Raw genomic sequence first — 144,179 nt, forward strand, 5'->3', positions numbered from 1 at the left:
ACATTTGCCAGATTTTACAATCTTGATATGCGAGCCGCTCCAGATTCTTCTGTCCTCTTGCCTTAGCTGTGCTCTTCGGATACACACTAGGCAGGGGATTGGTAGTCTGGCAGCATTGGCACATCGTTCCCCAAAGCGCTTGACGCAGCTCGAGTTCCTGAAGAGGAACGTCTCTAGGTTACGAATGTAACCCTTGTTCCTCGAATGATGGAAGACGCTGCGTCGCAGAGCCATACTCCCGGCACCCCTGCCGGTGCTTGCTTCCTCTACTTGAAGCTGAAGTCAGCTGCGTGTCAGGTGCCTTTATAGCTTCCTGGTCGCTACGTCACCCCGCCCGTGACGTCACGCCCTTCCATTGAACAGACTGCACACAATATTCAGAGTTGATCTTGCCAAAGGCGTTTCCCTAAATCGCTTGACGCACCGTCTCATTCCTTCGAGGAACTAGGGTTACATTCGTAACCTAGAGACTTTTTTTGTAAATTGAGATAAAATGTCAAAATTTGAAATAATTGGTAAAAAGTCGAAATACTGAGATAAAATTATCTGTCATAATTTTGACTTACATCACAATTGTAATTGACTTCGATTTTTTTTTCTTACGTGGTAGAAATGGGTTTCCAAATAAATCTCACCTCAACAGGTAGACAGTGTTGGGGAAAGTTACTTTTAAAAGTAATACCTTACAATATTGCGTTACTCCCTAAAAAAGTAACTAAATACGTTACTTAGTTACTTTTTATGGAAAGTAATGTGTTACATTACTTTTGCGTTACTTTCACGTTACTTTTTAAATATGAGCAGGGCTTGATTGTTTTTAATATAAGAAGTTCTATTTATAGCAAATGTAAAAGCCCTTTCACACCAAAAAGTGTAATGAATAAACCTCAGGCTGAAGGAAAAGTAAATTCACGTCTGTACAGTAGAACACAGGAGAAGAAGGTTCAACACTCTTCAGCAATAAAAAAAAAACAATGAAGCACAATTGTTAGTTTATCTAAAGTCATTTTTTAATTATTAGTATGGTTGAACTGGATCATTAAAGGTCAGCAGCAAAGACACTGTTAATAAAATGAGAATAGATACATTTGTGTTATTCAATATATTTAGTTATTGCAGGTTTGCGTCATATTCTGAGTTTGCATTTCACTGTTTTGATTAATTTTGATGAATACTAAATCTGTTTTGTTTTTTGTTTTTTTGTGAGTGGGATGAATTAATGCACATTCACATTTAGTCTAGAACTACAGTAACATGTTCACACAGCGCACACAACGCCTCCATACTTCCGATTTCTCCCAATATGGGAACAGGAGGCTTGTCAGTCAAAAAATGGGAATACAAAGTAACTGGCGTTACTTTTTTGAAAAAGTAACTCAGATATTTTCTTGCATATTAAAAAGTAATGTGTTACTTTACTAGTTACTTGAAAAAAGTAATCTGATTACGTAACTCGCGTTACTTGTAATGCATTACCCCCAACACTGCAGGTAGAGACAACATGGACTGATGTCACTGTGTTGTCAGATATGTTGTGCCGCTTCAACAACTTTTATTTTGTACCTGGATAAAACAAATGCAGGTTATGGAAGTTGGGGACATCAAAGTAAAGCATGCACTGATAAAACAGACAACAAGTCCTTTAAGGTAATATGTGATGTAAGCTTTACTTTCAAATCCTGTTACATTTACAACTGGCAATTTAAACAAAGAAAGCATAACCAATAAAACCAAAATACAAAACAAAATAAAAAGTACAAATGATCTAATTACCAGTTATTGTCACAAACAACCCTGTACAGCCTTAAGAATGAAGTATTAAAAAAGCTTTATACAGCACATAAGTTTACTGGGTGCCAGATAAGAAAGAAAACAAAATGATACTTGAGCCTTATTGAGTTGGAGAGTACAGCAAGAGATAAAGCAAACAGATTGTGCAGAGTAACCCGCATAGCTAAATTCAAAACGAGTTGGTCTTTTTTTCGGACCAAAAAAAATGCTACAAACTAGAGATCAAGAGCAATTTCATGCATCTTTTGAAGTGCTAAAAAGGTAGTCAGTTTTGATGCTGCTCCTTGCGAATAGGCAAACAGAACTCCATGTAGAAAGTATTTATAAATACTGGTATTGGAACAGAGAACAATCCCTGTTGTGCTCCTCTTGCCCACACAACTGAGCATGAAAGAGTAGCGGCCATGTTCTTCTACATGATGAGTACATGGTGTTCCAAGGCAGACGGACACAAGGATGTTGCCCAATGGACATTCAGTTTGAATTCATTCAGTCAAAATGGGTCCTGAGGATCAGTTTCACTTCATCTCAGGCTCTCGGGCCACTCCTAGCCACCAAGTGGCACTAGAGCATAAAAGATAATGGGTTGAGCAGGAGCTTTATTAACAAGCAAAGAAGCTCTACTTAAAATACAAAATACCACAAGACTGCATGCTGGGCATCTACATGAAGCAAAATAAATGGTGATACTATGACAGCAAAAAATACAAGTATAAAAAAAAGGATACTGTGCGGGGCCAAGAAACTGCCTAACATTTTTAATGGCTCTATTTCTAGCCTGCATTTCATTTATAAACTGGCCTTAAATACAGAATGTTTCATCCAGATCCTCTCAATAGGCAAGTTAGAGGAGAACAGACTTAAGAAGAATGATCTCTTTGCAGTTCAAGGTTGACATATCAAAGTAACGTTGCTACTTTTTTTCCTTATAAAATGTCTAAGGTCAGCTGCATTCGAAAACTTTTGTGTACTTGACGCGATTGATCTTAACAGGCCACACTTTTATCTTTGTCCCTTATCTGCTATTCTTGCATGAATGAAGGAGGGAGAGCATTGTAAATCTATGATGGACAGCATTCAAATTATTGATCAGATTCTGCTAGCTGGACAAAAAGAGGAGTGCAGTTTCGCTTAATGCATCTACCGTTAAAGGATAAAATATTTTAGGACCTCAAGTTCAAGCTTTGCACGTGTTTTGCACATGACATGCTAAGCAGAATTGGTTTATTTAGACCAATGTATTGACTAGGCTTACTAATCAGCCAATATTTGGCCATGTTGAGCTTGTGGGCATCAGCTGATTGGTGTTTGGTTACTAAACCAAATACATGCTACTGTAAGTTACTCTTTCAGCACCAATTTAATTTTCCTATATTCTAAATTCTTAAAATAAATCCATCTATCCAGTAACTAAGCAAAGTGCTCATCAAAAGATCAATCCGTTACCGCCGATTTTACAGTTTATCTGTTTTGAACATGAATTAAACTGTATTTGGATCCAAAATTATTTATTTAGAGCTCGGCAACATTGTTTTCCATTTTAGAGCACTGGATAGAATTGCATTCTTGTTTAGAAAAGTGCAATTTTTACAGCACTGTGCAAAACTTCTGTTAAAATTTTAGCCTGGCCCTTCGGTGTCCAGGGTGGACTTTGACCTTGACTGTCCGCATTACACATGCCATATGATCAAAACAGAGCAGTCTGCTGTTTGGCAAATACCTACAGGAAAAAGACTGATGTAGCAGACAAAAAACAAAACAACAATAAAGAAAAAAAATACTTAGCAGTAGCATTGAGGCTGTTTTACGAGGCAAATAATTGGCATCAAGAACGTTTTCTATTGGGTGTAAGTGCTTTTGTTTGAAACATTTCAAAATTTTAAGTGCAATTAAAAGAAAAAAAAATAATCAAAAGGGGAACATAGAATTATGGTACCATGTTTGCCCACATATGGAAAGCCATGCTTTCAAAGCATCTCAAATTAATGGCTGCCTCCACATTGCACTTGAGAGCTATTTTCCAATGGGGTTCTCATAATAGCTTTTTAGTACAGGATATATATTTATATATATATATATATATATATATATATATATATATATATATATATATATATATATATTTGTATTTTACATTTCAAAGGCTCTTTCAAATTAAAAGTAATAATAATTATAATAATAATAATAAAACAACTAGAAGAACAAAACTTTTAAGACACAGAAGGCCACCGAGATACCATTGTTTTCCCATGATCTCACTTACCACAGTCCAGCTACCTCTGTATCACTCATACATTCATTCAAGTCATTTTGGAACAGTTTTTTTTTTTACACACAAAATTACAAAAAAGCTCCAAAAAGCACCATTGAATCGGCCTTTGTGACAGATTAATTGGGTCTTTCCCAAAAACCTGTCAGCTCATACATCTTGTTAAACATACAGGTGGGCATGATATACGTTAGCTATGCACAGGGCGCTTGACAGGTCACTTATATCTCATGCCTACCGGATACAACCAGCCCACCTCGGTCAGCTATGGCACAATCTGTAGTGACCAAAAGTATGGTGAAGATATCGCAGGGCTGCATCATGGGTGGACGACCACTGCGGTAGTGGTAATGACTGCTTTTGCCATTAGCGTGCTCTAAATGGCTTGTATTAAGTAATGCCATCAGCTGCGCCTTGCAGGTGTCGTAAAGGGCCTTATGTTTGTTGCTGAGACAAGATCAAAATTTGCAGATGGTCTCACCATTCAGCAAAACCAGTTACCGCCAACAGGCGTGGGGGGGGGGGGGGGGGGGAGAGAAAAGAAAGACTACAAAACTATGTACAGCTCGATAAATTAACAAGTGCGTGGTCTGAGGCTTTGCTTTGGAAACAAGACTCGAAAGATAGCAATCCGTTTCATTGGTTTTTGTCGTGCCATACACTGTAGATACTGAGCCCCTAAATGACTTCAAAAAACAATTGCAACACATAGCGAACATGCTTTCGGATTCCTGACAAAATGTACAAAAAAAGCGCTTGCGAGCGCTTGCGAGCTATGTTCTTTGTTTCCTTTCGCCCATCAAAACGAATACAAAACTCGTAATAGAGAAAGAACTGTTATTGGATTCCAGGTCATTAACAATTTGTAGAGGAAAACAACTGTTGTAAGACCTCTTAAAAAAGAGCAACTATAGGATTGCGATAGAACAGAAATCGAAATGCCTTGAGCGTGAATAGCTTTTCCTCTGATAAATGGAAGTATTACTATCAGTACTACTTTTTAGGGCAGCGTTTTAGCCTGCCTGTGGAACAGTTAGTGGCTTTGATGGTACAGGGAGGAGAAGAAGATGGGACGAGGATGGTCAAATGGTCTTAGCTCTCTCTGTCAATCCCAGGTATGCTAGGAAGGAGTGTTTGAGTGACGTGGGAGAGGGCGGCGACTGAGAGGACGAGTTGAACCAAAATGCCGAGAAGGGCAGCGAGGAGTTTGAGGGCGAGGGGCTGTGGAATGTGAAGCGGCGGGCCGTAAAGAGCGTGGTGAGGGGGATGAGGTGAGCCAGGTCACAGTTCCTGTACTGTTCCAAGTAGCGAGCCGCCAGTGTGGAGAACGTGCCATTGGCCGAGAGGTAGCTCGTGTTTGGGGTGCCGTCTTGCCACTTGCTGGTGATCGACAGGGCGACGGACTGCAAGGCTTGAGAGGCGGACAGGTTCATGAGCGGACTTGTGGTCCCACTGTCCCCACTCCCACTGCTACTCCTCCCTCCTCGCTCCAAAAGGCCCGGGTGTGGCGTACCTGGCCGAGCCTCACCTTCCTCGGCGCTCCCCTCCCCGCCTTGGTGCTTTTTAACGTGGCGGCTGTAGACGAACGGGTGAGTGGTGGTGAACGGGCACTGGGCACAACCGAAAGTCTGTCTCGGTGCGTGCTTGAGCCGCTTGTGGAGGTTGAGATTGTCCTTGCGTTTGCAGCTGTAGCTGCAGCGGTCGCAGTGGAAAGGCCGCTCACCAGTGTGCACACGCACATGCTCGATGAGCTTATTGGCTGTTTTGGAGAGGTAGCCGCATTGCTCGCACTTGTAGTGGTTGCCCAGGCGGTGAGCACGTGTGTGCCTTTCCAGCTCTGCCTGATTGGCCCACACGGCTTGGCAGATGCGGCAGCGATACTCCATCTTGTAGTGCGTCTTCAGGTGGCCTTCCATGGCGGCTGGCCTGTTGGTGGAGTAGATGCAGAGAGGGCACCTGGTCAGAGAGACAGGAGGAGTAGGGTGTAGGACACAGAGGTGGAAGACATTTAATAATGCACCTCGCCAATGAGAAAACACACTCTGTTCTCTTAAATGGAATGAAGAACACACAAAGAATGGACAAAGGGAAGGGATGAAGGAGGCGTATAGTGTGTCTTACCCTCTGTCGTGTTTATAAGCTACAGTCTGTGTGTACGTATACACTGCTACATGTGAGAGAGGGTGTGTGTGCAATGGCTGTGTGGTTGCGGACAGGTTGGAACGGGAATCAGATGAAGGTAAATGAATAAATGAGTGGCACTTACATTTAAATAGCACCTTTCATCTGCTCAGGGCCCCAAAGCGCTTCACAAACCCTGCAGAATAGAATGACCTCAGAAAGCACACTGTGAAGGGCGCCTCTCTACCTCAACACTGAACTAGAGCGCTGTGAAACTCTCTCTCTCTCGCCCTGACTAAAAAAAAAAAAAAAAACAGCTGGCCAGCTATAATACAGCAAAAGTCCAATCAGCTGACAGTAAGCTCTAAATGTATTTGGTCATTTTTGGGTTTTGTGCTCTTGTGTTCTGAATCTGTATTGTGCAAAGACTCTGAAGTTTGTCTAATATGGCCAAAAATCTGTTCATAATTTGGAAACATTTAGTAAAAACCCATAGCAGGCAGTGTACTCAGTCTTGTTTTTCAGCAAAAAATATCTAAACATACCTTAAGAAAAATATTTTTGCTTGAGAAGCAATATACCACTAAATTCTAAGAATGTTTTTTTATTTTAATTCAAAAGTTTATTTTTGGAATTCCACTGGCATTGTTTTTTCTTGATTTAAGCATAAATCGAAAACACTTTTCTACAAAGTTTCTGAATGTAACTAGTAGAAACCAGGTTAAGAAAAAAAAAAGAATAGTAATTAATTCTCCATTAACAACTTATAATATATATATATATTTTTTTTAGTTAACACTGACCAAATGTGTGCCAGCAGAAAGTATGACATCATATTCCACCGGTACACCTCAATTACAGACCAGCCTGGTAATAGCTGGCTTAAAACATTATGAAGGCTTTACCATCAGATGAATACAGAGAAAAGGGAAGTTAAAGCATAAGTGTTTGTTGCTTGCGATCAAAAGCAAACCATTTCATCCGAGAAACATGAAAGTTTTGCTAAAGACTGTCTTATACAAAAAAATATCTTTGATATCATAGCTCTGTAATCTTTCGGTTTGTCTCAAAACTTTTTGAGACAAGATTGATACAAGGTTGTTACAGTTGCTTCAACAAACCTGCAAATTAATATTCCATCGAGTTATGAAAAAGTAACCTCGGAGGAGTAACATTTTCCTATGGGGTATATTTACTGCTGCTTTTCTTGGTTACATTTTATATGGGATTATGTAAATAGTATAGAATTAGCAGAGAATCCCTAGAGACTATATGTCTAAGATAAGGACACTTAAGTACAGGTATTTATACATAAAAATATACAGTCCAGTTCCAAACTATGACACCTTGTATGGAATATTCATAAGCACACATTAATCCAGCCAACTGGAACCCTGCTGTGGGAGAAAGATCCCGTGAAAAAAAAACATGCAGTGATTTGTAAGCAGTCAGCTGCTATACATATACTGTAACATTAATGCCGACCACACACACTTACACCTCAGAGTCACTGAACCATTACAGATTCAAAATGTAAGAACACACAGGCAAAACAGCAGTTGTTTAAGATACTGGCCGACAAACACTCTATTTGCTCAAATACTATGAATACAAAATAATCTACGGAGGATTTTTTATTCATTGTTTTTCCAGTGTCTTTTATATAACAGCTAACAAATAAAGAGAGAAAGTCCCCATCTGATACATTTTAAAATAAAAGGCAGAAAATAGAAGGCCTTGCTTTATTCACAGTTAACTTAAAATCATAATATTTAAAGGCGTATCATCTTTTAAAATTTTAATGGAAAATTTGGAATTGAAAATTCTCAAATGACACTTGTTGTTCTGCTTTTTAGCACAAATGCTAAATAAGACCCCAAGTAATTACTATCTGTCCCTCCAATTTAGTTAAATATTGCTGCTGATCTAAGTTTGTTTCCCTCCTTTACCTGTGGTAATGGCTAAGCGCTCTAATGAGTGATAACTACAAACTATCAAATGTGTCTAGCATGGGAAAGCATAGCCATAAATGACAAGATGAGGCAATGAAATCTGAAATACATGACCTTAAGACATGAATTATGTATGTCAAACAACTAGACAAATACAACAGAAAATATCAAAGACTGGACTTTGTGTTAAGTTTATACTGTATATAAAAAAAGCCCCAAAACAAGATCTCAACCTGGGGGTCAGTATGTCTTGTAAGTGTTTGGAAATCAAGTATGTATTAGATTCAGCTGAGTATACATTGTGTTTTAATGTGTTGCTGTAACTGTGGTGGCGGTTATGACAGGCTGAGAAAGAACAGTGTGAACTGTAGCCTAATGGTCTTGGCAGTGGAGCTGCTCAACAGATGGACAAGTGCTGACTGCCTTGTTGTGATTTCTTCAGATATATTTTCACATGCGGGCCCAGACCTTTTGCAGTAATGTCTACCACAGGCTTTCCAAAGGAAGGGTTTCATTCCTGAAAGTGCCTGTGATTTGTGTTCACCTGCACAATTAATGTCTCTGACTGTCAATAATATTTGCTAAAATTGGCTTTTGGGGAGACCTACTTCCCTAAACATTGATGAGGAAAGAAGGAAAAGGTTTTTATTATTTATTTTGTAAATCCAAATGTGATTCAATAAATTGAAGCTTTGAAGAAGTTTTTAGCAATGTACTTACCAAGTTGTTCTAAACTTGTATAACATTACTTTCCATGGACTGTACAAATATCTTTGAAATTCTTATCTTTGCAATTACAATGAATAGAACTCTAAATTCTTAAAAAGCTTCAAAAAGTATGAAAATAACAATAAATGGTCCTTATGACTTGTGCTATATTCTTCTAAAGCTAAGTAAAGGACAGACAAAATTTCTTATTTACAGAAAATCTTTCCCTTAAAAAAGCTGTTAACTTGAGAACTGTTACAACCAAATCATGAGTCATTCTGATCAGTTTTGTGAAGCAGATGAACCGATTCCTTGACAATATTTAAACTTTCAAAAGTCACTAGCATTATGGTCTGTTCCTCACAAAAGTAGCATGTCTTCAAAAAACTAGGAATATACGTTGTTGTATGGACTACTTTTAATGCAGTTTTTGCATTCTGTTTTAAGCTTGAAAGTGTCCATAATATGGAAAAAGTGCTATGGAAGTCAATGGCAATAAACTGTTTGGTTACCAACATTCTTCAAATGGGTCTGTATAAACCTCATCAAGCTGAAAAGTTTTTTTTTTTTTTTTTTTTTTTGAGGTAATGTGTGATGTTACTTATTTAACTTTTTTACTGATTTTATAAAATTGGTATTGAAAAAAGTATTGTTCAACTGATACCAGTACTGATGTCAAGGTATTGGTATTGATATTGAAAACCATAGCCACCCCTATTCTTTAAAATATATTCTTTTGTGCTCAACAGTCACACAGGTTTGGAACAACTTCAGTGTAAGTGAATGATGGCATAATTTTCATTTTCTCTCTTTAATCTCTTTAATTTGTAACTTGTTCTTAAAAAACATATTAGCTGTAAAGTGAGGTTATAAGTAGTAAATCTCTGACTCGGTAGAGATGTGTGTTTATATGTGTTTCAGGCACATTCAGGAACTCTGTCTATAACATGCTTCTACTGTATGCAGCTCCACAGAGAGGTTACCCTGAAGCACTGCTCAATGAACTTAGCTCATTTCTGAAACATCGACCAGTGCTCCTGGATAGACTCCAAGGCTACGTTTAAACAACAACGATGTAGTCAAAAAATGAAATATTTTTCCCTTGTGTTTTTAAAAAGTTTCATGTAAACACTTTTCGCGTTTACATATATCCGCGAAAACTGCCAAAAATGTTGTATAACATATGCCAGGCCACCTTGTTAGTAAACAGTTCCTGTAGGGAAGTGACGATTAGCTCTTTGTAGGAAGGAGCATAGATATGTATATATATATATATATCTATGGGCAGGAATTCTGTAACTAAAATCACTAAAATCAGTCGCCTGTTGCTCTTCTCCTGATTCATAGTGATAGCAGCTTGCGCTCAGAAGTAAACAAACAAGCAATATGGCGTAAGCAGTGAGTAATTTTGTCTGGATGGACGATAGGGTTGGATTGTTACTTTGGCTTTAAAATTAATAGCCTACTGCGCATGTCTACATACCTAACACGTAATATGCACGCACATGATGTCATCGTTTTCAAAGATTCCCCTATTGGGTGTTTATACGTAAACGTTAACAGTGGCTTTTTAAAAAACTTGCACTTCGAAACCCGTTTTCAAAATTATGCGTTTTCAGTCCCCAAAATGCTGTTGTTGTGTAAACGAACAGGCGAAACGCATAAAAAGTTTCCCTGTTTTTGGCTGCAATCGTTGTTGTGTAAACAGCACCTAAAACCTGGCCTGTGTCCTGTCTGAGGGGGTAGTAGGGCTGAGGTAGGGTGGGGCGGGTTTTGTGAGGTTGTGGGGAGGCACGTGCTGTACTTGCTTTCCTTACTTGAGCCCTCCAGCGGGGACGGTGTGGCACTTCTTGTGCTCCAGGAGCTGCTCAGGTGTCTTCATGAACTTGTGGCAGACGTTGCACTCGAACATGCGCGTGATCAGGTGGATCTGTAGGTGACGCTCGTACATAGGTCGAGTTTTACACACAAAGTTGCAGAAGACACATTCAAAGCCTAAGGATTGCATCAGGAAGAGAGAAGAATTTAATTATCATCTCTATATATTATGTTGTGTCAGCATGAATTGGTTGTAAGAAACTGGATCATCAAAAATTTGACATTTAATCAGTTGTATAGCTCAGTGATTCTCTTTATGGCCACTGGTTTTCAATCTCTATAGACCAAGGGACCCCCAACTCAGGGACCCTCGCCATCTTTTTTTCATGGTAACACTGTATAATAACTTCTATTAACTTTCTTGAACTACCATTATTGCATTATATAATGGTTGTGAGAATGTAAATATTTAGTTAATAAAAAGTCATAAAAATCCATTTATCTAAACTACCTTTTAAAATATGGGATATATGCTGACCAAGGCTGCATGTAATTTATCATAAATACAGTAAAAATACAGTAATATTATGAAATATTAAAATCAAAAATAATTTTTTATTGTAATACTTTCAAATGTAATTTATTTCTGTAACGCAATGCAGATTTTTTTTAGCAGCCATTACTGCAGTCTTCAGTGTCACATGATCCTTCAGAAATCCTTCTAATATGCTAATTTGCTGCTCAAGAAACATTTCTTATTATTAACAATGTTGAAAACATATGTGCTGCTTAACATTTTGGTGGAAACCGTGATATTTAACCGTGGGTTTCTTTGATAAGTAGAAAGTTAAAAAGAAACAAATTTATTTGAATTTTTATTTTTTATTGTCACCTTTGACTGATTTAATACATCCTTGCTGAAAAAAGGGATAAAAAAAGGAGTAATATATAAAAGCCTCACCTTTCTCTGCTTTTTCCTCTGTTCCTGGGCCTAAGCTTGATTGACTGCCCGCAGAAGAAGGCGGGGCCAAAAGGCATTTTAGTTCTTCATTACCTTGGGCAACATCTCCACCTTCAGAGCTGTTGAGGGAGTCACTAAGGGCTGAGAGAGAGGAGGAAGTGCTCTTGGTCTCACTGAGAGGGCTTCTGGAATTGAGACCTGTGTGGGATAAAAAAAGAAAAAAAAGAGAGAGAGAGAGATTATTATGGGCCACTTCCTGAATATAAGACAAACTCCGTTTTTGAATGACATGATGGTATCAAAGACTCAGCTTAGCTTAAGCCATCAGAGAATTAGGCGGGAGCATCTTTCAGCGCTCAAGGTTTGATAATGAATTCTGTAATGAGTAAAGCAAAAGGCAGAAAAATCCTCCAACTGATCGAAATCCACCCAGTGAGCTGGGCTGGAATATGTATGCCTACAGCAGTGCGGCATTAAGCCTTAAAAGTCGGGAGGCGGGCTCTCTTTCCTAAGAGGCACTCTTGCGGGTTTAGCTTGACTTCTGTATCCAAGCAGCCAGAACACTCAAGCCTGCGCTCTTATTGATCTACAGTACGTTGTGCCTGAGAGCGGCAGGGGAGGGGGGCTGCCTAGGTCAGGGCCGCCACAGCTAAGATGGCGGGAGCATCTCAGGCCACGGCTCTCCCCTAGGGCTCTCAGAGCTCACGAAATGGCCGATACCAGCTCACACACATGCTTCGCTCACATGTTAAGACCGCCATTCCTTTCAATGAACGCATGCGGAATACAGAGTAGGTCATGTTTAATCTTTTGTCAGCTGGAATGACATCTTTGAATACAGAAGCGCTGTGTGACTAGAATGGTTATGAAGAGCAGGACTTCATCTCTGTGCGTGAACTTGATGGTCTCTATAAGGCTACTGTACACGGTAGACGAAATATCAGGATGAATTAACGTCCAGGTTTAGCCGAACACCCGCAGTGTAAAGCAAAGCATGTGTGATGGAGAGAACTCTCAGCCACCTTCCTAAGCAAGAGACAAAGAAGTGCGGGCTGGTAGGCGTTGACCCGAGGTCAGCCAATCTGCAGCAAGGGGTGTCTCGGCAGGGAGCTAAATCGCAGTTGACAAACCAACTTGTTCTTTTGCTGTCACTCTCTGAGCTCACTGTCATGCTGAAAGTGGATTCGAGCTCTGTGGCATGAGGGTGAGTGTGGGAGACATGGTGGTGTTGGGCTACTTGGATGGTTAGTTGTGAGCGACTAGGGCAATCGATTTTTCAGCCTTCTTGGGTCTAATAACATCAGGCCTCGCAGTTAAATATAAACTCACACACCCACTCAAATGTTTACCCTCAGTCAGTTCCATGACCGGCTAAAAATAAACCCCACGCACAACCTGAAGATTGAGGTGTTTGTCTATAATAACCCTGGTGAGTTTCTGTGTCAACAACATCCACCCAGTGATTCAGACCTTAGCGGTGTAATGTCTGCATCACTAGCACCACCAAATGGAACTTAAAAAAAAATAACTACGGTTTTCAAACAAGTCGACATTGTCACTAGATCAATCAACTTTTCAAACCCCTTTTGCAACTACTGAAAATTGCCTAGTGACAAATATAGCAAATCTGAATCTAAATCTGACCTGAATTAAACCTTACCCAGTTTTCGAGACTAAGTGGCATTTAGCAACATTTAGCAAGCAGGCTTAGCTGCTTTCCACAAAATGTAGTTGCAGTAAAACAGGTTTTATAAACACTCCTACAACTAATTTACATTGTGCCATGTTTAGTGTTCGGTCAAACAGGTAGTCCTGCCTCAATTTATTGCAAGTTGACAAACAGATTTTGAGATTATTTACACATCATCTCGTAAAACAGAGGAAATATAATTACAATAAAAATATAATATATAATGCAATATAAAATGCTCCTGACACTTTAGGTCTAAAGACTACAATCTAGATCTTTGACAAGAAATCTAATACCATTGGCGATAGCTGGGAAAATGCTTGCAGTTGTGCATTTTTAGAGGATGCATTAGTTAAACGGATAGTTCATCCAAAAATGTAAATTGTGTCATTAATTACTCACCCTCATGTCCTTCTAAACCCGTAAGATCTTCATTCATCTTCAGAATAAATATTAAAATGATATTTTTGATGAAATCTGAGAGCTTTCTGACACTACATAGACTGCAATGCAACTACCACATTCAAGGACAAGAAGGGTAGTAAGGACTTCATTAAAATAGTCCGTGTGACATCAGTGGTTCAACTGTTATGAAGCTACGAGAATACGTGAGAATTTGTGCGTAAAGAAAGAAATAACGACTATATTCAACAACTTCTCTTCTCTGTCAGTCTTTGATGCATGTTCACGAGAGTGCAACGTGCTGCTGACGCAGAGGAATATAAGCAGAAGAATGTACATGCATGCATCATGGTACTGACATGAATGGTGGTGGAGACTGACACGAAAGAGAACAACTCATTGAATAATTTATTTTTGATTTCTTTGCAGTTAAACCACTAATGCCACATTGACTGTTTTGACAATATCCTTACTACCTTTCTGGGTTTTAAATGTGGTAGTTTCATTGCTGTTTATGTAGGGACAGAAAGCTCTGGGATTTCAGCAAAAATATAAATTTGTGTTATGAAGATGAGTGAATGTCTTATGGGTTTGTAAGGACATGGTGAGTAATTAATGAAAGAATTTTCAGTTTTGGGTGAAGAATCCCTTTAATTCCGTCTTTCTAATTTTGTCTAATGACACAGTCGGTGCACACTAATTACATAAATCTGTACACAACAATGAATAAACAAATGAATAAACCAGTTGTTTTTAATAAGTCATTAAGGTTCACAAAACAGTCTGAAAGCTTTTTAGATTTTAGTTCCAAAATCTTTCATTTAAGGAAATCATGACTGTCTAGCATTTTTGTTAGTCTGGAGTGCTTCACTCTGAGCTTTGGAGTGCTGCACTCTGAGCTTACCTGATTACAGCTTCAGCAGAAGAGCTTTGAGTTTCAAAAGAAAAATGCAAATATTATGATGGACTTGCGCCAATGTTGACCAAGTGTTTAAAACAAGATCAGAAGGTATGTTTGGCACCCTGCTAAAAGTCCAGACTGGTTTGTATTGATGCTAGTCTAGCTGGAGAACCAGCACTACTTTGATATAGCCGCAGAACTTAACCAGCATGGTCTTTCTGGAAAAGCTGGTTGACCAAGACAGTCACACGCCAGCATCCAAAACTCAAGGTTTCAACAGGTAATTTGTAAAATATAAGAATGGTGTGGTCTTACCTGCATGCCCTGCACTGATGTGAGCTTTCATCTCGGCCTCGTCCACACCCACATACTCACAGGTGCTACAGCAGAGCGAGAACATCCACTGCTCTTTGTCTACATGAAGAGACATATGACTGACAAACTGAGCGTTCAACTCTGTCTGAAAGCCGCAGACGTGGCAGCTGTAGTAGTAGGGGCAGTTTTTGAGCTCTGGGCCTTCGTTGGTAACAGCGGTAGCGATCTGCTCGGTGTCTGTGTTCACCAGTTTGACCGAGTGGATGGTGAGGTGCTGGTTGAGGTTGGCTCGGCACTTAGCCGCGTACGGACATAAATGACACTTATACTTCCTTTCTTCTGCAGAGACAAACAAAAGAGCATTTAGAAAGCAAACAAACAGCACAGACTCTTTATAACGTGTCCTGTCTCTTCTTTTGAGGCTCACCATTCCCACAGGACTTTATTTTTATTCATTTATTTGTTTTTGTAGTCCAGACTGAGATGCGTTTGAATGGACTGTGATCAGACGGCTCACTGATGCTCCTCAGGGACCTGCAGGACGCGATTGTTCAAGGATCAGGCGAGGCTGGTCATGGTTGTGCTGTGCTCCAGGGAAGCTTAGTGCTTGGGGAGGCTTCTTTACAGCTTAGTAATTACTTAGGTACTTTTCCCACCAGGACTTATCAGTAGCCTAATCTCTTTAAAGGAAGGGTAATCTAGTCCAGTGAACCTTATTTACTTACTTAGGGAATTATTTGTCGCAATGACAACATACAATGTCGCTGGACATGTATGTATGCATGTGAAAATATAACATGCAACAAATCTTGTTTTTCTAACTGTTTGTTGTGAACCAGCAGATGTCCTTAACCTGGTCAACTACTAAAACCAGGTAATTTAACACTGTAGATGTGTTTATGGATGCATGTTTAAAGGTCGGGACACACCAAGCTGATGGTCAGCCATCGGTGAGCGTCTGTCTGGCTAGTGTTTTTGGTGTGTTCCACATGGTTCTCGTCATGTTGACATGTTGACGGTGTCAGGACTGTCAGCACAAGTGAGAACTGTGATTGGATGCTCAGTTTAGTGAACAAGTTCATGAAAATAAAAGCGAAAGTGATGAAAACGAGACAAAAAATGTGAAGGCAGCACAGACAGAAGGCTGTTCTAATCAGTGTTGGGAAACTATTCTAAAAAAGTAAATAACTACGAGTTACTAATTACATTTTCAACAGTGTAATTAGATTACTGTACAACTGACTCTCTCCAAAAAGTATTTAATTACTTATTACTAATTACTTTCTAAATCCTATATCAACCTCAAGTTAATGATACAAGGGTAGACATGAAAGGGTTCTTTTATTTCTTTCAAATAAATAATAGATAACTACATAAATTATTCCGGTCACACTTTAGATTAGAGTCCAATATTCACTATTAACTAACTATTAACTGTTACTTTTGCCTCAATATACTCCAATTAATGCTTATTAATATTTAGTAAAGTAGTTGTTAAATTTAAATTTTGGGTAAGATTAAAGATAAGAATAAGGTCTTGCAGAATAAGACATTAAAATGTGTGTGTGTGTGTGTTTTTTTTTAAAAGTAATAATAAACAGCCAATGTCCCAGTAATATTCATGCTAATTACCAACTAGTTAAAAGTGAGAATTGGACACTTAAGTGTTACCAATATTCTTATTAACTCACTAAAATATTTAAAGTGAGAAGGGTACATGAAATCAGTCATTTTAAGGTTTAAGGTTTTTAAGTTTTAAAGATTTAAATAGTTAAATCCACTATTGTATTGTATATAAATGTTCTACAGTATATACAATATTAAGTTTGATTACATAAGAAGTAATTGTAATTATAATTATATATAATTATAATTAATTGTAATTATATTATAATTATATTACAGTTACTAATTACTTAGTAACTAATTATACCCAACACTGGTTCTGTTACGTGATCTTACCCAAGATGGTAAGCAAACGCTGCTTTATTTACATTTTGTATATATCTGTATATCTCGTATATCTTTGTTTCTCCTTTTGATTGAAAAATATGTGTAATATATAGCTGCTGATAAAAGGGGCACCACATCGTTCTAGGAACTAGCCAGCATTGTTCATAGCATATTTATTCGCAGCATATTCAAACATCAACAACTGAGATCAGAGCTGTTTTTGTTGTGTGTCGTGGGTTTCGTGATAACGGACATGGAATGTAAACACACAATTAACGTGACTGAAACAACATGAAAATCTGAGTTAATCTCCTATGACAACTTGCAGTGTTACATATTATTTAGGCTGAGAGAAAAGGACACAATTCTGCAGACAACAGGTAGCTAAACGCCGTTAAGTCTGTTTTCCATGTTCGAGGAGTAAATATTTGCCCAATTGGCAAACAGTCGGCTGTTATCTGAGTGGCATGTTCAAGCACAGCTTTTTGGTGCAGATGCCACCGATGTGAGGTGACAACACTGTTGCCGTTCGGCGCCACTAGTTCTTTAAAGTTGGCTTGGTGTGTCCCGGCCTTAAATGTGATACTAAAATGGTCACTTGATGAAAACACCAGCTTACACCAACATAGAAACATAGAAGGTAGATCAGAAACATTTAGCAGGTATAGTTGGTTAACCAGCTGAGCCAAACTGGTTGAATGTTGTTTGAGAGCATTTATTCTCACCTGTGTGTAAAGAGAGATGTCTGGAGAGAGTCTGTTGGCGACCAAACACTTTGCCACAAACAGGACAGGGAAAGAGCTGTTCGTTGAGTCTCCATTGGGCGAGTCCATTTCCTGGGTCACTTCTCACCTTCTCTGGATCTGGATACATTGAAAAATACTAATAATCAGATATTATACAACAGTTAGTTCTGGTTGTCTAAACTAGTCCAACAGCACTGGAATGTTTAATTCTTTGTATCACTCTGCTTGTCTGCGTTCCCAGTGTTTTAGACCTCTTGTGATACTTAAGTGATTCACATTTTGTCTCATTCCTGTCTGAAATTTTAGGTATATTATAGCTAAAAAATATTTTTGTGATTGCTCTAGACATCCTTGAGATCACAATACACGTTATATAAGAACATTTACTTCCTTAGATGAATTTGTCTGAATTCTTGACATATCATGCACTTGTGAGACATGAGGACTACTAATTGCAGGAACAACCGGGAAACCAAGAGACACGGAGGTTTGCAAGAGGTCAGAGTGTGTTCTGTCATTGCGCTGGAGTCTATACATCCAGATCAGGGAGCCAACAAGGTGTTTTTTATCTTGACATTGGACTGTGTGCTTCTTTTTCACCTTTCATTAGAAGAGAGAGAGAGGAGGGGAAAGAGAGTAAGAGAGAGAGAGACAGCATGCCACACAAGTGGAGGAGAGCGTCTAAATTAACCTTCTGATGAAGGTGGTTGGCTCAGCGTCAAATTAAAATGCAGTGCCACGCCTTTTCTCTCTCCGGAAGGAGGCAGAGAGAGATAAATAAATGAATAGATAAATAAATATATAAAGCGAAGAGAAATTCCGTCATCGTGCAACACAGCCCTTTCAAATAGATGTCTGGTGCAATATGAACGCCTGGCTATAATTCTGTACAAAACAAGAGGCAGAGAGGTTGAGAAATGTTAAGCAAGGTATCTTTATGAGCCAAAACGGAACAGAAATATGTATACTTATTTTAAAAAAAAGCCAGCTGTTTACAACTGAGAGGGTCTTTAATCATGTCAAGGCATTCAGAGATGCATGTTTTGTAGGTCATATCAATGACTTGAGCTTTTTTGTTTTCTTATGCATGTACCGCAGCATTCTGATCCGTTCAATAAACATTCAAGGGGCATTTTGGATATGCAGCGGGTGTGTGCCTGTCCCTTTGGACTTGTGGTTTGATCATAAATAGGCACATTTTTTACAAATGCTGTCATAAGCAATGCAGCCTCAGGATTGATGGGGGCATGGCAAGGAAAAGGGGGGCAAGTGGTTAGGGAGAAACAGTATTTTTTGGCATATCAGAGAGGATTTAATGGTGGCAATTAAAAAGCAGATGCACTGGCCTTGGATGCAAGACCTGAAGGACATTTTCATGGGGCCGCTCATATCTTCTGCCAGAGACCTAACCCAAAAGTCCTGATGGGAATAGTGTCTCAAAGTGGCCCAACGGGAGGGGTAGTTTGACTTGTCGGCACGCTCCCTCAAGAAGTCACAGGGAATGATGCTAAAAGTGCTTCTTAACTCCTCACAATGATCTTGGCTGAAAGACACTTCTGAGTTAAATATATACGTCTACAGGGCAATCTAATGTCAGGGTGTCAATTTCATTGTTATCATGCACAGCAATGCCAAGTTTTTTATTGGTCCTAAAGCACCAGTTAAAACTAATGTAAGCCATCTATCCTGTGGTAAGTTCTGAAATCCATCATTATTTTAAAAGACATAAGGATAAGTGATGTCTTGCTTGCCTGCTCGATTTTACTGCTGATGTATTACTTGCTTCAGAAAAACGAGCCACATTACCTGGGTTTTACGCCAATGGGGGTAAAGTAGGGAAATTATGACCCAGAAGAAACTTTTATTGCTCAGACCCTTCTCTTTTATAGATCAATGGTGTTCTTGGTTATGTTCTAAATAAATAACAACTTTTTCTCTCTTTTAAAATTAGAAAAAAGTATTTTTTGTACATTTACGATTCAAAGTTCTCTCTGCCTTCCTACACTGGTGTTTGCGATTCATTTGCCAAAAATGTGAAATATCAATCAATATCAATCACAATAATATTGTCTTTTAACCATGATAATTATGCAGTGAAACTCTGATATTGTCATAGCCCATCTCTACAGTGGCAACAGAGAATCCTGCCCTCATTTGACTTAAAGGGTTTGTGTTCCCTTGACCTGTTGGGTGAGTATTACCTCCGAATTTTAATTTTTGCATAAACTATTGCTTTATCCCCAAGCAAGATCTCCTTACACCACTGACACCTTTAAGCACCTGTTGATATCAAACTTATTATTATTGGATGATGTTTTGACCACATTTCAAATCTTAAAGACTCAACTTGATTAGTAGTGCCACACTACCAGCATGAATTAGCATTGCTAAACTGCATAATTAAACAAGGGTGCCATGTGTGTGCCGTCTCCCAGCCATCCCCCGCGCTGACCTGCCTGCATAAAAGCTTTAATTAAAACTACAGTGGGTGTTTTGCCCTCTGCTTCATTCTATGAGCGAGTTTAGAAAAGGCAACACACAATCAGACACAGGGCCCTGAATCAGCCTCGTCACCCTGGGGCCCACGGTTCTACTGAGTCACAGCGCTCAAACGAACTTGTGCGTCTGACTCACGTCCCACCAAGCGGCAGTGCGGCGTGATGTGGTGCTGACAGCTCTGCTGTGACACAGAGCCTGGGGACTGCAGGGAAAAGATGGCACCTTCCCACAATGCCTCAGTGGGGGACATGAGCGAACGAATGCCAGTGCAATGCTTATGACTCTCACCTCATACCTTCATTTTCCAAGAATCTTCTTTTATATTCCAGGTGAATTAATGCTAATAAAATTTAGATTTTTGGATAAACTATCCAGTTCCCTTGTTCAGTCACCTGGATACAGGTGAACAATGCTAAATTTGGGGTGAAAATATACAGAGTTCATGACTCTGCAATAAAAAAATAAGACATTGATGCTTAATTGAGACACTGAGGATCTACATCAATGCCTTGAAGTGGTTAATGGTTTAATTAGTGTTATTAGAGAGAGAAGAGACAGCCTCCGCAGTGATGCTGAAGATGACTCGGGGCAAGAGGCAAGGATAGAAGAGGAGTGTTACAAACACACACACACACACACACACCAAACACACAAATGATGACACAGACCCAATGAACATAAGTTTACTCATGCAATTAAGTGAAAAATATAAAAAGAAGATGTAAAATCAGACATACAGACACACACGCAAACAAACACTGATTCAGTTTATCTTTTTGGCATATATACAGAACTATTTTAGATCAATTCATTATTTTTCAACCACTGATTATGCTGTTAAAAATAAAAATTAGAGCTCTTTGTCTTAACTAAGGAGTGGGAGTTACTACCCACATCGGGTCAGAGGTGTTAGACACTTAGCAATGAAATGCCAAAAAACATGGAGAAAGAGAAAGAATTTGAAAGAAAAAGAGTGAAAGAGATGAAAAAGGTAGACAAGGGTCATGGCCGCTCTTATGTGATTTGTGTACGTCCACTTTGTGTCTGCGTGTAAGAACGAACGCATGTCTGAGTGTGTAGTGAATTAACTTTCACGCACCCTGGACACGAAAAACCCAATCATTTTTTCATTGACTGGTGTAGGGAATCGGGCCAGGCGAGCGCAAACTAATTACCCTTTGCCAGAGGGGCCAGTAGAGGGAGGCAGGGAGTGCCAGCTGCCCAGTGCAGTGGTCTCGAAGCTGGGTGGGAGCGCGAGGGGCATCTGTAGACTCGCATTAGATGAGAGGGGTGGCTTGTATGCATAGATCTATGTAAATGTGAGCAGGCTCCAAAATGAACACCAAAGCTGCAGAACTGTATGTGGGATATTCCTTTACATTAAAGCACCAAAACACATATTAGGAACAAGTATCATAGGATATGTGCTATTTGTCATTAATACGCATGGCAAAAGAAACACTGAAATAATCCCACTCTCATAGGGAGAGAATTTAATATGCACTTCTGTCAACAGAAAAAAATATATTTATGAGCAGGTGTGTCATAAAGGCAATTTTTGAGCAAGTACAGGGTCCTGGTTGGTGCGGAGGAGGCGGTCTTACCTTGTTGGGTGACCCTGCTTGAAGATCCGGCTTCAGCTGGGGAAGAGCTCTTGGAGCGCGTGCTGAAAGGTGATTGTCTAAAGCGGTCGTCTAAGAAAGGGCTGGAAAATCACAAGCTACCATTAGATTCAATAAATGTGATTCACTACATTCTGGCAGCATAATAGGTGCACAAACAGTAAACCTACCTGTGTATGCCGAATGATGCATTGTCTTTGCTTTCATTAGCTTTACTTACTTTTTCTGAAAAAGAAAAACACAAAGGAGTTAAAAATAGACTTGTTTCTGTGTTGTACTTAGAAAAATCAGTAGGTGCAAATAAGGCAATTATTTGTTAGTAGAACTATTCATTTATAAAGCTGACCATTAATCCATCCCTGATAAAAAGACAATCATAGATAGTCTCCATCATATATTGTGTTTTGCATGCTGATAGATTAGAATGCTGCTTTGCTGGTAATGCAAGAACCAGTTTTTTTCAAAAATGCTACAAAATAGTTTTCCCCCTTTAAAGTTAATTTGTCAAACTAAATAATTTTGGGTAGTTCTGCTAAATGCAAGATCCAGTTTTACCAAAATTGCTATAATTTTGTATTTTTTTTCTTTATTTGACAAACTCCATGATTACTGGTAATCCCGGATAAATGCAACATCCAGTTTTTACCAAAATTGCGATAAAACCATAATTTCTAACACATTTGTAATAAACTAAATGCTTTCAGACTTAGGGCTCTGCAAAAAATTTAATGTTATTTTCATGCGCATCTTGTCAGTAAAGGCGCTCCTGTGATTAGCAGTATATCTCCAGCACGTGCGTTCAGATCAGGGTTGCCAGGCTGGCACAAAAAAAAATCTACTTTCAATAATATTAAAACAATAATGAAATGAATTTTTATAGTATATATAAAATATAGTATAGTTTCAGTTAATTTTATGATTGTGCTTTTCCATCAGTTAGACCAGCATGAAGCAGCCAGAATGAAATTATTCCGACAAGATATTTCGACAAGAAAAACAGGACATAAATACTAAATAAGAAATAATTCTGCCATGCATGCTGATTTAAGACAGTCTTTTCAGCAGGGATAGCAGTGGTAGATTTTTTTTAACCAAGTTTTGCCAAACTGCTTTTAAAATCTCGAAAAACAGAGGGCAAAAGAGAACAGTGTCTCATGTCTGTCTGTCTATCTGCCTGTCTTTCTCTCTTCTGGTGGTCTGGTAATGACCTTGCTCCCTGGGTGGCACTTCCTAAGCCCCCTCTCCCTGACACCCTCTCGGTCACACAGCTCACAGAGGATGGAAGGGCTCTCTGCGTTGCCATGACGATGCTGCACAGGAGCAAGAGGGAGAGAGAGAGAGAGAGAGAGAGAGAGAGAGAGAGAGAGAGAGACACACAAGGGAAGTGTGTGCAACCGAGTGTGCTTGAGCCAGAATGTTTGAGAACAATGTGAGGGAGTCGAGGGTTGAGGGGTTATACATACACACTGTGCAGCTACACACCACTCCCATGGGGTAGGGGGGGAGTGGGAGGGTGCTAATGGCGTGCGTGTGAGGTTCGTGTATATATATATATATATATATATATATATATATATATATATATATATATATGTGTGTGTGAGTGGGGGGAGGCTTTTTGTGATCGGCTTCCGAGGTGCTAGATGGCATTTAAAAAGAGTCGTAGCTGGCAGCGAGGAGCACAGGGGGCAGGTTTGTCTCTGCTAATCCTCAGAATGCTCTTGGAAGAGAAGCTCAATCCTGCCATCATTTAACACCACAAATATACCTCTACTCTCTAGTGTGTCAGTGCAGCATTCAAAGAAGGTGATGAAGAAGAAAACCTGAAGACTGTCGCTGCGGAAAGCTTTTTTTTTTTAATGGACAGTCCGCCCCTTTGTTTCTTCTGTCATAGAGACTTACCAGACAGTTTGAAAAGCAGCTCAGAGGCCATTTTGACTGATATGTCCTGGGAGAAGAGGTCATTTTGGGGGCGGGGCAAAGGATCTCGGAGGTTAACCATTGGTTCCTTCTTCTCACATCCCCCTGAAGTGCTGAAGCCCAGTAGATGAGAGGAGGGAGGGGCCAATTCTAGGTGCGGGTCCACTTCCATAGGCTCCGCCTTCACTATGATGTTCTGGTGGCAAGCTTCTTTGTTATTCTCTGAAAATCAAATTAAAGTGACTTATTCCATTTGCAAACAACAATTTTAACACTGATTCTAATTAGCAGTGCATGCTAAGAATAGAGAATTCAACAAACTTCTAAACCTGAACTCCTAAAAAAAGTGTTAAACTTCCACTTCAGTCAAAGATTTCAAGTAATGAAAGCTTTTTGCAGAAGTGGCCATCGCCATGAGTATATTTGGAAATGGCCTTTATGGTTTGAAATTGTCTGACTCGAGACTAGAGCGGTGTCATTTGCGATGTGATAGTCAGTGGCAATCCTGAGGCGAAATCATGCATAAGGTGCTCAGATGCTTCCAGATGATCCTTGGGAAAAGTTACAGCTGTGAATGAGAGCGAGAGAAACAGAGCGGCAAAATCCCATGAAACTGCCGCAGATCCACCACAGGTGATACTTCATCTCTTTTATTTTAAAAGTAATCCTCAGTATAATTTGATTATGTCTTTGCAAATGTAACTGTAATCTGTTGGAATACAAACATACAATTTTAGTATAGCCTATTGATTATGGTTCTCCAAGTACTCTATTTTTACCAAAACTGGAAATGAATGTACTCATTTGTACTGTATAAAACGTGTGGTACATTGAGCAGTGGTGCTATTATTACACATGCAAACAATATGGTACCATATTAATTATTGGTACCATTTGATTATTCATTTAATGGAAAGTCTTATATTGTTACATTCTTACAAGTTACATTCAATATATTATATTCAATATAATTGAAAACATTAACATTGTGGAATATTATTACTGATATGATTTCTAATATATATATAATTAATTTTTGTGATTCTGAATTTTCAGCAGTCATTACTCCAGTCTTCAGTGTCACATGATCCTTCAAAAATCTGTCTAATATGCTGATTTGCTGCTTTAGAAATGTAGTTTATTGTTAAAAATAGTGCTTAACCTTTTTGAGAAAACAATAGTACATTATGCTTTTCAAGAATCTTAAAGAATAAAAAGTTTAAGAGTACAGCATTTATTTGAAGGAGAACTTTTTTTTTGTTGTTGTAAAAATAAGTCTTTACTGTCACGTGTATTCATTTTAATGCTTTGTTAACAAATAAAAGTATTAATTTCTTTTTAAAATTTTAGTGCTGTCAAATGCTTAATCACGATTAATTGCATCTAAAATAAAAGTGTTTGTTTACATAATATATGTATTGTGTACAAACCTGATTCCAAAAAAGTTGGGACACTTTACAAATTGTGAGTAAAAAAGGAATGGAATAGTTTACAAATCTCATAATTTTATATTTTATTCACAATAGAATATAGATAACATATCAAATGTTGAAAGTGAGACATTTTTAAATGTCATGCCAAATATTGGCTCATTTTGGATTTCATGAGAGCTACACATTCCAAAAAAGTTGGGACAAGTAACAATAAGAGGCCGGAAAAGTTAAATGTACATATAAAGAACAGCTGGAGGACCAATTTGCAACTTATTAGGTCAATTGGCAACTTGATAGGGTATAAAAAGAGCCTCTCAGAGTGGCAGTGTCTCTCAGAAGTCAAGATGGGCAGAGGATCACCAATGTCCCCAATGCTGCGGTGAAAAATAGTGGAGCAATATCAGAAAGGAGTTTCTCAGAGAAAAAATTGCAAAGAGTTTGAAGTTATCATCATCTACAGTGCATAATATCATCCAAAGATTCAGAGAATCTGGAACAATCTCTGTGTGTAAGAGTCAAGGCCGGAAAACCATACTGGATGCCCGTGATCTTCGGGCCCTTAGACAGCACTGCATCACATACAGGAATGCTACTGTAATGGAAATCACAACATGGGCTCAGGAATACTTCCAGAAAACATTGTCGGTGAACACAATCCACCGTGCTGGCTAACCCAAGTTGTTATCAGCGCTCAGTTCAGAAGTCTGCATCTCTGATGGTATGGGGTTGCATGAGTGCGTGTGGCATGGGCAGCTTACACATCTGGAAAGGCACCATCAATGCTGAAAGGTATATCCAAGTTCTAGAACAGGGGTTGGCAACCTACGGCACGCGTGCCAACAGTGGCACGCAAAGGGATAATCGCTGGCACGCAAGCAATAAGGAAAACTGTATAATGACGTACAGTTTGATGTAATAACTTCTCATAGTCACACAGCCTGTTAGGAGCTACAAATACTATTAAAGTGTGAGAATTAACTTGCATGGATGCACGTGCAAACACTGCACATACTAGGTGCTTCAGATCAAAGCCTCGGTCTAACAGCACTCGTCAATGTCAAAATCACTGAGATGGCCAATCAGATCAAAGTAGGCGGGGTTTACTGTTCACAGAAGCAGAGCGCGAAGCCTCAGTTTAACGTTAAAGAGAGTGAGGTAAGATGAAGCTGCAAATCAATTAACATTAGTCAACTTTTAATAATACGTTTTACCATAGAAATGTTAAATGACCTAAAGCTATATCCAGTGATGAAAAATTTTCTGAAATATGGCCATTTTGAGAGAAAGAAAGTGTGTGTGGGGGGGGGGGGGGGTAAATTGTCTCTCTCTGCAGACAATGAAGCGATTTTGCCCCTTTGTTGTTGAGAAATATAATGTATCGATTAATAAAAGTAGCGTGACAACACTCATAGGTTTATGAGCTTCTGAATGCTACTTTTTGCACAGCACGATCTCAGATCTCTGTGCGAGTGGTGTGTGTTGTGTGTGTGTTTGTGAGTGTGTCTGTGTGTGCACGTTCATCAATTAAAGCAGTGCATTAACGTTGATTAAACGTTAAAAAAACTTTTTTTTATCGTATAATAAAAAATTATGTACCGTTTAAATACAGAATTATATCGGGGTGTGGGGGGGGGGGGGGGTTGTGCACACTTGGCACAGTGGTTAACCATAAAAATAAAAAATGGCACGTCATGCCGAAAAGGTTGCTGATCCCTGTTCTAGAACAACATATGTTCCCATCCAGACGTCGTCTCTTTCAGGGAAGACCTTGCATTTTCAAACATGAAACCAGACCACATACTGTTTCAATTACAACATCATGGCTGCGTAGAAGAAGGATCCGGGTACTGAAATGGCCAGCTTGCAGTCCCATAGAAAACAAACAGACGTTTGCAGACTGTTATAAAGAAGAGGGGATGCCACACAGTGGTAAACATGGCCTTGTCCCAATTTTTTTGAGATGTGTTGATGCCATGAAATTTAAAATCAACTTTTTTTTTACCTTAAAATTATACATTTTCTTAATTTAAACATTTGATATGTCATCTATGTTGTATTCTGGATAAAATATTGAAATTTGAATCTTCCGCATTCTGTTTTTATTAAAAATGTGTACAGCGTCCCAACTTTTTTGTAATCGGATTTGTATATTTATTATATATATATATATATATATATATATATAATAAATATATTATATATATATAGGGGCTGGGTCTATACTACGCAAGCTATGATGACTTTCACCTTGATATTTTAGTACGGATGTATGCCTAATCGAATTTCACAGTAGGGGGCGAGAACGAGTCTTCGCACCTGTGTGTATGCCAACTGTGAAATTACCACATCAAACGTGACATGCTAACATGGATGCAGCTAAGATGCTGCCGGGTTTGCTTCAGGGAATTTTTTTTAAGAAGCTTCCCAATGGAAACCTCGACAAGACGCACGCCTGTTTCACACATAATCTGTCTGCAGTGCGTATGCAGCCCGTGTGCGTTACGTATGTGGTGCAGAAGCAGCACGGACTCATACTCATTGTGCTTTCACACAGAACGCATTTACAGTCCGCTATTCGGTACGTAAACGATCGCTGCACTGCTGCAGATGCACCGCAACCATGTGAACACTGGAATCCGTTAACATGGGTGCGTAAAAAAATATGCAACGCATACAGAGTATGTGTGAAACAGGCGTAAGGTTGTTTGCACCTTGTGCAATGTGGTTCTAATGAGCCATTTTAATCTAGATTGACATTAATCTAGATTAAAAAAATGTATCTATGCCCACCATATATATATATATATATATATACATACACATACAGCATATATTTAGAAAATATTTACATGTATATATTTATATTCATATAATTAATATTATATATAAATATATGTAATATATAAAAGTAACATATTTTGCTTAAATATATACATGCCCGTGTGTGTATTCATGTACACATAACAAATATACACAGAACACATACATATATTATGTAAAAAAACTATTTTTACATTTAGATTATCTTTGCCATCTTCTTACTCTCATTACATTTCATTTAAACCATCATAGAATGGCAAATCATAAAATGAACATACTATTGTGATGCTTAAATTCAATTAGCCATTTACTGGTTATTGGCCATAACATAAAAATAATATAAAAAAGTGAAGGACCTGAGTCACACCAGAATATCTCCAAAAGAGGACGCTCTCTTTAATTGGGCGAGTGAACACCCTGGCAATCTCATACTAATGTCCTGGTAACATCAAACACATTTTCTGCATTGTGCAAAACCAAGAACCAAGATTTTGTAACCCATATAACCCCCCTGGCCAAAGAAGCATAGACACCATCTCACTGTCATGTGCAACATTTTTAAATTTGATCCTGGTTGTCCACTTCGTGACTCATTTGAGTTTTAATCTGCTACAGAGACAAGGGCATCATAGAGATAAGGCTGTTACCAAAGGCGGTTGAAGCTGAAGCAGATGTCTATAATTTGGCTTCAAAAAAAAAAAATGGTTTGAAATCTGGTCAAAATGACTCAGAATGTTTTTTCTTACTCACTACTCTAGGCTAAGCCAAAGTCAAAAAGAATGAGTACAAAAAAACCCCCAAAGACCTGCTCCAATACAATCAATTCCTAGTCCACCTCTTAAAAAACTGACCCTAAAGATCTAATTTGTGCCAATTGAACAAATACCAAACTTTAGCACAGATTAAACCAGATACCTTGTGAGTTTATGTTTTGTTTTTGTACATTTGCAGTCATAAAGTTCTGTGGTAGAAAACCAAACACAACAATGAGGGCTGAACTTGACAGTACATTTACAAACTTCTTAAGGTTTCAAGAACTTTCTATGGTTAGCCTAAAAAACATGCAAGTGCCAAGACAAGACAAAAAAGACAGACATTCAGTGAGCTCATAGGAACGCTGGAGTCCTTTTAATGAAAACCAGCTCTTGTAAACTCACTCAGCCTTTCTGATATAAAAAAAAAACTAAACAAAGAGGTCTGCTCCCAACATTTAGACTGGAGAAAAAAATTGGGTAGAAAAAAGTTTAGCCTGTTGGTCTTATCAGATCAGACGTCTGAAAGCATGTACAGCTGGGGGTAGATGGCATATGCTTCTCAAGGGTGACCACGTTCAATCAGACAGCTGGGGAGGGAGGCAGAGGGGCGTAATCATATGAATTTAGTCTGGCCGGAGACGAGGGAGCAGGAGATTGTGGGTAGGCCATCTGACCTCCACCCCTCCCGTTAACAGCAAGCCTTACTGGGTCTGTTGGAGTGATGTTGTGTGGCTCTGACCTAGATTGTGTGTGAGTACAGTGTATGTTTACAGTGTATGAGTGTGGGGGGGGGGGGTCATTAGTGTGCCCAGGTGTCAGGAGCTGGACGAGGCAATGGCACACAGGGACATTGCCATTCACTAGCCTGTTAATCCCTTAATAAAGTGCCTGGAGCCAGATTGAGGGTCGGGGTCATTTAGGGGACACGCAGTCTCACAACACACATGCACATAGCAATGCATTCTCGCCTTTGGTTGAGTGACGTCAGTAGCTGCTTTCAAATGCTTTTGTACACATGTATGTAAAATATTAATTATGTAGAGAGCGGGTCACTATGAGGAAGTGAGCGCCTAAAATAGCCAGTGTGTTAGATATGAAAATTATTATGAGCAAATAAATGTGCAAATACAGAAAGGAAAATACAAACAAACACACACACTGAAAGTGCAGGGAGGTTAAACGGAGGCTGACCAGTGGCAACTATCTGTTTAGCCATCTGGTCTATCAAAGATTCCTGCCTGTTAAACCTCTTGTGAGTTCTAAGAGTTATAAACAAGTGCAGATTTATGGAAAACAAATAGAAAACACAGGCACACCGAAGCTATAGACATGTCATGCTTTGGTGCTCATGTGGGAAATGCAGGTTCGAATTCAACTGGCATTGTGTCCTGATCCCCTTTCCGGTTTCTTACCAGTGAGCACATATGCACACCAATATGCTGATAACTACCAAAATCAGCCCAAGACATCAAATCAACAACCCAGCAATGCCAGAATATTACCTGTGACATCAAAACATGATCTCTGCAATGTTCAAAAAAAAGCATTAAAACCCCCAGAGTGTTCCAAAATATCAGCAGGAAATATGTTTAGAACTTATATTCTCCTGTGAGGTTTGCAGTTTTTATGACTCTGTGACTTCTTCATTTGTATAAGACAAGAACACATTTTTATATTGTTTTTCATTATATTTCCTCCTCCTCTACCGTACAATGCATACTATGGTCGATACACTTAAATCCACAGTAAAGGACACTTTCAGTTTAATGTGTTCATATGACAACACTTGGGACCAGCTTATTAAGAACATGCATGTAAACATGATCAATGATTTCCTGTCTTTGGCAATGAAAGGTGTGAGAAAGACAAATTAATATACGGTTTCAAATTTGTCAGAACACTTGAAGGTCCCACCGTACCATCATTTTTTGGAAAGGCTGATTTAAATGCTTATTTATTAAACAATACATAAAGATGGTGAACACAGATAAAAATAGTGATGCCAGTGTATGAACAACTGTGAATTAAAAAGATTTTGTGACTTTATTGTCGTGTGAAAAGGAGGATCCACTTTTTCAGTCTCATTTTCGTAAAGACTAACAAAATTGCATGTGAATACAATACATGTGCATTCCGAACTTTTCTGACTGAAAATAATTGGCAGATTACTTATTATAGGTTGCAAAAAATAAAAAATATTATATTAGGGTAATTATTTAATATTTTCATATTGTATTCAAGTAAGTATTCTTCTTTTTACTATTTTCTACAGTAATTTAATTGTCCTATTTTTGTGATATATATTGTCATTTATGACGATATATATCATGGTGATGGTATAAAGATGATATAGAGATTTTGCTATATTGTTTATACCGCTTTATGTAAATGTAATTAAGGTATGTAAATATTACACACATTTCCACAAGTAATTGACATGTTAAAGTGAGAAAGAAACATGAATGACAAAATAAAGCATGGGATTTGCTTGATGTTAAAAAGTGATTAAGCCTAATATACTTTTCTGATCTTGTCTGAATAACTTTTTTAGCTTTAATAAGATGCAATGTAGATTTGGGTCATACAGTGAAGACTGGGCAGAGCAGAGCTTTATTTTTAGATTTGATTATTTAAATTAGTAGTATTTCTTATTACTCTAAGACAGTAATGCTACTGTTAAAACCAGTGTACCTGAAAAACTGTACTTTTTCAAGTAACATTTTTGTTTTATTGTATTTTTTTTCTTTTATTGCCCACCCCTAAAACACATTGTATTTTATTTTTTAAATCAGCATCAAGATTTAGTTGAAAATTCACATTATTCCATCTCACCTTTTTGCTTTCATTCTTTATTTTAAATAGTCCTCCATTGTGACAGATGCGTTTTCAAAAGTGTGAATATTGCATGTAGTTTCCCAATTAATTTGGACTCAAACAAACTGCATTTATAATAAAAGTTATCTATAAAATCAGTTAAAAGAAAAAAAAAATCTAAAAATAGCTTCAGACAGCATAAAGCATGTCACACCACACGACATGCCAGCTTGAAAAAAGGATGCCATGTCAACCACCTATAATTATATTATGTGACTGCATTCACCCACCATTATTTCTACGTCAAAAATTTTAGAGACATCATATAAGAAGATGCTGCTGAAGGTTGGTGACAAACATGCGCTGCAAACTTCACCCTCATTTAGACAATAAAGAGATGAATCAACCATCGTTCCCACCACATCTGTTTGGCATACTAAACAATCTGACAGCCTCAGAGCATTAGTCATTCAACACATGCAAACCCCACTTGTCACTTGCACTTTGATGCACTGTACAGTAGTTTGAGAATATGAATTTGGAAACGAGAGTGAGAGAAAGAAAGAGGGAGTAAGGGAACTAATGCACACAGAAGAGATGCAAATAGGAAACAGATTAAAAAAATTGGGATTGGTTAGACAAGAGAACAGTAAATTAGTCAGGTGGACTAGTTTATCTATTTTTGCTTCATCTTTGAAAGGATGCATTTGATTTTATTTGTTTTTAAAGCCCAATTTTCCATATTTATATATTTCTTAAAATATTAATGTATTTTATTGTTAAACATTAAACACGCTGAGTCCTTAGCCATCTTCAAGAATCGGCTAAAAACACATCTCTTCCATCTTTATTTGACCCCCTAACTCGCACTCTATTCTAATTCTATTCTAAACAACATCATCAACAACAAAACCCTCTAGCCCTCTAACACTAGATTGCTCAATTCTTTTTCTATTCTATCTGTTTTCTTTTTATTTAGTATATAATTGGGAAAAAATCTCACCTTGCAATGTTTACAATTTATAAAAAAAAAAAAAGAATTAAGATTTTTACATACAAAAAGAGACATTCATCAGAGGGGCAGACGCAGTGGATGTAAAGCTAGAGGTGAAGAGATATAAAAAATAGGGTGAGATGGAGGCGGATGAGAAGTATAGAGAACAAGGTTGTCATTCTGCACTACTTCTCCTCTGGCCCGACGGAAAGGATGACCCGCTTAGACACGAGGTGAAGAGTTCAGGTGCTTCAAAGAGGTTCAGAGCAACCGCAGCCTGCAAAGAGACAAGGGAGAGCTGATCCTAGACCAGCGGCCGAACAGCCTCTCAATAATTCAGCACATCATGATGCAACGCTCACCTCAGTTGGAGAGAGAAAGTGAGAGAGAATCAGTGCTCCACATGCCCCTGAAGAGGCTACCGGAGGGATGCTGGGTTGTGTGTGATGCAGGAAATGGTCAAATGGGTGTGCAGGCTTCACAGTGGTTTCATTTCACAGGGAGGAGTATCTGCACTCAAGATTGGTGAAAAGGGTGTCTTTTTGCAGTTATAAAATACACATGGGGAAATCTTTTAAGCTGGGGATGGGCGAGGATGGTCTACTATTTGCCCATCAAACCAAGTAGTCGATTGTTTGGGGTTTTTCTTCAACAGGTACAGTGAACTGAGAAATGCAAGCTCTCCAAGAAGGTTAGTATGACAGTGTGCTAGTTAGACATTTAACAATTTCTATATTAAATCCTTCTTTAAAGGGATTGATCACCCCAAGGTAAAATTCTGTAATTAATTACTCACCTTAATGTCATTACAAACCTGTAAGATCTTCGTTCATCTTCGGAACACTGATTACGATATTTTTGTTGAAATCCCAAAGCTTTCGTATCCTCTATAGACAGCAAGGGCACATTCAAGGCCCAGAAAAGATCAAGAACATCAACAAAGCAGTCCATGTGAAATCAGTTGTTCAACCATATTTTATGAAGCTACAAGAATACATTTTGTGCGCAAAAATTACATCTTGGTACCTTTCTGGGCCTTGAAAGTGGTAGAACCCTTGCTGTCTATGGAGGGTAAGAAAGCTTTCGGATTTCATCAAAAATATCTTTATTTGTGGTTTGAAAATTAATGACGGTCTTACGAGTTTGGAACGACATGAGGGTGAGTAATTAATGACAGAAATTTCAGTTTGGGTGAACTATCCCTTTAAAGGGGACATAACACACACAGTTTCTACCAATCTCATGTTAATCTTGCATAACTTTAGGACACTGTGTTGCTAAATTCATCTTTTTTATAGCCTCAAAACCCAACTTTTGTAATGAATCCACAATCAACAAATCCAACTTTCATCAACATAATTACCGTCACACTTACTTAATGTTCATATTATTATGCATAATCCATGGATTAATTTATTGAGAGAACTATAATGGGCTAAATCTAGCTCATTTGTAAAGAATATCTGTCCGTTACTCTGTTGGGGGGTTATTAAACTGCATTCAAACTGTGCAATTTCTTAATAATTACTGAACTATGAACACATGCACACAAATGTCTTTGGCCTCTGCGTAGCTTTTTTTTATTTCTAAAGTTTTGTACCACAACTCAAAACTATACAGGACTTCCTTTGGAACATTAAGTCCTGAAGTTCTGTTTCAGGTGATCACCAATGACCACTCCATCAAAAGATTTCAGCATTGGTCAAATGGATATCTTATTAGGTTGAAGGTGTAGGACTGTGAGCAACACATTCATAATGCCATATTCTGATTAATATCAATATTTCTGACAAATAATGCTGCTGCAAGAGACTCAATCCTTGACTGGCTCTTTGCAGTACAAGAGCCCTTAAAAAACTTGTACATCTTGCACTCCAATTACAAAATGAAAATCCATAAAAATAAATATATTTATTAATGTAAACCAATGCAATCTTAATTCATCCACATGTAATGTAAACAAATAAATGACTTTAATTTCAGATAAAACATTAAAGATGTGGTCAGTGAGGTTCAGCATCCAGAACGTATACATTTATTTTAAAATGAAAAATGCATTTACATATTTATGTGCTTGATAAAAAATACCCTGCAATTGTACTTTGGGATACTAAGCTGGTATACCTATAGTCTGATAAATTTGGAACAACTACTTCTGTGCTAAATGCATTTTCATTGTGTGGAGGAAGTGATGAAGTCCAATTAAAGATGCACTTAAGTATATGTGATTGTGCTAAAGTCGAACTATTTACACTTTAAACTTTAGGTACATTTTAAATATCTTGCATTTAAAGACCGATATTATACAGAGATCATACAATCCTTATTAATAGTGATATTAAAACACATTTTAGGCATAATATTAAGAAAAGTGCATTGCGGAATAACGAAATACTCCAAATGAAGTTAAATTATGATTTTATATCAGTAAGTGATATGTCAATAAATACATTAATGGATTCAAATGTTACTTAGTATGAAATAAATGTATTTTAAATAAATTGTGGCAGTTTTCTTTTTTTATATATGTTCAGTGTTATTTTAAGGACAAGAAGATAAGTAATAAACTGCGTTTCAAAATCAGTAAATCTGGAAAAATTGTCTTAAATAATGGCTGATGATGTAAATTGTAATTTGTGGCCCTTACTATTGTATGTGGTTTAAACACGGCCTGCTTGGCCTCTGAACTTGAATACCCATGATGTAATCTATTCATATCCTGCTCTGCCAATGTAAAAATGTTGTATATCTCCAAAGAGTCTTTAGTTTTATCAGATTTATAAAAGAAAGATACAGCTTTACCGCTTCTCTCTGAAAACAGTTGAGATCCTGAAGGCATGAAGGAGTATATTTGGCACAGAAATACTAACTCCCTCATATGTCCAAACATGTTTAGCATAAAACTCCAACATGTTAGTAGCGTGAATAGGTCAAAATGCATAAAACAGCAATAGACATCCCCTTTAAGTATAAAGACACAAAATATATTTTCAATATATATTTTTAAAAGTGCAAATGTTCAGGGTCATTCTGTGTACCGCCTAAAGCAATTCCGCCATCTGAGAACCACTGGACAAGTCAATAAGACGTTTTTCATAATTGTTTTCACTATACACATTTCCAATCACTGAAAAAAATGTCACTGCTCTTCTATTGATGGCCACTCTCTGTCAAAATACATTTCTTTAGTAATAAGTTCTAAATTTCAAACTAATTCCACCTCATCTGAGGTATTGTTGAGGTCACGGCCACCCAGCAGCCTACTGCAGTATTTCTGGCTGGCAAGGCTCATGTTTTCTTACTGCTGAGCTCTGTGATGATACCTCTAATTGGCTTTGGGTATAATAAAAAAAGAACAGGAACCTGGGAGAGAAGAGGAAGAGATGACCAGGTCAAGAAACAATCCCCCTGAGAAAAAAAACTGCAATTGGTTGTATCTCTATCTATATGAACAAATACATATAGATAGGTTGTGCTTTGGAGGATGAGAGGATGGCAGTCCTCTCATAGGTCCTGTGTGCCCCCTGGTGCAGCGCCGCATCAGGGTCCATCTGTTGAAGCCCAGGAACCATCAGTGCGGAGGGACTAAGACGGCAGTGGTAATTAGCCACAGGATGCAAACAGCTACCATCAAACAGATGTGGGGGAAGTCGACACATTGTTAACTGGTTTGATGGGGGGTGGGTGGGGGAGGTGACCTACTTTAAATCGTGTGATGCAACACCTCAAAACGGGAAAGCTGCTATCCACACCATGAAACAAACTAACAAAAATGTCTTGCTGATGACTTGTCAGTCCTTAAGACCAAATTGCTACAAGCTAACCAGACCCAGTGGTCAATTCCTCACTTTTCAGTAATTTTCACACAATGGGACCATGAACTTTTAATCAAATGGACAACCCCCTGGGAGAAACCAGGAGATAAGTGTCATAAAGGTACATGAGCAAATGCACTTGTACTTCTTTGGTAGATAAAAACTAGTGTAATGAACAATTTGGTCTACTGTTGAGTTGAGTCTACAAAGGACCCCAGTGAGTAGTGATTCTTTAAAGCTTTATCAAAACATAAAAGTATAAAAACCTATAAAAACATAAAAATACAAAGTTCTGTCATGAAACTCTAGATGGCGCAGGCTGATCTGATATAATGACATCATTATCACATGGCACAGGTGATGCTTAGCATTCAAATACTTGGCTAGAGCTTGCTGTAGCAGTTGCACTACGCTTGAGAAACCCTCTACCTTCCCCAGCTCCACCTGTACTGATCTGCTACAGGGTAATTTCATGTATGCGACCACAAAGACCACAAATTCAGTGATAAGGTTCATTTTTTATTTAACTGAGATTTATACATCATCTAAAAGCTGAATAAATAAGTTTTCCTTTAATGTATGGTTTGTTAGGATAAGAAAATTTTTGACCGAGACACCACTATTTTGAAATGTGGAATCTGAGGGTGCAAAATAATCGAAATACTCAGAAAATGGCCTTTAAAGTTGTCAAAATGAAGTGCTTAGCAACACATATTACCAATCAAAAATTACGTTTTGATATATTTACGGTAAGAAATTTACAAAATATCTTCATGGAACATGATCTTTACTTATCCCTTTCGCACGTGAGTTTAAAATATTCTAGCTTAGACCCCGGCATGAGTTTCTTTAGGCAACCGTTATTTTAGAATGTATCGCCTTATTGTTTCCATGGCGACGTGTCATGCTTGTCATGTGACACAACGCAGCCACAATAGATCTGTATGACACATGGATTGCTTTTATTTCGTTTTTCCTGTTTAAAAATGTTCCCAAAACATGCTCACTATATTATAAAATTTATGATATTCCAATTCTGAAATATGTGCAAGTAAATATATTTAGTAATTTAAACAATTTTATATCGACCGTGTTAGTTGATCTATACCAGGTGATGGGCGCCGCTATATTAGTTCACGTTGAATCCGAGCTGTCGGATTTACAACAGGCACATTCATCCTCTTCTCCCGACACACGTTAAAGTCTCCGGTAAATAGGGAGAAGAGCAGAGTAAACTTTATTTACCTACACAATCTGTATATGATATCAATAAAAACATGTCGTCAGATTATATTTGTAAGGATCATTATTGCCATTTCCACAGACATCAGCGTATATTTTACAAACTGTAAATGTATGTTTTTGCTAGTACTCATGTGTATTTAAATGGCTGAAACTTTAAATAAGCATTAAATGGTTGAAAATACTGAATATGTGTGATAATATGACAAGCGCTCAGCATGTCCGATCTGGCTCAGCACCAGCCAAAGTGTGAAAGTGGATTTAAATTCAAAAAGTTCTAATCACACCGATGTGATCGTACTCGTCAAAGGGTTAATATCCTAATGATTTTTGGCATAATAGAAAAATCTATAATTTTGACCTATATACATTGTATTGTTGCCTATTGCTACAAATATACCTGTACAACTTACAACTGGTTTTGTGGTCCAGGGTCACATATGTTACATGTGGCAGCTGCAGTTTTTCCTACAAGCAGCATGTCTGTGGATGTATTGGCAGTAGCAAGTCTTGGTACTTGTTCAGCCACAGCAAAAGCAGCAGCAGCAGTGTAGCAGATATATTCCATCAAGACCAAACACAGTAACATTACCATGTATATTACCAAGCTAAACTCTCAGAGAGTTTTTATGACAGAACTAAGCATTTATGTAGGGTATACAGACTAAGCTAGCAGGCTAATCAGCTGGTGATGATGCTAAGCTAGTATGCTTAGAAGTTGCCTAAGCTAACTTCAAACCCCCTCTACAAAGAACAAGAAATTTCACAATCAAAAACATCAGAGCTGTTAATCATGTAATGCGATTGTATCTCTTTACCAGACTTAAATTAAACTGCTTGATTCATATGGATTTTGCAACATCCTTGTGACCTTGTTGGTTACCCAAATTTTCAATGGAAGAAGAGAAACTTTTTAGATTTCATTAAAAATACCTTAATTTTTGAAGATTAACATTTTAGGGTTTTTGAATTACAGAATTGACATATTTTTTTGGTAAACCATCCCTTTGAATAATTGCCACAAGGGAATGATTTGATACAGTGTGGTCACAATTTAAAACAAGATAACAAATTAATTAGTGGGAACAAGTTTTTGTTTTTGTGGCCACTCTATCTTCCTCCTGTCATGTGCTGGGCTCTGTAATTTGTAGGATTTCAACAAAACTTGAATAATTAAAAATAATTGTAAATGCATGTTTAAAAGTAGCTTTTTAGCTAACATCATCTAGACTTTTGAATATTAGCACTAAAATGCTAAACTTAAGTGTTTGTATAAACCAAACGCACAGTCACCCCCAATTTCCACCAGATGCGTAACGGCTGCGTTACGGCGGCGGAGTCAATAGGTTTCCATTAAAGTCAATGAGTGTATTTCCACTGAATGCGTTACAGCTGCGTTCCGACTCCGGCGATCCACAGCCCTCCGGAGCAGATACGCAGAGCTTCTATTTTTGCTGGATGCAGGAGCGCTCCGCAGCACTACAGGGCAGAGTAGGCAGGACAGGAAGTCGAGTGACAAAACAGAACAGCCAGAAAAAAAATAAAAGATCCGTTTAATTTTCAAAATAAAATACACCGCGCTCATATTTCCCTACACTACACCTTGAAAACGTCATAATGGGCGGAGACAGGCTTGTTGAAGTTTTAACCCCGTTGACACGATCGATGAAGAAATGAAAAGAGAAAAGAAAAGGTTACGATAGTAACCGGAGACGTTCTATCCTATACTCCTTCGGATGGAAAACTGTTCCTGGTTTGGTAGTTCTGTTGATATATCGCTACATATCGCACGATCACACCAGAATTCGCGAGATTACATGGGGCATCGTGACGTCAGCTGTCAGTCATGACCGCAGCCGTTCCGCAACAAATACGGACCTGGTGAGTATTGACGGACGACAGAACACGGAGCTGTCACGCAGCGGAGCCGTAACGCAGCCGTTACGCATGTGGTGGAAATTGGGGGTCAGTGGCTTCACATGGACAACAACTGCTAAAGATGAACTGTTAATATAATTCCTGAGAAATTAAATGTAAAGTTCTACTTCTTCTCGTTGTCCTTTCATCTGATATTCAGCATCACTGCCCGTTTTTTCTGAAAACAACACAATAGCGAGCATGTCAAGCATAAATACTTAGTGAGCGCAGTTTGCGGAGGTTGGCACGACAGTGGCAAATGACACTATAAACAACCAGGGCAGTGTGCTTATGAGCATATGAGCCAGACGGAGATGACCTTCCCCCAAATGACCTCTCAAGACTGCACCACTGCATCACACACACAAGAACACAGACGATGTCATTGTTTCCATGGCATTGATCCCCAGCCTGCAGCTAGCAGAGCGCGGCTCTTTAGATCCACTTGGTTGCATGTCTGCATGCCGCAGTGGCCGCACTGAGACGGATCTGCGAGGCCATGTCGTGTAAAACTGCTTCAGCTTGACAACAAACAGGCTAATTGGTCCCTGTTCCTGGCCTCTGGAGACGGTGAGAGAGAGCGGCTGAGGGAACACATCCTGGAGGTTGGCAGAGCGGGAAAGAGGCTCTTGCTTGTAGTAGCACACTTTCTCCAGCTCTTTTATTACCTTGCAAGCACAATGCACAAGTTGAATGTTCTTTAGACAGGAGAATCCACTAGGTGTCAAACTCATCCATTTGCACTCATCCGTACTTGAATACACTTTAAAAGCTGCGCAGACACAGCTGTGCGTGAGATGGAGTGGAACACAGAAAATTAAGTATAGCCCGGCCTCAAAGTTGTCCAACAATGTTCCACTCTTTCCGTATTAGCAACCTGTCACTTAAACAAAACAATTACCATGATTGCAAATGACAAAGATGCAATCAACTCCAAATGGAAACAAGATCGAGTCCCGTCCTACATTTTTTCTTGTAGTTTCTTGTATGCCCCAATAAGAAAGAAAAAGCAATCAAATTGAATTTTTATGCCGACTTCAAGGTGGAAATTTTTCAGTTTGATTATGGAGTTTGATTATGATTCATGATACATAATTTTTTTTGTTATTGATGATTTTCTCGATACAAAGGCAAAACAGTCACTACACATTTTGTTAAATTAATATGTTTTGTCGGATTTGTTTTTGTTTAGAATTGTCAAGGAAAGAACTGTTAAGCATTGACTAATTGATTTTAACCCATCTCTGATTAATATGAGAGAATTAAATGCATTAAATTTTTTGGTGCTGTGGCTTTGTGGTGCATACAGTATAGTCTAGTATAGATACAGTTCCCATATTAAAGTTCAAGTCCCTACCCTCTATTTCCTACCCTCTCTCTACAGTCTTATCATTAAAGCATTTTTTCCACAAATAAAGTTGCATCTTTGAGGTGGTGAGTCTATTTCAACTGCATTTAACCACAAAAGTGTCCAAAAAGTGAATGTGACACAGAATACTTTTTAGACCTGAACTTTTTCAATCCCTTTGTATTGTAGAGTTCAGATAAAAGATTGGACCAGCGGCCCAAAACAGTAATCAATGGCTTTATTTTGGCAGAGGACTGCCCAGGATAAAAAGCACATTGACTGAACAACATGAAAAGGAATTGACCATTTTCCTTCTGCCCAGAACATGTGAGTGAGTAGAATAGACAGCAGCAGGTCAGAGAGAGAGAGAGAGAGAGAGAGAGAGAGAGAAAGTGCAAAAGAAAGAGGGAGTGAAATGGCAAAGAACGAAAGAAAGACCAAATTTACAGACAAACACGAGCAAATCTAAACAGCTGCTGGATTTTATGATGACCTGACAGTGTTTTACATAATTTTACATAATTTATAGACATATTTCTGATGTAAATATACAAACTCTGGCTTATTCTTTAACCTTAGTAGTACTGTTGCATTAAGGGTCTTCTAAACATGACCTGTTGAGAAAAAAAAGAAACAGAATGCAAAGCACACACATCTCTCTCACACACACCCACTCACTAACTCACTCACTCAATCCTCTGGCCTTTGAGTTTTCTCAAAAGCATTCATGAATTCAAGCCTGAAATGGCACACACATACATGAGTGCATGGACCAAAATGCATCTGCTGACCTGATAGCTTCATAAGCAGTTCAGAGGCCACTTTGACGTTGATATCCTGGCTGAGTAGGCTGCTCTTGCCCAACATTGGGCTCCCCTCCTTTCTTGGCTTGGTGGAACCTGGGGGTCCTTCTTGGCAGAAGGTATAGCTTGGTCCCCTCTGAGAGCTCAGGGGCTCTTCCGCCTGGGGCTCCTCTTTGACACAGAATGTACCCTTTAGGGCCTCCTTCTGGTTCGCTGCTGTGGGGCAAGAAAAAGACAAGCAAGAGTTTTGAGAACTATGTCCTGATGCCGATGTTTTTGTTGATGACAAGGTTTAAAGGGAATGTGTGTCTTCTTAAGCTGCATGATAGAAATGTGTTATTAAAAATGTGTGTTTTGCAGAAGAAATGAAACCATATGGTTTGGAATGATAGATAATTACAGAAATGTCCTTTTTTTGTGTGACCTAACTCTTTAAACTAAGGTATCCAAACATTATGGTTTGTTAGTTCAATGAAGTCTGCATCAGTGCAGAAAATGATTTAGGGGTTTTGTATTTGCTTCTAATAATAATTGCTTGTCTAACTTTGGCTCCATATTAAAAAAAGGAAACCTTTTGAAAAGATAAGGTAAATATATCAGGAAGCAACAGAATAAATTGTCTTTTCGAATTTGGTGGACATGATGAGCCTTCTGGGGCTAGACCGAAAGCCCAGCTGAAACTATTTCACAAGCCAGTTTTATGGAAAATATGGACTGTGCGGTTTCTGAATCATCTAACAGTATGAACATCTAAAAGTGTGTTTATGCTGCTGACTGTCTGTGATTACACAGAAAATGATTGCTGATTTACTGCTGATGAGATGATTTACTTCTGCCGAATTCAGATGAGAGTAAGAAACATTTATTTCCTCAGTCAATATGCTGTAAAAGTGGGCCATTTCAAATCAGGCTTCAATGAATAATTAATATTAAGACACGGAGTCCCTTCTTATTATTGCCAGAAACAGAACACAGACCACTGGTTCGATTTGACGCACACACACACATACACACAAGCTTTTGTTTTCTAAGTTGGTTATGACTTATATCTAATGATATTTTCTTTCCTGTAATATTATTGCTAACCCTTTTGCATCTTTAGAAAAGAAACAATTTTTTTAAGCAGCCTCGTATGCTCACCAATTTGACCTTTATGTAATCAAAATTACAGTTAAAACAACAATATAGTAACATTTAATGATCAATGAAATGCTGAAGTATTAATTTATTTTAAAAATGTTTGAGCGGTGGTGTACAAAAGGCTGGGTTTGGGGGGAAAAACAGAATGAAATCCAAGCATCTATTATACAAAACAAAGGTACAATCGAACAGTCAAAGATTCAGATCAAATGAGTTTAAGTGATGGGTTACAGTACAAAATGAACATATTGATGATCCAGAAAGTGTTAATGGTGCATTGTCAAAAAGTGAAAGTGCACAACATATCAGACTGAAAGCCTTGTGTTCTTTTGAATTTGCAATCTCACTAGGTGCGTGTCTTTCTTTTTGTCACGGTTTTAGATTTTTAATTAAAATATGATTTAATAAGTTCATTAAGCCGTTCTCCTTGTGGATATTGTTGGATGGTACCCACAATGCAGGTGATTTCAGGTTTTAATAACCATTTAGGAACATTTGTTTCCCACAATGTAGGTAAAACCTGAACCAAACCCATAAACACACTTCTCACCGCACCATACATGTGCTGTAAAAGCCAGACCTTCTTATCTTTGTTTACCAATGTGATGTAACCACACAAAGATGAATGACGTGAAACTGACAAATGCTACCCAATACTAGGGTTGGGAATTGTTAGAAATTATCTGGTTCTGGTTTCGCCTAATGGTTCCGGTTCCGATTCCAGTTCCATTAAAATCATTAAACAACTATTAAAAAAATAGTGGTAAGGAAAAATGCACAATACTCAATACTGTTTATTACTTACTGTCAACTTAATGTAAAGGTTAGCAATGTAAAAATTCAACATTTACATTTACATTTATTCATTTAGCAGACGCTTTTATCCCAAGCGACTTACAGATGAGGACAGTGGAAGCAATCAAAAACAACAAAAAGAGCAATGATGTATAAGTGCTATCAACATATATTACAGTATACAAATTTTCCAGTTCCGATTCCGGCTCCATTTAAATGAACTATTATTACGTTGTTTTTTTTTTACTATTTTACCTTCATTGAATGTAGTGTTGCTGGTAGGTAGTAAGTAATGTTGAGTAATGCTAGTCCATCAAGTCCTTTTCAAGCAGGAATAAGATAGTTGGCCAAATAGTCCCTTGAAGGCTAAGACACTTGTTCATTCCCCTAAATTAATGAAATATAAATTAATTGAATAGCCCATATTTTACAAATAATAATGCAGTCAGGAGATGGTGTGATGCAATGAGTGGTTTCCACATTTTTCCACCTGTACACTAAATAATCTAACCCTCATACTTACATAACAATAGCAGTCTATTTATTGGTCCAAGTTGAAGTCAGTATGTATATTAATGAGAATATGGGACATATATAATGTAATTTAGTGGCGGCAGGTACGTGAACAGTCAGACAAAACAACATGGACAGTTATCAAAGGCACGAGTGCACGTACAGTCGTGGGAAACATGTATTCTGTGGAGTGCATGTCATTGGAAACAATGTGCTCTGCAATTAAAGGGGCAGGGCGGCGTTTCTGTTATTCGGTTTGTGACATCCTTTATGGGAAACGCTGAATCGGGCAAGGCTGCTCACAGTGCTTGGTCATGTGTCGCACCAGAACCGTTTTCTGAACCGAAACTTAGAAATTGCTCACAGTTCCAGTTCTTAAATAAAAAAAAAAAACGGAGGTTCTGAATAAGAACCGGTTCTCGGTTCCCAACCCTACCAAATACCTAAAAGTTTTAATTCACCCAAAAATTACAATTCTGTCATTAATTACCTTCATGTTGTTCCAAACCTGCAAGACATTCGTTCAGTGTAACATTCAAAGCCCAGAAAGTGACACCATTGGTTCAACCTTAATTTTATGAAGCTACAAGAATACTTTTTGTTTGCAAAGAAAACAAAAATAATGACTATATTCAACAAATTCTTCTCTTTGACGCATGTTTATGACAGTACCATGACGCACCTTCTGTTGCTGTCTATGCAGGGTCATAAAGCTCTCGGATTTAATAAAAAATATCTTCATTTGTATTCCGAAGCTGAACCAAGGTCTTATGGGTTCGGAACTACGTGAGGATGAGTAATTAATGACAGAATTCTCCTTTTTGGGTGAACAATCCCTTTAAATTATAAATCAAGCTTACAGTTCTGAATCAGGGTAAGGAGGCCATTTTCAACAAAAACATTTTATTTTTTACATACCTTGATCACACATTTTTAACCAAGTGGGCAACCTTTTTAAATCAAAAGGTTATAACGCGATTTACCAATGAAACAACTTATACCGGATTTCTCTGCTCATTTACAGTATTCTGCTTAAAAATCGCCCATTTATTACAACTACAACAAATAAATTATTTTTTTTATTTTGGTAATCCAATCTTTTAAACATAAATAATGAAATAAAAATCTCTTGCTTCTTCTTTTACATTGCGACTTTAAGTAACAGAGCATTTTAACAGAATGTGAAGATGCATTTTCACAGTTAGTGGCATTGTACATCTAGCAAAGCTTTTCATATTGTTCATTTTAAAAATGCATGTACATTTATAACACTATACTTTTATTACCTTGGCATTAATTAACAAGTAAAATGGGAGCACAACAATTATATTTGTTGTAGCTTCCATTCTCCACTGAAGAAGTTTACCCATTCATGGTGACTTCCGCTTCTGAAATCCTTGGAAATGTGAAAGGGTCCATCTTTAAAGTCCCCACAATCTAGCTGATTTCAGGTTTTACTACCATTGTGGGACAATTTCTGTTCTAAACACACCTTTTCCATGTTTTAAAATCTTTCATTAACACACACTGTAGGCCTACATGCTTTGAAACACATTCACAATGTCAAAATTGTTCTACCTGTCTCTGATCTCCATATTACACTTACTCTCCTGTACTGTCAATCTTTTTCATGCAAGTGCCTGCCCATCCTCTTCCGTTCCTCCCTCTCTCACCGTTTTTCCCTTTCATCTCTCTTACAGATCAGCAGTGATCACTCACCCCTCCTGTCTCTACCACACTCCCCTCTGCAGTCATCTGATCTCCCCACCTCCCCAAATCTGAGTACAAACACCATCCACGACGGTGCTTACTCTTCTCATCAATCTCTAAGAGCTGACCACCGCCTCACTCCGATGACTCTGATTAATGGTGACGTGCATCCGCGACAGCATTGAAGGTACAGTCAGGTTAGAGGACAGGACATGACTATGAGCTAAAGATCATTGGGAGCCATTGGGAGAGTTTATGACCTTCACGTGGAGAGTGCAGGCGGTGGACGAGGTGACGGCGGGGGTGGTATATGTGGTGGCACCGGCTGGAAATGTCACCAGTTAGATGTCAGCGGATGGACTTAGTGTGGTCCGGTCAGCACCTGGAAGGGCAACCTCTAATTAAGAGCGTGTCGGGTCGCATGTCCTATCAGATAGGGACAGGGCGTACGAACACGCACAAGCGCCCTCTCTTTCGAAGACATGCAGAAAAGTACAAGCTGGAGACGTGAGCACTGAGATACAAAGTCACACCACTCTGGTGACCTTTTGGTTTGCAGCTAAAAATAGAGCAAAATTTCCATTCGAATTCATGTTACAGAGAGCGGTGAATAATTTATTAGCTTAATCCGCCAGCCAAGTTTGTTTCTTTTTCCTCATAAGGCATGAATGTCTCCAAAATACCAAATTTAAGCTCAACGAAAATGAGCGCTTTCTGTTTACTGACTGTTTTATTAGACTTTCATAAAGGAGTAATCCCAAGAGCCTGTCTTGATCTTTCAAATTCCGTCCTGTCATCAAATCATCTTTGGCATGAACTTTTCTACCATGGAGGTCTTATGTGGAAGCTTGCATCTTTCTAGCTCCATTCACACTGTCAGTGTTCAGGATTGGCGAAAGCATTTTTAAATCAACGGGTGTGACTCTTAAATTGTTCTGTTCATATAACAGCACAAAGAAGCAGATCAAACACTGCATGTATTTACAAATAATTGAAGTCATGCCCCTGTGAATATGCATGTAACCATAGCGACAGTGACTAAATGATGTATCTAACGTGTCAACTTTCATAAACCGCAGTCTTTCGCAGTCTTACAACTGCATCCAGTCGAGGTGTAACTTGATCAGACATGTTGTGTTGTTGCAAACATGTATGACTTTATATCTCCTCCCGAACAAAAAACTAAGATATAACAGTTTTGGTTACCAAACAAAAAAAAAAAAAAAAAGAAAAAAAAAAAAAACCACTGAGATATTTCTCAAAATATCTTCTTTTATGTTCCACAGAAGAAAGAAAGCCATACAGGATTGGAACGACATGAGAGTGAGTAAATAATACACACATTCACATTCATGTCAAAATTGCTCTACCTATGTCTGATTTCCATCCTCTACTTTTCTGTGGAGCAATTAGGGCTGGACAATAAAATCCTGACATTTTTATCCTTTAGATGACATTTAATGTTCTGAAATTGTATAAAAAGGGTATTTTTCAGAGAAGCCATAATTTGGGCCAATTCAAGTTAATGTAGGACAATATAGAGTAAAAATCTAGTTAAAGTAATCAAGGCACGTTTCTCACATTTCTCACTAAATTAGCTCATGTAAGAATCTTTACATATGTATATCTACCAATATATCAATATTCATTAATAAACAGCAATATTAAAGAGATAGGTGACCCAAAAATGAAAGTTATCATTAATTAATTAATCACCTTCCTGTCATTCCAAACCCATAAGACCTTTGTTCATCTTAAGAACACACTGTATGATATTTTTTTATGAAATCCAAGAGCTTTCTGACCCTGCATACTGTACACAGCTATGCAAATGACATGTTTAAGGCCCAGAAAGGTAAGGACATTGTTAAAATAGGTCATGTGACATCAGTGGTTCAACCTTAAATTGTAAAAAGTGATTAATTAATAACACAATATAAATATTTGGGTGAACTATCCATTTTTACTAAATAAAATCCCATTTGGTAAAAAGATGATATAAATAGCTGATGATTCATTTAGATTTACCATACAAAAGACCTTAACAAACAAAATGTAAGACTTTATTAAGGAATTTAGTATTTTTACGCTATTCAATTTTTAAAAGTGATTTCCAAGACATTTTAATACTTTTTAACATTTAAGTGAGCCACTTTGGTTATTGAATACGGTTGTCTCTTTCATTTCACTAAAATGTGGGAACATTAGCACATTTAGCGCTCTGAACAGCACTGACAATTATATTCAGCTTGTGTCTGAATGCAGCCTCTCTCTCTCTGTCTCTGCTCTCTCTCTCTTGCTGTGACTGGAGTGAAGCCCCCGGTCAGTGTTACATCAACACTGGGACTATCTCTGCTCTCGCCGGTGAGGCTGTCATCTGCCGTTGCTGTCACCTGGCCTCTGTTTTATTTTTTTGCCTCGTCCTCTCTGTGGGCTGATTTCTCTGCTGGGCGCTTGTCCAGTACCCTGTCACCTCTCACTCTGTTGCGGCTACCCACTTTTGGACCACTTCATTAGCTTTCCACCTCTGTCATGCAGCTCTGCTCCCAGCTCTGACAATTGGTCAGCGCTCCCGCCGAGGATGACTTAACGTGGCAGGTTAAGGGGGCAACAACAGCCAACAGTCTGCTACGGTAGGAAGGCTTTGCTACATGAGGCAGCAACGGTGCAGCTACACATCACTGGATGCTGGATGCAGCAGGGGTCACTCACGAGTGAAACCGCAGCATGGTGAATGTGGGAAATGGCTGGCAAACCTCCATGCTGTGAGGGCTACAAGGAACAAATGAAAGAAGAGCATACAAAACAATGTGGATGGAGAAAACATTCCAGCTTCTGTTTTGTTCCTTGGATTCGCCAGAGTCAAGCCCAGTGTCCCTTTCTCTGAGAGGAAGAGGCAACGTGTGAACTGTGATTATTGAATTAGGTCCAACAAGCATGTGCAGGAGCCTGCATTTCAAAGCATTTCCCCAGCTTTCATCTTCAAATCAAAATGTGCATCGCAACTGGATGGCTGACAGTCATGTCAGCGTAGAGGAAAATCAAAGCGGATTGGTCTGAAACTCAGAGGAGAACCAGGCAGTCCAAAGAAATGATAGGCCAATTATGTCAGAGGTCGGTGAGAGTTCACCTCATGTGTGTGTGAGCATGTGTGTGTTTTGCCTTGGGAACTCTAAAAGCAGTAATATGCTATTTTACACTCCTATCTCTAGTTCTTTAATTCCCTTCCCATTTGCATTCTTTTGTTTCTCTCTCCATTTCTCTTCCTCTCATGTACCCCAAGTGGGAGTATGACAACAACAGATAACCCTCAAGACACTACTTAAGAAATTTGAAGGATGTGCGCCAATACGTTGCCACATTCGCTTGTGAAAATCAAGTTGCAGCCCTAGTAAAAACAAAAGAAAAAATTACATTTGCGAATCCCTAACTGGTATTGTAGTAGTATGAATCATAAATGTACATTGTATACAATTTCTGAGTAGGGCTGTGACTAATGATTACTTAATTCATCAATTTTTTAGCGTTAAGGTTAGGGTAAAAAAAGTCACATATATACATATACACAAACCCAATACATATTATACCCAATCCAGCTTTAAATATTGTACATACATGAATGTATGATAAAAGTTAATAGTTTAAATTTTATTTTATGTACCAAAAACTGTGTATCTATACTTTTAAATACAATTTTATGAGCCAAATCTTTGACAAAAATTTGTCAGACACGAATTTCTGCCCCAATTTGCGTTTTGTCAGTTTCTGTGCTCTATAGTCCCAATTAGACAAAAATGGCAGAATTAAATATTAAAAAACTATTATAAATGATAAAGAAAAGTGAAAGCACAAACAAATATACATAATTATAGGGATAGTTCACCCAAAACTGAAAATTCTGTCATCAATTACTCACCCTCATGTCGTTCCAAACCCCGTAAGATCTTAATTCATCTTCAGAACACAAATTTAGATATTTTTGATGAAATCCAAACTTTCTGACCCTGCATAGGCAGCAATACAACTAACAAGTTTAAGGCCCAGAAAGGTAGTAAGGACATTGTTAAAATAGTCCATGTGACATCAGTAGTTCAACCGTAATTTTATGAAGCTACGAGAACACTTTTTGTTTGCAGATAAAAAATTTGTAATACTTAATTTGTATCCTACATCAGTAGCACCACATGCATACATTGTGTTACTCTAGTTACATGCATCAAAGATATGGAAGAGAAAAAACAGTAGAGTATTGTATTTATTTTTGATTTATTTTGTGCACAAAAAGTATTCTCGTAGCTTCATAAAATTCAACTGTAATCACTGATGTCACTTGGACTATTTTAATGATGTCCTTACTATCTTTCTGGGCCTTGAACGTGGTAGTTGCGTTGCTGTCAATGCAGGGTCAGAAAGCCCTCGGATTTCATCAAAAATATATGAATTTGTGTTACAAAGATGAACAAAGGTCTTATGGGTTTGAACGGACATGAGTAATTAATGACATAATTTTCATTTTTGGGTGAACTATCCCTTTAATGCACTTCAGTACATGAATATTTACAGCGATTCACTTGTGGTCAGGATGTCTTTTTGCTAAATGAAAATACTTCTGTAAATTTGCAACATTTGCAGATAAGAATAAAACCATCCAATCCATGTTATTTTGCCAAGCGAAAATGCATTTTTTTAACAGCACATGAGCTTATAAGTGTAAAATGTTCTCTCCTATTTTTGACAACGTGCATTTACTACATTAGCTCTGTGACTGCCATGTTTCATGTTTTCTTTTCTTTTTCATAGAAATGCATGTCACTCACAGATCCGACTAATGAATAAAGAAATTTTAACAGCTTTTAACATGACACGCAGTCTCAAAAACCAAATATTCATGCTACTGAGCCTGAGCACTGCTCTGATAGCTGTGAAGCACTGCTTTAAAGTGGATAACTTAAGAGACGCAACTTCTCCGAGACAGTTTCAGCATCCTGACAGTTTCAGCACAATAAAGCACAGCACACGAGAAGTGGTGTCACTTAGATTCCTCCCTGTTAAAGCACCGCTTCACAAATTATTAAAGGTAAAGCTGGAATTTTAAAAAACGAGTTGACTGAGGACTATCCTGATCCATCTCTATCCAAAGATTTGCTTCTGTAGTGGAGCATATGTCCTGCTTGTAACATCTTGCCTCATTCTACCAGGAAATGTCCACTACGTATTAACTCAAACCTGCATGGTTGAGGAGTCTACCTAGTCCTCTGGGACCTAAACCTGATTGTTTGGGAGTCCAGAAACACAGTGCCATGGGCGACAAGGGGGTGGCAGTACACTGAGCGTAGACTCTGCACGTTCCACCAAGACGGAGATGAAGTTAACTCAGCAGGAACAGTCCCTCTGCATCCAGGCAAGAGGTCACACGATGGAGCTGAGGGCGCTAATCATTTCCAATTACAGATTCCTTTTTAATTATGAATTATGCATGAATTTTTAATTAATCTTATGTTCCGAAGGTTTTCCTTTTTTCTGTTCCCAGATCTCAATCTAATTACTCTGCATTAAGCGAGGGAGCAGCGACCCTGTTGCCGACCTTTTGGGTAACCCTTGGTCAGCCCTCTCGCATCAATCTAGCTGCTGTCTCACAATTACCTATACTTTCGGCTACAACAACATTTATTTAATGGTCTAAAATTTGGAGTTTGATTACATTACATTGATTACAAGTGTAATTCTGAGTTTTGTACTTTAACAGCAAAATTTCCTTTTGCCCCCCAATAAAATGATCAATTGATACACTCAATATTAGCATAAGCATTAACTGATCATGATATTGTCTGTAACACTTTACAATTATGGTTAATACATAAAAATTTGTTAATGCATTAGGTATCAATGAACAATACTTTCATAGCATTCATTAATGTAGGTCAATGATACTAATAATGGTAAAATTCTAAATAAATTAATATACATTCAACATGTCAGATAAATGAACAATGAAGTAGAAATGTCAGCAGCAATTACTTCAGTCTTCAGGGTCATGTGATCCTTGGGAAATCATTCTAATATGCTGATTTGCTTTTCAAGAATTTTAAGGATTATTTGATGAATAGAAATAATTAGTAGTTTTATTTGAATTTTTTAAAAATAATTTTTTCCCCAATAATTGTTAAAATATTTTCCATTTTTGATACATTAAATGCATCATTGTTGAATAACTGTATGACTTTTTTTCTTGCTGTCAAACTTTTAAATAGTAGTTTTAACGAGTTTATAAATATATACATCAGTTAATAAAATATTAAATATTAATCTAGGATTATTAACCTAAATTAATAAAAGACTGTAAATGATTGTTCATCATTTTTACATCAGATATCTAAGGCATAACAAATGTCAGTGTAAAGTTGAACAATATTGTCTGCTATTAATTTTTAAGAAACATTAATTAGCAATCTTATAACACTAATCGATGATCAATATTAATCATATTAATAAGCATAGTCTAGGATATACTTGTTTATTAATTCTTAACAGTCTAAAGCCAAGTGTATCCTCTGTGTCAAGGAAAATGGCACTGAACGTACATGTAATGCCTTCAACAAGGATTACAACTCACTTATCAAAAAGTCACTGACTTATGATATTTTTATGGCAGCCTTTGAGCCTTATATATGTATTTTTAAACCTGTTAAACACTGGCAGAACTATAAAACAAACAAACAAACAAAAAAAACAGCATCAGGTATCAAGTTGGTATAGTACAGCTATAATAAACTTTATTGAATAACTTTATTGAATAAGAATTAATAATGCAGAATCAGTCCTGCGGGATCTTGGCTTTGGGTTCCCATCAAGAAAGCCAAATTCTACTGCCTTTGCCAGCCCATAATTATATTAGCACTTCATTCATCCTAAATGTAAGGAATTATGGATCAATCAAGCTGGTTTACATAGTCAAGCATCTAAATCTATCACATTGCCCTTTTACATTGTGGTTTAATGGAGATCTCTTACCTGAGAGCTTCATGAGGAGGTCTGTAGCCGTCTTGGTGGTGATATCTGGGCTGAAGAGCGAAGCAGCTGTAGGCCCAGGACCCGGTGGACTGGATTTGAGCCCAGGCAGATCCAGGGAGCTGCTGCTGCTGGGTCGCTCCCTACACAGGGCAAAGGGAGACATCACAGACACATCCCTCTCCTGGGGTTCCTCCTTGATCTGGACGTGGTTCGAGGGTTCTGTAGGGGAGGCCAGCAAACGACCGTCGGGTTGGCTCACAGTAGGAGACGTGGAAGCATCTGTGTTCATGACCTGATCACCAGCGACTCCACTGTCCCCCATGAGCAAGCCCTCGCCCTCCTCGGTGTCTGTGCCAGGTTCTTCCTTGACTTTGAGGTCGGAACGGGGGAAGTGCTGATGGCAACGCATGTGCAGCTTGAGGCTAAAGTGGCGGGATGATGTGAAGGGGCAGAGCTCACACTGGAAAGTCTCTCCTCTGTCTTGGTGCTGATGGACCTGTGATGAACAAGAAAAGATATTAGAAAAACTGTGCAAAAAATGCACAGGAAGAATATTAGGTCCCACTTTTTATTAGGTGGCCTTAACTACTATGTACTTACATTAAAAAAATAAGTACTTATGTACTTATTACTGTATTGAAAAACACTTTTGCTGCTATTGAGGTTGGATACAGGTAAGGTTAGGGACAAGTCTGGTTGCATGAGTAGGTGTAAGGATGGGTTAAGGTGTAATTAGGGGCCAAGTACCGAATGCATTATTGTATCCATTAGCATTCTTCATCTTTTTCCGCCATTGATTCTATGGCAGTCCATAGAACTGTGAAAAAGTTGTGAAATTTGGCACACTGATAGATGACAGTCTCAATATTAACCATAGCAAATTTGGAATCTCTATCTCAAACTCTCTAGTGCCACCACTTGTCCAAAGTTTCACTCATGTTTATGCTATTAACTTTGAACCACAAGGAACAGAAAAAATATGAATTTTTCCTCTGAATCCTTGGCTCATGCCGAGTGGAATTAACACCAAATTTCAAAAATTGCAAGGTAAATTTTTGTTCGCTATTTTTAATTGTTCAAAAAACCTACTTTTTCAAACTCGTCCATGATTCTCACCAAAATTGGCTCAGATCAACTGCAGACCTTGCTGGCAAAAAGTTATGTTTTCTTTAAACCGTTCTCATATAACACGTGAACAAATTCCACGAAAAGCATGCAAAAATGGATCTAAGGCTGTATCTCCAAAACGGTTTGACATATTGAGACCAAACGTGGTGTGTGTTATTACAAGCATGACCTGAGACTACCTGCAGTGCACTGTTTCACCTAGTGGTAAGGAGAAATGAAAAATGTATATTTTTGCTTATACGTTCTGAATGGTTTGGCCAAAAATCACAAAACCAGTCTCTTCAGATTGGATGCATCATGCCGAGTCAAATGATACCAAATTTTGTAGTATTTTGTAGTAAATTTGTAGAATTTTGTAGTAAAATGCTATATTTTACAAACGCATTGACGTATCATTACAAATCTTGATATGCTTCTTCAGCACCATGCCCTGATTGTACACAAAATGTTTGGAGGCAGCGCCACCTTGTGGTCAAAAGTTATGATAAAATTTTAAAACATTTTAATAACTTTGGTTTAGACTAGCCTATTTTAATGAAATATGAAAATCTTTTGATAGACTCATTGGATTATGCCGAGAACATCAATGACAATTTTCCCATAATTGCCTGAACTTCCTGTCCGCCATTTTGATTCATGTTGAAAACCTACTTTTTCAAACTCCTCCTAGACCGTTAGTCCGATTTTCACCAAATTTGACTTGGCAAAAACATATGGATTTCGTGTCGATATACGAACTGGTTTTTGTTAAGTGCATCAACAAATATGTTGGAGAGATGACAATCTGCATCTGAGGCTGTATCTCTGCAAAGCTTTACACCAAACTTTGTATGTGCCATTGTCACCTCACACTGACCAGGCCACATCATTTTGGTAACAGTGCCACCTATTGGTCAAGAGTGATAAACCATTCATTAAGCATTAATTATGAAATTTACAAAAATGCTAATAGTTTTTGATTGCATTAGCCTATTATAATGAAATGGTCATGCTGACAACATAGATACCAATTATGCCATTGTGGGCCGTACGTCCTGTCTGCCATTGTAATTTATGTTGAAAACCTACTTTTTCGAACTCCTCCTCGACCACTGGTCCGATTTTCACCAAAATCGAATCAGATCATCATCAAAAAGTTATGGATTTCATGTTTTTTTGTATAGTGCTGAAATAAATTGGCATAATGGCAGATTATGTCTGAGGCTGTATCTCTGCAACACATTGACTGTGGATTTCGTGTCGATATACGAACTGGTTTTTGTTAAGTGCATCAACAAATATGCTGGAGAGATGACAATCTGCATCTGAGGCTGTATCTCTGCAAAGCTTTACACCAAACTTTGTGTGTGCCATTGCTACCTCATACAGAACACACCACATCGATTTGATAACAGCGCCACCAATTGGTCAAAAGTGATAAGCCATTAAAACATATTACGAGAAGTTGTGTTTAGGATTTTTCAGCCATTTTGCTTCAAATGATCCTAAATGTGCTTATTTACTTATTGTTGCAGTTGGTCTAATGCTCCACGCCATGCATAGCTCCTCATCTTGCCTTTGGGGTGCTTGGCCCCTTAATTGCAGCTATATTTATAAATGTAATTACAGAAATTAATTACAGATGTATTTACATGCAAGTATTTTTAAAAATATAAGTTTAATGTAAAAACATGTAACTGCATTGTATCAAATGATTAATTTAAATGTAAGTACATAGTAGTTAAGGCCACCTAATATAAAGTGGGACTGAATATTAAAATGGAATCCTTATACTCTCTGTTAATTAATTAAAGTGAAAGTGAGCATACATTTATTATACAGATTTGATTTTTTTTTAATAATGCAATAAGATGCAATAAGGCATAAATGGCCTCTCATCTGTCTCTGAATGCTGTGGACTGTAATGATTTACATTCAATGATATTTAAATAAACAATTTCTTAACTTCTAAAACCATATTTTAACATGTCTATTCAATGTTTTTATCTGCAACAATATATTACTTTTGAAATACCTTAATTTAGAGGCTTTTCCCTGCAAATATTCATAAATGTCTTTAATTGCGATTAGTTTAATTATTTGGTATATTAACTACTTAATTTGATTAAAATATTAATTAACAGCCCTAATAATTTTGCATCATAAAAAAATCTGCATCTAAAGGCATCTAGTTATGATAATTAATCTCATGTGATTTATGTCACAAGCATTTCTGCTCTCAGGGATTGAAGTCACCTTCATGTGGGACTTGAGATTGTCTTTACGAGCACAACGAAAGGGACAGAGGGGACACTGGTGACTTTTTAAGCCTGTGTGGATCACCATATGTCTCTTCCAGTAGCTCTTTCTCTTGATGACCAGACCGCACACTGGACACTGAAAGGGCTTCCCTCCATCCTCAGGAGAACCTGTAATAAATAAACAAAGAAAATCAAAATTTATATAAAATACATGCATATAGTGTTTATACTAAACATTAAAACCACAATTTAAATTTGTTACTAGTGATATAATGTTTGCAATGATGCCACATTATTAGATAGCCCTTTGGCATGCAATAACATGTAGGTTAAATATCATTCCACTCTTGTCAACCTTGCATCTATTGATGTGAATGAAATAAAAAAAAATGTGAGCTATGATTACCCTGATCAATGCTAAAGACTCCTCACAAAGTATGCCAATCACAAGGATGTTTTTAGTAAGCCGATTATTGTTGTTGGCTCCATATCCGGTGTCCATTAGGGCTTAATTGGTCTTATTAGAAGCTGGCATGATTGCATTATAAATTCTACGAGGGCCTGTCAGGATGGCTTCATAAGTATTCCAGTCATGTTCCTCGAAAAACATCTGGTAATCAGTGTTTGGTGAAATTACCGCGCTCAGGCATTCATTGACCCAGGGTGTAAAACTTCGAGACTGCCTATTTGCAACAATAAACCACCATCTGTGGCTCAACCTCTCCCGGCGAGATCACTGTGGAAACTGCTCGTGAGGTAAAAAGACTGAAGGTCTTTGGTATCAAAAGAAAGGGATAAGTGCCGTTAGCTTGTTTCTCAGATTTTAATGTCCAGTATGTATTGTTTCATAACCAGAAAAAATCCTCTTCACATGACCGTCTTATAGATCTTACATTCACAAACAAAAAAAAAGTCAGATGGAACTTAATTATGATTTTAATGGAGGTGTTCTTATTAAGTATTTAAACTTGACACTTCAAAATCTGTCATATTATAGCTGCTTACAACATAAATATCTCTCCGTGACATTATTCTCTGTGTCTGCAGCTCCTTTGGGTCAACCTTGATTCCAAGAATTAGCAAAAGATCAGCCATATCTACCCAGGCCTGTGCTGAATGGAAACTCTGATGGTTGTGTCGGCTCTGAAGCCTGACCTAAATTCCGGGGGAATCTGCTGAGATGGTCTCTGACTGTTCAGGCTACGGGGAGCACACACACTGCCGGCCTCCGTTTGGCAGGCTGCACATCCGTGGGAGATGAGCTGGGTCTGGGAACGTGCCGCCAACTCCAGCAAACCCCCACTGTGCTAACAGACCTTTCCCAGATTCTCCAGCCAACCTCTTGCAGACGATGCATGACCTTATGGCACTACTAAATCACTACACAGTCCATTCTTCAGTGGTGTAATAATCAAACATTTGGGTACTGTTACCTTAAAAAACATTTAGAGTTCAGAAATTATTCTAATGTAAAAAACAAGATGGGAGTTTAATGGCAGTCTGATTCAAAATTTCGTAGCATGACATTTTCAATTTATTTACTAATTTATTTATTTTTTATAGCATTTTCTTTTATCTTTATTAATCTGATGCAATAGTTAACATCCGATGTAAATTAAGCATAAATCTACATATATTTATACCTTTGCAAATTGCAACGAGTCAGTTCATGAGATTTTAGCCTTCTTAGATATTGCACAGTCAACTGTAAGTTGTGTAAAGTGAAAGCATTTAAGAACATGGCTGAGCAGGTTTCATGCAAACCTCACATCACCAAGTACCATGCCAGTGGATGGAGGGGTGTAAAGCAGCTAAACATTGGACTCTGGAGCAGTGGAAACATGTTTTGTGGAGTGACAAATTACACTTCTCTGTTTGGTAGTCTGATAGATGAGTATGGCAGTTTGGTGGATGCCAGTTGAATGTTACCTGCCTGTTCTACATTGTGCCAAATGTAAAGTTTGGTGGAGCAGGGATAATGGTATGGGGCAGTTTTTCAGGGGTTCCCCTTACTTACAGTGATGGGAAATCTTAATGCGTCAGTATACAAAACATTTTGGACAATACTATGCTTCCAACTTTGTGGGACAGTTTGGGGTAGGTTCTTTTGTATTACAGCATGCCCCAGTGCACAAAGCAAGGTCCATAAAGATTTGGCTGCATGAGTTTGGTGTGGAAGAACTTGAGTGGCCTGCACAAAGACCTGACCTCAACCCCATCAAAGACCTTTCGGATAAACCGGTGGATAAACAGAGTTTTTGAGCCAGGATTTTTGTCCAACATCAATTCCTGACCTCACAAATGCTCTACTAGATGAATGGGCAAAGATTCCTGCAGAAACACTCCAAAATGTTGTGGAAAGCATTCCTCGAATAGTGGAAGCTGTTATAGCTGCAAAGTGGGGGACCAACTCCATATCAATGTCTATGCATTTTGAATTCAATCTCATTAAAATCCCTTTTGGTGAAACTGTTAGGTGTCCCAAAACTTATAGCGTCCATATAAGTACAAGTATGTCTTATCAGGTGAGCCTGGCTGCAGGATGGCAAAAGATATGGTCATACATACATTTATTTTTGACACAATAATCACAGAATTAGAATTTTGCCTGTGTGATTTCTATTGGTCTGCACAAATAGTCAAATATTCAAATATTTGATCTGTTATTATTATTTGAAAAAATAAAAACACTATTCAAATTTTCCTATGTGTTGCTTTGCTGGCCATAAATGCAGAGAATGATAAATCATAAGTATGTAAGCGAATAGTCAGTTATAACGAAATGTACTGAGAGGCACTGTGTAGCGCATTAACAAGTTGATTGTATTTAATCACACAATGTCGTCTGACTCGCAAATTTCGGAATTACTTTGATCAGCATAATCAGCTAAACTTAAGCCCTATTTGAACAGAATTAGTATTACCTGGTGACAAGTTATTTGTAATAACTGCGGAGGTTTTTTGTGATCTTAATCACGTAGGAATCGGCCATGTCAGTAATTAGTAAAGTAAAAATTCCCCCGCAAATGACCTACCATATTTCGCTACACTGAGGTCCTGTGATGTGGCCAGGATTTGGTGGGGTCGTTTATCACTTTTTCAAGGTTTTTGTTTCCTGTGTCTTTTCATCCTTCTTTTTCCGAGATTTGAGGCTGCGTTGGAGTGTTTTGATAGAATTTTGGGTGCTGGGTCATATCGCCATACACCATACAACTATACAATGTGCAGAAAGAGAAAGCTGAAAACCAAGACACATGTTGTTAACACTACGTTTTCAACTCTCTAAAACTGAGAATTTCAAAGACGCTGCAGACCCCTTTTAGTTGGAAAACTCTGGGGTTGAGTCTCAGTGTAAACGGACCAAAACTGAGAGTTTAGAAAATTATGGCTTGGCTGCCCATATACGCTCTGCATATCCTTGACCTTGACGACTGTGTAAACATCATGCTTATGTACCTGCCAGTGACTAGCAACCAACCTCCTGTTTACACTTTTATGCCCCTACAGTGTGTATAAATGGCTATGTGACATGCGTTTTCGGTTGTGTAGTGTGGAAGGAGATCGTTTTTGAAATTCAGTGAAAACGCCAGTGTAGATGAAGATCGTTTTCATTTTAAAACACCATTTTAAAAAGAATACGTACTAGTGTAAAAAGGGCCAGAGGAGCCAACTTTCACCTGAGCATGTGAATATTATAGTTTTTCTCAACATTAACATGTAAAACAATATAAACATAAAAACCAAGAGCCGACTAGAGTGTATGTTTGTTCTGTATTGTAACTGGTACTTGTACTGTTTGCACATTATTAAATTAAAAGAAAACCTTGAGATATATACGTAACATTGTTGTAGAACATTGTTGTGTATAATGCCTAATTATAAGCTTGTTCAGAAAGGGTGACATGTCATAATGTCTTTTTCATTAAAATAAATTATTATTATTATTTTTTTATGAGCCCAAATATTCAAATACAACAAATGTAAACCAGTCGGAAATTTCCCACTCAAAAGCACAAAAACAAAAAAATGCATTTATTTTAGGGAACAAACCTTTACCTGCTTGACTGCTGGGCTTGGCCCTTCCCTTGGGGATTGTTGGCAGCAGGAGATCCATGGCCTGGGTTGGTGTGGGCACCTTCTGGTTCCTGTCTAACAGGGGCTTGACATCTTCGGAGGCTCCCAGTACTAATGCCGGCTCTTTCTTATCAGCTAGAAGGTTTCCTGCTGCTCGTGCAGCCACCTCCTTTAGCAGAGCTGCTGAGGAGGTCATGGAAACCAGAGAGAGAAAGGAGCCAGCTGAGGGTTGATGCTCAGATGAGCCCACCTGCTGCTGACTTCTTTCAGACACTTTCTTTGAGAGGGCAGCAAGCGTGGAGCTGGCTGACTGCGGACTGAAGGGTGAAGAGAACGGTTCAAAGCGCACAGCGTCATCAGATCGAGTGCCCAAGGCTGCCATTGAGGAGGAGGTGACTGAAGTGGACGAGGAGGAGGAAGAGGAGGATGAGGATGCCGAGGTGGAGGAGGCCACCGCGTTCTTGTCTTGGAGCACGGCGTTGGCGGCTGCTTTTAACTTCTGGATAGCCGAGTCTGGTGATAGGCTGCTGCCGCTGGGAGCCGAGCAACTTGTCGATGGCCATTTATCCGCAACGCCTACCCATACGAAGCCACTGCTACCTGAGTTAGGGCCATTGCTGGGGCCATATAGGTCACAGGGCTCCTGCTTGACAGTTGCTACAGACGCAGGTGATGCAGAGTTCGAGTTGCAGCTGTTGTTGCTGCTGCTATTAGCCAACCTCCTCGCCAGGGCACTCAGCTGCTGTGCGTGATGCAAAGATGGAGATAGTACCAAGCTGACCGGGGGCGACTCCTGTCCTCTGCCCATTCCACGCCCGGTCATGTCACCTCCCTCCAGCTTCAGCGAGCCAGCCTCCAGGAGACGGCGTAAGTTGCTGCTGAGGGGTTTGCCCAGGGCCTGGCTGGAGTCTCCGTACAGAGAGGACACCTCAGAGGACAGCATGTCCTGGGTCGAGAGGACCCCACTGTCCAGCCCCAGCAGCTCCAGGGAAGCCCGCTGACCTGGCGTTGGGCAGCCCAGGGAGCTCTCGGCTGAGGTGTCGTGGTCTGGTCGGGGAACATTGTCAGGGGAAACCCGCAGCTCATCTTGCACATCACCGTAGGACGATTCGGAGGGGCTGTCGGAGGTATTCCCAAACCAGCTGTCCTCTTCTACTGAGCCACCCTCTGGCCCTCCATCCTCTACCGTGTCCACATCTGTGAAACAGGGAAAAACATGATTTATATGTCATGATTTTATTATTGAAATGCTTTTCCATCAAGACAACTGACAATATTTCATTATCATTTGTTGTATTCTAGAAAGCAAGCATCTTATTGAAAAAAATATATATGTAATTGCATGATTATTATTAAATCCTGGAGGAAAAATCTGTTACGAAAAAATGCTGACAGTATTGTTCTTGTAGCCATTGATTGACCTTTTCCAAGTGATTTTTCTTATTAGGACTAAAATGGATGGTTTCTGAAAAGACGAGCGATAGCTCACAAGGCACAGTGGAATAACTTGCTGTCTGTTCTTTTTTCAAACATGCTTTTTCCAAGAGTCTAAAAGAGTGTAGTAAAAGGGTTACCATGGTGACAGGCCCTTCCGGGAGACTAGACAGCAAAGATTAGGGTAATGGAGGTTACAGAACTGGATTAATATTCATGAGCTTGCCGATACCACAAGGGAGCCAATAAGGATAGGGTTAAGGTCACCAAGGGTCATTAATATACACTTCATGTATCAATATTCATAAGCAAAACATTACAGCTTGCCAGACAAGGGCGAACAAAGAATGTGAATATTCCTGATCCATATTAACAATCCTTCCACAAGAGCATGTCAGGAAGAAACAAGCCTAGATGAGGGAGGATGTCAAAACTTATCAAGTGAGGGTGTTCTATGTCTATTCACTTGACCAAATTAAATCCTCACACCTTGGTGAAAGTGCGAGAGAACAAGACCTGGAGACAGTAGGGAAAAAAAAGGCTGAGGACTTGTGACATCGTAATATGATCTGTAAAGATATTCATTTAAGCATCTTTTCTTCGCCTTTTGCTCAGACACATAAAGGCTGGTCTCACCTTGCTGACCCCAACATAAGCCTGGTGAGTAAGCTCTCTGTTTACAGGGAAAAGGAAAAGCCGTTGCCTGGCAACGGTATCCCGTCGACCTGTAGGGATCATTACAGTCAACACACATCTGGCCAGCGCTGCTTACTTTGGTCCAAAGGGGTGGCAATTGCCACGACCCTGTGCAACCATGCACCATGATACTGACAGTGCAGCAGAGCATGCTTTGTAACTCGAAAAATCAAAGAAAATAAGATATAAACCCGACACACTCACCCCTTGATGTGAATGCAAATGTGTGCAAGCTAGAGATGTAACAGTATAAAAATTTCTTATGACAATTAAAGTGACAAAAGTTTTCATGGTTAAATAAAAATTTTTTTTTATATTTTAAATATAAATATTTTAGCAAATATTATTTTTTTTGTATTTGGTGTAATACAATGTTTACACGGTGTAAGGTAAAAAAAAACATTTTCCACATACGTACATTACTGTTGCTCCTCTCTTCCCCCGCCTTTCTGAAATGCAACGATTTTTGTAAAGCTCATTGTTCTGAAAAGTGCGATGTGCTCTGATTGGCCAGCTATTAAGTGCGATTTGATTGGTCAAATACCTCAAGAGTGTAAGGGGAAATGTTATGCCCCTTACCATATTTGGAAACACACAGCATCTCCACGACATGACAGTGACAGCGAGAATAAAAGTTATGCCATCTTACTTTGCGTAAACATTTGGGCGGTGTTATGCAAATCTTTCAACGCAGTGACATAGACGTGGGGGCGTGTTTAAATGAGGCATTTTAGGAAGTCATGGACAAGTTTTAACTTTTATAAAGAATATCACTGTATACAAACATAACAAAAAAAAAACATTTAATGATTTGACCGAAAGACCTGTACCGGAAATTTTGGGTACGAATACATGTACCGTTACATCCCTAGGATCTTATGCACGCACGGACAGCTTGTAACGCTCCAACGACAAAGGAAAACTTGAAATCCCATCATATGACCCCCTTTAAAAAAGAAATTGGCTAAGTAAAAATGATAATTGATTAATTAATGATCATGTGTATTTTATCTGCTCCATAAATAATTCTAGATATCTTTTTAATTCTAGATTTATCTTCCACATAAGCTTGTTTTCAATCAACCTGTCAAATATTAGGGCATGCAAATTTGTTCTGTTTTTTGGCCAGACAAAAACTGCACACAGACTGAATGTATATGTAACTCTCTGAAAATGTACTCTCTGACACTAAATGGCACTTATGGCCCAGCAGAATTAGAGCTGTTTCCCATAACCTGCGTGGACAAAGTAGTACTGCGAACACTTGGCAACCCTTTCCGTCAAGCAGGTAACGTTATTACTAATATAGTGGACTCATTGAAAAATACATTGGTATCATGTATTAAAGATAAAATAATCACTTAATCCGATGTTTAATAAAATAGCCGACAGCCTTACTTACTGGAGTTCCATAACTACTGACGTCTCTCTCACAGGACTTGTGTGAGTATAGGTGACATAAAAAAGCAAATCAGGCATTTGGATCAAAGCAGTGTGAGGCAAGGGAGGGAGTGACTAATAACTTAAAATGCATTTTTGCCCTGTTTGTGTTCTTTTACTTCTTACACAATTATTTAAAGTATAAAACATTGTTTATAATTTTAGGGGAGACAACCTTCAGATATTGGCATGCTGACTGAATGCACAGAGATACCATGACGAGATCCTGAGGCCCAATATTATGTCATTCATCCACAACCATCAAGTCATGTTGCACCATGATTATGCACAGGCCCATGTTGCAAGGATCTGTACACAATTCATGGAAGCTGAAAACATCCCAGTTCTTGCATGGCCAGCATACTCACCGGAATTGTCACCCATTGGTGTATACAACAGCGTGTTCCAGTTCCTGCCAATATCCAGCAACTTCACACAGCCATTGAAGAGGAGTGGACCAACATTCCACAGGCCACAATCAACAACCTGATCAACTCTATGCGAAGAATATGTGTTGAACTGCCTTTTATTTTGGCCAGCCTAAGGCACACCTGTGCAATAATCAAGCTGTCTAATCAGCATCTTGATATGCCACACTGACACCTGTGAGGTGGATGGATTGTCTCGGCAAAGGAGAAGTGCTCACTAACACAGTTTTAGACAGATTTGTGAAAAATATTTGAGAGAAATAGGCCTTTTGTGTACATAGAAAAAGTCTTCGATCTTTGAGTTCAGCTCATAAAAAATGGGGGCAAAAACAAAAGTGTTGTGTTTATAATTTTGTTTTGTTGTAGATCACGCTATTGGTGTAAGTGCAAAACCTGCGGGAATTTTTAAAATAATGCACAATACAAGCACCATTTAACCGGAGCGAATGAGATGTGTGTGAGACAGAAGGGGTCGTCTGAGAGAAGAGAATTAAAATGCATGGCTGACATGACATTATTGCCTGTGCCACTGGTAAAAAAATGATTCGGCTCGAGTGGACTTGAAGAGTGACTGTTTGGCCAGTCACCAATCCGGGCCGATCATGAGGAAAATTGGCTGATTCCAATCCCTGGTTGATCAATCAGTGCATCTCTATTCAGAGGTGCATATAATTGATTGGTTCATATATTAATTTGTATAATTCCCTTAGCACTCAGTTAAAACCTCCCAGCATTCCGCCACGTTTTCACAATAAACTAAACTAGTCTGCACTATTTGTGCATGTGAGACTGTTACTTTACTGTTAAACTGTACTCTATGCTGGATATTATTTATTTATCCTGAGTAGTTCAAATTGAGGTAATCGAGTATTATTTTAATGATACTTAAAATATAAAGAGGTAATAATAACCGTGGGGAATTTTATTATGATTTATCGTCAAAATGGTAATCGTTACATCCCAAGTGGAAGCATCCTCCTGACTTACCGTACCTCGTAGTCAAAAGTTTGAGCGTTTGATGCACATGGCCAGGGCGTTTCACTGACCGAGCTCTCGGTCACCTGAGCAAAACAGTGAAGTATGTGAGGCATGACCCATTTACATGTGACACCAGGGAGGACGGGCAGTAAAGGCCATAATCTTGCTAGTGAGAAATGGCTAGATTGCTGACCAGAGGTCTCTGAAGCAGTGTCAGAAACTCGGACTGAACACTGCTCTCGCCACGCTAGGTTAAGCTATGCCCCGCCACTCTTGTTCCTAGCGGCACTGGAGAGGCAGACACAGGCAACCCACTCCGTGGGCGGCCTGACATTTCCCAAGGTTGTGGCTTGGGCCTCAGTTCCGCATGGCTTTGTCTGAAACAACCCCCTGCCTCTAAAACGCATATACGCACATACGCGCTTGTATGCGGCTCGAAAAATGGGAACAAAACTCTGGTAGTTAGCTACAACTGCAACAATGCTATCGCATAGCAACAAGCTTGACAGTTTGGGAAGAGGGACAAGATACTGGCCGTCTGCCTTTGAAAGGTTTGTTTAATAGCATAATGGTGAGCATGACTTTGTGTGGCCAGAAAAACAGCTGCAGGAGGCACTGTGGTCCAGATCTGTTATCAGTCACTCTCACTGAGACATGGTGCTCGTCTCTTGAGGCTAAACTGCGCTTATGATTGTGTGCTACAGCAGACATGACCCTAGAACCCTACAACCACAAGTGCTAAATGCAAATCATAACCTCAACTAAACATAAAAATAAAGAAGAATGTAACATTCAGGCTCTAGAATTAACTTTTTTACTTACCAGACAGTCATATGTCTCAGCCAATTTAGTAAAAAAAAAAAAAAGAAAAAAAAAAAAAAAAAAAAATTAAATTTAAAAATTAAAAGAAACTAGAATATCTAGACTTTAAATTACAATTAAAAATAACAAAATAAAGTTTAAAATATACATGCTACACTGTAATCTGCATATAGCTTTGTCACATTATAAAAAAATAAAAACAGTTTGTTCACCATGTTTAGTTTAGTTTTGGATGTTTAGTTTATAGATGACACACAAAAAATGATAAATCTGTTAATAGTGTTAACAGGAATGAAGGAATCTATTCAAAATCCTAATTTCCTCTTTTGGACATAGTAATTTATTCTGTAAATGTAAGGTATACTCATAATTCCACAATTTTCTGCATGCATTTGACATCCAACAACAAGTATTTTATGAAAATGCATATTTAAAACTATTGTACTCATTTCTATGATCTGCTCAATCTTGTTGACACACATGTATGTGTATTTGTTCAGTAAAGTCCAATTTGTGTACAGAGAATATAAGGAACTGGATGAAGAACTTCTTAACTACTGTTGTCTAAGAATGCATGCATGTAGAGAATACAGTCCAGACATACACTAACCATAAAGTGAATTTTGTTCTTTTTTTTTTTTATAAGACATACACTTTTAAGACTTGTACACTGTTGTGAAAATTATTTCTACTTCATATAAATGCTGTTCTTTTGAACTTACTATTTATCAAAAAAAATGCTAAAAAATATATATGCTTTCCACAAAAATATTAAGCAGAACAACCGTTTTCGATAATAATAAGAAATGTTTCCTGAGCTGCAAAACAGCATATTAGAAGATTGGAGTAATGGCTGCTGATATAGCCTTAAATGCCAACATAGTAACATATTTTAAAATGTAAAGTTATTTTAAATTGTCATATTACTCTATATACTGCACTGTGATACTGTATTTTTTATCAAATTAATGCAGACTTGATGAGCATAAGAAATTTCTTTCAAAAACATTTGAACGGTAGGGTTCTTCATCCACCAAAAATGATAAATAAAATGTCCATCAGCCATATGAAAAACACAACACAATAGTCAGAATTTAGTTTTCCACTAAAAAATCATACGTTTGTAAATAAATTAGTATGAATAAATTTATTTACAAATGAGTATTTTTTACCATATTGCTGTACTGCAAATTATTTTCAGAATATCTGTTCTCTGTATTACAATAAGACCTTGAAAACATCTTAAGGACCTTGTTAATTCTGTTTTGTTCTGAGCCACAGTACATGGATCCAGTGTAATTGTAGCCTATATTTCTCTCGATTCATTTAAACAACAGCAGTTGGCAGCTATACAGTTAATGCCACAACATTTCAGCTGTGAGATGCAAAGAGCCAATAGGCCGAAGAGGAGGCTGGGAGCGTTCTCTATTAGGGCTGGCAGCCACATAACTTTCGTAAGGTTGCCTACCAATTCACTGAGGCTATTCTGCCACTCAGTCGGGCATAAAAATCGGCCTGCCTGACCCAGAGGTCACCAAAAGGGCACAGAAAGGCTGTGCTGGGTGGGAGGGTGGCTGCTTCAGCAGAGTGAAGGAGAGAGGGAGAGGCCATTAGTCGATTAAGCCGAGGTGGAGCCATCAATATTCCACTGATGCCAATGAAAAGACACACTTGCACAGTCTCGCATGAGAGGCTCGTGTCGAATAGCTTTAACTCTATCAGAGATACTGCAGTGCCTCACAGCGAGCGCTGCTATCGAATGTTACAGGCTAACTAACCACCACTTTGGCATCTATAGTTTCCCAGCATTCTCTGTGGATTGCACAAGCAAGTGCCAGTGGCGTTCCAGGGGTGGGGGGTTGGGTTTTGGAGGGGAGATAAAAAGTGGTGGCGGTAATTAAGTGTCCGACTGGGCCCTGGCGGGGGTTGCCACAGCCACAGGCGATGCTAATGAGCCCGTCCGCCGGTCAGTGCTACCTTATTAGCCGCCGGCTGACAATATGGTGGAAAGGACGTGCCATATTGGGTGCTACCGCCACCAGCCATACGTCGTTTCGAGAGACTAACACACAACCAGAGGTGGGAAGTAATTCTGTTAATTAGGGGGCTCTCAGAATGACCAGTATATGCCTTGAAGAAACTGGGCAATCAGTCAAGGCAAAACTAAGATTCTGCAAATACGATCGTATATCGATATGTCGTGTTTCATTTTCTTGCAGTATTGCATTATCCTTGAGGTTCTCATATTGATCTCATATCATTTCCTGCACTTCAATTAATGAAGAAGCAGGAAGTCCAAATTAGCATAAACTGGCAAGCGGTGTTTCTCAGTGCAGTCTGAGCCACTTCTATGGTAATGGACAAAAGTGAAGAGGACCGCGTGAGTGAGATTATCACTGACACCACAGATTACAACGCTCTCTCACTGAAACTCTCTCTCAGTCGAAATTCAGTTATGGCATCATGAAAGTTCACAATGTATTAAATGAAAAAAGTGTGCCGTAATGTATACCCAACCCTAGTATCTTAATTAATCACATAAAACATGAAATTACTTCAATCCTATCCCATTAAACACACAAAAAAAACTATTTTTATAAAGATACAAGCAATTCTGGTAACAAAGCAGGCCACCCCAATTCTTTTAAAACACATCAATTAAACAAAAACAGTTGTTGAACAAGTTTGACTGAGACTGGTATAATAAAGTAGTACTATGATTTTTTTTTTTTTTTTTTCGTTTATTCCAGGCAATGGCACAAAAAAAGTAGCTTACAAGGTAGACAAAATATAGTTAAATCATATAGTGCAAAAAAAAACAAACAGAATATACAGTATTCAAATATGACGATCGAATTCTGCCTGAAAGGGAGTGGGAAGAAGACAACTTATTTAATCCCACCCCAGTTCCCCATTTAGTGATTAATAATTGAGCTTCATTGTTACTTTGCTCACGGATTATTTACAAATGTTATATCATGGTGGCGTTACCACAAGTAACAAGTAATTATTATAACAACAGTTTATACCAATAATGTAATAGGAATAAACAATGCCAACAATGGTAATGGACAATATACCAACGATGGTAATGGACAATATACCAACGATGGTAAGAAAACACTGAGCACATGTTAATACTATGAGACAGAGTACAACAGCAATTTAACTACAATGTAATAGAAATAAACAATGCCAACAATTGTAATGGACAATATACCAACGATGGTAATGGACAATATACCAACGATGGTAAGGAAACACTGAGCACATGTTCACACTATGAGACAGAATACAACAGCAATTTAAATTAAAGACCCTCATCTCTGTATTTTAACCAGACCCAATGTTTATATAACAGTTTAAATTGATGAATAGTTTGGCATTGCTTTTGTTGCAAGTCCAGTTTGTTCCAGAGTTTCACTCCACATACAGACACACAATAATATTTACGAGTGGTTAGGGCTCTCGGAAATGAAAAATGTCCAAAACCTCTCAAGTTATGAGCTCGCACTGGAGTTTTAAAAAAACGTTGTAAGTTAGGCGGTAATAATTTGTTAAATGCTTTATATAAGACTATTGATGTATTATATTTTACAAGATCATCAAATTTTAGCAACTTTGACTGCGTAAACAGATTATGAGTATGTTCTAGAAAACCAACCTGGTGAATGATCCTCACAGCTCTTTTCTGCAATATAATCAGAGGATTTATTGTGTTCTGGTAAGTATTTCTTCAAACATGATACTGAATTCAAACACTGACAGCAAGTATTGATATTTATTAATGACAATTTTTTTGGAATCCAAAAATATTATATTCTCACCTAATCAGTTAAAATGAATTTCCACGAAATCAAAATGACCAATCAATATTCGCCATCAAAAGAATTTCAAATGCAATTCAGTTTGTGAGAATAAAAGTCTTCATAGTTATTAGGTCTGTCACCATCGACTTAACTGGTAATCAGAAGTGATCTAAATTTGGAAAATTAACAATAAAAAAGACAATAATCAGAACAAGTGCACAAGAGCATAGCATGCTTAGCATTTTAGAGCACAGCATTTAAAAGAATTGAAAATGATGCAAAAAAAAAAGTTCTGTATGAAGATTTTCAGTCAGGTTTTAGGCCCCACCATAGCACATAAACTGCACTTGTTAAAATTACAAATGACCTGCTTCTTGCATCAGATCAGATCTTTTACTTGATCTTAGTGCTGCATTCGACACCATAGATGACATACTCATAGATCGATTACAAAACTATACAGGTATTCAAGGGCAGGCTCTAAGATTGTTTAGATTCAACCTATTCATCTCATTTATCATCAGTAAAATATGGAGTGGCACAAGGATCCGTCCTAGGTCCCCTTCTATTTTCAACATACATGTTGCCCCTTGGTAATATTATTAGAAAATACGGGATTAGTTTATCTCAACGACACCAGATGAAACTTAATTTACTAAACTAAACTAAATTATCTAAGCTTACACAGTGTGTTAAAAATGTAAAAGATTGGATGACCAATAATTTTCTCCTATTAAAGGTGCCATGTGCAAAAATTGAGCTAAAAATATTTTTAAAATTACCTACACGCATCAAAAGTATGAGAAGAAATAAGGGCGATGATGTCATTAAAAAAATGTAAAGTTATAGTGCTGCAGAGATATCAACCTTAATTAGCAGTAGCATTACTAGCCCCGGCCCGACAGGTGTCGTAATACCAGTTTCGGCCATGGGAGGCGGTATGCGGGCAACATAACCACCAGCCAACCTGCAATACACGAATAACTCGCACGGCTTGTGGGAGTAATCTAACCTGATGTCAATCAAGCGGAAGGATGGTTGAAGCCCTTGGCAAGAGACCACCACCCGCTAACGGGAAACAACCGCGCTCGGAAACACAAATCCAATCCGATAAGAAAAGGAGCCGAACCAGAGTAAACATCGGCACTGCTTTCAATCGCTGGAGACAACTGATGGACCTGAAAGAAATGAGGTTCGACACCGAACTTGCAACATTTCTTTTGGATTGGTAAGTTAGATGCTGTTAGTATTTCGCTAGAAGTTTGTTTTATATGTTTGTGTTTTTTTTTTCGGGAAGTTATAACATAGAAATGTATCGAAGGCTGTTCTATAAACGTGCTAATGTTAGAGATGGCTAACCGTAGCTGCGTTTGATAATTAGCTAGCTATAACTTACCCATATTTTTATATCATAAGTAACCTGCTCTGTCTAGTCTGTTGGTCTCCGTGTCCTCTTTGCTTCGTGGTTTTTCTGTACGTGAGAAAATTGATGTGTGGCGTGAAAGCGTGTGAAAAGAGTCAATTGCGTGTGTCTCACGGTGAATGCTTGAGAATTGGCAGCTCTGGTTGCGTTGGTTGGCGCTAGCTTGGTCAACATCAGCTGTCTGATGTTGACCAATGATGTTGACAGAATGCTGTCTGTCAAATTAATTTAATTCCAATAATGTGTATATACAACTCAATGTAATATGAACAAAACGAATATGAACATATTCACTGGTAAAGGTGAAGGGGAGTAGCTTGAAGATGTCATGTTTCAAAATCACTTGACATCACCCAACGTTCCTCTGGAGGCAAAACGTCCTCTTATAGCAGCGGTTCTCAATTCCAGTCCTCGCGCCCCACTGCTCTGCATATTTTGCACGTTTCTCTTTGTTAACACACCTGATTCAGATAATCAGCTCGTTAGAAATGAACTCCGTGCATGAACTGTTTTTCAAATGTTCATTGCTCCCTACTCTCTGAGCAGGGGAAATCTGTTGAAGTTTACCTCACATCGAAACATTCATTCACTGATTTGTGCTGTGCAGCATCTTTAAACATGGACAACTGTGACATCATATACCTCTGTAAATCAATACAATTTAAATTCACGTCTTGCACACTTCAATGCACTTTGATTGGAACATATAGCTACATTCACTTCGAACTGGAATCATGGCTGAATATCCTGTGATGTCCACTTCGCAGGGCACTTATGTTCGAATAGAACAAATGTCTGAAGCTCTAAAAGAAACGTTCAAAATGTGCAGAGCAGTGGGGCGCGAGGTCTGCAACTGAGAACCGCTGTCTTATAGGCTTCGGATATGCTCTAGTGTTGTTGTGAAGGTAGGGGCGGAGCATAGAGACTATGCTGTTTCTCGTTTGTTACTCTAGAGTAGACCAATTCACTTTATTGAGGCATACTGCCCCCATCTGGTATGGAATGTGGAGTATGACTTGATTTTTTGCCAGATATGACAGATGGCACCTTTAAACTCTGATAAGACAGAGATATTAATTATGGGACCAAAAAACAGTACACAGAATCTAGTAGACTACAGTTTACAACTAGACGGATGTACTGTTACTTCCTCTACAGTCAAAAATCTGGGTGTTATATTAGACAGCAACTTGTCTTTTGAAAACCATATTTCCCATGTTACAAAAACTGCATTCTTTCATTTTAGAAACCTTGCCAAGCTACGAAACATGTTACCTGTCTCTGATGCAGAAAAGCTACGCTAATGATGTCTCTATTTGTTTCTCTGTTTTGCTGTAACTAGGATTTACACAATCTCCAGTCTGGATCCAGAACACCTGAGAAGAGATGATGCTGACCCCCTAAGAGGACCCAGATGATGCTAACCCTGAATCAACAAACAGAACTACCAAATATTGCTACAAGTTTGATTGCATCATATAATAATTGCTGTTAATAATGTTCATCGTCTGGCTGACTACGTCTTGTATTAATTTTTCTGAAAAATCCTGTCATATGCACATAAACTGACAGTCACCACTTATAAGCTACTTCTAAATATTGTAGAAACTTAATTTTCTGTAAAGTTGCTTTGTAATGATTTGTATCTTAAAAAACGCAACACAAATAAACTTGAATTGAATTTAATTTAATTTATTGAAAAAAACTGTACATGTATATGAATGTGTGTTTGTTGAATGTACTCTGTAGGTGTATATCCCTGTGTGTGAGTTACCTAAACTACAAAAAGAAAATACAAAGTTTTTATAAAGTAGGGCTGAATAGCATCAGTTTCCTCACAATATGACACATTAAATGTGATCAAAGCAAGGTGCTGTCACATGTTTCGCATAAAGGTGAAATATTTCTCAACACAGATTTCGCAGGTTTTTCACAGAAATTCACATGTGACCAACAGGATATCGGTTGCTTGATTTCTGTTTTAGCTGTGCTTTGTGCAACACTACACTGCTGAACCGTTTCTTAATACAGTATTTTTCTAATATTAAGTGAAGTGCTCCCACAGAGCTGACTATCATTTTTTGTCCACAAATTGCAGATTCTGCCATATTTGCTAATTCCTTAAAAATGTTAATTGTAATAGAGATTTTAAAACAAATTACTCAAATTTAGACTGACCATAAAAGTCTTACTTGCAACAGTCGAGTAAAACAGGCTACAACAAACTACAGTCTATTTTAATAGGATACTTGGTATATACCTTACAATACATATACAAAGATTATTATATTGTATGCTGTGATTTATAGTGATTTCAAATCACTTGTATCCAACACTCATATTAAACAAATCAGTCGCCTACTGTATTCCACATTAGCACAGGCCTTCATCAGCATGTATTAGCAAAGCATACTACATATTACTATCTGTGTGTTTTCCGCATGGTCTCAGCGTCTGTGGGCATGTTGGGCAGGGGGCCAGAGGTGAAACAGGAAGGAGATGTGTTCTTGGAAGAGACTGAGACAGTGTTGGCTTCCAGACCGCTGAAATTCCTCTTTGTAGATGAAGCGCCCTTTTGCACTCTTGTTTATTTCCCCCAACTTCCATTTATAGATACCAGAGACAGAAAAAAAAGAAGACAGCGCCTGGACTAGTAATCTCAGGGAACTAACAAAAAGTTGGTAGATCTGCACGTTCATTATCAGCAGTGAGATGTTAACTAATGGGATCCGCCATATACACTTCAGTGGGCATAAAAGGGGGTGCATGAAGATTTTACATTTACAGCAATAAAACAAAATTGTGGAAAACGAAAGGAAAGCATAAGATAATAAGGCTCTGTGTACATACCACAGGGACAGGAAGCAGGGGTGGATTCAGCTAGGTGCTATGACGCGAACACCACAATATGCTGTTTCTACAGCATTACTGCCGCCTACTCAGATAGACAGCATGCACACAGGTTAGAGCTGACAGGGAAACTCTCCAACTACTGTAAATCACACTTTGTCCCAGTAGCTCAGGCAAGAGATGCAGCCAAGCTTGACTAGCCAGCCACCCAAGAAAGAAAGAGAGAGAGAGTATGAGGGGTGTGAGAGAGAGTGGAGGAGGCTGGTGGTTGAAGAAAAGGGATGGCTTTTTTACAGTGATACCAGGTTGACAGCAGCTTGGCAGTGGCGCCCACGGCAAGCCTGCCCAGATCCAAGCCTGTCACTCAAGACAAGGGCACTAATCAGGATTGGTCCCGGTTTCTTCCTGAAGAATGGAGGTGGCAGTTTTGCAGCCATTAGAGCTGGAGAGGAGAGTGGGGGATAGAGCGGTGGCACAGCAAGAGAGGCTAACCTCATTTACATGCAGGTCCCGGAGGAGAGAGAGCTGATTCCTTTTTCCAATCTCCATGTTAAACGGTGGCCGGGGCGGCCGATGGTTAGCGCAGCATTGTTCGGTCCTAGTACTCTTTGTCACGCAGATAGCCATCTCGCTTTTACGAAGGTAGAGACGTACGAGCGAGATAACGCCAACGGCACACACGTATGCCTGAAAACGTGCCGTGTCAGTAGAGTAAACGGGAATAGTTGTTCACCTCTCCCCTTTCGTTCGCTTCACTTCAGCATAACCAGGTGCTTCTAATTCAACCCTACTGTATCTGGGTGACAAATGATTGCAAAAAATATGATCACTATGACAACCATAACTGTTCCTTTGGAGAGCACATCGAGCCAACATTTTGTGCCTAACCTTAGTGCTTCGTTTAAGAGTCTCTGCATAGACAACGACTAAATGAATACAAGGGTAAACTGTGGCCGCTGAAATACGAGTGTGACTTATAGCTGTGGGGGACTGAGAGAGGAACTAACAAACAAAAAAACAGTCCACTGTGCTTGCCAAACTGGGATGTCTTTATAGAGAGTATTTGGGATGATCTATAAAACCATAATGAGGATATGCATAAAGATCTTCAGCTGAGCAAACAGCAAAAATATAGTCTGAATCAACACCGTGCTGTAAAACAATTCACTCTAACTACAATACAGCCAATCAATAGTGGTGCATAAAATGAGGGCTCCACTGATATTGAGATTATGCTAGTGATAGACAAACCATAACTGATAAATGCCTTATTATAAATGTTAGATAAAAAAAAAAAATACCAACTACCTGAAAACTAACACTTAAAAACAATTAATTAAAGCTTAATAGAAAAATTTTAAAAACTGAATTTAAAATATAATAAAACGTACTGTATATATGTTATATAAATAATACACAAAACCCTGAAATACACATAAAAAGGGTTGCAGGGATCATTATGGCCAATAGTCGGTAAATGTTCAAAATACTATTTTGCATAATTAAATAATAATAAAAAATACTAAACACTTAAATCAACCATTTAAAATTAATTTTGGTATTACATAATTATCATAAAGCAAGGATTTCCAAACGTTTTTGTCGGTCAAACCACTTCGACCAAAATATTTACTTTTACTAATATTTACCCCCTTTTATATTTACTACTACTCCCTGAGTTTGTAAGTTAATATTTAAGAACTTAACAACACGTTTTCTTTAATTCATTTCTAAAAATTTTATGATTTATTTTTGAAGCAATCACACTGATTGCTTTGGTCCGAACCAGTTGAAACGAACCAAAATGCAGTCACATGAAAACATCCACATCACTCATTGGCCATGACGTATTTCCTAAACTGCTTTTCAATTGGTCAGAATTTATGTGTGGGAATATTCCAACATAAGAGGGAAAGCCAGCAAACAACACGGAGACAACACAACTATGGAGAGACGACTGCGCGGGCTGGTTTTGTCCCTGGCCATAATCTAGTACATTGTTTGTATACACCACAATATACAAACAATACATTTCTATAATGAAGCGCGGATGCGGCTTGAAAACAACGTTCTAATGCACTGCAAACGGCAAGCGGGCATCGCTCGTATCTTTAAGCAGAGGCGTGCATTAATTCTTCTTAACTCTGACATGCTCATGGTCATCTGACCAAATTTCTATGAGGCTCCGGACCTCCTCACTACTCCAAGTTTGTCCACGAGCTGCCATGCTAAAGTGCAAACTGTCAACAAACACTTCTTCATCCCATAATGCACAGCGCAGCTGACTACGGCAGCTGGTTTAGTCCAAAAATGATCAGTACTTTTTGCAGTTGGGTCTGTTCGAGGTCGGATCACGTTCTCACCACAAATGAACCGCTCCAGAGTAGAGGTCTTCACAGTGCACCCGAGACCCGTCGACCCCGGACCCGACCCGGGACCCGTACGGGTTCGGGTATATATTTTAAATCATCAGCCGGGTCCGGGTCGGGTCCGAATCTATTACCTCGGGTCCCGGGTCTGTTTAAAATTGTGTGTAATACCCGTGCGATCGGAGTCATTGGACTCGGAGAACACCCGGCCATGATCAAAGACTGCTTGTGTTTTTTGTAACTTGCAACTTGTAAAATTAGGAAAAGAAAATAGGGAGCCAAAAAAAGTGATCTCTCTCTCTCTCTGCTTTTAGAAGCAGAGCACGCAGATTCAGAGTTAATACAAGTGCACGCACGGTATTAATGCTTGCAGACTTGACACACTCATATTTAATATATTTCAAATCAGCAACACAATCTGAGGTGAACTGTCACATGAATGTTTTCTATGATGCTCAAACTGCGTTAAAGCATTTTAGGTTGATACAGCTAGCACGCATGTGCAGTCTCGAGCGCATTTCATGTTTCTATGGCAACCAGTGAGGGACACTTCGACCGCCAAACTGTGTTTTACATTTTCTCCCATTTTTATAATATTATAAATGAACCGTTTAATCTTAAAGTTTTAGTGGTTCAGATTCAGACTCGATGCAGAGCAGAGAGCACAGAGATCAGATGATAGCAAATAAATAACGTCAGCGGCCATGGCATTGCACGAGCGATCGTTATTATAGTTCAAAAGGGCAAACAGTCGAAGTTATTATGCGAATTAACTCGAGTCAGAATGTACATGTGCACAGTAGCATTTGTTATCCGTCACCGTGACATCAAGTGGACTTTTGGAACTGAAATAATGAGTGGATTCAGCTTGGACTTGGAATAACGAGAGGAATAACATGAATAACTTTCTTGTTGGAGGATTGTAATGCATCACAGGCAGTCAGGTACAAGGAGGAGAGACTACGGCTCTTTAAATTAGGTAAGACAAAAAGCTGTATTTTTCGCAACAGGTTTATTGATTTGTAATAGCAATTTATGGTGGAATATGTGAACGTCGGGTCCAGTCGGGTCTGTGTCTTCCCGGCGGGTTCGGGTCCAGATTTCAAATAATATACGGGTCTGAGTCGGGTCCGGGTAGGCATTTCTCGGATCTACACCGGTCCGGGTCCAGCTTTTGAAATATTAGACGGGTCCGGGTCGGTTCGGTGTAGTACATTACGGGTCTCTTTCGGGTTCGGGAATGAATTTTTGGACCCGTGAAGACCTCTACTCCAGAGTTCGTTTGAAAGCGTACCGGGACCACTTCTTCAAGCAGATCTCGGTATGCTTGTTTGGTCCGCTTTTGGTGCGTACCCGAGTGCGATTGCTGCTTTCACACCTGCCCAAACGAACCGCACCAAAGGGGGAAACGAACTCTGGTACGATTCAACCGAACTAAATGAGGCAGGTATGAAAGCACTTTAAGTGAGCGTTTGATGGTGACAAATGGAATCATATTGTAAAAATGAATTTGCATGCACAATTAAATATTCAATGTGTAGATATCGATACATTCCAAAAAAATCTAATTTAAATAAAATATAAATATTAGATTAAAATTTCAACAACAACAACAACAAAAGTTCCCTTGGCAACTGAGTGAAATAAAATAGGTTTAAGTTAAGTTTAAGTACTAAAATTGCTAAAACTGAAAAAAAGCTAAAATAAAGTTTTGAAATGACTGAAACTTAAAATAAATAAAGATAATTCAAATATTAATGAATACTATAATATAATATAAATAATACTAAAATAACACTGCTCTGGCTGATACTGTGTTATATAATATGCATCCTTAGTCTAGTTCAGTCTCATAGTCGTGTATTGTTTTTATTTAGCACTGGAGCAACGTTGTTTATTTTCAGTGAGTACAACCTGTATGCTTAAAACAACAAGCTGTTGTACCCGTAAAGTTGAAATTTTTGCACTTTTTTTCTAACAGTATACAAACCTGCAACCTTTCAGTTGCCAACTTAGATTTTTAGCCACCATGGCTTTACCGTGCATTCACTACCATTAGTATAGCGTGTGTAACAAGGTTTAACACTGAAAGAACATGTACTTTCTTATGGTCCCCCACCAACACCCAGGTAGACTGCCCCCCCCCCACACCAGACCAATACTAATCAGCTACTGACCTCGTGGTAACAACCAAACATGAACACCGGAGCTTTGCATCAAGGTCGGGAGTAATCAAACATACTGTGAAGTCATAGGCAAATGCGAAGGACATTTTTTACATGAGGGGCTGAGCAGGTCTCAGACACTCACCTACGTTTTAAGCCTCGTAAATCAGCACAAGACATAGCGACAATAGCTTTCACAGAGATGACTTCACATCATGAATATAATATCTCGCCTTTGTAAAGCAGCCAAACACCTCTACACTTGCCGATGATATACCGTTTCCCTTGGAGGCTGTCAATACCTCAGGGTGCCACTACTCTGTGTCTGTTTCCTTCCTGGCACTTTTAATCTTCTCAGCTATAAAACAGCCCCGTCTCCAGAAAAACCCTTGGAGCACAGCTGCTAGTCTGCTAGTTAAACTCATTAACATGCTTATGTTCTCTGCACTGGACAGTGTAGTCTATCTTAGAGACGTGACAGATGAGAAGTCAGCCTTGTGTTTGGAGAATTCCCAAATTTCAAACCCTCATCACACTTTCTTGGGATTAGAGGAACATGGAATTGTACTGAGTTTCAATTATATATATATATAAATCTTACTATGTGTTTCCAGATCCCTACTATCACTACCACTCGCAAACCACACATCACACAATGTAAACAGCGCAATCTTAACAATCTGCACACTTTGCCTATATCTACTAATACACTACTTTCTTTTTCTATTGGTCTCTGGAATTGCCAGTCTGTTGTAAACAAAGCCGATTTCATTACTTCTATTATTAGTCATTCAAAGCTTAATCTCATGGCCCTAACAGAGACCTGGATCAAACCAGAGGACACTCCTACACCTGCAGCACTCTCCAATAATTTCTCATTTTCCCACTCCCCCCGTTTGACTGGAAGAGGTGGAGGTACTGGTCTGCTCATCTCTAATGATTGGAAATTTAATCCTTTACCATCTTTGGGTATCAACAGCTCCTTTAAATCTCATTCAGTTACTGTAACCTACCCTTTTAAAATACATTTTGTAGTTGTCTATCGACCCCCAGGACCACTGGGTAACTTTTAGGATGAATTAGATGTGTTGCTCTCAAACTTTTCTGAGGATGGTACTCCCCTAGTTATGCTTGGAGATTTCAACATCCATCTAGATATACCTCTGTATGCTGATTTCCGAACTCTGCTTGCCTCTTTTGATCTCAACCGAGTGTCAACTACTGCTACTCACAAATCAGCCAACCAACTGGACCTTATTTATACACGACACTGCTCTACTGATCATGTTCTGGTTACTCCACTGCACACGTCGGATCACTTCCTCCTCACTCTTAACCTCAACATGGTCCCTGACACTTCACTTACCCCTCCACATGTCATCTTTCGACGTAACCTACGCACACTTTCACCCTCCCGGCTTTCTGCAATGGTTTCATCTTCACTTCCTTCCCCTAAACTGTTTGCATCGTTGGATGCTAACAGTGCTACTGATACTTTCTGCTCCACTCTTACATCTTGTTTAGACACTGTTTGCCCCTTATCTTCCAGGCCAGCCCGTAACACCCCTTCTGCCCCTTGGTTATCTGATGTTCTACATGAACACCGTTCTAAGCTTAGAGCTGCTGAAAAGGTGTGGCGCAAATCCAGAAATACTACTGACCTTAATATGTATCAGTCACTCCTATCTTCTTTCTCTGCTAATGTCTCCATTGCTAAAATGACATACTACAATAACAAAATTAACAATTCGTCTAACTCTCGCATGCTTTTTAAAAAATTTTCCTCACTTCTTTGTCCTCCTCCTCCCCCTCCTGCTTCATCTCTAATAGCTGACGACTTTGCAACGTTTTTCATTAATAAAATTAAACACATTAGTGCACAATTTTCCACACCACAATCAGTCAAGCTCATATCACCAGCAAACTTACACTCATTTACATCCTTCTCTTCACTCTCTGAGGCAGAAGTCTCAAAACTCATCCTTTCTAATCACACTCCAACTTGCCCGCTTGATCCTATTCCATCTCATCTCCTTCAAGCCATTTCTCCTGCAGTTGTACCTGCACTCACTCACATCATAAACACATCCCTCCACACTGGTGTTTTTCCCTCATCATTTAGACAGGCATGTATAACTCCACTACTTAAAAAACCCAACCTCAATCCTTCTCTTTTAGAGAACTAAAGACCAGTTTCCCTTCTTCCTTTCATTGCAAAAACACTTGAACGAGCTGAGTTCAACCAAGTCTCTACATTTCTCACACACAACAACCTCCTTGACAGCAACCAATCTGGCTTCAGAAGTGGACATTCAACTGAGACTGCCTTGCTCTCAGTTGTTGAAGCTCTAAGACTGGCAAGAGCGGAATCCAAATCTTCAGTACTTATCCTGCTTGATCTGTCCGCTGCTTTTGATACGGTTAACCACCAGATCCTCCTATCAACCCTACTGGCAAAAGGCATCTCAGGAACCACACTTCAATGGTTTGAGTCTTACCTATCAGATAGGTCCTTCAAAGTATCTTGGAGAGGTGAGGTGTCCAAGTCACAACATCTAACTACTGGGGTGCCTCAGGGCTCAGTTCTTGGACCACTTCTCTTCTCTGTCTACATGGCATCATTAGGTTCTGTCATTCAGAAACATGGCTTTTCATACCACTGCTATGCTGATGACACTCAACTCTACCTCTCATTCCATCCTGATGATCCGACGGTAGCTATTCGCATCTCAGCTTGTCTAACAGACATTTCTTCCTGTATGATGGACCATCACCTTCAACTCAACCTTGCCAAGACAGAACTGCTTGTGATTCCAGCAAACCCATCGTTTCATCACAATTTCACCATCAAGTTAGGCACATCAACCATAACTCCTTCAAAAACAGCTAGAAGCCTTGGAGTTATGATTGATGATCAGCTGACTTTCTCAGACCACATTGCTAAAACTGTCCGATCCTGCAGATTTGCTTTATTCAACATCAAGAAGATCAAGCCCTTTCTTTCGGAACATGCTACACAACTCCTTGTTTAAGCTCTTGTTCTGTCCAGGCTGGACTATTGCAATGCCCTCTTGGCACTACTTCAGACTTATGTGCCCTCTAGAAGCTTGCGTTCTGCAAGTGAACGTCGCTTGATTGTGCCATCCCAAAGAAGCACAAAGTAACTTTTACGGACTTTTAAATTAAATGTTCCCTCCTGGTGGAATGACCTCCCCAACTCAATCCGGACAGCTGAGTCCTTAGCCATCTTCAAGAATCGGCTTAAAACACATCTCTTCCATCTTTATTTGACCCTCTAACTTTAACACTCACTATTCTAATTCTATTCTTTAAAAAAATCTAACTACCTTTCTAATCTTTTTATATTCTATTTTCTTTTCATTAATTATGCAATTGTATGTGTGTGTGTGTGTGTGTGTATGTTTAAAGACCTCTAACACTAGCTTGCTCTATTCTTTTTTTTATTCTATCTGTTTTCTTTATATTATATTATTTAAAATCCCATGCTAGGTGTACTGTGTTAACCTAACTGAGACTTGTTATAGCACTTATATATCATTGCTCTTTTTGTTGTTTTGGATTGCTTCCACTGTCCTCATCTGTAAGTCGCTTTGGATAAAAGCGTCTGTTAAATGAATAAATGTAAATGTAAATATATATGCATACTTTTCGCGTTTAAACCAGGCGTACCAAGCTCAACGGAATCCTGACAAGAATATAAATATAATTGTTTCCGTTTCAAAACTACATTGGTGTCTCTTGATGCTAATGATAACTGTGATAGTAATTACCATCGTTATTATTGTTGTGTAATTACTATGATTATGATCACTGCATAATTGTGAGAGCAAATTGTCTAGTTGAGTCAAACTTGGCATTTTTGGTGCTACTTTGTTGGTGTGGAATCAGCCTCCCCAGTCACAACAAGAAAAAAAAACAAAAACCATCAAGCAGCCATTATGGCAACAAAACTGATCAGGACTGGGGACAATATATTAAAGCTGAACACACTCAATAATAGTTGCCATCTGGAGTCCATTTCAAGGTGGAGAAAGAAAACAAAAACCCTTTCCATTGTACTTAACTTTGCTTGGGTTGAAAAAGAAACCAGTGTAACCAACCTCACGGCTTTAAGGAACTTCTAATCAAAAGGTAAAAATTTTGGCTGCGATTGAATCCAAATAATCAAAGACTAAAAACAGCAAAAAAAACAAAAAACACTCTGTTTATAGTCTCTATGCACTGTGTGACTCAAAATGAATAAGCTGCACTCTATTCTGTCTGTTCACATGGAGCACGTGTGGCGCTCAAGCTCAGAACAGTTCGCAGTATGTGTGCACTTCACACAAAGTAATGAGAAATGTATCAAAACTACTGCCAACTAGGCAGAATAAAGACTTCAGAGTTTTCAAGACTTTAAAGGTTCTGTCAATGAAGAAATTAAGACCAAAATATAATACTATTAAAGTGTAAAATTCAAGATTCAAATGATCTTAAATGTTTATTAATCTTATTATCATTGGACTTTTTGTTGTTATAATAGTAATATAGTAATATATTTATTCTAATACTACAGACTTTTTTTTTCATCTATTGGTCAGTTTTTTTTAGATTTTGGGCTATTTGGCTTAACATAATGTGTTGTTTTAAACTAGTGGGGAAAAACAGCATCTAAATAAACAGAGCAATTCTAAGAGGGTCCTCGCACCATTAGTGCTTGAGCCCAAAATAGTGTTTGTTTTATTGCATTTTATCTATTTGCATCTGTAGATTTTATATTAAAAGACAGATTTTTCAAAATGAGTCTGAAATCTCAGCTTCAGCAGCACTTACAGTTCATTCACCAAAATTTCCAGTTTTATTCTTATTTAATTTATATTCTCAAGGTTTATACAAAGGGGTTTGCTCAAAATTATATATTTGCCTGGTTTTAAACAACATTTTATTGTTCATGGTGAAATTTTTATTTTATTTTTTCTCTCTCTTTCTGTTTTTTTTTCTGGCTGTTTACAGTATTTTCTGATTTATGAAGTGATATAAAATTTCCTCTGTAAAAACCTTCAACTTGAATATGTCAAATAAATCAAATATTTTTAACTTGCCTTTATCCAATGTTCAGATTTCTGTTCGGGAAATGTATGCAATTAGTGCATATTTAATTGCCGTTTTAAAAACCAGTGTGAATGTAAAATCCTAATGCTCCTTTTGCTTTGCTATCTAAACAGCAGCAGCAGCAACATATGGGAGATTACATATATGTCTTGTTACAAATCAAATTTCCAAATTTTTCTGTGGCTCTATGGTGATTAGGCAAAGTAGTTTTTACCCACTCAGACAACTAAACCACAATGAGCAAAGAGGGCAGCAAGCAGGTCGAGTACAGATGAATCTTACGCCAGCCAAGCAACTGCCATTCAGATGAATGGGAATGCTAAAGTATAGCTTCGTCCAGGTATTATTGACCTCCCCACTTCCAAGGCCTTCTCTAAAATATGACAATTCAAATCCAGTTTTAAAAACTGACAGCGGCTTGCCTCTTCTCATTCCCTGTCAAGTGAACAGACTGCTCTTTGATTCTGCCCAGTAAGCCTCATCTCATCTTTAGACGGACCCAGAGTACTGACTCATAAATCAAATCACAGTTTGGCATAGCTCTGCAGCCCGGGCCTGCGTCAGACCTGTCTGTTCGATCCCTTGTGCGGTGTGGCCCAGCGTTAGCAGCCTGTTAAAGGTCTGTCCTGGAGGGGATGGATGCACTTGTGTGGTACAACAACACAGGAAAGTGCCTGGAGCTCTCCAGCAGCTCCCCCCGCCCTTTCCCCAGCTGAACCAGCGAGCTGTTCCTTATGAACCACTGCCAGCAGAATGCCTGCTATGAGCTGGTTATTACTCAGTGCTGGGCCGCCACTAGCCAAAGGGCTGCTCTCCGAGCTGTAGATCTCCATGTTGTGACTTGTCAACATGCGGAAAATCATTACCCTTTTATTCCATACAGGCTTTGATTGAGACTTGGGTGGGAGAAACATTGTGTGCAGACTTTGGCTGTTGTGTTTCATGAAACATACGGACATGAGGTGTGTCCTATAGACAGGAAAAAATATTTCTAAGTGAGCATGTTGATTAACTACAGCCTTAGAAGGATCGATGAACAAGTTCAGAGCGTGAGGATTTTTTCTTTGCTTTCCCTGCTAATGTTTTCACTGTAATATATTTTAAAAGGTCATTTATTCATACGTGTGACCCTGGACCACAAAACTGGTCATAAGTAGCATGGGTATATTTGTAACAACAATCCACTGTGTGGGTAAAAAAAAAAATTATCAATTTTTCTTTTATGCCAAAAATCATTAGGATATTAAGTAAAGGTCATATTCCATGAAGACATTTTGTACATTTCCTAGCATAAATATATCAACACTTAACTTTTGATAGGTAATATGGATTGCTAAGGACTTATTTTGGACAACTTTAAAGGCGATTTTCTCAATGTTTCGATTTTTTTCCACCATCGGTTTCCAGATTTTCAAATAGTTGTATCTCGGACAGTTCAGTATTTCTGAATATTTCTAAAGCTTATTTATTCAGCTTTCAGATGATGTATAAGTCACAATTTCAAAAAATGTACCAATATGACAAAGCTGAATTTTCACCATCATTACTCCAGTCTTGAGTGCTCTGATCCTTCAGAAATCATTGCTGCTCAAGAAACATTTCTCATTATTATCAGTTGAAAACAGTTGTGCTACTTAAAATGTTTTGAGGAAAACACGATAAATGTTTTTTTTGATTATTCTTTAATGTAAAGTAAAAAAGAAACTGCATTTACTTGGTTGAAATATTATTTTTTGGTGCTTAGGTTTTGAACACTTTGATGCATCCTTGCAAAATAAAAGTATTAATTTCTTGAAAAAAAAATGGACCCTTAACTTTTGTATAATATGTATTCATGTATTCAAATATTTTAAATAATTTTAAAATAAATAAATACATTAAAAATATATATTTTTTAATGTATTTATTTATTTTAAAAGGATTTAAAATATTTGATACATTTTTCACACTTACTTAGATGGAATTTTCCTATAATACCTGGATAATAATAATAGCTGTATAATAATTATGTAATTAATATGATCACCCACGAAACACCAATCATTTTTAAACACTGATGATTATGAAAACATTGCTTGTAACTATCATCTCCTTTTTTTTCTGGCACCACCAAGACAATCCAAATCATTTTATAATTTCCCTCAAGCATATTAAGCCAATAAGATAATTTTACATGGCTAACCAATTTAAAACTAAGACAAACATGGTTCACAACCAAATAAAAAGATGCACAGACAGATAGAGCAAGCGATCCTTCCCATCCTTACTGTTGAGCCCTGAGCATGTCTTCAAGACAGTTTGTCTGATTCAGTGCTTCCAAAGACGAAAGCAGGCTACTTTGTGGCTTGTCATTTTAAAGATGCACCGTTTTTAATAATACATTACACAAGATGAGCCTAGTCCATTACAATCATCGAGCTGTACAGAAATTGTCTTAATTATGTCACCACAGCGCCTTTGACTGAGAACTCATAGCTAGACTACACCTGTGATGAAAGCCAGGCGATCCAGCTCGCCAAATTAATCTAAATGTTCTGGTTCAGTATGCCTGGCTAAAGCCCCTTTCTGTGTAAGCACTTGTTCAGGAGAGCATCCACCACCCTTCCCCTGCCCTTTAATTCATTTCTGAGAGGAAAGCCTGTGTATCATTATTCGCTTGAGCTCAAATGGGCAGACACCGGTGAGAGAGCCTGATCAAGTTGGTGGGACAGGGGGGAAGAAATAGGAGGAGGAGGGGGTATTCTTGGCAGAATTTCCCTACAAATCAGATGCCAAGAGCGAAATGGAAACCTCCCCTCATTTTCCTTTCCCCTTAATCCAATGTTTTCAAGCCCAAGCCTAGCCAAGGTCATTATAATCATAGATGAGTGGAAAGGAGCCAGTGACCCACCATAACGGTAAGGTGGAGAGCCACCCAGTCACACACACTCTGCCATCGCTCTGTAATGGAGAGCTGAAATCCTTGCAATGCTCCAATTCCTCCATTTGCAAATGCAGATAACCTTAAAGATCATGTGAGTACAATGGAAATGGCCGGCTCCCATAGGGAGACATTTTAGCTGATGGCAAAGGTCAGGGTGAAAGAACGATACGGCTATGTTCTTGCACAAAATGGAGGCCTGTGAGTAAGACAAAGTACAGCAGAAAAGGAGAAAAAGAGGCAACCTCGGTCGACCTCCACACCTCGGTGTGGAAATCTGAGGAAAACAGCTTAACGAGACGGGAACATTTAAAGTGACGTGACATTCAGCCAAGTATGGTGACCCATACTCAGAATTTGTGCTCTGCATTTAACCCATCCGAAATGCACACACACAGAGCAGTGAACACACACACACACTGTGAGCACACACCGGGAGCAGTGGGCAGCCATTTATGCTGCGGCGCCCAGGGAGCAGTTGGGGGTTCGATGCCTTGCTCAAGGGCACCTAAGTCATGGTATTGAAGGTGGAGAGAGAACTGTACATGCACACCCCCCACCCACAATTCCTGCCACAACCTTTCGATTGGGAGTCCGACTCTCTAACCATTAGGCCACGACTTCCCTATTTGAACCTAGACTCGCTTTTCACGATTAATTTACTGGAAGTTTGCTGAACTGTGACCTGTGGTTTGAACAAATGAATTCAGAATTCTGGCAAAAGGAGTGTGCAACGGTGTTATAAAGGCCGTGCTTTTGGAATCCCAGTGGTTTCCATTGTAGCACTAAAGCCAAAGGTCATATTTAACTGTCAAGAAGATCATCTGACTGTATCAAGGCCTTAATGCCCTCTTGCACATCTTGACCCATGCACATCGTGACACAAGCGCTCCTGAACTCAGATACGTATTCTCAAGAAAAGGAAGTGAAAGATGCAGTTGCAAAAGGATATGACAAAGCCTTTACATAAAAACGTTCACCAAAAAAAAAAAAACGCCAGATGCCTGGCACATTACTTTTTGACAGAGCAAATAAACACAAATTCCACTGTCTGGACTCGTGTTTTTAAAACTTTTCAAGGCAGTAATCAAGAGCAGATGAGATGAATGTAGACAGTTGTGCTTGTCATCTGCTTCTCAGACGAGGTTTTGCTGAGTGGGTGATTTTGGTATGGCAGTAATCAGAGGAGGGACAAATGGCAGTAGATATTATGTCATTCATAAACAACCAAGACTGAAAGAGAGTTATGAAAAGGAAATTAGCATTTAGTTATAATACACTGTTATTATAATACTGATGTTTATATACCATACCCCGTAGTTTATGTTACTAACTAACTTTTTATGTTTAGTTAATAAGTTACTTTTGCTTAATAAGTCACACACCTTATTAGTATAATATTGTGGTTCGTATATCATATCGTGAGTTTCTATTAAGAAATGTGTTCCTCACTAAATACTTTCATAAAACTTAAAAATCCAACACAACCGTCTTCTACATTTTGTTATAGGCTACTTTAAAATCTATTTAATAAAACCACCAAAAAAATCAATTTGCTTAATTTTAAAGTCAAAAGAAAAACTTTGAACCGCATTACTGTTTAAGAAAACCGAGTTAAAAGCGAGAGGACATGAATGTGACAAGTTCAGTGGATGTAAACAAACACGTTTGGCATTATGAAGAAAACACTGCACTATGCCTCTACAAGACAGGTAGAAAATTCCAGAGAGCCGCAAAAGAGTGTCTCGGACTTTCCAAAAAAAAAAAAGTCCCAAAAGGCGCCGTTCCACTTTTGAACCGCAACATGCACAAAGATGCATTACGAGCGCTTTCTCTCGTGCATTTAAAGCGCCACCGTGCCACATTTCGCCAATTCCTCTGCTCGGTGTTTTCCACACTCCACGTCGTGTCCCCTCTAGCGGCCTGCACGCGTCACTGCAGCCATTATAAGCGAGCTGATAAAAGCACAATGTTAACATCCAGCTACAACAGGGTCAAATGAACAAATTTCGCGATTAGTAATTCCAAGCTTAACCCGTGCAAAGCGGAGCAAACCTTAAGATTTCCTTCGCACGAGCTCCGAAGCGACGGAGAAAAACGCGTTTCGCCTATTGTGCGTTATTGATCGCAGAGCGTCTGCAATGAATGGCTGCATGAGGAATGAAAAAACCCTGAACTTCAGGTGACCGACCATGGCTTTGACACAGGCAGCCTGCAGACACGAACCCCACTGAACTGGGAGGGGTGGAAGAAAATACCTCAGCTTAAAAAAATATCCCGCTCGACAAACGAAAGAAAAAGTCTCGCACACAAACACACACGACCGCTGAAGGCGGAAAGTTGTGCGACAGCGTTTTAGGACGCATTCTGTAAGTTGCGGACCGCTGCTAGATAGCGCTGGAGCTAAGTAACGGCAGGGGCACGGATACAAGGCTGAGTCTGGCTCTCAGTCTGATCCGACTGACCCTTCATTTTATTGCGGCCAGATCCTCCCCTTTCCCTTCCGCGCGACTCTGCCTCGCTCGCACCGACACATATAAGAAAAGACGCGCGGCCATAAGCGACGATAACGCGAGCTTTCCTGGCCGCAACCTTTAGGCGGAACGGGACCTTTATCGATTATCTGCAATTAAAGGCACCGCTAGTGCGCTCGCTCCGCTAGCCCCCTCATCGCCAACATGGCTGCCTAGCACAGACCTAAAAAAGGAGAAATAACCTCCGCCGTGCCTTTGTCTGTTTCACCTCTTTAACCCTAAACTACTGCGCAAAACACACGGAGACGCGCTGAAATCGCGCCGAACGAGAAAACGACTTACGTGAAGGCAGGCGCTTGGGTTGCTCCTGTTTCCTCCTTGGCATTTTCCCCCTTTTATCACATTCTCCTTCTTGTTTAGGGATAAGAAGAAAAAAGGTCTTTTTCCATTGAAATGTCGCGAGGGAGCCTGATGGCAGGGACTTGTCGTGCACCTGGCTGTCCTCGGTTAAGTGTATTGTTGGGAACAGGGAAGAGTAGAGGAGGAGGTGCTGTTGTTGTTGCCGTGTCTTGACTATGGCTGCTCTCTGTAAGTGTGTGTCTCCGAGCCCCTAACTAACACTAATGCAGGGATCAAAGGGCAGCAACAGCAGAGCACACACACACACACTCGCGCGCGCACATACACACACACACACACACACACACGCTCGCTCACAGAGAGAGGAGCTCTCCCGACAGAGCAGCGAGAAAGGGACAAGGTGCCCCCAAGCTTTCAGGGTGTATATTTGACTGACCACGGAGGATGTTTGTATATTCATATAGAAAATGGATTCTGACTAAGGCATATTTAAATGGCTTAATATATATATATATATATATATATATATATATATATATATATATATATATATATATATATATATATTTCTACAAAAAAAAAACACCTTTGATGATATTTTTTTTTCTGAAAAAAAAAAATATATACATACACACACATATATATATATTATTTTTTTTAAATCTGAGTTTACAGAAACCCCTAAATCTCTGAAATTAATTTTAAGGTCAATGTATTGATATAAATGTAAAATTGGATTTAAAATAAACGTTTATTTATAAATTTAAAAAAAAATGTTTTATCGAAATGCTTGGTTGAGTCAAATCAGCAAAGTTCCTTTTAATTGATGTATTGCTACAAATTTTAAATTGAATTTACAGTAACATTTTACAATAAGATCTATTCTTTAACATTAGTATAACTTCAATACTAAAGGTTGTTTGATTACGTGTAGTTTGTTACTAACTGCATGATTCTTACTGTACATTTCTGCCATAATCACCACAAATAACCTACTCCTAATTATAATGTAGAAACTTAATATTTACTGTAAAGCTGCTTTGCAATGATTGGTATTGTGAAAGTGCTATACAAATAAACTTGAATTGAACTTAACATATACTAACTAACTATTAAAAATACTTAAGAGCATTTATCAATATTATTTGTAAATTTCAGTATTTACTAATACAATTACTAAAATCAAAAGTTGTATCTTTTAATTTTATTTAATCGGCTTAAGCTACCATGAACTAATGATGAAATGTATTTTTATTAACTAACATTAATTAATGATTAATAAATACTAAATACTTTAACAAATGTACTGTTCATTGTTAGTTAATGAATTAATTAACATGAACTAATGGGACCGCACTGTAAAGTCTTACAAAATATACAATTATCATATTTTTGTCATTTAAAGATTATTATTATTAGTAGTAGTATACTGTAATATACACATATAGCTTATTTGATAGCAGTTTACAATAATGCTTCATTTATTAACCTTAGTTAATAAGAAATAACAATGTAAATTATTATTAACGAAATTGTAATTCATTACAACATTTGCTAATACACAGCTGTATCTGTTAAAATTATTCAATGGACTTGAGCTAACATGAACTAACAATGACCAGTTTTATTATTATTATTATTATTATTATTAACTAAAATTAAAAATATTAATAAACACTGTAACTCATGTATTGCCCATTATTATTTAATGTTAGAAAATGCATTTAACTAATGGGACCTCATTGTAAAGTGTTAGTTATTGATATAATGTTTTTTTTTTACTGTCAAATAAAAATAAGTTAGTTTTTTTAAAGGACTCTTTATTATATGGTAACAGTCATAATGTAATAAACAGATACCCCTCCACACTCTCCCCACACACACACACAATATTCTGTTCTATGCATAGCACTGAAGCAGCCGGCTGTTCCCCGCTCAGGGCTGGACTCCAGCAGGCTGCATGCTGTTGGACAAGTTCGTTCTTTCACACCTCTTTGGTGTTAGGAGGACTGTATCCTCCCTCATGCCATGCTGCCATCCTCCTCGCAACCATCCACACGTGCAGCTCGTTACTGTGGCAATTAGCACAGGCTCAAATTAGCCCACTTCGCCTCTGCACAGGTGACCGACACACACTTTGTAGCTCGCTCATTAGAATATGGCTACCTCGCCGTTCCTCTCTCTCTCATCGTCACCCCTTCAAGTCCACAGAGAGTCTGTTGAACTGGACTTGGCTGGTAGCATTTACATGTGTACCATAGTAAAAACCATCAATACTTTTCATAGGAGTCCAGTATTATGTTTCCCTTATTCAGTTTTTCATGTCATTCCCTAATATACTCAGATAATATATTTAATGTGTGATATTAGGAAACGCGTTTTATAGTAATCTCACAAAATCGCTCCTGCATGTGTGTGCGCTGCTTGTTATTGTTCAAGATTAGTTTAGTCTCCATGGCGAGGTCACGGTCTGTTCTGTAACCCTGCCGATGCCAGGCAGCTGAGGTAATGCGTGCGAGCAGACAATCTGCTGATAGTAGTCATAGCAACAGCAGCATGACCTCACACATGGTAGCAACCTAAAGGTCACCTAACAGACATCATGTTTTGATGGGCACTGTATCAACTGAACCTGACAGTGACAAACATCTGCGAAAGAAAGGAGGCTGTTTCCATTGACATATCTGTTTCCATTTGATACCTTAACCCTTTTGTTCACACTACAGCGTTGCTTTACAGATTACTCACAGACCTCAATTTAATCCACATGTATTTCATTCAATTTCAGCTATACTTTGGAGCAACATGTTGTACTTGTCAGATATTGTATTTATATTACAAAATTATCTTTACATTTTAAGCATTTACAAGATGTAAGGGCTGTTTACTCACTGTGACTATGTAACTGAATACATATATTACTGCCATATGCACTTTAAAAGAAGTTCTTGCCGTTAACAAACCATTAACTATGATTTTTGCTCCAATAAACTTCTAATTTGCTGGATATTAATAGCAAGGTAGTTGTTAAATTTAGGTATTGGGTAGGATTAGGGATGTTGGACATGGTCATGGACAATATGTGCTTTATAAGTATTAATAAACAGCTAATGTGTTATTAAGAGGCATGCTAACTGAGCAACTACTTAATATAGTGAGAATTGGTCCTTATACCAAAGTGTTACCCAGCTACATTTATATGTAAAGCACACATATTTTCACAGATTCATTTTAAGTTCATCTGCAATGCAGTTTATGGCATATGAATGCTATTTTGCTATTAAACATGCAAAATAACTTATAAATAATAAATAAATAAATAAATAAATAATAAATTTAATTAATAAAAAATAAATAAATTAATAAAAAAATAAATAAATAAATAGCTATCCTCAGACTGTCCATCTCATTATATTTCTTGTGCGATATTGTTAAGCATGATTGTTCTGCTGGTCTTTGAAAGCAACTCGTTTTGTCTGTTGGCATTATTACTACTTATTAAAATGGCTTCTCTGCAGCAGTGCAGGCTGTTAGTGAGCTAAATGAATTTCAGGTGCTTCAGTAGCGGATAAAGGAGGTTGGATAAAGAGGTATATCTCTCCCTGAGGCCAAGCATAGTGGTGTGGGTTACATCTTTTTCAACTCGTTGCAGCCTCTTCCTCTCTGTTAGAATGTTGTGAGATTGTGTTAGGAACACTGAGTGGAGCAGGTCATTAGAGGACTAGTGACATGACAGGATTGTGTGACGGGTGAGGGAGGAAGCTTGAATAACAGAGCTCAAATAGTGTAAATATCACTTTTAACTAGTAGGGTGGTTACTAAAAATGTTTCTCTTCGACCTCTGCACTGCTTATTCATATACTTACGATGCCATAAAATAAGTGTTGCTTTAAACATTTCACCTTAATGTAATCATGATATATTTTTGGATGTGATGACTTGTGCTTCATGGCAGAAGGGACATTTTTTGCACCATTAGAAGGTGTTAATTTAAATGTCGGTTGATAAAGGTAGCCCTTGGTTCATTTAAAGAATGAAACAATATATTCAATATAAAAAATATATTAAATATATTAAACAATAAATATATGAAACATATGAAACAATATAGGATTGGATCAGCCATTCCTTAAACCCAAATCAGTTTGAAACAACATAAAAATGATCGGTGTGAAGTTGCGGTCATATTAGCAACATTTTACTGTATGGGGGAAAAGGTCCATTGTGTAGTAAGATTTCTGACAATATTATCAATTTGATTGCACGGATATTTGAACTGAAATGAGCTGGACGATGACATCACTGAATCGATGAACTGACTTTAATTGGAAAATCGATTTTTTACTATTGTCCTCTTGCATTATCAAAAGTATTTCCCTGTTCCTGTAAAGCTGCTTTGACGCATATACAAATATGTAGCATACAAATGGATTATTCACATGGGAATGTCAAAAATGTGATATCAGTACGATATTCCTGATCCTGGTTACTGATCTGTAGGCTGGATTTTATCCACGAAAATTTGCCGAACAACAGTGAGGGTGACCAACCCTTAAGGCACAACTCAGCCATATTTAGACATGTTAGTGTAATTTCTGTCAGAGCATTTTCCACACTAAAAAAAAACCAATCATGCTCTACTTAATTGTGAAACTTAATTATCACAGACAATTATTACTATTTTTATTTGTTTTTGCAAAATTGCCTTTCGAAATACGCTTGACTCTAAAATCTGAGAGGGCACGTGCTTCTGGTTGTCTATTATTGCCACAGGGGACACGGGTCTTTCACACATCTAACACTAGTAAACTCTTCTTGTGTTGAAGTTCTTTCTAATTAGCCTGTGAACATAGTATATTGTTGACTTCAATTTAACATCAGTTATTTGGAGTGTCATGTAAGCTATGGCACAGCTCTAGGTCACTGTCTTAAGTTTCAAGATGAAGAATAGTTGGTCTGCCCTGAATCAAACTGCCTTTGAAACAGAGAGAATATTACGGTAGAAAGCTGGTGCCAGCGTCGTCCCCGGCATGCCACCTGTCCCCCTTCCCTCTCTTCTCACTCCCTCTTCCAGCTGTGAGACAGAAGCAGGTGGTTGCCCCTGCACTTGCTTTCTGACCTTTTGCACTGGTAGAGATACCTCACAAAAAAGACTACTTTTCCTCGTCTTGCAGACCATATTCAAAAACGCTTACTAGTTTTGACTCAGTTTGCTTTAATTTGGGTTATGTTTAAAGGGTTACTTCACCCAAAAAGTTAAACTTCAGTCATCAATCGTACACCCAAGTCTTTCCAAACCTATACGATTTTCATTTTGGAACACAAAGATATAAAAAAATTATTGCTTCCTTTTTTATCCTTTCCTTTAAGTCCATGCAACCAAAACGTTCAAGCTTCTAAAAGTTCCTAAAAATCAATCTGAATTGAGCTGTTTAATTTAAGTCTTCGCATATAAACAATGATCAACACAAGTAAACTTTTTCCATTGACTATATTTGATGTGATCCCTGTATGTGCGTTGATAAGTCTTTATATGTGAATAAAACATTAATTAAAATACTTGATTCATATGGATTACTTTTACAATATCACATGAGCTTCTTGGACCTTGAAAAAAAAAAAGGGTTGTGTGGACTTTAAATGGACACTAAAAAGATGATGAGCAAATATTAAACACATCTTATGGTCTCGGAACAGCATGAAGGTGAGTAAATTGTGACTATTTTTATTTTTGGATGAACTGTTTTTAAAGTACTTGATGATGACTGATGGGCCTAAAGAATGAACGGGTCGTCAAGTGCAGAGCTCCTCTTCTCCTCCTCTCCTGAATAGTATGACAGAGTCAGCTCCTTTTCTTGGCCTTTGACCCTCAGTTAAGTCACTCCTCTAGCATATTACATGCTGGTGCATAGAGTCAAAAACGATGACCTTTTCATACACGTTGACAGGTTGACAGAGCACTTAGAGCAAGACATTGTCATTTATATCTTTAAACAGCTGAACCTGTAAAATCAACTAATGATATTTGAAATGAGATATATGCACAAAATGTTATTATTACAGAAAGAATAATTCTAATCAGATTTATTAAATTTCTCTGTGGATTCACTAGCACATGTTACTAAGTTAATCACAATACTGTCCATCTTTTAATTTAACCTAAGGCCTTCCTCTGACCAAGAATAATTGTATATAAGTCAATTAGTTTGAAGTCATTTATTCTACCTTGGAGTGTGCGACCCTTGAATACTTTAATTGCTTTAATTATTGTGCCGCATTTTATGCTTCTTTTGTCTTGAAAGACTTTTTCAGCTTGCCAGCTCCTCATCTGAAGACATTTTACCTCAGCCCAAAAATCACTTATTATGTGCTACAAACATTGCATGTAGTATATCTGTCAATTGGTAGTTTTCATTTTAATTTAAATGATTTGACTTTGATTGTGTATAAATGGTTATATTTTTATAATTATTTTTATAGTGTGTGTGCATTAACAGTAAGAATATCTCTAAGACCCGTCTTTAAAATCAACACAATGGCAAGCCATTTGAATGAATGTGGGAATTTTCTTATTAAAAAACTGAACTTTAATAAAAATAGATCTATAGACAGTCGACATTTGTCCACATATTTATTGGTTGGTTGGTATGTGGACAATCTGATGTGCTAGAAAAGCTGTATCTGAACTGCTCACTCAAGCTATTGCATTGTGTTATGGCAAAATATATTAGAAACATATGTAACATGACCCTTGTGAAGAATATAAAGCAGGAAAGTGGACATCTGTTTTGTATTTTTCATCTCTTAAAAAAAAAAATCACCACTGGTTCACAATCCATTTACTTTTGTAATGTGACATATTTCTGAGTAAAACATCATATTCAGTTATCATCCAAAACATAAAGTTGTTTCAGAGGTGGACCAAGTTATTTTGATGAACGATTAATGAAGACTGTAATACCATGCACTGATTAATTACTCACAATAAGACCATTACCATACTTTATGTTGAATTTTAGCTTTATGCTCAGTTCTCACTTCAGTTCCTATAACTTATTTCAATTCAGAAATTTCTATTTTTAACAGTTTCAATCAATCTTGTTATATTGTATACATTCTGAATACATTATTGGATGCTGGAAAACCTCTCAGCTGTATAGATCCAGATCTATGATTAAGAACCGGGGAACAATCTCAGCCCATGAAACACACAACATTGACATTTAGCAGTTGAATGCAGGCTCTCTACTGGTAATTATTTTACCATTTGCTATCATTGCATCCCTTTGGCTTTACAGGGAGTGTACTGCTGAAATGACATAAAATTAATAGTATTTGCAAAATAACACTGGCATGACATTCTACAAACTAACATGCAGAATTTTAGTAATGCGTTGTAGTGCTATCCATGCTGTGTTTGAATTATAGACCCCCCTTTTTTTAACACTGTCAGTGACCGTTCTTGTTTTGTATATTGGAAATACTATCGGTGGAGCCTATGATGATTACAGTTCTCTTTTGATCCACACGCTGTAACACGAGCCCTTGGCACTTTTGTGTGACTATGGCTTTGCCTCTGATGGGATTTCTGGCCTCTCTCCATTTCCCTTTGTTTCTTTCCTTTTCTCTCCCTCTCTTCTAGGCTCCTCCTCCTCTTCATGGGGCCCACCAATGAGAGACACTTCAGGTGCTGACCTTATCAGGTGGAGGTCAATGCCAGGTCAGGGATCTGTTGCTAGGCTACCATCAGATAAGTGGCGGGAAGACTGAGCGCTGGGTTGCGCTGTCATTCAGTGCTTGTCATGTAATCTCATTCATTTGCTGACAATTGCCTGAACGTCACAGAAGGTTATCGAGCCTATCCTGTCATAATTAAACACATTAAAATATTAAACCAACAAAGCCAATTGCTGGCAGCTCCTCTTGGCTTATGTGGTATCAAAGATGGCCAGCTGAACAGCATAAACATGAAGTTCTTAATTTAGATTTGGTTGTGGTGGATTTGAAATGAATACTATCTGAACCATGAAAATGAACTAGGCATGAAAATGAACCAGAAAACATTAGGGAATTGCACATGATATTCCACCAGCAGGACAAATATTGCATCACCAGATGGACACGCTATATTATACTGTAGATAATAAATGGTTAAAGCAAGATTTAAAGGAATAGTTTACACAAAAATGAAAATGACATTACATTTCAAACTTTTTTTTTTTCTTGCGGAACACGAAAGGAACATTTTAGAAGATCTACTGCACTTTTCCATTAAAGTAAGAAAAATTACAACAAACGAGATCTGAGAATTTCAATTTTCAAAAAGGACACTAAATCATGTTAAAGTATAATTTAAGTTCACATTACTGACATAAATACATCAATCTGATTTATGAATTAATCTTTCAGTCAGAATCATTCGACTAAATCAACTAATTCATTTCAATACGATTCCTATACAAATATGATTGCTACTATTCATCATTAACATGCCAATGAGAGTAATCACAAATATTTATATCATTGAAAAAAATTAGGTCACACTTTATTTTAAGGTACAATTCTTGCTGTTAACAAACCATTAACTATGACTTTTGACTCAATAAACTACTAATTTCCTGCTTATTAAGTAATAAAGGTAGTTGTTAAAGGGTTAGTTCACCCAAAAAGGAAAATGAGGCTGTGTTTTACTCACCCTTGAGGCATCTTTTCTTCTTTTTTCAGAGTCTTCTTTCAGACGAATCCAGTTCAGAGTTATATAAAACATTGTCTTTGATCTTTCAAGCTCTATAATTACAGTCAGCAAGTGTTGCATTCCTTCAAGCCAAAATACGTGAAATAAAAAGCACCCTTCCATAAAAAAGTGTCTCATACGTCTCCGATGGGTGAACAAAGGCATCCTGTAGCGAATCGATGCGTTTTTGTAAGAAAAATATCCATACTCAAAACATAATAATCACTTGAATCTAGCTTGCGCTCACAGTTGTAGCTTGTGCTCACACTTTATTAACTCCCCGGAGCCGAGTGAGACACTTTTTTTTTTTTCATGGAAGGGCACATTTTAGTTCACATCTTTTGGACTGAAGCAATGCTAATTTTCATTTTTGGGTGAACTAACCCTTTAAGTTTAGGAATTGGGTAGAGATGTATGGTCATGCAGAATATGTGCTAGCCAATATGTAATTAATAGGCATGCTAATAAGCAAATAGTTATTAGTGAGAATTGGTCCCTATACTAAAGTGTTACCTCTTTGTTTCAGGAGGTTTGAAATAAAATGTAGAATTCACTTTTATGACGATGTAATGCTGCTTTTTATCCTTTGAATATATTTACTGTATTTGTTCAATTTTTGATAGTGCAGTTTGTCACAAAAAAGAAACAACAGGAACAAGAACAGGTTTGATATGACACAAGGGTGCAAAATAAATACTGACCGAATATTAGGTGAACTGTTCTAAAAACCTTGTCATTTCCAGTATTATCAAAACTAGTTTTCCTATCTCATTGTGGCAAGGTGTATTGTAGGGACATCATGTTCATATCTAACCTCATGTAAATGATGATGCACGATGCATTCTAACATCATATCATCTCCGTAGGTCTCGGTAGTCTCTCTGTAGATCTTCATCATGACAGCCTCTTCTGTCGCTGTCGCTCCGAGTCCGGCGGGTTAACGGCAGGTCAGAGGATTTGGTGATCAGTGGTTCAGTGAGCCGTGAGCCCTGCTGGACAAGCGCTTTGATAAGGGGACTGCTGCTTCTGTGCTTGCCCACTTCTGAAGCTTGGGTTAGACTGGGACGTTCTGAAAGGCTAAGTCTCAATGTCTGGGCATTTGCCAGCTGACATTCCACTGACTAAGGGAGAGAGAGAGAGAGAGACTGGGGCAGATTTATTGAGGCATCAGACTTGCCTCAGGAATGTTCTGTAAAATGCGAAGAGAATAAAGAAATTAATGTCAGACGTTGTGCTGCTCTGTTATTTCCTGAAGAATTTCTCTTCAGTATATAGAATTCATCATTATATGACATAACTCAGGATCAAGCACAACATTTCTTCCCATTCCGATGAATATTCAGCAAGCAAACACCACTGTTTGCCTGCCTGTGAGTCACAACTCCTCTGTGGTAGGGAACACTAGTGGTCAAAAGGCAGAGTGGGAGTTTGTGAATGTGTGTGTGTGTTTGTGTGGTTATGTTTATATGAGAAGGAGAGATCGAGAGAGAGACAGAGAGAAGAGATCCTCACCCGAGGAGAAAGTGTAGGATTTGAAAGGCTAGCTTCCTGGTAGCCGGGAGTTTTATCTCTTTTTTAGAACAACCACTGAGGTGTTTAGAAAGGAGAAACTGGCATACCATTGCTATGTTAGACTCACGGCTATAAAAGCAGAGGTTTGTCTTTCTCCTCAGGCTCTAATGCTAGTAATAATTGTTTTAAAAAATGTCACAAGAAGCTAGCATTCACATAGTACTATCACAATGTGATTTCTTAAAGGGATAGCTCTCCCACAAATTAAATTTATGTTCATGTCATGCCTAGTGTCATTTTAAGCCTTCTGTGAAACACAAAAGAAGATATTTTAAAGGAAGTTTGAATTTGTTCTGCCCATATATTGAGTCAGTGGGGTCCAAAACAACATATATATTTTTTTCTTTTTTTATAATTATGTTTTGTGCTTGTATAATTTTGTATAATTTTTTTTATGTTTATTTAATGTAAGTTCAATTTCATTTTTTTCTTAATTTTTAGTTTACATTTCTGATTTTCATTTAGATTAACTTCTTCATCTAATTTTTAAATTTCATTTCATTCAAATACTTAAGACCTTTGTTCATCTTCGGAACAGAAATTCATATATTTCTGCTGAAATCCGAGGGCTTTCTGATCCTGCATATACAGCAACGCAACTGACACGTTCAAGACCCATGAAAAGTAGTAAAGACATTGTTAAAATAGTCCATGTGACATCATTGGTTCAACCTTAATTTTATGAAGATATTAGAATATTTTTGTGCACAATTAAAATACAAATAATAATTTTTTTTCAAAAAATTTTGGGACTGCCACGATTCATATGTGTGGTGCTGTTGATGCAGAAGTCAGCGTTCTGATGTCACAACTATTGCTATAAATATTTCAACTCATTGTTTTCACAAACTGGGCAGTCCTTCTTCTACAAAGTAGAGTACCTTTAAGAAAAAGCTAAAAAATCTTTTTTTAACAACCAACCCCTTTTTTGCAAAGAGCAAACCTGATGAACTGGCAAGAATGCTTGTGAAACTGTATGGGCAATATGTTACAGGATGCTAGCTGAACTCATCATGAAAGTAGAAAGAGGGGGCTTTGTTCCAAATGTCACAATGCATATTTATGGATGTGAAGTGCTCCTTTTGTATATGCTCAGCTCTCCTGTCCTTCAGTTGCAAACATTTCTCCCTACATTACTGTATTGATACATGCAATCAAACCAAAGATACGCAAACACACTGACCCACCTTAACATGGCCTTTTTGAAAAAGATCTCAAGCAGCAGGGAAACCTGTTGCAAAAAAAAGTTGGGGAACACCACTGGGGGAATATGACTTTTATCATTAAAGGGATACTCCACCCCAAAATTAAAATTCTCGAATTAATCACTTACCCCCAATGTTGTTCCAAACCCCTAAAAGCTTTGTTCATCTTCGGAACACAATTTAAGATATTGTGGATGAAAACCAGGAGGCTGTGACTGTACCATAGACTGCCAAGTAAAATACACTGTCAAGGTCCAGAAAAGTATGAAAGACATCGTCAGAATAGTCCATCTACCATCAGTGGTTCAACCATAACATTATGAAGTGACTACAATACTTTTTGCATGCAAAGAAAACCAAAATAACGACTTTATTCAACATTTCATCTCCTCTGTGTCTCTCCACATACAAAAAGTATTTTCATCGCTTCATAACGTCATGGTTGAACCACTGATGGCAGATGGATTACTCTGACGATGTCTTTCATAATTTTCAGGTCTATGAGACAGTCTATGGGACAGTCTCAAGCTTCCCGTTTTTCATCCAAAATATATTAAACTGTGTTCTGAAGATGCGCAAAGCTTTTACGGGTTTAGAACAACATGGGGCATAAGTGATTAATGACAAAATGATCATTTTGGGATGGAGTATCCCTTTAAGTGTAACAAAGAAAATTAAATACATAAAATATATGGATAATATGAATGACATTTCAAGCATCAAGCACTGCTCAGTTTATATCCAGGAGTGTTTTTGTTTATTACCTTGCCTGGGATATCCTGCATGAGTTACCTGGCTATGGTCCCACTCTCCTAATGGAGCCATGCCTTTTGGGTGGGTTGTGAAGAGTTAGTTCTATGGTCGGTTGAGGAGTTGGGTGCTGAAGGTGGGCGTATGTAGTGGTCTGAATGTGTTGAACCACTGCTAGGCATCAGTCTTGAACATGAAAAGACTTTCTTTCCCTCTTCCTCGAACATGCACACAGATGAATAAGCACTGCCTGCACAGACAGTTCAGCAGGAGTTTAGAGGTAATGGGTTACCATTTCATAGCCTAGATATACAGTGCATTACGTTGTATAGAATTACATAGAAATATAAATAAAAATAAAACTTAATCTTCAAGTATGAAATGTTCTCTGGTTTAAAAAAAAAAAAAAAAATATATATATATATATATATATATATATATATATATACTGTTTGTATAAATATTCATTCTTCACACTTTAACATTTGCCAGTGCCACCTTTTGCTATATAGACAGTAAAAATGTTATTGCATCATTATTTAGGTTGTGAAACTGAAGGTCAGCCATGGAATTTCCAAAGTGGTCAGAGACATAGTCAAACAACGCATACATTATGAAAGGCATATAGAAGAATATACAATATTTCAATGGATCCTGGTAGTGTAATGATCAAAGACATACACTACAAATCCTACAAACTCTCACACAACTCTCACCTGTCATCCATATTTAAGGGATACTCAATCCAGAAAAAAAAATTCTCTCATCATTTACTCATCCTCATGCCATCTGAGCCATACAGGGAACATGTCTTCTGTGGAAAACAAGCAGAGATAAAAACAAAACAAACAAAAAAATCCATCATGTCAAGAGAGAACTCATAAACCTTTTTTTTTTTGGCAGTTGGCCAGAAGTGAAGGTTTCAAAAGTTATTATTTTTCTCTAACACACTCAGCATTTCACTTCAGAATACATTGATTCATGAACTGGGGTTGCACTGATTTCTGCCAAGTTAATTTTGCATGGTTTCGAAGTGTTACATTTTAAAAGACCTATTCACTTTCATTATATGAACTCTGAAAGGTTATTTTCCTAAAAATCCCTATTTTTGTTCCATAGAAGAAAGGAAGTCAGTTGGGATAGCATGAGGGTGATTAAATGATAGGTGTGTCCCAATTTGCATATTTATGTGCCATTCTATGCCATTTTTTTTTAGCAAATACTGATTAGTGTCACACTGAACATTTCTAAAATAAAAAAAATGTCCTTTGAAATGCTCAGATGATGCACTTAACTGAAAAATTAAGTGTGGAATGTTGGTCACCTTCGTTCATCTATAGAACACAAATGAAGATATTTTTGATGAAATCCAAGAGCTTTCTGACCCTGCATAGACAGCAATGCAACTGACAAGTTCAAAGCCAGGAAAGGTTGTAAGGACATTGTTAAAATAGTCCATGTGACATCAGTGGTTCAACCTTAATTTTGTAAAGCTATGATAATACTTTTTGTGTGCAAAGAGAGCAAAATGAATGACTTTATTCAACATTTTCTTCTGTTTTGTGTAAGTCGATGCAGGAGCCAGCATTCTGAATTAGAACCTGGATGCTCCTGCGCCTTGTTTACACGCAGAGGAATGCACACACGTGTCATGGTACTCTCGTTAACGCCCCTAGAAGACTCACATGGAAGAGAAGAAATGACTGAAAAAAGTATTTTTTTTTGTGCACAGAAAGTGTTCTCTTAGCTTCTTAACATTGTGGTTGAACCACTGATGACATGGGCTATTTGAACAATGTCTTCATTTCCTTTCTTGGCCATAAAACTTTTCAGTTGTGCTGATGTCTATTCAGGGTCAGAAAGCTCTCGGATTTCATCAAAAATATCTTAATTTGTGTTCTAAAGATTTTTGGAAGGGTTTGGAACAATGTTTGGCTGGAGTATCTCATTAAGAGCAATAAAATATTAGTGTAGAACATGTAATTCAACAAAATGAGAACATTGGTTTTGCCAGGCACTGTATACCACACTCAAAATGGCGGAGCACACAGAGAATCAAGATGAGTCTCATTAGCGTCATTAAGCAATTATCTGTTTAATTAGCAATTAGCACTTATACTGCACAGCACAGGCATTCATTGCTAATAGCTCACTGTGAACATTTGAGGACTCTAAATGACACATTTCCCAAATGTTCAAATTTGAAAAGCAAAAATGACTTTTCCTTTATATCTCAAATGTTGTGAGATTATACCTTTAGATTATACCATTTTACTTTTTTAAAAGGACTGCAGATAAATATCTATATATTTTTTTCTACAAAGATGATAGGATTGAACCAATGTCAGATATGTCAAAGCAAATACATCTAACAAATTCTTAAATCTCATACATTCGCTTCAGCTCATTTCAAGTACTGTATATAAGAATGCGAATATAAGGCGGCTCTCCTAAATCATTTCAGCTAGGTATTTGAGAAAGGTCTAGAGGCTGCAGCTAGTGCCTGGAATCGCATTGGATAACCTGGCCTGCAGTGGCTGCATGCACAGAAATATATATAGTGGGCATGAATCTGGGTGTTAGAAAAGGTGAGCAAGGTTCCACTGCTTATTTTTGATCAAGGCGACGCTCCCCCCATCATTTCCACACTATTACCCCCATGCAGTGCAGAGATTAGGGAGCGGGAAGGGGAGGAGAAAAACCTACACGCCGGCAGCCAATCTGGATTTCATTTGAAAACTCCCTTGAGGTTTTTCCATTATCCCCCCTCCATATCCGACTTGACCCCGTAGAGAAAGCCTTTGCCCGCAAAGGTCAGCCTAGTCTAGACTCTCCTCTCCTCGCCCCTCCGTCCTCTACCTCGAGACAGCCTGCGGCAACTGAGGGATCCCCCTCCCCTCGCATCTGACACCCCTCAGCCTGACCCACCCCCCCAACCCTGTTGAAGCTGCCTCTGTAATCTTTCCATTTTTCCTCCACTCCCTCTCAGGTCTTTGGGGGCTTAGAAAGGTGAGGCTGGTTGTACCAGTAAATCAACTGTGCCACTGTCCATCTGAGCTCACCAACGTTTTGAAGTAAGGGAGAAAACAGTTCCATCTGGCATCGCTGGGCAGCTATCGCCACGTTACTGGTTTCGGAGCTGTGAAGTTATTCCCAGGCTGTAGTGAGAGTAGATAGTCTGCGCTGAGTAAACCTGAAAGCTGTTTTGTCCCTAGCCAGTAAGAGCTATACAATTAATGCACATTCATGTCAACGTACAAAATATCTAGATAAAAACTTTTGAAGGACAGGTCGGTAAGGTTAAAATGTCTTCTTTTGTGATGACAGAAACATTCTTCGTCCTTTGCCAAGCAACAGGCAAAACTGTGAATAAATAAAGCTAATGAAATGCTTTCTATATCTCTGCTGCTCTCATTGTGTTTTTATTTAGTATTACTTATCAAGCCAAGCCACTCATACTTTTCCAGTAAAGTCAAGAATGTGCCATAATGTGTGTGTGTGTGTGTGTGTGTCAAGTCTTTGTAATATCGCTCAAATCATTCTGTATATATTTACCACAGAACATGCAGGTATTGTGTGCCTCTACTAAGATATCTGTTAACCTGTTTGATTTTTTTTTCTTAAATGAATGATTGCCTTGACAGGAAAACACATTAGATCACATTTTCCCTCTTAACCCTCCTTTAGGACGTGAACTCAGGCAACAAGGGAAAAAATACTCATTGAATATTCATTAACTTGTGCCTAGGTGTGTACACGGCTCTTAACCACACTTGTTTATGACTTAAGGACTCGTAGCGCTGACCTCAGTTTAACACGGCACCAGATACCAAATTAACCTCTAGCCTCCTCGGGGCTACCAATGCCCTGCTAACAAGCAAACTGTCTGGATGCGCCAGAAGTGCTTTATGATTCTGTCTCTCAGGTGCATGCCCTTCTCTGCCTGTGAACAAAAGACAGGTTTTTTCTTCCCCATCTTTCCTTTCGGATACTCAATATATACTTTTTTCTGTGTTTTAGTCACACCTCTCTACACAATGTAAAGAGATTTTCCCATTTTTTTTAACAGTATACCAAATTATTATATGATATTTTGTTATTATATTATATTTTACTATTCTCGTCTATCTATCTATCTATCTATCTATCTATCTATCTATCTATCTATCTATCTATCTATCTATCTATCTATCTATCTATCTATCCATCTATCTATCTATTCGTCATTCAATAGCGCACCAGTTTAGTTTCCCACTTAAACAAAAGCTATAAAAAGCGGAGCTTCTCTTTCTTCACTACCTTTGTCGTATTGGCTCCTTTTCTCCTCCGCATTCTTTTGTAAAGGATTTGAGATAATGTTACCTTTGCGGCTCCCGTACGCTGGGTTTTTACCGACGCATCTGATTGGCTGCGCGGTGTAAACACCATAAGCGCTTCAGTTCATTGGTCAACAGTTACTCAGCCGAAGCGTGCGGCAAACGTTACAAAACGATAGAGGTGAGTGACTTCTTATTGTTCTTTAAACAAACGATTGCGGTTGAATAAGGTTAAATCAATTGCATTACTCTACCCTGCGACATGTATAACGAGTGTGTTTTGTCCTCCACTGGGTTGTAATGCTAACAGGCTAAGCTAGCCGCTCATGCTAAGTGTACAGCAGTTTAAAACATAGATCGACGGTTTCATTAAAATAATGTGTTTAGTATAACTAGTCAGTGAATGACAAACTAGTCTCACGGCACTCATCTCTTTATTGTGTTACAGTTCTTTTTTGCTAACAAAAAAGCCTGGGCACATTTTCTTACATCTGTGATTTATATTAGCGATTTATAATCTTCAATTTCTATTTTCAGTAAAAATGAGTCTTCGGAAGCAGACACCAAGTGATTTTCTGAAGCAGATCATTGGGAGACCAGTGGTGGTCAAGCTGAACTCTGGTGTCGATTACAGAGGTAATGTTAAATGTATAAATGAGATTTATAAACCAAAGTTGTAGATTTAGCTTAAAGTTGGTTAGTGACCGCGTACAAGAAGGCAAGATTTAAAAAAAAAAACAAGTGACTTTGATCGTATTCAGAATTTTGGAAATAAGAAAATGCAGCTGTGTGGATGTTAATCTGGTAAACATGTCATATCAGCATAGTTACTTGTATGTTCTCACCATATTAAATATGACTGTGGATCTATCATGTTCTTGATCTGAGGCTTTCAGTTTGAATCATCCCTTTACTAGCTGTACCAAACTCTTTTTAATTGTATTTTTTACATTTAAACCTCTTCTACAGTGGTTCTCTACCTTCTTGACTCCAAGGCAATCCATTGTATAAAACAATATTCAAAGGCCCCATGATTTTTCCAGTTGCTTATGATTTTTTTATTATTACAATTTTATATTTGTATAATTTAAAAGTAATTTCAACATTTTAAAATATTTTTGAGAATAATTAGAATATATATATATATATATATATATATATATATATGTAACAATACCGATAGTGTATGGTACCCATAGAGCTAAAAAAAAAAAATTCTCTCCCATCCTCTTAGTTGAGAACCACTGCTCTAGAAGGTGTAGACTCAGCCCATATTTTTGTCAAAGACTGCTATTCTGCACATACCTGTCATAGACACATGCCTGACTAGTCTAAAATTGTATATATTTTAGTCTCCCACTGTTGCTGCTATACATCCACTGACAAAAATATTAAACTTAAATTTAAAAACATGTTCAGTCGAAATGACCTCAGGCTCCATGGAAAGGAATATTTCCTTGAGCTGCATCAACGCAGCTGGTGCATAACTGTGGGTGGACTATTTACTTTCCCCACATCATAGTGCAGAATTATGCACAATATAAAATATAACTCAGATGAGAATAAGTTTTCTAATACATGCAAAGAAATAAAATAATGTCTAATGTGTATCTTGCCTTTAGGAGTCCTGGCTTGCCTTGATGGCTATATGAATATTGCTGTGGAACAGACAGAGGAATATGTCAATGGCCAGCTGAAGAACAAGTATGGAGACGCATTTCTCAGAGGAAACAATGGTATGTGTTGTCTGTGTTTGCTCTTTCCTGAGTTGTTTTCATTGTGTTTCCAGCTAAAGCAGACCCAGTGTGTCGTTTCATAATCTGTCATCAAACATTTAAATTTTTATAGATGCTTTGCATATAGCAATGTTCATTTTGTTTCCTTTGTCCTCTAGTGTTATACATCAGCACCCAGAAGAGGAAGATGTGAAGCCGTTTTACTAGTTTCTTTATTCATTATTACATAAGTAAATTGTTTACCGTGGATATCTGTATCCTTTGTTAGCTGACGATAATGTCAGATAAGTTTGTTTCATATTTTTGTAACACAAAATTTGCTGTTCTGCAGAGTGATGCAGTAAATTTGTTTTTCAACAGTAGATTTTGCTTTTGTGTTTTCGTGATTTATCTGTTCCCGAGATGCTTCTAAGAATATATCAGTGGTGATCATTCAGTCATAAGGAACTGCTGATTAGCATTTTCAGATCTGGAGCTTCTTCAAGGCTCCTTTATCTACATTTTTCATATTCACTGCTTAAATATACCTGCTTTTTCCACATCATTTAGTCTACTATAGCCCTCTATTGCATGATAATGTCCTTGTTTTCAAATTAATCAATAAGGTAGACCCTGATTGAACCCTGATCAGTTTGTGATGGTGTCGCTTGCCCCTTTTTCTAACCTTTCTGCCTACACTAGGAGGCTCTAATAAATTTACTAATGATCCTGGCACAGTGACACTTCATTAGGCTAAGGTAAAATAAAGATAAACATATGAGTACTCATTAGGTTCCAGATGAGCTGACTGGATGCGCTAGGGTTTTATTTTCATGTGGGATCAGTGCTTGGACCATTCATTAAAAAAAAAAAAAATTCTCTGTGTATCCACATTTATGCTCTTTGCCCTCGTTTAGGAGACAAAAGGCTGCCAAGGTCGGCTCTGAAGGCAGGATGAAGGACACAGTATTGATTAAACCTTGTCGGTAACCGGAGTGAGTGGGGGCTTTCTAGCAGGAGCTTGGTATCATTATGGCGACCACAGCAAATGCTTTGCTATTGTAATCAAAAACCAGAGCCCCTCTCACGACACTGCTCTGCGCTCTGAGATTAATTAGCACTGTTCACAGTAATAACCCAGTGACTAAATAGTGTCTGTCTTATGAGGGCTGCTCTAATGACCTAGAGCGCAACAGCCTGCAACATCATAACTGCCAACAAATGCTGGCTTCAGAATCTGTGTACAGGTTATCACCATCATGTTGTTTATTGTATGATATGCAATAATTATACAGATTTGATTACAAAATCATATATTTTGGGTCATAATGGGAGCTCGGATATTAGTGGTTGTCAGTCCTTGCCCTTTCACATAATGCTGTTTTGGCTGTGAAAAAAAAAAAGGCACGTTTTAGCTTTTATTAAATTGGGTTGTTGCATTCATGTTTGTCCAGTGAGTTTAAGGTCTGCAGCTCCACCAGCAGCTGGGCACAGAGATTGCAGCAGATCAGCACATTTGCCCTGATTCCCAAATACTGTTGTGTAGTGAACAGTAAAAAACATTTTGCAGTATTGCTTGCTACACCTTGTGAGTCAAAAACAAAACCAGACAAAACTGAATTGTGACGCTAGTATTTATAGTTCATTTGCAGAAAGATTGTACAAATATTTGGGGTCAAGTACAGTATAGACCTTTACATCATTTACAAAAATGATAAAATAATTGTATTGATAATTATAAAAATATTTCAAATAAATGTTCTTATGAACATTCTATTCATTTAAAAATCCTGAAAAGAATTATTACTGTTTACACAAAAATATTAAGCAGCACAAAGGTTTTCAGCATGTGTAACAAAAAAAAAAAAAAAAAAAACCTGCACCAAAGTGTGTGCATAATTAAGTCAATATTCTGATCATATTTTTTCCAAGTACATTGTTTATTCCAAAACAAAACACATCAATCTTTAAAAAAAAACCTACTATGAATTTTGTATATAATCATTTATAAATTATAAATAAATATTATATAATTCTTGACGAGACTGGAAGTAAAAAAGAATTTATTAAATTCAGAATAAGATGTGTATAATTATTATATAACAGGTTTTCTTTTACAAGTAAAATGGAGCATAAAAAAATCCACACATTGAAAAGCCAAAATTATTAGTGGACCTGGATGTAAGGGATTTTTTATTTATTTATTTTACTTCTAGCCCTTGTTAAAGATTACATGTCAATTATAAATTAGTTCAAACAAAATAGCAGTTATTAAAATTTATGTGGTTTGGAATTGGTAAAATGTGCTTCAGAAACCAAAAAAAGCTTATAGCTTATGCACACACTGTAGAGATATATTGTTATAGCATGTTATGATGATTTCTGAAGAATCACATGACTCTGAAAATTGGATTAACAGGTGCTTAATCACAATCTGATTTTACATAATCTATATAATCTTACATACTTCTAGATCTCAAACATGGCATATATGCTATTGTGGCTTTGAGTGATTTGTTTGGTAAACAAAGGTAAACCTGAACTGTAATATGAGGGGTTCAAACTGAGCAGGAATAAAACGTTCCTCTCTGACCCCTAAAAGTAATACAGACATTTCCAGTATTTACACACAGCAAAGCCAGCAGAATGTATGTGGAAGGCAATGCCATACATCACAGTGTGTGAACTTGATCTGGAGACTCTTTTTTGCCAGAGAAGATAGAAATGAAGGGATCAGCTTTCAGTCAATTCTTGCACACCATTTTAGACAGCATACTGGTGGAGCTGTGTTATATTGTAGTTTGTATTTTATTATTATTTAACCTTTTCTATGATTTTTTTTTACTTGTGCCAGAAGCCCATGCATATGATGTAAATGTTAATATTTAAGCATATGTATATTTATCATTCTTCTTCCATTTCAGGTTATAATAATAGCAAAAAAAATAAAAAAGGTGTAATGGCTTTATTCGTGTGATATCTGAATGAAAATGTGAGTCAATAAGGCTGTTGTTGACCAGGATTCGACCACATGCAGACTCTTAATTTAGACTCCAATACCATCAACCTTGGCCTGGAATGTGCTCCCTGACCTTATTATCTGAAAGGATCTGATTGCGGATGTTTGTAAGAGGGGGTTGGATGATTTATCCGGACTAAGCTACAAATGGCAATGTAAAGCTGCTTGGTTGAAATAAGTGGCATTCATTTTTGGGAAAAATAAGCCCCGGGGGTATGTTGGCCGTGACAGCAGCGCTTGCTTGTGTGTATATCGACCTCTTGTGGTTGTAAATTATCCCTCTCTTATGAAAACGGATTACTTCAATTAATGGGATAAAGTGTGCGGGAGCAGTGGGAGACTGTTCATTGATTTGAAAAAGGTCTACATTAGTCTGTATCGCTTAAGTTAGTATGGCTTCCGTTTACGCCGACTAAAGAAACATTCACACCATGGGACCGACCTATGACGATGTTTGCGGCATATTCTAATATTCAAAACACATCTTCAAATACGTCCTTCAGATTCTTCTCTCTGTGTGTGTGAGTTATAGGGGTGTCAAAAAAGCAGTGGATTTCAAACTTTTTCGGTGGAGGGTATGGGGGTCCTGTATATTTTTTAGCAATCTGTTTGCTGCTATCTTTACAAACTGCTATTTTGTTCTTTTTATTTCATTTGAACTCATTGTTTCATCGAAATAGACAAATGAGCCAAAATGACCCTGTACATCATTAAGAATTTGGTCTACCGATAGAAAAACTTAGAAAATTCCTTCAAATTCACATAGGCTACACACATATAAAAACAAACTTTTTTTTTATTATTATTAGCTTGTGTTTTGCACAATAGGCTACACTGTGTATTAGCTTAACTAGTTAGCCACCTAGCTTAGCATATCCCTTATGCAAATGTTTGTTTATATGTTTTTATGTGTATTATGCAGTATTAGAGCAAGGGGATCACATTGAAGGCACCTTTTTTAATAAATAGCCAAAATGCTTCAATTCAGGGGCGCAGCCATCTTTTCAGAAGTGAGGGGGACAGAAATCACACACACACACACATATATATTTCTTTAAATTGATCAAAAGTGATGATAAAGACATTATTATATATATATATATATATATATATATATATATATATATTTACATTACATTACATTTATTCATTTAGCAGACGCTTTTATCCAAAGCGACTTACAGATGAAGACAGTGGAAGCAATCAAAAACAACAAAAAGAGCAATGATATATAAGTACTATCACAAGTCTCAGTTAGGTTAACACAGTACACGTAGCATGGGATTTTAAATAATATAATAAATAAAAAGAAAAACAGATAGAATAAAAAATAAAAATAAAAAAGAATAAAGCAAGCTAGTTAGAGGTCTTTGCACATACACACACACGTACATATACAATTGCATAATAAATGAAAAGAAAATAGAATATAAAAAGATTAGAAAGGTAGTTAGATTTTTTTAAGAATAGAATTAGAATAGTGAGTGTTAAAGTTAGAGGGTCAAATAAAGATGGAAGAGATGTGTTTTAAGCCGATTCTTGAAGATGGCTAAGGACTCAGCTGCTCGGATTGAGTTGGGGAGGTCATTCCACCAGGAGGGAACATTTAACTTAAAAGTCCGTAAAAGTGACTTTGTGCTTCTTTGGGATGGCACAATCAAGCGACATTCACTTGCAGAACGCAAGCTTCTAGAGGGCATAGAAGTCTGAAGTAACAAATTTAGGTAAATGGGTGCAGAGCCAGTGGTAGTTTTGTAGGCAAACATCAATGCCTTGAATTTTATGCGAGCAGCTATTGGAAGCCAGTGCAAATTGATAAACAGAGGTGTGACGTGTATTCTTTTTGGCTCATTAAAAATTAATCTTGCTGCCGCGTTCTGAATTAATTGTAAAGGTTTGATAGAATGGGCTGGAAGACCTGCCAAGAGGACATTGCAATAGTCCAGCATGGACAGAACAAGAGCTTGAACAAGGAGTTGTGCAGCATGATCCGAAAGAAAGGGCTTGATCTTCTTGATGTTGAATAAAGCAAATCTGCAGGATCGGACAGTTTTAGTAATGTGGTCTGAGAAAGTCAGCTGATTATCAATCATAACTCCAAGGCTTCTAGCTGTTTTTGAAGGAGTTATGGTTGATGTGCCTAACTTGATGGTGAAATTGTGATGGAACGATGGGTTTGCTGGAATCACAAGCAGTTCTGTCTTGGCAAGGTTGAGTTGAAGGTGATGGTCCATCATACAGGAAGAAATGTCTGTTAGACAAGCTGAGATGCGAATAGCTACCGTCGGATCATCAGGATGGAATGAGAGGTAGAGTTGAGTGTCATCAGCATAGCAGTGGTATGAAAAGCCATGTTTCTGAATGACAGAACCTAATGATGCTATGTAGACAGAGAAGAGAAGTGGTCCATGAACTGAGCCCTGAGGCACCCCAGTAGTTAGATGTTGAGACTTGGACACCTCACCTCTCCAAGATAGTTTGAAGGACCTATCTGATAGGTAAGACTCAAACCATTGAAGTGTGGTTCCTGAGATGCCATTTGCCAGTAGGGTTGATAGGAGGATCTGGTGGTTAACCGTGTCAAAAGCAGCGGACAGATCAAGCAGGATAAGTACTGAAGATTTGGATTCTGCTCTTGCCAGTCTTAGAGCTTCAACAACTGAGAGCAAGGCCGTCTCAGTTGAATGTCCACTTCTGAAGCCAGATTGGTTGCTGTCAAGGAGATTGTTGTGTGTGAGAAATGTAGAGACTTGTTTGAACACAGCTCGTTCAAGTGTTTTTGCAATAAAAGGAAGAAGGGAAACTGGTCTGTAGTTCTCTAAAAGAGATGGGTTGAGGTTGGGTTTCTTAAGTAGTGGAGTTATACATGCCTGTCTAAATGATGAGGGAAAACACCAGTGTGGAGGGAAGTGTTGATGATGTGAGTGAGTGCAGGTACAACTGCAAGAGAAATGGCTTGAAGGAGATGAGATGGAATAGGATCAAGCGGGCAAGTTGTAGGGTGATTAGAAAGGATGAGTTTTGAGACTTCAGCCTCAGAGAGTGAAGAGATGGATGTAAATGAGTGTAAGTTTGCTGGTGATATGAGCTTGACTGATTGTGGTGTGGAAAATTGTGCACTAATGTGTTTAATTTTATTAATGAAAAATGTTGCAAAGTCGTCAGCTATTAGAGATGAAGCAGGAGGGGGAGGAGGAGGACAAAGAAGTGAGGAAAATGTTTTAAAAAGCATGCGAGAGTTAGATGAATTGTTAATTTTGTTATGGTAGTATGTCATTTTAGCAGAGGAGACATTAGCAGAGAAAGAAGATAGGAGTGACTGATACACAATAAGGTCAGTAGTATTTTTGGACTTGCGCCACACCCTTTCAGAAGCTCTAAGCTTAGAACGGTGTTCGCGTAGAATAGTGTTGTCAAAAGACCCGGTACTTCGGTACCAAGTCGGTACTAAAAAAATGAAAATGTCACGGTACCAGGTTTCCACGGTACCCGTTCAAACCCGGTTCTTGACGCATACAGCGATATGATTTTTCCGCGAAGCAGAAAACGCGGACGGAATCTCAAAATCCAGTCATGAAAATGAAACTTACATTTTAATATGGACAGTCACTGAATTTGTCAAAGTTAGCATAAATTAATCAAATCAAATCTCCATATGGACCAGTATCTGTAAATGTAAGCCGCAAAAGTTGGTTGAAATCTGCATCCTGCATGTTCTGCGCGCATGTCTCTGTGTGAATGAATGAATGGTTTGTTTACTACAGACTGAAGCGAATGACGCTTGCAATAATGAGGACATACAACATCACCAGAACTGTTCTGAGTCACTTCAAAAGCATTTTACCGTTTCATTTGAGTAAAACCAGTGTCAATTTAAAGGTATTCACGGAAAACCATCAAAACAGCCTCTACATTGCGAGTAAATCACTCGCATATGTGAATAAATTTTACTCAGGGCGAGTAAATTATGTCTATTGTTAGCCATTGGCTAATAAATTCTTAGATTTTACTCGCCAGTGTGTGTGTGTTCGAGGCTATTATACGATTGGCGCAGATATATTTTCACTCGCTGAACACTGACTGAGCGCTTCAGAGTTCTCTCTCCATCAAGCGATCTGTACTTTTCAATTCATCTCAATGGACGCACAGTACACCTGTATTTGCCTCTTTTACTGTCTATGGTATTTGCCGAACTGTAAACTCTGTCTGTGTGAAGGAGCACGACTCGCCGTCGCTTTGCTGATAGCTCTGTTACTCACACATGCAAAGAGAGAGAGCGAGAGTCTTACCACTCTGAATCGACATGCTACATGTAAACGATATTCTTTGTTATCTTCTCCTGTCAAAATAATTTAGTTCATTTAGAATTATTAATATTTTCGAACAAGCAGAAGATATGCCGGTTTCTCCGGTAGTGGGCGGAGCTAATGCGCAAATGTCAATTTCATTGGCTGGCGCTCATCTTTTACCCTCCCTGTTTTGATTTCAGCAAATCAGTTCGACCGAATGCAGACAACGTGATTAATATTCATGAACCAAGCAGCTCATCAATCCATAGTGCATTGTACATTGTTAGTATGGTAGTAGAATTAGTAGTATTATTATCTTTTAATAATAATTATTATGATCTATTACTTTTTTTTTTTTACAGAAACCCTCAATGAACAAAAACATCTTAAGCATCACCACCAGTCTTAAGATAAATGACAAATATGCATTCATTACAAATTCATTTTTACATAAAGGCATTGTGCTAGAAATATTACTATTATTTTGTAAAATGTATGTGATACTGCTACTACTGTTGATTAAAAATTAATCACACAACATTTCTTCCATGTTTTAATTTTAATAGCAAATCCCCTTTATTTACCAAAAAATAAAATGTGTTTAAATTTCATAAATTAAAAGACAAATTAAATTTGGGTGAAACTTCTTTACTGTTTTTCATAATTATATTACTTGTAGAAGAACTTTAAACACAATTGTAAATAAGTATAAAGAATGGCATTGGTTTTATTTATTTTTTTAATTAGCATATTTTTGTGTTTTGCTTTGGTACCGAAATTGGTACCGAGAAACGTGGATTTTCACTGGTATCGGTACCGAATACTGAAATTTTGGTACCGTGACAACACTAGCGTAGAACATCAGATAACCAAGGGGCAGAAGGGGTGTTACGGGCTGGCCTGGAAGATAAGGGGCAAACAGTGTCTAAACAAGATGTAAGAGTGGAGCAGAAAGTATCAGTAGCACTGTTCGCGTCCAAAGATGCAAACAGTTTAGGGGAAGGAAGTGAAGATGAAACCACTGCAGATAGCCGGGAGGGTGAAAGTGTGCGTAGGTTACGTCGAAAGATGACATGTGGAGGGGTAAGTGATGTGTCAGGGATCATGTTGAGGTTAAGAGTGAGGAGGAAGTGATCTGACGTGTGTAGTGGAGTAACCAGAACATGATCAGTAGAGCAGTTTCGTGTATAAATAAGGTCCAGTTGGTTGCCTGATTTGTGAGTAGCAGTAGTTGACACTCGGTTGAGATCAAAAGAGGCAAGCAGAGTGTGGAAATCGGGAAACAGAGGTTTATCTAGATGGATGTTGAAATCTCCAAGCATAACTAGGGGAGTACCATCCTCAGAAAAGGTTGAGAGCAACACATCTAATTCATACAAAAAGTTACCCAGTGGTCCTGGGGGTCGATAGACAACTAAAAAATGTATTTTAAAAGGGTAGGTAACAGTAACTGAATGAGATTCAAAGGAGCTGTTGATACCCAAAGATGCTAAAAGATTAAATTTCCAATCATTAGAGATGAGCAGACCAGTACCTCCACCTCTTCCAGTCAAACGGGGGGAGTGGGAAAATGATAAATTATTGGAGAGTGCTGCAGGTGTAGCAGAGTCCTCTGGTTTGATCCAGGTCTCTGTTAGGGCCATGAGATTAAGCTTTAAATGACTAATAATAGAAGTAATGAAATCGGCTTTGTTTACAGCAGACTGGCAATTCCAGAGACCAATAGGAAAAGAAAGTAGTGTATTAGCAGACATAGGCAAAGTGTGCAGGTTGTTAAGATTGCACTGTCTACATTGTGTGATGCATGGTTTGCGAGTGGTAGTGATAGTAGGGATCTGGAACCACATAGTAAGATTTGGTTATAAACAAAAAAACAACTGAAACAGAAATGAAACAAGAAGGAAAAAGATTAATCGAAACAATACTTATATTCCCTGCCTGGTGGAGTCGCACGGTAGAGTCGATGGTCTTTACACTCTTCGGTCTTCACACGAGGAGGGCTAAACTGGAGGGCTGCCGCGACCGCTGCCGCGGTATACTAATCTTTTTTAAACCCGACAAAACGGAAATTGTATTCAGCTGAACGTACTTTACTGTTTATCACGACAAAGGTCTAAGCAAGCGCACAACACTGATAACGTATGCGATAGAGTACGAGACCAAACGCAGCACGTCTCAACACAGTAAACAAACAAGTGTTTCCTAGCAACGACAACTGCGCTAAACACTAATGAGACAAGAAATAAATACACTTACGATCTGCTTTTAACTCCCACTGATTTAACTGCTTCTCACAAAGGGTATTTCTTTACACTCTCTTGGCTGGTGCTTGAACACACTTTACTGTTTATCACAACAAAGGTCTAAGCAAGCGTACAACACTGACAACGTATGCGATAGAGTATATATATATATATATATATATATATATATATATATATATATATATATATATATATATATATATATATATATACTTTAATTTTTCTCTAAATTCTAACTTTTAATTGGCTTACAAATATAAAACTGCTGGACAAATAATAATGATTTGTTTATATACTACAAACACTTTTTATCACATAATAAGGCAGAATAGTTTATATACTGTAATAAATGCTATGTCAATTAGCACTGCATTGTTAATATACTTTGTTTATCACCTGCTGGAGATTTTTGGACTGTTTTCATACAGCGATAGCTGGACGCTGTTGTCCATATTATGAGTTTCCTGGTATGACTTTCTGCGCGAGAGCGCCCTCCGGCTTCGAGTATGAATGAAACACACACACTGCAGGAGAGTTTAGCGCTCTGTGATGTTAATTTCGCCTTCTGCGTCCGAAAAAAACATCAGGTCATTCGCAGACTATCCTGTCTCTTTGAGTTTAAATCTATATTCACACCAGCTTTTGAAAACCTCTATACGAACAGACCTGCCCGAAAAAGTATGGGGGAAGAATTTCCGTGATGATAAAAGTGGGGGGGGGGGGGGGGGGGGGGGTTGGGGGGTGTTGGGGGGTGTTGCGACGTCCCCCATGTAATCTATGCCCCTGCTCCAATTTATGTTGTGGTCAGGTTTTGCTATTGCTGCACCTTTTTTGTCTAAATGGTTCCATGAAGAACCTTTAACATCTGAAGAACCTTTTTGTTGGCAAAAGAATGCTTATGAAAAGAGTGGTTCTATGTGGAACCAAAAGTGGTTCTTCTATGGCATCGCTGTGAAGAATCTTTAAAGCACTTTTATTTTTACAATTGTATAGTCGCTTCAGTTTTCCAATAACAAAAAGACTGTACAATTTTAAATGTTTATATTTGTTAACGACAAATTTGTAAAATGCCCAGGTTTTGGCTTTGTTTTACTACTGTTTTCAAATTAGTTGAAGATAATGACTAACAAGTAGTTTGACCAATTGTACAACAATCAACCAATCATGGAGTTCGAGAAGGAATATAAATATTCATTCATTCACTTTATTTATAGAGCACTTTACAACTGCACCTGCAGACCAAAGTGCTGTACAATCTCTAAGTTCCTGAGGAAGTCTATTCCAGAGCCTCGGCCTCGCCACAGCAAGTCATGAGTCATTCCTTCATCACATGACAGTCCCATAAGCTTTAACCAGACTGTATAAAAGGTCTATCATTCGTTCTTTTCTGACAGCTTTGGATAGAGAAATTAATTTACAAGCTTCCTTACAAACGGGTGCATAGTTATCATCATCATCATCATTATTATAATTATTATTTACTCTTACAGTTACTGCGTTTCTGGGCTTTTTACTTCTTACAGTTTATAAATGTGTGAATTTCTGTCATGATGGTTATTTTACATACACTGAATGTTGTAACAAAGGGAATAAAGAGTTGTTTATTATTATTATTAATTCTCTTTCCGACTCCGACTGCTTAGGTTAAAGCTTATGGGTCTGTCATGTGATGAATGAACGACTCGAAAAACCTGAAGACTCATGCGATGAACTAATCAATTCCCTTCCGGCTCAGACTGCATTGACTGAAACAGGTGAACTACTAGACTAATTTCAGTACAGAACCTATAGAATTTTGCCCATGCACGACTGAACGAATCACTCCCTGAGACGACTCGTTTTTCCCAAATCACATTAAAGATTCATTCAAAAAGAACGACCCATTACTAGTCAGGACATGTCTGGAAGAAAGAAGATGTGTTGGTCACCCCTTTCTTCCAGTTATTATAGCTGTCAAAAACAGTTTGTTATGCTGCTTGATATTGCAAACTGATATTTATCATACAATTTTAATTTATCATAATCATAAGCACACTGGTTTGCCAAAAGTATTACTATTTACTCTTTTTTATTATTACCAGCTAATAAATTGAAAAATATCATACATTCACAGAAAATAGCTTACTTCCGCATTTCAAAAAAAGGTGGTTTGGTGATCTCAAAGCTAATACACTTTTCATTTCACTGGGTCTTTAAGCTTTTGGCTCATGAGAAAAAAAGCTAATGGATTACATTCTCCTTCACAAGAATTGTCAGATCACAACAGTAGAGGTGTTCTGGCATCACGTTCGTCACCGCATCTTAGGACAAATCAGACAGTTGGGTCAGCCCATCTCCCTGTGCATTTCGAGTCTCGTGAAATACAGGCTAACCCTGCACTCAAGCAATTAGCCCCCTTGGCAACACAATTTTGACTGCCAATTTGTCTACCATGGATCATAATGCAGAGGGTTGCTGGCAAGCACCCAGCATGCTAATGGAATTGCCAGAGTGTTTTGAGTAACCACGGTGGCTTTGTGCTGTCAAGTCTTGGAGATAGCCAATGGTAATTGAGTGTGTCCTGTAGATGCCACATTTAGAAATCACTGAGCACCTTTGGCCTTTCCACGGTATGACATCAAGGGCAACAACTGGGATTCAGAATCAGAGAATGTGTGCAGATGGGATGGATAGAGAGAGAGAATAGTAGAGTAAAATCATCTTTAACAGCTGGCATTTTCCATCTTTGGTTGAGAAGAGCTGAGAATGGCTCCCTCAATTTCACTGCAAATCCATGCACTTTTATTTTATTTGTCCTGGAGTTAATTAGAGTCAAAGGGTACTCAAATTGCTATAATAGTTCAATCTGAGGCTGCTGCCACAAATATGTGCAAATGCCAAGTTGCATGCACTCTCGCTGCTGTCAATTATGGTCTCATAAATGTTTGGCTGACATTTTATATTCAAGCTCTTGTTCAGAACCACTTAGCCATTGTATGTTCCTAGTTACTAGAGAGAGACTTTATTGATCCCCCAGAGTAAATCTAGTGTAAAACAGCAGCAACATCTAATGGTGCGGTCACATTTACTGTTGCTCTGTGAAATTTTCTCTGTGAAATCCACTCATTCCAAGCCATACGTAAATGTAATATATGCATGTTTAGAAATGACATTTTCCATATATGAAATATATTATCATATGAAGTAAAAATATATATTAGATATTGCTAGAATTTCATATATCAAGCCCTCACAAATATGTATGTTTATGTACAGTATGTGTAATAACTTTTTGGACATACTGTATATGTCATGTACAGTATATCCATCCTAAAACCCATCAATTCACGTTGATGTATAGATATAAGTAAATCTAAAAAATGTACATGAGTTTAAAAGATTTATTACAAAAACAAAAGGGAAAGTGGGGTGAATTGAGACAATTTTTACTACAGTTTTTATTCCCAGTGCATCCTTGGGAATAATCACATGTGTAGCAGTGAGGGGTAAACTATGCCACTGGTTATGCTTAAGTAAAACGGAACATTTTCATCTCATGCTATATCAAACGAAGAGAAATTCAATAAATATGACTTATAACATCTATGAGTCTTGTGATGGACTGGCCACTCATCCAGGGAATTTTCCTGTGGCTCAAGACACTAGGTTGACTTTGAAGGCATCTTTTAAAATTATTTTAAAAATAACAAAATAAAGTTTAAATTAAAGAATTAAAAAAAGAAACTTACAGAACTTGTTTAATAGTACTCGACAACCCACTTGATGTTTTATTAACAAGGTTCAGGAGGAGGGCGATCAGATAATATATATACTCAACTCCTCACTTTTAACATATTCTCATCCCATACTAGGGAGAGGACAAGATCTCTGGGTTGGGGCTCTATCTGTCAGGGACCAGTCAAGCCCGGCCCCATCCATCTCACAACGATCATGTTCTCCTGAATACTAATCACCCGCACCTGTTCACTATCAGCAACCTCATTACAGAGCAGTATAAAAAACTCACCAGAGCCCCAGTTCAGCGTCAAGCCTCCAACAGGAACGGACCATAGAATACTATCTCCTGATCTACCGATGCACCGCAGATTCTGTGACGTAACCTATACTCACCTGTGTAACACTAACCTCGGTGTCATTGTTCTACTGCCCCTAGGATTCCTGAGCATTACCCAGTAGCCTGTAATCCTGCGATTTCCAGAGTCTCCTGTGTTTTCTCCTAGTTTGCTTGAGAGCTTCTGTTTTCTGAAAGTGAAAGAGACAAGTATTAGCGAACTGTGACTGTGTATACGTCGTGAACACCGTCTCTCAACTAGCGCCCTTCTCTGGCTGGGCGGAAGATTGCAATGGGTTTCTGCTGCAATGTTTGCTCGCTCTCGAACAACACACTCATCAATACCCCACGGAAAGATCCAAGATCTCATTTATCATCCAGCAGCTTTCCGGGGCAGCGTTACGATGGGCTGAAGCGCTGTGGTTCCAGGAGACGGTGATTACCTCATCTGTACAAAATTTCATAAGCCATTTCAAGGAAGTATTCGGATGCCCTGTAGGTAATTCCTCTGTCAGCAATCTATCAACTATTACAGTTACGTCAAGGTAAAAGATCTGTTTCTGAGTACTCCCTGGAAATTCCAACCCTAGCTGCGGCAATTGGATGGAATGAAAAAGCCCTTCTTACGGTTTACCGAAGAGGATTAAACCCCACGCTTCGTCTCTAGCTCGCCATTTATGATGACAATCTGGGATTAGAAAAATTCATGCAGCTCTCCGAGTTCATCTGAGGTCATGATGAGAATATTCATCATGAACTCCGTTCGTTCTTGAAAATAGCCAAGCTGAAGTAATTCTGGGCTTTCCCTGGCGTAAACTGGAAAACTAGAAAAATTCTGAACTGGGGTTGCAACTGCATAACCACTAGCCTCACCGTTCATCACCCCCGCAGGTCACTACGAATATCTTGTAATGCCGTATGGCCTAGTAAACGCCCCGGCTGTATTCCAGAGTTTCATGGATGAAGTCCTCCGAGAGTTCCTGAACCGCTTTGTTCTAGTGTACCTTGATGATATTCTCATCTTCTCCCGCAATCAAACTGAACATCAACGTCATGTCTCTCAAGTGCTCCAATGGCTCCGAGAGTTCACCCTGTTCTTAAAAGCTGAGAAGTGTGTTTTCCACCGGACTTCCATCGAGTTCTTGGGTTACCACCTCAGCGAGGAAGGAGTCAGAATGGATGACTGTAAAACCCAAGCCATTACCTCCTGGCCCACAACTAAGTCCATCAAGGATTTACAGAGATTCCTGGGTTTTGCAAACTTTTACCATCGATTCATAAACCAGTACAGCATGATAACAACGCCATTAACATCACTCCTGAAAGGGAAGCCGAAGACCCTTCGCTGGACTCCAGAAACTGAACATGCTTTCCAAACGCTTAAAACCGCCTTTACCACTGCTCCGTTGCTCCAGCATCCAGATCCTGAAAAGAAGTTCATTGTAGAAGTGGACACTTCAACGACAGGTGTTGGGGCTATCCTGTCCCAGTACACCAAAAACTCATCCAAACCCATGCCTTGTGCCTACGATATTGGCAACCGGGAACTCTTAGTGGTGAAACTTGCCCTAGATGGATGGAGACACTGGTTGGAAGGGGCCAGACATCCGTTTCTCATGCTTACCGACCAAAAGAACCTCCAGTACTTGAAGGAAGCCAAGAGACTTAACCCTCGCCAAGCACGATGGGCTCTGTTTATCACCTGGTTTCATTTCCAGATAGCCTACCATCCAGGATCAAAGAACACGAGAGCAGATACCCTACCCTGCCTCCCGCTCCATTCTTACAGAATGCCCCGCTAATAAAATCTACGTACCTGAACATCTCCACACTTCCCTCATCTCCTCCGCTCACTCATCCGTTGGAACAGGTCACCCCAGCATCAGCAAAATGTATTCCACACTTCAGCAAAAATACTGGTGGCCAGGAATGCTGAACGACATCAAGACGTTTGTTCAGGGGTGCACACTCTGCGCTACCACGCCAGTTACCCTCCGGAAAATTATAAATCCCTTTACCCATCCGCCATCGCCCCTGGTCCCACATTGGGTTGACTTCGTCACTGACCTCCCAGCCTCCGATGGGAACACATGTATTCTCGTAGCCATCGCCCGATTCTCAAAAGCGTGCAAACTGATCCCTCTAAAAGCCCTGCCTTCCGCCTTTGACACAGCGGAGTTCCTCTTTGAGCACGTATTTCGCAATTTCGGCATCCCTGAAGACATCGTGTCTGATAGAGGACCCCAGTTCATCTCCCGGGTATGGCGGTCATTCTTCACCCTCCTTAATGTCACAATTAACTTAACTTCCAGTTACCACCTGCAGACAAATGGACAAACTGAGCAAAAGAATCAGGACATCAGCCAGTTCCTCAGAATGTTCTGCCACTCCAACCAAAATATCTGGAACCGCTACTTAGTCTGGGCAGAATACGCCCAAAACTCCCGCCGACAAGCATCCACAAACATGACCCCATTCCAGTGTATCCTAGGCTATCAGCCTCCACTGTTCCCCTGGTCTGGTGAACCATCCGAAGTCCCCGCCATCAATAGTTGGAATGCTAAACAGTGAGAGGGTTTGGAATCAGGCTCATCCCCACCTTCAGCAGGCAATAAACCACCACTGGGTGTTCGCTGATACTCACCGCCGCCAAACTCCCACTTACCAACCTGGACAACTGGTATGGCACTCCACCCGTGATATTCGATTGAAGCAACCCTGCCGTAAGTTAAGCCCAAAGTACATCTGTCCCTTCCCTGTGGAAAAACAAATCAACCCGGTCACTTCGCTTACCCGCTCAGTATTGGATACACCCCACCTTTCATGTCTCCCTATTGAAACCCCATCACTCACCTGTTTCTGTTCCCTCTGTAGACCTGGCCCATGACGATAACCACCCGTAGAAGCTGAGCCCATCTACACGGTAAAAGAGATACTGGACTCGTGACGTCGTGGCAGACGACTCGAGTACCTAGTAGACTGGAGGATTATTGTCCAGAAGAAAGGTGTTGGGTACCTAGTCATGATATCCTTGATCCCAATATGCTCACCGAATTTCATGCTCAGTATCCGGAAAAACCAGCTCTACGACCCCTGCGGCAGACCCCCACAATGTTGGAGGGCAAGGTCCGCTCGCGCGGACCCTGGGGGGAGGGGTAATGTCAGGGACCAGTCAAGCCCACCCCCATCCATCTCACAACTATCACGTTCCCCTGAATACTAATCACCCGCAACTGTTCACTATCAGCACCTGTACCTGAAATCACTGTCTGCATATACTGTCCTTACGATCTTGCGAATAAAGCACTGAGCTTGGATTCACTTACCTCTGTCCCTTGTCTATGTCCTGACACAATCCCGAGCTCAGAGCCCTCCCTCTGGACAGCATACCAGATATGCATACTTAATTCAGTTATTAGTTAGTGCAAACACGGGATTGTTGCAGGGAAATACAATTTTTTATAAATAGTTCAATGGCCAATTTTCATAAACAAGGCCTGTTTAAATTTTTCAGAACAAAACGAAAAACAAAGCGTAAAATCAAACGTTTACTCTAAAATGTATTTGTCTCTAATTGTTCAGACACAATAATTACTGCTTGAACAAAAAAAAATCGGTTAACAAAAACAAAACAAAAAAATTATTTTATTTTATTAATTTTAACTTAAATGTCGCTATCAGTTATTCAAAGGGCCTCTCTCTCTAATTGCATCCAAAATAAAAGTTTTTGTTATCATAATATATGTGTGTGTACTGTGTATATTTATTATGTATATATAAATACAAACACATACAGTTTATATTTTGAAAATATTTACATGTATTTACATGTAGGCCTATATATTTATATTCATATAATTTATATTATATAAAAATTATGGCTGGTAATGTAACGCATTAATTAGATCAATTAATTACGGTGTAAAATAACATGTTAAAACTACAACACATTTAACACACTTGCCCTGCCCCAGACTTATGTGGGTCATCTGACATTTCACACATCTGATGTGATTGAGCCTAGAGAACATAGTTATACATAGTTAGAATGTTCATCATATAGTTAAGTAATACCTCATGAGTGCAAACAGTAAGTAAGAAGTTAGTGGTGTGTTATTTTAGACGCAATGTGGTCTGTTTTGCTCAATTTTTTACAGCTAAAATATAGAGACTGGAAAAGCAGAACTTTTTGTCCATATAGACCATAATAAACCATCATAAATGTATTATTAACATATGTACAGTACATTTACAAATTTTACTATGGGGATTTTATGCTGTATATGTTTTATACTGTATACTAATCTTCATCTACCCTGAGAATGTAAAAATTATATATTGCTTTACAGGTAACATGTCAGCGTAATTGGGGGAAGTTAGGACAATTTCAAGGGCCCTGATCAGAAAGGAGACCCAGATTGTGATTGTGATTTCACTCAAACAATATACTATCCAGAAGGTCAAGAACACAAAAGTGTGAAAGGTGCTTCAGAAAGGATAATCTCTACGTACTACAACAGACAATGTACGTTTTTTTGCTGAAAAATTTCACTGCAATTTTGCTAATGTGACTTGAATGCACATGAACACACTTTAATAGTGGGTGAAAAAAAACACATCTATAGGCCTGTATAAGGAGGTACTGTAATGCTGTCCATGCACTAATTAACTTTCAAATTTGTCAGATTGCCGTTATTTTAATACTACAAAACTGTATGTCGTCGCCAATGTCACTTTGAGTCAAAACACTTTCACTCTGCAGGACTTGGATCACAGGCTCATCTAGATGTTAACCTGCTAAATATCTCTCGGGCATTTGTGACTCATTAGCACTTCTCAGATAGTGTCTTTTAAAATTCACACAGTGATCATCACTCACGTGAATGAGCAATGATTTACCTCCAATTTCATGCTTTTGCCAGTGTTCTCTGTGAATTGTATACAAATCTTTATTTATTTATTTATTTTTAAATTATTATTATTTTTTAATATTTTTTTATTTATTAATAATTTAATTATTATATTATTTTTAATATTTTTACTTCTTTTTTTGCTACCTCATTTGTTATCATCTCACACATTTGACTGATACTCATTGGTAATCAAGTAGAGAAGAAAACTGAAATGAGTCAGTGTTGTTTAGTGTAGTGGAAATGTCACCATATAGCTTTGGGACTGCCATCATTTTTGAAGAATTTATACAAATAATTTTCATGTAAATAATACTGAAATTGTTTAATTCACTGTAGATTATTATGTGGTAGTGGAGCGTAGTAAGTCAGAGAGCAGATTTATGATGGCTCTGTCTTACACAATCTCAATTTTGCCATCCTAGATGACCCGCCAGGATATTTTCATAAACACAATTAGGCTGAATCAGTAAAGCATCATTTTGCATGTCTATCACGGCATGTTTGTATCATGACAGAGACACAAAGGCTGCTGAGATGAGATTGTGCAGTTAGGAGCTGTTAGACTCAAAGTGACATGGCAGGTTGAGCACTTACGTCTGCTGTGCAGTGTCACTTTGAGAATTTTATCGACCGGGATGTCAGGGGAGAAGATAGCAGCTCACTGCTCTTACTAAAATTGATGCTGTTAGTCAGCTACCAGAACTATGTCGCCATGGCATGTACACTTGGAAGCGAAGGACACTGATCATAAATGAGAAATGCATAGTGCTTTTAATACATATACTGATATGCCACACCTGTGAGGTGGATGGTTAATCTATGCAAAGGAGAAGTGCTCATGAACACAGATTTAGACAGATTTGTGAACAACTTTTGAGAGATATAGGCATTTTGTGCACACACAAAAAAGGCTTTGATCTTTGAGTTCAGCTCATGAAAAATGGGTTCAAAAACAAAAGTGTTGCATTTATAATTTTGTTCAGTGTATATTCCGGTTACACTGTGTCAAAATATGCAGGTGCATCTTGTTTTCTTTCCACTCTGGCCTTGATGGCAATGAAAATGCTTAAAAGTAGATAACTATTCTGCAGCTTACCACTTAAAAAGCCATACCAGGTTAATAGATGGCTCTTCAAATGCTTTGCAAATGGCAACACAGGTGACAACATGGCATAAGACTGTATTTCATGTTTTTACAAGGAAATACTTTCACATTATGAGCACTATAGAGACTCTAAATAGGTAAAGCAGATACTCATTTTATCCAGGCAATTATATTAAAATCTACATGATGCACTGAAACTAGAATTAGAATCAATTTAAAAAATGCAGCATAATCTGTAAAGTCAACCCCTAATAATGTATAAATGATTAGGTTTATTTATAGGCCTGTTTTGAAGACTTCCTTATTTCATTATGGATCTTATGGTTTGTAGTTCTGTACAATATATCAGAGTTAATGGAGACATAACAACACATTTATGCTTGCAGTTAAAGCGCTGTCAAATGTATAAGTAGGGCTTTAGATCGGTGGAAAGATGGACCAGTGGTGGTTGGACGCAGTGCTCAAGATTTACTGCAGTGATTTTCACCAGTGACAGACATCTCTGTTCTAGGAATAGCAAACTGAAATACAGTAGCTCATCAGGTCAGCCTTGAAGATCTCTGCTATCAAGTGGTCAAACTGCACCACACATTTGTTTAGACTCCAGACCATTTCATTATTATGGATGTGGATTTTAATAAGATTTTACAATGTTTTAATAACTGCATGAGTTTAATACACAATTCTTACGTTTAATTTAAAGTATGTTGTATGTTTCTATACGGTCCCGGTCCTCAAATCTGTGCCTTCACGCTATGTCGTGCTATAATTATTATGAAATTTCGAGCTACGTTCTGGCATTACGGAAGTTTCAACGTGATGTGAACGCATAGTCCATCGATTGTATCACTCCGCTTATCCGTGTTTACGAGCTCCAGGTAGACAGACTGAAACAGTGTCTTTATGAGTAACTGAGTGAGTAAAATGATTCGCTTAAAACACCACGGAACGAAACGCCATTTGTTTCTCAGTTGACTTCATGTGGAACTATTTTTATTGGCGGAACAAAGTAGATAGCTCTACGACACGGTATAAATAATACAGCATAATCAAGCTTTGTCAACGTTTTATATTTCAAAGGGTATTGGTTAGCCTATAATATTTTGTTTTGATTTATTAATATTAAGCGCACATGCGGTGTTAAATGCAAATCTAGACAGATCTTTGAAGGATCATTTGATCTTATAGTATTTTAATAGACTTTCTGGAAAAAGTTACAGAAGGAGTTCAATTTTTCACATGTCTGTTTATATCAGTATGTTTTAATTGTTTCCTCATTTCATAGGTGAACTGTTGTTTGTAGGTTACAAGCTTTGGCATATCCATTGGTTTAAGGATGAAATGCTATTTCCAACACCTGTACATTTTTCTTTGAATCTTAAGGATGGTCTTTAATTATTAAATGTGTTTTATATTATATTATATGTCCAAAGTATTGCTTCACATTTTAGTGAAGCTATCTACAGTAGATCTATGTTCTCCATCACAAACCTGTTGATTAACTGATAGCTGTTATAAAAACATGGCTGCTTTTCTTGTATTATCTGCAAAGGAACACTTCTTTCTTTCTTTTTTTCTTTCTTTCTTTCTTTCTTTCTTTCTTTCTTTCTTTCTTTCTTTCTTTCTTTTTTCAAATGAAAGAGTGTCACTGGATTGCTGTTCTTGCAGCAAAGTGATGGACTTTCTAAAGCAATCATCCAAACAGGTCTTCTGAATGCAATCTGTACTCTGGCTAAATCATTCTGTTCTGTTTTATTGAAGCCAGGTTTTGCTGTGTACTTTGTGCTGCTGGAAAATGAATTTTCAACCTAAACACAGGTTTTCTCGCTGACTGAAACATGTTCTCCTTGAGGATTTATCCACATTGATTCCAAAAACTGCCTTGTTGCTCCTGCTGAATCCCAAAGCATGATGCTTCTTCCACTATATTTGATAGAAAGAATGGATGAACCAGGGTGCTAGACTGTATTTAGTCTGTCAGGCTGATGAGTGCAATTTTCTTTAGTTCTACCCGCTCACCCCCCCCCCCCCCCCCCAAAAAAAAAATCCTTCCTGATTCTAAGAAGTGCTGAAGACGTTGATGTTTGGACAGTCCTTTTATTTCTGTCCAAGAAGCTGTCAGTGTTGTAGCTGGCCATTTGGTCACATCACTTACAATTGCACCCATTGCCTTGTTGCTCAATTTTGTAGGACAGCCTGATCTTAGCAGTGTCTGGATTGGGCCATGTGTTTTTTCATTTCATTACAATGGACATTGTAGTGCTTTCAGAGAGGTTCAAATTTTTGCCAACCTTTTTATTACCTTTTTCAGCTTTTTTTCTCTTCCTAGTTCATTGTGAAGTTCCACAAGTGGCTCGTTGGGTCTTCATGGCAAAACAAAATTGATCAGCTAGGAAGTCTGTGATGCTTAAGGTGCAATCAAGCACAGGAACACAGCTGCATTTAGAAGGAACATGAATTGAACCCATATACATAATTAGTGTAACTGCACCTATAAGTGTAACGTACATTTGAGTGTTACTTGCTGTTTCTTTGTGATTAATTGTGAAAATGGTTTCTACACCTTTTTTTCAGTGCACTTAACTGACCAGACGCTAAGAAAGAAAAATAACAAACTCCGGCCTTTGAGGTATTTTGTATTGAATCATCTTTTGCTGCCATCTTTTGGTTGACAACAGCCACTACACTCAAAGACATAAACGTTTCTGATGAGAAATGCTACCCACAATTCACATGATAACTACGTGTTCTCTGGCAATCGGATAGATTTCTTAGTTTGTTACGGCGAACACACAACAAGAAAGAGTCAACACATTCATCAGTACTTGACAGAAGTAACTGGCCTTCATCCAACAGCAATCTAAATGACCTACCAGAACAGAAGGCTTCATATCCAAACGGGACGGTTCACCCTCGGTGACACCAAGCTTTGGGGTCTGTAAGAGTTATCCCCAGAACCATGTGCCCTGGCTGGACGTGATCGCTCTCCTCACCCCACATTCGAGCGACAGAGAGGCCCTCAGGCTTAAATGGGTTGAAATGATCAAGGAAAGACTGCAATATGCTAAGGGGCAGAGGGTTTATAGAGGTGGGGTGAGGGTCGGATCACCCTGCCTGGCTGCCCCAGGCATGGCTCTATGACTGGGGAAAAGCCAGTTATCATTTGGAGACCATTAGGGGGATGTGCTAGTGTTTATATCCATGGTTGTGCACTACAATGCAAGCGAAATAAGTGGTTGTGAGTAGATGTAGTTCTCACAGTCTCTGCTGGGCTGATTACAGTGGATTTTAAGCTCGGCCTGATAAAGTGGCTGCAAGCCAAGTCTTTCAGACTGATATTAATTTTACATATACTTAAGAGATCCTATACATTTTTTATCTATTTCATTATCTTTTCTGTCTCTTATTTGGTATAATCTAATTTCATTCCAGATTCATCCAGTGGTCAAGCAGACACCATATGAGTAAGAAAAAGTTTCTGTCTTTATCATTATCTGTATTCTTTAACTGGACAAATGAGGAAAATGAATTAGCAATGACTTTTTTATGTTTTAATGAATGTAATGCATGAATATGGATTAATTGTAAGCCAATTATCAATAATCAGAAATAACATTAATTGCTGGACACGCTCAAAATGTAAGCATGTGGCATACAAAACAAAACAAATGCATATCCAGTTAGTCTATTTAATTTAATTTGGTTAACTTTGGATTTTACTGTTGTATAACATTAGCATAAAGTAAAAAAAAAAAATAGTAAGAATTGTTTTTAGAAGTTATAGTATATATATATATATATATATATATATATATATATATATATATATATATATATATATTTCAAGGATGCATTAAAATGACTAAAAGTGGCAGCAAAGTATAACTGCTGCAAATTCATCTTTGCATCTCAGAAAAAAAAGAAATACTGATTAATTATTTTAAATGGCAAGATTATATCAAAATTTTACTGCTTTTACTACATTTCTGATAATGAGTGTAGCCCTGGTGAGCATATGACACTCTTTTTAAACATTAAAAATTCTTACCAACCCTAAACTTTTACATTTTAGTGTTTAGATTATTTATATAGGAAAATAAAATAACATTTACCATATGAATAATTGTGATACACCCTTAATGAATAGACAAATCAATCTCTATATTCCAAATGTACCAAACCTTAATTTGATATGTCCACAGTAGAACACTAGAGGGCAGGGCTACACAGTATATCACACATGTCATTGCCATTGAAGTCATCTCTGGGGCATCCACAAATCGTGCAAATGCCCGGGCTTTTATGTAGAGGTATACAGGTCATTAAAGTATTCCTTCTTATTAAAATGTTTACTATAAGTTTATATAATATAAGTTTTCACTCTTGAATTGACTTGTAAGTGTTGATTCTCTAAAGCTCAAACAGGGGACCATGGCACCAGCAAATCATGAGTTTGATTCCCAAGAAATGCAAGACCTGTCAAAATGTAGAATCCATTGATAGTTGCTTTGTATAAACATGTTTGTCAGATGCATAAATAAATAAAAACATTTCAATCAAAACATTGAAATCATATGACAGAAATAGCAATGTATGTGGCTATATTCCTGACCAAGTCTGTCTGTACTGATTGACGGCTAATTCTGTCAATGAGATGAACAAAGATCATCTCATTGATCTTTGTTAATAAGTAGTGTTTGATGGATAGATAAAATGTGTGATGATATTCAGTCAGGTGTAAAGTTCTATTCATGTAGTCTATTTAGCGGAGCTCATCCTTCCTAGTTCTGTTCTCTGAGCTCATAGTTGATAAACTATCAGTAAAAAGCTTTTGTTGCCTAAAGCCAGAATCATATGATGCACTCTAGAGACACTGAATTTAATAGGTTGTGCAGAGCAAAGCACCCCGAGGCGATGAAAATAGATGTATATTATGAGCTCAACAGCAGAAATACCTTTTGGATTATGTGAAATGCTTTTTTAATTAGTGCAGGCTATCAGAACTAGAAAAAAAGCTTTTCAAGGCAGTTAAAAACCAAATTTGACAGAAATGATTCAAATTTATACATAATGATTGTTGATTTTTTTAATCTATTAAATTATCAAGCAACAAAAACTTCAACATAAAAGAAAAACGAACATAAAAAAATATTTTTTTAGTTACATATATTTTTCTTTAAATGCTGCCCATAGAAAACCAATGTAAAAAGAAACAAATATTTTTTTATGCTGTCCATAAATACAACTTTTTACTTTTTGAAATTTCACAGTGAAAAACTCTACATACACTCAGTTACCACAAGCTATTGAATCAACAGATTTATTTTGATTTGATCATATCTGCATAGTTTTAAAATATTCATTAACAATTTAACAGATTTCTAAAGAATTGTTTAGAGCTGCAGCATAACCACAATATACTTTATACGCCCAACCATAAACATATAGTTCTATAATGCTTTTCCAATGTAATGTGTTTTTCTTGGAGCATCCTTGTCGATTAAACAGATCATAGAGTTTCTGACATGTAACAGGATATGTATGTTTCACGCTCTTCTGTAATATATTTTCAGTGGATGTTCCTGTGTACGTAAGTGGCAGTGTAAACATGCCTGTATTCTTGTGTTACTTAACAATCATTCTAACGCAGTCTTATTCTCATAGGCATTACCCTGGCTGCCGTATCCTGCTGAGCCTTCGTGTGTGTGTATGAGTGATGCTCCTGGGCAGTGTGTGTTCATAGTGCTACTTTAGTGAAGCCGCCCGGGGGTGTGAGGCAATCAGAGTGCTAATGCAAAGCACCATGGGATTTTCAGGAACAACAAGGTGACATTAACAAGCTGTCAAGCACTGTGACGTTGCTCTCAGAGTGTTTAAAAACAAAAAGTAGGATCACCTGAGGTAGCACACACATTCTCTCTTCTATCTCACATGCACACCTTTCTCTCTCCCTCCCCCTCTGTTCTTTTTCTCTTTCTGCTGCACACGTTGCACTAATAGAGCATGGTGTTCTAGCTTAATGGAACCTGAACTAAAGAGAGTTTTCTGTTAAGGTATGAAGGGCCCTCAAGGCAAGAAGGCATTAGTCTATTTTGAGAAGGTGAATTGTAAATGATGTTATTAGGGATGAGTCTCGCCACCTTTTGCTCTCTTGCTCTGGGGAGTGAACCACCCCTTTCGTTCCATGGGTTTGTAAGGCATTTCTTCTTTGAAAAGGGCTACATAATGGCAACAAAGCCAATTTAGCACATAGAGCATCAGCACATTTTTGTGTTGTTTGAGTTAACGAGGTTTGGCCCGAACTTGCAGCAACATTGCAATTGGAAAGGTGTACATTAGACTGGCTTTTGACCCTGCTTTAACATCATAGCCATTATATGTGAAACCTGAGTTAAAAAGTCAATTTTTGCTCTGTTAAAATATTGAGCCCTGTGTACAGGATTTCGTTTCTCCTGACATTTATGTAATGGGATATTCAGGTTCAATACAAGGCTCAATACAATATATTTCTAGATATATATGAGGAGTATTACATTAATTATTTTATTAAAACTTGTATTTAAAAAAAAAGAAAGAAAAAGAAACAGTAAATTCTCTGAGCTGTAAAGCTGGTTATACATTTGTCATGGCAAAAGTTTGCATTTCATTTACGTTTCTTAAATAAAGCTTCTTTATTGCCATCTAATGTTCAATGAAGAACCTTTCACGTCTCACAAGAAGGTTCAATTCTTCAATAAAAGTTTCTTTGGGGCACCCAAAATGGTTCTTTTTGTGGCATGACTGTGACAACCCCCTTATGAAACCTTTATTTCAGTGTATTAAGTGTACTGAAACTGTATGTGCTTAAATGGAGCTCAGATTTTTTATTTAATTTTAATTTTTTTGGGGGGGAAAAGTTAATCAACATTTTATGCAAAGCTGTCAATTGAGTTTATATTCTTTTAAATTCCTCTCATCTGAATGAAATGTTTATTTTTTGTGCATTAAAATGTTTTCATATTGTGCATTAGCACATTGATGAAGTTGCTTCACTTGATTTTTGTTCCTGAGGTCATGCTGAAATGTTTTGAAAAGCTTTTGGTTCTCTTAAAGGGATAGTTCACTCAAAAATGAATATTCTGTCATTATTATTCGTTCCAAACCTGTGAGACCTTGTTCATCTTCAGACTCAAATTATAATGTTTTTGATGAAAGATTTCTGATCTTTCATAGACAGCAATGAAACAGACATGTTCAAGGCCCAGAAAGATAGTTAGGATATCATTAAAATAGTCCATGTGACATCAGTGGTACAACTGTAATTTTATGAAGCTACGAGAATAGTTTTAATAACGGCTTTATTGAATAATTTTTTTTCTCTAGAATTTCATCTAAAATATCTGAATTTGTGTTCTGAAAATAAACAAAGGTCTTAAGGGTTTGGAACAACACAACGGTGAGTAACTGATGATATCATTTTCATTTTTGAGTGAACTATCCCTTTAAACGTTCAACTTTTTTTCTCTCACACAGTGTATGTGCCTTACCAATGACACTTATTGCTTGACGTTATCCTTAGTTTCAGTGCTATGAGTTTCACAAATCCATAAATCCTTCCTCTTCTCAATAATTCAGAATGCAGAATTATTTATCTAATATGTATTTATTATTCATATTTAAACAAGGAGGTCGTCTTTTGGGACCAGGTCTCATTTTCAGTCTCTTATTTTGTAAACAGACTGCCACAAAAGCGACAGTTCTGCTGATTTAAAGAGACAAGCGTCTGTTTGCGAGTTTGAGGTCTACCTTCAGTTGAAATGGAGTGGGATCAATATTTAATACAAGACATCATTTGCGTTAACTCCCTTCAGTATCTGTACCCCAACCCCCAACACCAAAACACCCCCCAAAATGGACAATGGACAGCGCTCAGGCGCTGGAAGTGGGAAAAGCAGCAAGCAAATGCAGAAAATCCATCAAAATCAGCCGCACTTGGTGAACTGGGCTGCATGCGAATGAGTGGAAACCCTAGTAGAACTTTTTACAATAAGAAAAGATGATTAAACATTTAAAAAGGGCTTTCACCAGGTGTTTTAGAAATGTATTTTTGGTCTATGCTTTATAGGTTACATTTGGGAGCCACTTTAGCAATTATTGTATCATTTATCCGCTTGTCAGTGTGCTTGAAAGCTCTGAAGTAGCCTATCTATAAATGAAAACGAATGCACATGGAAACCAATGTACAAGCAAATGTAGTGAGCCCATGGTAGACAAAAGAATGATAAATTAAAATGAATTATGACTTGAATTAAAACAATATTGCCATAAAGAATTCAAATACAATAAAAGATGTAAAACTGATACCCTCTTTGGGACCAGAAATATGCGTGTTTGTATGCGTTAGTTTAATGTTTCATGAGAAAAAAAAGTGTCTTTGCGGCATTTAAGTACTGAGACTTTTTCTTTTCATTGGAGATATTAATGGTGTTGAAATCAAGTGTCAAATGGAATCAAAGGCTAGTTGCTGCATTGTTCTGCTTGCTGGTATTGCTGCTGCACACCGGCTTCATCGCAGACAGACTTTTGGCAGGGGATAGATTGGAACAGGATGTGGCATGTTTGCGTGAGGTAACCTGTGTCTCCGTGTGCGCCCGTGCCCTCTTGTCACTCATCTCTCAGTATCCTTAATGCACGAACAGAAACGCGTTTCAAAGAGAATAATGCGGAGGAACGTCATGTCAACCTTTGATATATTTATATATTTCTTTTGCTCGCATTAAATTTGAAGCTGCATTCTTAAAGAGGATGTCAAAGAAAGGAAAACTGTGTTCCCACTCAAAGCAGGGAAAACAGACAGACAAAAGTTATGCAAATGAAACAAATGCGGAGAATCACAGTGAAGAATTGATGAGGACATGAAATTGACTCTGAGAGCTGAACTAGTCAGTGGACACATGTCGCGGTGTCTTTTGGGGTAGGCCGGCTTGCCGTCGTGATGCGCTGCAGCTGTGTGTGTGTGTGTGTGTGACTTCGGGATGAATTTTAATGCCCCACTCAGCGGGTTCCATGTCACTCTCCCCTCAGTCTGAAGACCCGTCGAGATGACATCTGAACAGGCACTCACTACGGCGCAGGGAACTCAGAGAAGCCTCGGTGCTGGAGAAAGTGTTTATGAAAGATTCATCACAGATGTCACTCTAATCTGCCATGCATTGTCAGGGAGCTGCTCCAAAGCACACATTGTAAATGGATTCTTCCTCTGACTTAAGTCATCTCTGGCTAAGAGTTGTAGATGGGATGGAGATTGTTTGAGAGCGGGGTAGATTGTGGAGGAGAGGAATAGGGAGACAGGCAAGTACATTGTGTGAGCAGATGAGGCAGAGCACTTTCTGGGCCGCATTACCGCATGTCCGTGGAGAGATGGATCTTTAATGTACAGTCGGCTGTTGCCGTCAACCTCATGCATCTATGCCGTGTGGACCTTACCCACTAGAACAAGATCACTTCCATATAATTGTTTCTCCTAGACAGCAATGGAGAGCTTTTGATCAGATGAAGAGTTCAACTGAAAATGAAAATTCTGTCTTCGTTTACTCACCTCCATTTTGGTACAAACCACAAAAGAAGATATTTAGAATGTTTCAGCTATTTGTTTCCATATTATGAACATACGATTTTACTGAAAATAACTGACATAGCTTGACTCGTGTAATTTTTTTTATAGTCTTTTTAAAGTGATGTGATAGAAAAAATTAAGCCTTCATTCACTTCATTCAGTCATTCATGAACACATGCAAACAATACATCGAATATTTTGACACCGACTTCAAATGTCGTACTAATGTCAAACCTCACCGGTTCTCACACGTTCTTAATGGAGCTGGAAAGTTTTGGACTAATGATGGAAATAAAAACAACACAGACAAACAAACAAAAAATTATTTTCTATTGTGTTTTAAGAAGAAAGAGTCAAATGTGTGGGTGAATAAACGATGTCATAATCTCAGAAGAGCCCAAACTGTGCTCAGTGATCTCAACATGATCTCAAACATTTCTCGTCAAATTCAGAAGAGAGTTAAAAAGTGGCAGTTAAGTTGTTACCAAAGATTTCCATGTTAAATAAATGCTGTTCTTTTCAACTTTTTATTCATCAAATAATCCTGAAATTCTCATTTTTCACAAAAAAAAAAAAACAGTAAAAATGAAGCAACCCTGATGATAATAATCAGTGTTTCTAAAGTAGCAAAACAGCACATTAGAATAAATGCTGAAGGATCATGTGAAACTGAAGATTGGATTCAGCTTCGCCATCACAGGAATGAATTTTGTTTTAAAATAGATTCAAATAGAAAGCAGTTCTTTTTAATTGTAGTAACATCTCACAATATTACTATTTTATTGTATTTTGATCAAATAAATGCACCCTTGGTGAGGATAAGTGACTTCTTTTTGTTTTGGGAGTCTCCCACAATAAGTTTACATGCATGGAAGATAAAAAATGCTTTAGCTTTCTCAAAATATGGATTTAACATCTTAATTTTTCAACAATTCTCAAACGATTTGTTCAAAATAGTTGTAAGATTCATTCTCTCTAAACCCCTCCTTTCCAATGAGCCTGCTCTGCTCTGATTGGTCAGATGGCCCAGTCTGTTGTGATAGGTCTGTTGCCTATACACCTATTGCCAGAACTCCATATTTTAAAAACACTATATTGGTAACACTTTTATTTTAAGGTGTCCTTGTTACATGGTTTACATGTACTTATTATTATAATAACAATAAATTATGCATAATTACGTGCAAGTAACCCTAAGCCAAACCCTAATACTAACCATATAGTAAGCACATGCATTTAATTAATATTACTCATTAAAAGTAATCGAAATATGTTCCACAGTTTATCGGAATATGAGCATAGAATAAAGTAATCTATTGTCAAGAATCTGTAAAATCACAATTTAGGTGGAGAACAACCTCCTCCTGCACAAAACACAAACTGGTTTTATGATTTATATAACCTCACCTATCAAATGTGCAATGTTTTCAAGCACTGAAATTCGATTGTGTGCCTGTGCTTAGAGATATTTGCTTCTTGGAGCACAATATATCCTCCGAGTGTATTCAGCAATATAGAGCCTAACCCCTCAACACTACAGCAACATTAGTCTTTCAAGCTTTTAGTGCCACTTTGAAAAATAAAATCTTGTCGAGGGGAAAAGGAAAAAGTCAGAATCGCTCCTTTCAAACACTTTGCTTTTAATGTGACACCTTTCTGATTCTGGGGCCTTTCCCTCTCCATTATCAGGGTGACAATATTAAGCATGACTTATTCATATCCTGTTTTGCAAGGCCCTGGGTGATGAAAGGGATAGAAGTGACAGCGAGGTGAGTCGGACCCGTCCCAGTACCTGGAGTCAACACCCGGCACATTTTGTCGCGCTTTGATCTAAGGGCCCCTTTGCTCGTCTTTCTCCTTTGCCTTTCCCTCCTGATAAGGATTTACAGTTTCATCTTTTTTTTTCTCTTTTCTCTTTCCCTCACTTTTCTCTCCCTTATCACTTTTGCATCGCAGGGGATGTAAACAAGTCATCTTCGCTTCAATGAGTGATACTGACATGCAGTAGTGTTTCCTCGCTAAGTGTCTTTAAAGCCACAATATGTAAATGAGTGGACTGCTTTGGGTATGTGCACACGAATGCAACTGCTGAATTGCAATTTCAAATGTTGGCAAATATTATAAGAAAAAACTATTTTAGATTTTTTTGGAGGCTTTTACTGTAATGCCAGTGTTTTTGTCAATTGTTTTGCAGCTGAATGTTCAATGCGTTTTAATGTTAGATTGTAATAGTAATAATTGTTGCTTGTCAAGGTAAGAATCTTTAATGAAGTATAATTATTTCTAGATTAAAATTAGATTCAGTTTTTTTTGGATATTTGACTGCTCAATCAGGATTTACTGATATGATGATGTTGGTTAATTACTGAATCAAGAACAGTTGGATAAAGAGACTGGATTAGATTGCTGATGTTAACTTGAAAAGAAATGACAGTTACATTCATGCTGATCCATAAATTATAGGGTGCTCTTATCAGCTCTGGCACATCTGAAACTACAAGATGTGGTTTGTGCTTTGCGCTGAGTGCCATCTATAATGTCTCAAGTGTGGAAAGAAAGAGATACAGCCAGATGACCCACCCTCTGAAAATGTACAGCACCCCCCCCCTTTTCTTTTGAGTATCTGTCAGATTTATAACATATACTGTAAAACAAGTATAACTAAAAAAGGGGGTTTACTAGTGGAGACAACGAGTATTTTTAGCAATAATGATGACAAATAATTAGGGTAATAATAAGTAGGGTAGGGTAATAATAATAAGGATTTCATTAAGATTGGGAATGGGTGGAAGACAGTGAAGGACGCAAGTAATAGAAATGCTATTAATTATTATAGTACTCAATTATGAATTAATAAATATTAAATAAATTATTAGGGTTGACCTTGATTGCTCCGTGGCTACAACATACCACACTGCTTTTTTTTTTATTTTGACACCAGTGCAGTAAAAAGCCAAAACATTGCTGTCACATTAATGGCTTGGCTGTCAGAAATTTCATAGACAATGAATGGAAATGTAAAGAATGAAAAGTCAGGCTTAAAGGGACACATAAGTAAATGTTAAAGCACCAGATGGATAGAGAATGGTGTGGGTTAAAATATGATTTGGTCTTCCCAACCTACTGAATTTTACAGTACACTTTAAACAGTATTTGAATATTATTAAATTATCTTAGATCCTTCATAGACATATAAATGTATAAGATATAAGATATATAAGAGTTTTTAAAGAGTTTCAAAAATGTTCATTTTCGAAAAGTTAAATGAACTGTAATTTTTATATAAATCTTTTGTAACATTAGAAATGTTTTTACTGTTGCTTTTGATCAATTTAATGCATCCTTGCTTTTAATTTAGAAGTAGTTTACCATCCAAGATGTTCTCGTCTTTCTTTCTTCAGTCAAAAAGAAATTAAAGATTTTGAGTGGTGACCAACAGTCTGAAGGTCCAAATTGCAGTTTCAGTGCAACTTCAAAGGGCTCTACGTGATCCCAGGAAAAGAAAATTAAATGATTGGTCCTTTTACAAAAAACAAACAAACAAACAAACAAAAAAACATTTATATACTTTTGAACCACAAATGTTCTTTTGTGGCCATGCGTGTTCCTCTTCAGGAACTCGAGCTGCGTCGAACGCTTTGGGGAAACACCTTTGGCAAGATCAACTCTGAATATCATGTGCAATCTGTTCAATGGAAGGGCGTGACGTCACGGGCGGGGTGACGTAGCGACCAGGAAGCTATAAAGGCACGTGCCACGCAGCTGACTTCTTGTCTTTCAGCAAGCGCTCTGTGTGTGCATGTCATTCTGTCTTGTCCGTCTTATTTATTGTCGTTTGTCACTATTAGCTCCTTTAAGTAGCTTTAGAATGTCAAAGAGCAAAGCTAAGACTAGGCATCTGAAGGGTGAATCCAGACTGCGTTTCATGTTCCTCCCTGCTCAACAAAGCTAAACATTAGAGGTGGGGATACACATGGTCTGTGCGTGGTCTGCCTGGGATCAAAGCGCACTGCATATGATTTCACGTGTGAAAAGTGAATACCCTATTAAGGAAGGAGGCCATTGAGGTGGTCCCTCCTCTAGACAGGGAGTCCGGGTTTTACAGCCGGTATTTCATAGTTCCAAAGAAGGATGGGAGGTTGTGTCCGATCTTAGACTTACGTCATCTAAACCTCTCAGTAATGTCACTGAAGTTCAAAATGCTCACTGTCAAACAGATTGTAGCTCAAATCAGATCCGAGGACTGGTTTGTCACAATAGATCTCAAAGACGCATAACTCCATATATCCATCCTTCCCCAAAACAGGAAGTTTCTGAGGTTCGCTTTCGGGGGCAAAGCCTACAAATATCGAGTACTTCCCTTCGGCCTTGCACTCTCTCCCCGCATGTTCACGAAATGTGTAGATGCGGCTCTGGTTTCATATGCAGGGCATCCGCATTCTGAACTATATCGACGATTGGTTGATTTTAGCTCAATCAGAGCAAATGGCGGTTCGACATCGAGATGTCTTTCTCGCACATATGGGGGAGCTGGGTTTGAGACTGAACGCCAAGAAGAGTGTACTTTCTCCAGTTCAGAGAACCACCTATCTAGGTGTAGTGTGGGATTCGACCATGATGCAGGCATGTCTGTCTCCTGCTCGGATCGAGTCAATCTATACCTCAGTCAAGAGAGTCAGAGAAGGCCAGTCATTCACTGTCAAGCAGTTTCAGAGACTGTTAGGGCTTAGGGCAGCTGCGTCCAACGTGATACCTTTTGGCCTCCTGCACATGAGACCCCTACAGTGTTGCCCCAAGACCAAGGGATTTCCCCGAGTGGGAATCCATTACGAACTATCAAGGTCACGCGGCCATGTCTTCGTGCCTTAGACATATGGAGGAAACCTTGGTTCTTGAATCAGGGCCTGGTGCTTGGAGTTCTTGGTCGCCGTGTAACTCTAGCGACAGACGCATCCCTCACCGGTTGGGGTGCGGTCATGAGTGGCCACCCTGCCCACGGTCTGTGGAACGGTCGCCATCTGACATGGCATACCAGTTGTCTAGAGATGCTAGCTGTGCATCGAGCATTGAAATATTTCTTCCCAGACCTGAGAGGTCACCATGTGTTGGTGCGCACCGACAACACATTACGATCTCTTATATCAGTCACCAGAGAAATCTGCATTTGTGCCCTTTGTACAAGCTGGCACACCAGATCCTTCTGTGGTCCCAGGACAAACTCCTCTCATTTGGAGCAGTGTATATTCCTGGGAGATTGACTGTGGGAGCAGACAAACTGTCGAGACAGGGGCCGAGGCCCAGGGGGGCTTCACCCCGAGGTGGTGAAGTAGATATGGAGAGTTTTTGGACCTCTTTGCGACTCAAGAGATATTGCAATGTCCCCTCTGTTTCTCTCTAGTTCATCCAGCTTCTCTGGGACTGGATGCTATGGTACAGACCAGGCTGAGGCTTCGTCTGTACGCCTTTCCCCCTATCGCTCTGCTCCGGGAGTTCTGGCGAGAGTACGCCGGGACGGGGTCCGTCTTCTATTAGTAGCCCCGTAGTAGCCTGGGCCCAGTATGGCTCGCAGATCTGATCTCTCTCCTTGACGGCTCTCCATGGGAGATTCCGATCAGGACAGATCTACTCTCTCAGGCACAGGGCAAAATAATTCACCCTCGCCCGAAGTTGTGGAAGTTGTGGGTGTGGCCCCTGAGGGGGCACAGTTCATATCTTCCGTTCTTTCAACCACGGTTGTTGAGACCCCCCCCCCCTCCAATCCAGAGCTCCCTCTACGAGGAAACCGTATGCCCTGAGGTGGAAGCTCTTCACCTCATGGTGCAGAGACCGCCAGCTTGACCCTGTTAACTGCCCAGTTGGTACAGTACTGGAGTTTCTACAAGCTAGGCTCTCTGCGGGGTTAACTCACTCCACCTTAAAGGTGTACGTGGCGGCCATCGCTGCTTACCACGTCCCTTTCAACGGTCAGTCAGTGGGTAGACACCCACTAGTTACACATTTCCTCCGCGGTGCGCTGAGGCTGAGACCTCCAGTACGGTCCCGTTTTACCCCCTGGGACTTGGTTGTGGTGTTAGAGGCTCTTTGTAAAGCTCCATTTGAGCCGATCCATGATACCTCAGATAGACATCTGACCCTTAAGACTGCCCTATTACAGGCTATTACTTCTCTAAAGAGAGTTGGAGACCTTCAGGCCCACTCGGTGGCCCCTACCTACTTAGACTTTGCCCCTGGTATAGCCAAAGCTTTTTTATACCCTCGAGCGGGTTACGTTCCTAAAGTTCCCTCTGTTACGCCACAACCCATAGTACTGTAGGGCTTCTGCCCTCCTCCCTTTCGGGAGATTTTACAATGTCGATATGCGAGCTGCTCCTGGCTCTTCTGTCCTCTTGCCTTAGCTGTGCTCTTCGGATATACACTAGGCAGGGGCTTGGAAGTCTGGCAGCTTTGGCACATCGTTCCCCAAAGCATTCGACGCAGCTCGAGTTCCTGAAGAGGAACGCCTCTAGGTTACGAATGTAACTCTAATTCCTCGAAGGAACGAGACGTTGCGTCGCATAGCCCATACTTCCGGCACCCCTGCCGGCGCTTGCTTCCCTACTCGAAGCTGAAGTCAGCTGCGTGGCACGTGCCTTTATAGCTTCCTGGTCGCTACATCAGCTCGCCCGTGACGTCACACCCTTCCATTGAACAGATTGCACACGATATTCAGAGTTGATCTTGCCAGCATCTCGTTCCTTCGAGGAACTAGGGTTACATTCGTAACCTAGAGGCGTTTTTACTCATTATGTAATCACGTTGGAAAGTTCACATGCAGTTAGTTCTTCATCTGTACCTCTTCGGTACAAAACATCTAAAATAAATAATACATCTAAAAATATAATAATTTTTTTTTCCTTCAACTTCAAAATTGTCTGACATCATTGTTTTACCTATTTTTTTAAAGAGCGTTTTACATTCTTTGGTTTGTAAACACTGTGTCGGTACTTCCGCCTGTTATATTGTATTAAGTAATGCATGAAGTCTAGCTAGTGTGAGATGAACAATTGTTATTAAAAATTTTATACATTTGTATTTTTCTCAAAAAGTGACTATTTGTTTCGCTAGATAAAACACTTATACCTCATCAGGGATCATGTAGAGCCATTTGAAGC

General features: G+C 38.3%; 2 protein-coding genes across 6 annotated transcripts; one reads left to right on the top strand and one right to left on the bottom strand.

Annotated features, from left to right (window-relative positions):
- Window positions 1–4,417: 4,417 nt before the first annotated feature.
- znf827 (zinc finger protein 827) lies at window positions 4,418–89,851 on the bottom strand. 5 transcript variants are annotated; one of them, XM_059554277.1, is made up of 14 exons: window positions 89,483–89,851; window positions 60,203–61,417; window positions 56,142–56,314; window positions 52,779–53,274; window positions 41,598–41,825; window positions 23,651–23,890; window positions 21,919–21,973; window positions 21,731–21,831; window positions 17,607–17,744; window positions 14,929–15,267; window positions 11,621–11,818; window positions 10,659–10,836; window positions 6,327–6,377; window positions 5,850–5,986 (listed from the first exon to the last, which is right to left on the bottom strand). In XM_059554277.1, exons 1-13 carry the CDS (start codon window positions 89,523–89,525, stop codon window positions 6,329–6,331), a joined length of 3,453 nt encoding a protein of 1,150 aa, XP_059410260.1. In that variant the 5' UTR covers window positions 89,526–89,851; the 3' UTR covers window positions 5,850–5,986; window positions 6,327–6,328. The 5 variants fall into 5 exon arrangements, with proteins under 5 accessions (XP_059410258.1, XP_059410257.1, XP_059410256.1 ...); XM_059554276.1 differs by having other exon boundaries at window positions 5,877–6,016; XM_059554275.1 differs by lacking the exon at window positions 6,327–6,377 and having other exon boundaries at window positions 4,418–6,016; window positions 56,229–56,314; window positions 89,483–89,848.
- Window positions 89,852–106,130: 16,279 nt separating this feature from the next.
- On the top strand, window positions 106,131–108,175 carry lsm6 (LSM6 homolog, U6 small nuclear RNA and mRNA degradation associated). Its single transcript, XM_059553255.1, has 4 exons — window positions 106,131–106,258; window positions 106,615–106,713; window positions 107,700–107,813; window positions 107,972–108,175. The coding sequence occupies exons 2-4, from the start codon at window positions 106,620–106,622 to the stop codon at window positions 108,004–108,006; spliced, it is 243 nt and encodes an 80-aa protein (XP_059409238.1). The 5' UTR covers window positions 106,131–106,258; window positions 106,615–106,619; the 3' UTR covers window positions 108,007–108,175.
- The last annotated feature ends 36,004 nt before the right edge of the window (window positions 108,176–144,179 follow it).

This window comes from Carassius carassius, chromosome 7 (assembly GCF_963082965.1).
Source record: "Carassius carassius chromosome 7, fCarCar2.1, whole genome shotgun sequence".
In the NCBI taxonomy this organism is placed as follows: domain Eukaryota; kingdom Metazoa; phylum Chordata; class Actinopteri; order Cypriniformes; family Cyprinidae; genus Carassius; species Carassius carassius.

Coding starts and splice junctions, on each gene's coding strand:
- znf827 (XM_059554273.1), bottom strand. CDS start 89,525: ATGCCAAGGAGGAAACAGGAGCAACCCAAGCGCCTGCCTTCAC. Junction 61,418..89,482: donor ACCCAAGCGCCTGCCTTCAC/GTAAGTCGTTTT, acceptor CCTGTTTCACAG/ATGTGGACACGGTAGAGGAT. Junction 56,315..60,202: donor CAAGCCCAGCAGTCAAGCAG/GTAAAGGTTTGT, acceptor TATTTATTACAG/GTTCTCCTGAGGATGGAGGG.
- lsm6 (XM_059553255.1), top strand. CDS start 106,620: ATGAGTCTTCGGAAGCAGACACCAAGTGATTTTCTGAAGCAGATCATT. Junction 106,714..107,699: donor CTCTGGTGTCGATTACAGAG/GTAATGTTAAAT, acceptor TCTTGCCTTTAG/GAGTCCTGGCTTGCCTTGAT. Junction 107,814..107,971: donor ATTTCTCAGAGGAAACAATG/GTATGTGTTGTC, acceptor TTTGTCCTCTAG/TGTTATACATCAGCACCCAG.